Source organism: Manis javanica, chromosome 10 (assembly GCF_040802235.1).
Source record: "Manis javanica isolate MJ-LG chromosome 10, MJ_LKY, whole genome shotgun sequence".
NCBI lineage: Eukaryota > Metazoa > Chordata > Mammalia > Pholidota > Manidae > Manis > Manis javanica.
Window position 1 is genome coordinate 110,843,247 of NC_133165.1, and position 121,896 is coordinate 110,965,142.

The window sequence follows — 121,896 nt, forward strand, 5'->3', positions numbered from 1 at the left end:
CTGTTTCTGCTGTTCATTAGTTGTGTGACCCTGGGCAATTTACTTAATTTCTCTGGATTCTGGTTCTTCCATCTATAAAATGAGCTTCATGACACTTCTCACCTAGGACTCTTGCCAGAGTTAAGTGGGCTATGGAGTAAATGGGCACCTGTCAGCAGGGAGGGGGGCTCCCTGCTCCTTAGCTAGTTAAGATGCTGCACACCCACCCTTCCTGCCTGGGTGGGATTCTTGTAGCTGCAGCCGCCCTGGGGGGATGCCAGTGTCCTCATGGGCCCCTCTGGGCCCCTCTGACCTTTACCTCTGTCGGTTTTGTCCAGTTGGGGTATGGCCTGGCTGACCCGCCCGGAGCTGGTCTAGTCCATGTCAGCTCTGTGGGGGAATTCACCCCTTTCTTGACATCCACACACTGAAAACCCCACTCATATATACGGCTCCCTTGGGAGTCCTCCACACCATGGGGGCTTTTCTCCCTTCTCGTACCCCTGCCTTCTCCATACTGCAGTCTCTTCTATCTTCTCCCTCCTCTCTCAGCTCTGTTGCCCCCGAAACTTTTGGTTTTCCCTGTACCAATCCAACCACACCCCCAGACTGGGCTCTGGGTACCCCTCGGCCTCCAGGAACCCAGCATGTGCCTGCCCATCACATACAGGAGGCCCAGCAGCTGGCCCAGCACCTCTCCCTGTGGGTCTCACTCTAAATCCCCTCCCTGTTTCACCCACAGTCAGCATTTCCAGACCTTTCTATCTGCTAATGTCCTCCAGGCCTGGTACCCAGTATGCTTAATAAAAGCTTGTGGAATGTGAAAGCTCCTTGCCTGCCACTGTTTGCCTCCTATCCCTAGCTCTGATCATGGCGCGCTGTTCAAGGGCCTGGCTCTTAGGGGGTCAGGGTGCTGCTCAGGGCTGAGGGCAATCCTTCTCTGTGCCCCAAGGGAAGTGCTCTTACGGGCTACACAGTAGTTCAGGTGAGGGTGTCTCAGGCCAGGCCCCTTCCTACTCTGGTAGGTGAGGTCATTCTGCCAGTGAGGTCAGGCATCCTGGAAACCTTGAATCTTAGAATCCATAATTCAGACCTGCTGAATTCAAATACCAGTGCTGTCATTTAGCTGTGTAACCTTGAACAAGTTACCTAACTTCTCTGTGCCAGGGGCTCCTCATCTATAAAACAGCAGCGGTGATTAAGAAGATTGTGGACAGCATTAAATGTGTTAAATCTGTTGAGGGCTTAGACCAGGGCCTGGTGCAAATAAATGCTTTGTAAGTGTTTGAGAAATAAATCAGTGTGGGTTTTAAGGATATGGAATCTTTGTCTCCATGGCCTTAGGACCTTTAAGTCTTGAAGGGGTTTCATCTCATGTCCTGTAGCAGGAATCCTGCCCCAGCTTCCTTCAGTCCCAGTTTGCCTCTCCCATTAACAGAAGTTCCTTACCCTTCCAACTACTACAATTGCTAGAAGTTCTCCAAGTGGGGAAGGAGGTGAGCCTGGGTTGCTCTGCCCAGCGGCTGCTATAGTAGTGAGCTAGGGCCTGGTTCACTCTGTCCCTGGGGAAGGGGATAGGGAGCCTGGCCCAGCTGTCAGGTAAGTGCACTGAGGGACTGCCGGCTGGGGTCCATCTCACTCACCTCCTGGCAGGCCCCTGCTCCCAGGGCATGGCAGGGCCCAATGAGTATGTGTGGCTGCCGCAGCCTTCTGCAAACACCAAGCACAATATAAATAGCGATGATGAATAAAATGAAGCTCCTGCAGCCAACAGGGCCTCTGGGAGGGACTGCCGCAGCCTTATTTCTTGCAGTCTCATCCCCCAGCAGGTTTGAGGGTCATCCCTCATCCCGACTTCTTCCATGGGCTTTAGTCTCTCTGCTCCCTCCACATCCATAGGGCTCACGCTTATGCTGAGGAGTTGGGTGGGTGGGCAGAAGAATAAAGGATTGGACAATGAGGGCATAAAACATTTAGGTTGGACATACAGCAGGACTTCCTGCCAGGGTAGATGCATGAGGGAGGCTGGAGAGGGGGACACAGATGGGACACAGAATAGGAGAGCTTTAATGATCAGAGATGCCCAGAGTGCAAGGGAGCTGCCTGGAGCAGTGGTGAGATCTCTGCCACCCCAGGTATGCAGGCTGGGGCCGGGTGGCCAAGGCTGTAGCTGAAAAGACCCAGTCCTGAGGGTTCACCGTCTGGTAGCTTCTCAAGGTCTAGTCCAGCCTTCTGAACTCTCGTGAAAATGTTGCCGGAGGAAAATGGAGACAAAGTGAGCAATGGTTGGTATCTTCTCCCTGCTCTGCTGCCTGGTTGCATTCACTTTCCCAGGCCTGGGCTTTCCAGCTGGGCACACCGTCCATCAGGGCATGGAGTGCCTGCCTGAGCCACCTGATTTTTACCTCCATGCCCTTGCACAGGTCCTTTCTGCCTCCTCGATGCCATTTCTCCACCCACCACCTCACCTCTCCTTACAGGCCTGATGCAAGCCTCTGACCTTTGATGAAGTGGTCCCTGTAGACTCCTGATCTGAAGCCCACTCTGTTTTGAAATAAATCCATCCCACCTGTGGATACCTTCTGGCCTGCTCAATCCCTACCTATGAGACACCTCCTAGTCTAGTGTGTACTTATATGACCTTCCATTGTGGTCTGGTGACAGAAGTTCCTCCGGTCTCCCTGGACAAATTAAATGGTAAGAAGGAATGAATATTTGTGGAACACTTAACTGTGTGCCAGGCACAGTGCTAAGTAAGCCCTTTATAGACTATTCTCATTCTGCAAAGTGTGAACTTTTATCTCCATTTCACAGATGGGGAACCTGAGCTCAGAAATTTTAAGGAGCTTGCCCCAGGCCTTCAGTCAGCAAGTGGCAGAGCTGCAATCAAACCTGAGTGCACCGTCTTCCAGAGCTCTGCCCATCTGCCAGACCAAGTGGCCCCGGGGCAGGCCTCAGTATTACCACCCCCCACCCGCCAACCCCAGTGCAGTTTCCCCCAAGCACATTCTCCAAGGAGATGAGGTGGGGGTGGGGAGGGCTGAGTTGAGCACCCCTAATCTCTCAGGCTTCTGTGGCCCAGGCTGCCCAAGGGGAAGTAGGGAGGCCTGGGCATTTGCAGCTGGAGAATGAGGCATCTGTTTCACCCTTTTGGAAGCCTTCCTAGGGGAGGTGGCCTTTCAGCCAAGCCTTGAACATGGGAGGAAATGGGCATGTGGATAAGAAGTGGGAGGTTGCCCGGACCATGGAGTGACTTCTGGAGACCAGTTCTAGCTGGGCTCCACCATTTCAGATCTGGTGGCCTTGGATGGGCAGCCCCTCGCTGGGGCAGTGGGCTCCTCCCCAGCCCCCATCCATCTCGGATCTCACAGCATTTTGGTGAGAATCCAGAGTGTAATGTGGCCAGCCAGGCACCTGGGACCTGAGGGTGGTCAGAAATGGGGTCCCTCCCTTTTTACGCCTGACGCAGCCCCCATGTTGACGGGATAGGACCCTTCCCTCGGCGCGACCCTGAATTTTAAGGAGGTGGACGCCAGGCTGGGCCCTTTGTGCCCTCCGGGAAGGGGTGGGGGCTCCCCCGCCGCCGCCGTCAGGCTGTCTGTCGCCTCCACGCCTACCCCCTCCGGCGTCCCGCGCCTGCAGCTTTCCCCGAAGACATTTGGTGTCAGTATAAGGACGGCTTTGCCTCGCACGCGGCGCGGCTCGGTCTCGCCGCCGCCGCACGTCCCCGCACCGCCCGGCGCTCAGGCTCCTCCGCAGCCCCTGCCGCGCGCGGACCCCGCGCCTCGAGCCCCGGGCCGGAGGCGCGAGCAGAGCCGAGACCGGCGAGGGACGCGGCTCCGCCGCCGCGCGTCCGCCCCCCGGGCACTTGCCCGCCGCCCGGTCCCCGCAGCGCCCCCGCCCCGGCCCCGAGCGCCGCGCCTCCGCCCGCCCGCCGCGCGCCCCAACTCCGGCTCGGTCCGCGCTCGTCCGCGCCGCCGGCTTCCCGCCGCCCGCCTGAGCCTCGCCGAACCTCCCGCCATGGCCCGGGCCCCCGCGCCCGCCGCCCACCGCCCGCCGCCCCGCGCGCCCCAGGGGCTCAGCTGATCCTGAATTAGCGGGGGGCGGCTGGCGGGGTTGGGGTCCCCTCGATTTCCGGCTTTGGGGGGACGCGTCGTCCCCTCGTCTCCAACCTGGACAACCCCCCGCTGCCCGGCCAAGTCCATGCCAAGGTAAGGGGGGGTGGGGGGTGGGGAGGAGGAAGGGAGGGAGGGCTCAGCTCCCAGGCCAGTTTCTTGGCGCGTCGGGTTCTTTATTTATTTATTTATTGAGGCGTTTATTTATTTATTTCCGGGCACTGATGCCCCAACCCGCGCGTGTCCATCTAGTCGGCCCCGCACCCCGTGCCTTCAGGGCAGGTGCCTTGGGAGGAAGGACGGGAAACTTTGACCGGTCCCTTCTCCAAGGCCACGAAAGTTCTCTCGGTGCCAATGCTGAAGCCGGCTGAGCCAGCTCTGCAGAAATTTATTCAACAAGTCAGGCTGCCGGCTGGGGCCCAGGCTTCTGTCTCTCCTGCTGCCACTGTGCTGCTGCGGCTCTGCGGCCAGCTGGACCAGAGCTGGTGCCAGGGTCCAGAGGGCTGCGATGGGGGCTTGGCGGAGGGAGAGCGGCAGCAGGGGATTGAATGGGGGAATCCCAGGCAGCGTGAACTTTCCTGGAGGCCAGGGTGGCAGCACTCCCACCCTGGTCAGCACCCCAGGAGGTGCCCAGGGCCTCACTGCGTGAAGCCAGGCCAGGGTGGGGACCTGGGACTCTGGGGGTAAAAGGAATCCTCAGCAGGTTGGGGCTGGTTATATAATGAGTGTTTATGATGATTGGGTTTTAATTGTCTGCTGGTGGTGTGTGTGGGATGAGGGGTAAGAGGCCTCGGCAGGGGGTGGGAAGGCCTCTGGGAGGTTAGGTCATGATGCTTGGGGGAGGGGGCTCCCCGACGAGCTCAGGCTGAGGCATCTGACAGCTGCTCTGCTGTATCTTTCTCGCCTTCAGGGTCCTGGGGTCTCCTGAGCTGTGGATGACATTGGTGGGTGGGGAGACCCCTGAGCTATTCTAGCTCTGTGAGCCGTGTTCCGGGGCCAGGTGTGTGTGTGTGTGTGTGTGTGTGTGTGTGTGTGTGTGTGTGTGTGTGTGTGTGTGTGTGTGTGTGTGTGTGAGAGAGAGAGAGAGAGAGAGAGAAGGGGTGAGAGGGAGAGAGAGAGAAGAGGATGTCTGCTCGCGCCTGCGCCTGTGTGGTGTGATGGGGTCTGATGCGCCCTGTGAGAAGTGTCCTGGGGCTCAGGTGGGCCTGGGCAGGTAACGGGTCTGTCGTCCTCTCCCTGAAGGAGCGAGGGGTGTTACCCCTCAGATGGTGGCACCACCTGGGGGCCAGGATGCCGCGCAGATGGGGATGTGGATCCACGGGCTGGGCCCGGTGGGAAAGGGTCTGGCCGAGCCTGGGCCTGCCTCCCAGTGACCGAAATCCTCAGGCCCTGCCCACACTGTTGGGCCACTTCTTGGGTCAGTGTCTCCCCTCAGCTCCAAGGACTGGCTTTGGAAACTTCCTCTGCCTTTCAGGACAAACTTTCTGTTCAGGCTTTAGGACCTGGACTGGGATGGGGACTGGGCTGGGAGTCTGGAGACATTTTCCCTTCCTGCCTCCTCCCTCCACACCAAGCCAGGGGAGGGGGTGTCAGTGGGTGACAGGGTCGACGGTGACACTGAGTGGGGACCCATTCTGGGATGGCCCTGGGGGGAGGAAGAGGAAAAGGAGGAGCACGTCCTGGGAACGCTGAGCGGGCCTGGTGCTGGACTTGCGAGCCACCCTCCTGCTTGACCCTGCGGCACGCACACACCGGAGGGCCTGGGCGCACACTGAGGCCTCGGGCTCCCTTCCTGGCTGCCCAGAGCTGCCCAGGCCGGCCCCTGGGCGGTGTGAGGAGCAGATTGGGGAGGGGCTGCAGTCTTGGCTGAAGGCCCCTCTTGGTTCCTTCCGCCAGGTTCTCTGGACCCATCCTCCCACCCTCCCTCCAGGCCCTTTGAGGGGGCATCATCTGGGCCCACCAGGGGGCGCCGAGCGGCAGTTCCAGAGTCCCTGGGCCTTGATCACCCTTGACCTTGGGTGGGGAAGGGAGGTGGGGGTGGAGGTTGCTGGGAGAAGCCCTCCTTTCCCACCTTCTCCCTCTGTCTCTGGCTCCAGACAGCCTGCCCCTCCTGAGCCCACAGCCCGGCTGCTAGCAGTTTCAGGGAAGCAGCAACCGTAGCCTCTCTGGGCCTGGACCTGCATCCCCACCCAGAGCCCGCAGGGCTCACCGCCTCCAACTGCCCTCCTCCGGTCTCCTTCAGCAGGGCCCCCCATTGCTGTCTCTGCCACCCTCACCCGGCACTCTGGACTCTTCTGGGACGCAGCCCTCCTGGGAGAGCCTTTCTGGACACCACTCTGTCCCTCCAACACCCTGGAGGGCTCCTGCACCAGCACTTTCCGAGTGCAGCACAGGCTTCCATGGGGGCTCCTTGGTTCGCGTCTGTCTCCCCCTCAGCTGCTGCTTTGTTCTCTTGAGTGCCCAGTTCCTGGTTCAGGGTGCTCAAAAACTACATCTGAAACATGGGATGCCGGGCAGGGTGCGAGTGTCCAGGGGGACCCCACAGGGATGCAGGGGCCTCCTTCCCTCTCCTCCATCCCCCCACCTCTCTGGCTTCAGCCCCTGCCCCCCACCGTCTCGCCTTCTCTCCCCCACTGCCGTTCTGACCCCTTCCCTCCTGCTGTTCTTCCCTGCAGAACATTTTCTTCCCACTCGGCCCTGGGGGCTGCTTTGGCCTCGTGCCCCTGGAGTCCTGAGGATGTGCTGAGTGGGCGCGCGTGGTCTATGTGTGCAGGCTCCCAGGAGCTGTGGTCTGTGGGTCTGTAGGCCCTTGGGTGCGTGGGTGTGTAGATGTGGGGGTATGTGTGTCTATGAGTCTGTGGATGTGTGGATTTGTGGTTTCAAGGGTCCGTCAGATCCTGATGTCTAGGAAGATGTAGGTTGAGTGTCTCCCTCTCAAGGCTGTCAGTCTGAGGAAGGAAGAAAACAAAACCCGATTTTCTTTTTCATATTTACTAAGTGCCTACTATGTGCCAAGCACTGTTCCAGTCACTGGAGGACACAAAACACACAAAATCTGCTGTCTTGGGGCTTTTCTGCCCCTGGGAGGGGCCTGGGGCTTCCCGTGTGCCAGGTGCTCGTGGCCACATGGCCACAGGGCTTGGCTTCCACCTGTGCTCTTGGAAGGGAGAACCCGGGCTGAGTTGGATATGTGGTGGGGTGCAGATGGGGGAGGGCTTTGAAAGTACAGGGTTTCATGCCCTTGAGCAAGTGCTGGGAGCTTCTGGGGTTCCCTGGGCAGGAGAGGGTGAGAGGGAAGTGGTTTCTCCAGTGGGGAGGCCATGGTCCTTCAGGGCTGGAGGTCAGCATAGACCTGGCCCTGTCTCATGGGCCTTTCCCCTTCATCTCTGGGGCCCAAACTCTGCCAATGCCCCCTTTTCCTGGACTCTGGCCAGGGAGGTCTCACTGATGCATTTTGAGAAGAGTATCAGGGTGTTCACTGTCCTTACCACTGACCAGTGGCCCTGTGAGCTGCAAGGGCCATGTTCTGTTCTCTGTCAGCAGCCGAAGGACTTAGGCCTCCTCACTGGATCACCCGTCTTTAATCCTGGCTTGGAGAGACAATGAGCAAGTAGCCTCCTCAGCATGGCCAATAGAGGCAAGGCAGCTGGCCTTACGGGGGAGTCAGCTCCTTATACAGTTGGGGCCATCCCCTCTAGCTCCTTATACAGTTGGGGCCATCCCCTCCAGCTCCTTATACAGTTGGGGCCATCCCCTCCACCTTCAGGGAGTTTTGTGAAGCTTACAAGTGTCTCCCCAGTGCCTAGCACAGGGCCTGGTACAGTGAAGCTGTTTTTCTTTTATTAAGGTGCTTTCTGAACTTCATTCTCTGTGTGCTGTCCCTTTTGCAAGGTGGAGAAGGTCTCATATTCTGCATTTTGTACGAACCTTGGTAGGACTATGATGCAGGGAGGGTGAGCTGGGACCCCGCCCTGGGCCCTGGGCCTCCTGGCCCAGTGCTCCTTCTAGAACACCCTCCCTCCCACCAGGGGCAGTGTTCACCCTGCTCTGTTAGCTGTAGTAAGTCCCAAGGCCTTAATTACTGCAGAGCGAGTAAAATATGATCAGCAGAGTCACCTGCTGGGAAATGTTCACACACACTGATGGAGATTCAAACCCAGCCTCACTTGCTGGCCCTTGTCATAAGGCCAGGAGCCAACACACAAGTGACAATGTCTAGTGAGGGACATATGGACAGGTAGTGGGGGGCAGGGTGGGTGGGCTGCAACCTCCTGGCCACAGCCTGGCCTCGATGACCCTTTGACTGGTGACCTGGATTTGGGCTTTCCAGATCCAAATCTTAGCACTTTCACTAGTAGCACTTGACCTTGGGGAAATCCCTTAACCTCTCTGTGCCTCTGTTTACTCACCAATAAAGTGGAGAGAGCTAGAGCACTTACGTCACTTGGCACGTAGTAAGTGCTCAGCAAATGATGGTGGCTGTGACTCTCATTAACCACCATGGGAGGGGTTTCTGACCCAATTCGTCAAACTCTGCAAAGCTGGGAAGGCTAGCTGTTGATTTTGCTGACAGGACCAGGATGACTGTGATGTGGAAGCAGGCTCAGCTGGCCAGACCAGAGCAAGTTTTGTGTCAGGTCATGCACTTGGGGGCCAAATTTCAGCCTTTCATCTTTTGGCTGGAGGAGTCTTGCCTTGGCTAAAGCTCCTCTGAAGAAGATCCGAGGGCGCCAGTGTACCACATGCCCTATAAGTCCTGCAGTCTGACTGGGTTGCCAGCCAGGCTCTGTAGCTCCCAGGCTGCATCCAGAGAGACCCCCAGTGCAGAATCAGGCAGGTGACCTGTCTGCCGTACTGTGGGTGAGTTGGTGCAAACCTGGTCCTGCGCTTTCGGGGGAAAGTAGGCAAACTTGAACGTGACTGGGGAGGGGTCCCAAGGAACAGATGGTCTGAAATTGTTGCCCAAGGAATGGTTGAGGGAGCTGGTGACAAGAGACCTGAGGCAGATGAGGCACTTAGGGGTGGGTGGGCTGTCATCACGCATCTGCAGGGCTGTCATGCGGAAGAGGGAGCAGACAGAGGGTTCTGGGAGCTCTGGGATGCTGGCTGGAAGATTCTGGGAGTCAGGTTTCCCGCAGCCGCACAAGGACTTTCCTACAGGCACCAGATGCAACGCAGATGCTTCGGTGTGTGCGCGAGTGGGTGTTGTGTGTGTGTCCATGTACAAGTGTGTGTGGTTGTATGTGGCTGTGTGAGTGTGAGGTGCATGAGGTGTGTGTGCATGTATGTGTGTCTGTGGTGTGATAGTGTGTGAGCTGTGTGTGTGGCTGTGGGTGTATGAGAGTGCAATGTGAGGGTGACTGTGTGATCTTTGTGCTGGTGAGCGTGGAGTGATGGTTAGGGCACTTCAGGGGTCTCATCCTTTCAAGAGATTCTCTGTGTTGAGATCTGGAGCCCAGGAGTCTAAAGCAGATAGTGTGCTTCTGAACTCCTAAGTTTCAGAATTTTGAAATTCTGCAGCCTATGGTGTAGTGAGCATGGGAGACCCTTGGGGGCTTGCTGTGTGCTGGCCTGGTCTCTGGTGGTGGGGTCAGGTGCTCACATGTGTTACCCCCGTATCCTCCCAGTAGCCCTGCCACAGAAATCGTCATCCCCGCTTCATAGATGGGACAACATGGGCCCCTGCCAGGCAGAGTTGTGTGCCAAGATGGACTGGTGCCTAAGCTGGGGCTTCAATACGGGTCTTGGCTTTGGAGTCTGTGCTCGACATGCCACACTTTAAAGTCTAAAGTTATTATAGTTTACTTCTTGGGCTTCTAAGGTTCTGGGTCATTCTAAGATATTCTGGTTGTCAGATTCCTGGATTCTAGTATTCCCATCTGAATCTGTGGCTTTTTCTTCCCGCCGTGACATCAGCTGACGTGTGGTTGTTGGCAAAGGGATGAACTAGTTGCCTGCCTGCGTGTGCCTGTGAGCACACACACACACCCAGGGCTTGGCCTTGGGCCTTTCCCCACCAGGACTCTGAGCTTTGCTGCCACAAGGCCTCCCCACACCACACTCCAGGGGCTCTGGAGTGCCAGCTGGAACATTCTGGGAGGCAGGTTTCCCCAGACGTGGGAACTGGGAGGGTCTTTGCCCACACCGGGCATCTTAGCTGTCCCACACCTAGACCATCATTGCCTGGTGACTTGGTTGGGATGCAAGGCCTGGCTCCAGGGCGGTTTTCCCTGCCTCAGGGTGGTGCCTGTAGCGGTTCATTGCTTGGCCTCAGGAGTGAGAGACCTCAACTGGGACCCTGATTCTGCCCTGTGCCAGCTGGGTGCCCTTGGGCACTGCTGGACCTCCCTAGGCCTCAGTCTCCTTCCCTGTAAAGTAGAAACAAGCATGCTCTGTACATCACGGGGCTGTGGTGGGAACTGGCATAGATGATGCAGAGAAAGCCCTTTGCCTGTTGCCCCAGCACAGAGTCACTCGGCTGGGGCTTCTGTGAATCTGTGTTGATGGTAGTGATGGAGATGGTGTGGTGGCCGTGGCGGCAGAGAGAGGTCCGGGGTGGCTGCCCCCGGGGACCGCACAGGGGGCCCCACGCACACTTGGACACCTCCCCTTGGGCCCCAGAGAGCCTGCCCGGCCACATCATGTTGCCTCTTCACAAGGGCCTGCTGACGTCGGCAGGGGGAGGCGTGACCTTTACAGAGAAGGAAACTGAGGCTTCAAGAGGCCAGTGGAGTCAGGAGTTGGGGGTGTGTGTGTTTCAGAAACAGAGGGCCCTGCTCCAGGCCTGCCCCCTGCTCATGGAGGCCAGTCCAGTTACCACAGCACTGCTGGTCGGGGGGCCCACCTGGAAGCACTTACAGGGAGGGGGCTCGGGCAGATCACACTTTGGGGCCAGATGGGCCCGAGTTGGAACCCACCAGTGCTGCCCCCTGAAGTAAGTCCTCCCTGTGGGGCTCCACCTGTAGACACGTTGGAGGCCATGGGGCTCAGTTGCCCAACCCCCAGAGCTCCCATCCAGGAGCACATGGGCAGCTGGGGACGGGGCACAGGGAGGTGGGGATGGGGAGCAGGCCAGAGTGTGGCAGCCTGGGCAGCTGCTGGGGGGCAGGTCGGAGGGAGATGGGCCTGGTGGTCACGGGAGGCGGGTGAGAGGGTGGAGGCTGGGTGGGCACTAGGGGGTGTGTTGGGGGTGTGTCTGAGTGGGCCCCACCATGAGAGGGGAGAGGTGTGAGCACAAAGGAAAACAGTGTGACAGCCTTCAGCAGGGGTAAGTGAGGCAAAAGCCAGTACATACACGTGGATGGAGCTGAGAGAGGAGGGGTGGCTGTGTGTGGTCCCAGAGGCCAGGACGGCTCTGCCTGCCTGTGCAGTTGCAGGGCAGGTGTGGGTGGTGCTGGCCCCAGTGGCACTGGCCTGCAGTGCCAGGCTCTTCTGCCCCCAAAACAGGTCTCAAACCCATCTCAGTCGCCCCACCTCCATCAGTGCCCCAGGCCAGGCCAGCCCCCTGCCAGCCTCCTTCTGGCCCTTCCTGTTCCACCCCGTCCCTCCACACATTCTCCCTTCAGACCCCAGAGGCGTGGCTTAAAACCACAGACAGAGCCCACCACTCTCCGTTTAAAAACCCAGCTGTGGCTTCCTGTTGCACTTGGAATAAAATGCAAGCTCCTTCCGTGAGCGCACAACAGGCCCTGCCAAACTCTAATTTTGTCCTCATTCCTGGCCACAGGCTCAGTCACACTGGCCTCATTTCTGTACCTTAAGTGCCCCAAGCTCGTTCCAGCTTCCCGGCCTTTGCACATGCTGGTCATCCTACCTGGTTGCTCTTCCACGGATCACCCATGGCTGGTGCCTTCTGATTCTTGCTTTTTATCTTAAATGTTTCTTTCCTTAGAGAGGTCAAGGTGGTTTTAACCCCTTTCCACCTTTCTCCCTGGCTTATTTACTTCCCAGCACTTTTTATTCATTTATTCAACCAATATTTATTGAGTACCTAGTATGTTCCAGGTACTGTTTTGGGAGCTGGGGAGATAGCAGTGAACAAAACAGACCCCACAGTCCCTGCTCTCTTATAGCCTTCTTTCAGGCTGGGGAGACAGGCACTAAATCATGAAGATATAATACATAAACTACACTGTATGTTTGATGGTGATAAGAACTATGGAAACCCAGAGAGAGAGAAATTAATTGACTTATGTGTCTTTCTACCTTTCTGGAGTGTTGGCTGACTGAAGGCTGGTGTCAAGTCTGCCTTATTCACCAGCATAGCCAAGAGCCTTGACAGTGCCTGCACATAGTAGGTACTCAGGAATTATCTGTTGGACAGATGGATGAGTCATCAGGGCCTGGGACATGGAAGAGAGGGGGTTCCTAGGAGAGGGAATAGTGTGAGCAGAGGCCCGGAGGAGGCAGCTCTAAGCCTGGAGGAGGTGCAGTCTGACAGGAGCAAGGGGTCAGTGCAAGGTGGTGGGCTCAGAGGCTGGCACCGTGGTGGGCAGATCTGAAGCCACCCCAGGAAGGGTGTTTTTAAGCCCAGTGGTCCACGTGAAGGCTGAGGTACCTGGGAGCTTATGTAATGCCCATGGCTGTTTTTCTGGAACCAAGAGCAAAGCCCCGGGCTCGACAGAAAACTCTGCCTCCCTGACCAGCCGGGTGAAGTGGCAGGAGGTGCCAGCTCCCGCCTGTTGCCCCTGGGAGCCAGGGAAATGTCCAAACGCATCAGCTCTGGGCAGCTCAGCCGACAGCTTAGCAGCCATGGGTGGCAGCTGGATTGGCGCCACGGACTTGGGCTTCACCTCCACTCCCACTGCCCAACCTGATGCTGTCAGGCCTCTAGGGCCCAGGAGACCCCAGCGGGTGAAGATTCAGGGATTGGTAACCTCTTGGGTGAGGTGGTGAGTGGGCCGATACTGACCAGAGGCTGTAGTTCCTGTCCTGCCATTGGCCACTTGTGTAAAGGTGGCCAGGCCAGGCCAAGGTCAGTCATCACTGCCTCTGGAGGGCCAGTGCTGGAATGTTTGCCTCTTACCATACCCTAGATCTCCTTCCTTAAGGGTCTTGGTTTATCCATCTGCCAACTTGGCATAACAACCCTCCTGGCATTGTCGTGAGCATGAGATGAGATCAGAATGTGGAAGTACCCCTGAGCTGCAGTCAGGAGCAGCTACATAATTTGCAGGGCTCAATGCAAAAAGAAAAGGCAGGGCCCCTTGATCACAAATTACTAAGAATTTCAAGTTGGTGACAGCAGAGCATTAAACCAAGGGCAGGGCCCCTCTGTGAGTGGGTCCTGGGTGGCTGTGCAGGTCACACGCCCAGGAAGCGATCCCTGGTGGAGTTCTAGCTCTGCTCTTACCTGATTGTGTGCCTGCCCTGTCCCTTCTCTGGGCCTCAGTCTCTTCATCTGTAAAGCAGAGACGTTGGTGTGTAACCCCACTTCTGTGGGGCGGTGGATGGGGGGCCCTAGGCTCAACTGCCAGTCTCAGCTCAGATGTCAGTTCTCAGGGAAGCCTGCCCTGATGCCCTCCCTACTTGCCCAGGTCCCACAGCAGGCCCAACATCTCCTTCCTTATTTGTATCATCTTGGCATTATTATCTGTCTTTACAATAACTTTTCCTTTTTTCTTGCCTTTGATGATGAAATAAATGCACAACTCTAGTCTCATTAAAAAACAATATCACAGTTACATTCTAAGAAGGTTTTATTTCCTCCACTTATCTCTCCAAAGTTGACCAGACTTGCCCCAGGAACACCCATTTGGAAGCTCTTTCCTAATCTTCATGGCCAGAGTGAGGGCCTGAGGCTGGGCTCTCTGAGCCGTGTCCCCTTGTGAGACTGGGGGCGGTGCCAGGCTTGTCCCCCACCCTGTGCCACCTCTCTTTCTCCCCCAGGGCTCCTTGCTCAGTTCCGACATGGCTGAGAGCTCCTCGCCACCCTCCTCGTCTTCTGCAGCCCCGGCCGCTGAGCTGGGAGTCACGGAGCAGCCAGGGCCCCAGAGTCCCCCCCACTCTCCGCCAGGCCTGGAGGAGCCCCTGGATGGAGCTGACCCGGACATCCCTCACCCAGACCTGGCACCCGTTGCTTTCTTCTGCCTGCGACAGACCACCAGCCCCCGGAACTGGTGCATCAGGATGGTGTGCAACCCATATCCTTTGTGGGGGGGCCGGGGTGCTCCCTGCTGGAGCCTGCCTGCCGTGCCTTCCTCTGGCTAGGAGGCCTGAGGCCGCAGAGCTGTGGTGGTGGTGAGTGAGCTCAGGTGGTGGGTCTGGGGTGACACTGGGGCATGGAGGCTGGGCTGATGAGGACCTGCAGTGAACGTTCTGGAAGGTGCTGATGACTGCAGGGGTCAGTCCAGTGGCCAGCCGGCTCAGAAAGCCCCCAGGTGTGTGTCTCAGGTGTGCTGGGACTGGGGATGCAGAAGTAAGTCAGACACTGGCTCAGGGCCCAGCTCCCAGTGACTGAGCCATTTGACGGATGGTGACCCCAGGGCTGATGAGAGCCCAATGGGGGCCTGTGGGCGTGGACGGGAGCTGGCTGATCCCAACACGCAGGTGAGGCCCTGCCTGCCCCTTGTTCTTTCTTTTGTGCCTCCATCTAGGGCTGGAAGGCAGCAGCAAGCAGCCTCCTCAAAGTCCTCCTGCCATGTGGCTCATGTCCCCTCCTGCTTAACACCCTTCCTGCTTCTATGGCCCCGAAGAGCAGAGGAGAGTCTTCACCAGCCCTCCAGCCCTGCCTGACTTCCTACCGCTCTTCTAGGCCTCAGGGCCTTCTCACATGTTCTTACCTTTGAAATGCTTTACTTCCCTCTTCACTTGGCCAAATCCTTCATGGCATCCTTCAAATCACCTTTTAAATGCCACCTCCTCAGGGCAGCCCTCTGTGATTCCCTCTCAGCCTCTCCATTTATTGTCATTATCTAGCTGTGAGATTCTGAATCTAACTTTGCCTCCTCCAGGGTACTTCAGGGGACCAGGACATGGACTGAGATTGTGCTAGGAGGCACTCAGGAGCAGATCAGAGCCACCAGCTCACCTCATGAACAGTGGGGTGAGCTGGTGGCTGGGGACCAGTGAAGAGGAAGCTTTGGGACCCAGGCATGGTGGCCTTTGGTTTTGGGGGCCTACCAAGCAGAACACAGTCCCTGTCAGTGCTTGAGGCCACTAGGGAGGGACCTGAGACTGGCTCTGCGTACCTGGGATATTCTGTGTGCAGGCTGGGTAGGGAGGGCTGGTCCCCAGAAAGTCTGGGAGAGGCAGCCATGTGGAGCCAGGCTACTGGCCTCCCCACTGTGTAGGAGGCAGAGGTGGTGACGGGCTCTGGGTCCCCCCATGTTGGAAACTGGGGGCACTGTGCCGGAGAAGGTGGAGTGTGGAGCTGGTGCCCCCAGCTGGGAAGGGGACAGAGAGCCTTGGTATTCCTTCTGCGAGATGGCTCATGGGTCTCAGGCATGGTGAGAGGGTCTGCTCAGTGACCCAGTTCATCCAGCACTCATGATATCTGTCCTGGAATCATGGAGGACAGGGGAGCAGAGCTCGTCTGTCCTGGGGAGCTCCTGGGATGGGGCAGCCATGCACCACGTAGAGGAGCAGTTTCAGTGTAAAATGCTGGGGAAACATTAGGGGCCTGTAGTGTGTGAGCTGGGGAGTGCCAGGCCAGAGAAGGGGAATTGTGGGAGATCCGGGCCTTTGAGGGGAAGGAAGGCTGGCTGGGGGACCAGGGAGACAGTGAACCACATCATAGGGACCTTGCCTGGGTGGGACAAGGGTTGAGTCTGGCTCTGCCATTTGGGTGCTGTGTGACCTTGGGAAAGTCACTTTACCTCTCTGAGCCTCACGTGGTCTGGATGGTCAAGACTGCTCCGGGCGGAGGCATAGCTCAGGTGACCTTGGCCTGGAATGATGGCCCAGCTCACCCTCTGACAGGCTCTGGCAGATCTGGCTGGGCTGAAGCAGCACAAAGCCAGTGCAAGTGTCACAGAGCAGCCCCTGGATGGGAAGCAGATCTGAGTCTCGTGTGCCATAAACTAGGTGTGTGACTTTAGGCAGCTCCCTCTCTCTGAGCCTCTGTACCTCTACCTAAAAAGGAGGGGCTGGATGAGATGCCCCCTCCAGCCCTGGGAGCTGAGGTGCAGCTGTACTTGCTCACACCCTTGACCTCAGGCACCCTGGGCCCTGACTACTGAGCAGCCCACAGAGACCCTTCGAGGTCGCTCCATTTCTGGGCTGTTGGGCAGACAGAGTCCCTGGGGTCCTTTGCACTTTGTTCTCCCCACCCCTCTGGTCTTCACCCTCAGGGCCTGCAGGAACTGGGGGTGGGGAGCAGCAGTCTAGCCAGCCGAGGAAGGAAGGGGAGGCGTCCCAATCCCGTGCAGAGCTGGGCTCGGTCCTCTTCTGTCTGGGGATAGCCCTGGGCCCGAGCGTGTAGAAGCTGCATGGGGCGGAGGTGAGGCCAAGGTAGCCCCTTCCTTCAGGAGGGGTTCTGCAATGCTGGGAGTTGCTCAAGCATGTTGGGCTCCCTGGCCCCACAGCAGAGACTGCTGAGCTGGGGTGAAGGATTCAGGTGTCAGCCTGAACTGGCAGCCTGACTCCTGGGTTCCTTCTAGACCAAAGAGCTGATGATTCCTGAGTGGAGCAGCTTCAAAAGTGCCAGCTTCTGGGACTCTCTGACTCAATACTTCTGTGATCGAGTCTAAAGGTTCAGGGTTTATATTTAAGGCCCTGGGCTCTAAAATTCTAAGCTTCTGTGATTCAGACTGTAAAGTTCTGTGTTTCAAAAAGGGTGTAAGTCTAAGATTTGGTGGCTGCCGTGGTGTGTGTTTAAGAGACGGCCGACCTGTGATCTAGGCCCTGTGGACACAAGCTGTAGTGCTAAGGTTTCATAGCCTGTGTTGGTTTGGTCGGGGAGAGGCCAAGGCCAGTTTCTGCCAACACAGGCTCAGGTGACCTTGGTGTCCACAGGGGGCCCCTGGAGCAGGGACTCAACTGTGGGGCACTCAGGCTAGGCTTTACAGTCTTGGGGTGTGTGTGTGTGTCTTTGATCAGGTGCTGAGGGTCCCAGGATTCTTCCCTGGCCAGAAATTTCCCTCCCTCCCTTCTTCCTCGGAAGGGACCTCAGGGATGACGCCTAACCAAGTGCTCCTCCCCGGGGACACTGTTAGCGTGTTGGGCATGGCAGTGTTTTGTGGTCCAGGCTGTTTTGCACATTACAGGACATGGGTGTTCTTGGTCCCTAAACCTTGGTAGGTAGTGGTCCTCAGTCATCATTGTGACAACCAAAATGACCTTTCACACTTCAAGTCTGTAAGATTCTGCTCCCCAGCAAGAACCCAAAGGAATGGTGCACATGGAGGCATCAGGGACAGGCAGCAGAAGCAGCCCTCAGGAGCGGCAGGCCTGGGAGGAGGCAGAGCCGTGTGGCAGGGACATGCCCAGATGACTAACCTGTGTACCAGTGTCCCCAATGCTTGAGGGGCCCTGGCTCAGAGCTTGGCCGTTTGAAGCTCTGTGACTTTGAAGCCCTGATTCAGCTTCTCACCCACCCAGAACTGGGCCCTGAGTCAACTGCTGACTCACTGGGGAGCCAGAGGCTGCTGGGGCCTTCCCTGAGCTGGTTGGCCGGGGTGGGAAAGGTCAGCTCACCCAAACGTCAGCGCCACTCCCTGCCTGGCCTGGGCCGTGCGCATGCGCCGTCAGCCAGGGCTCAGCCGGGAGTCCTCTGGGTCTGGAATGGCAGGGGCTCAGCTGCACTGTTTGACTCATGGGTAGGTGGGTGGCACATGGAACGTGCTGGTTATCTGAGACAGACCCAGGGGCTGGTTCTGCCTCTTCCTTGCTGTGCACCTGTGGGCCAGTTTCTTGACCATCTGAGCCTCGGTTTCCCCACCCCCATTCATAGGATTGCAGTGAAGATCAAAGCAGTACATAAGGCATACGTGGAAATGGAAACTTCTAGACTAGAAAAATCACCACATGTGTGGTTATCACTCTTAACTACCTCTACCCAGAAGGGGCACAGGGCTCTCACATAGAGCTGAGTAAACACTCTGCTTGTGGTAGATTCGATAAGACGCTGGGCATCAAGTCTTTAATAGAACATAATGCCTTCAGAGGACATTGTTTCCAGGGAAAATCAGATTCAATCTGTTATTTAGGTAAATTTGTGACAGTTATGCTGCAAGTATCCGTGCCCTCACCCATGCAGACATTGCTAATCCATCACAGCATCCCCTAGCAGGGCACCCTGGCAGCATCACTGATCAGCTGGAAACCTATTTTGTACCTTAGATTAGACATCGAGAGCCTTTTGTAGGAGAGTAACCGGCTGCATATGGGAGAAGGACATGGGTGGTGGGTGGTAATCATCCTAGTTTCCCCACTCTGAGCCTTAGTCTTTTCATCTATGCAATGGGAGGATTAAAGATGATTAGAGATGATTCCTGTAAAGCACCCGGTGGGTGTTGGTGACAGGAACTGGCACTTACTGTGCTGAATGCTCTGCCTGCATTACCACCTTTAGCCACCCCTGGAGGTAGGCACTGTCACAGCTGCGTTGTCCACAGGAGGAAGGTGAGGTTCAGAGGGGGCACGTCACTTTTATCCAGGATATGGTACAGCTGGGATATGGTAGAGCTGGGATGAAAACCTCAATTTCTCTGAATCTGCGGCCTCAGCTCTTATTCAGGACACTGCTGCCACCTGTGGGGCTGGGGCAGGTGCCTGGTTCTCCACACTTGCCCTGGGCGGGAGGTTTGCTTCGCGGCTCCAAGTGTCTCCTTGGGTTTCAGCATCTACATTCAGCAGCCACCTCTCCTTGGCCTGCCTGGGGCCTTCCCCTGGAAGAGCTGGCCGCCCCCTCCCCTTTCAGCACGCTCTGGCCTCCCTGCTCCCGCCAGCGCCAAGCCAGCGCTTCTGCTGGGAACTGGCCATGCATGGTGGGGAGCTAGTGGGCTGTGAAGGCTGCCTCTCTGCCTGGCAGGAGGGAGGGCACCGGCCTGGGCTGGGAGACAGGAGATGCTTGCCTCTCACCCTCGTCTTCCTGACTGCAGGATGGGGAGGCTGGGCAGGAGGCTGGGAACTGTTTCCCACCCTTCTGGGGTGGCATCTCTGTGGAGTCTGCAGGGACTGGGCTCTGAGCTCCTTGCAGGTGGGCTCCCCTGCCCCTTGCCCTGGCTGCAGGGGTCCTGGCTCTCATCAGCCCCTCTGCCCCCTGGTGTCAGTTCTGGTCCCCTGCCTGGCTCCAGCCCTCTGCTTGCTACAGCTGGGGTCTGTGGGTACTGTCATCCGAAGCCCACCTGGGTGAGACCCCGCCTTGCAAATCCTCTGACCCCACCCATCCATGGGCAGGACGAGGCAGGCCCACGGTCCTATCACAGCCCCATGGTGCCAAGCCTTGCTCTGTTCATTGTGATGGGTCAGAGTGCTTGACGAGGAGGTGAATGGCTTCTCTTGCCTGAGATCATTCAACAAGCCTTCATTTGTGTGCCTGGTGCCAGACACATGCAGAGGACAGCTGGGGCCATTTTGTGCAGGGCAAGGTCCCTCTGGCTCCTGGGAGACCATCGTGAGAGGGCCCTGCGGGATGGCGTGAGGAAGGACGGCGGCCCAGGGTGCTGGCAGGTCCTGGAGAGGAGGGTCTGAGTGCAAGTCAGGAGAGGGTCCCTGGGGTCACCTGAGTGGAGATGAAGCCCTGCTCCCAGCTTCTTGACCAAGGGGCGTTTGCTTTGGCTGAGCCTTTGTTTGCTCATCTGTGAAATGGGGGCCATAGTGACCCCCAGTTGGGAATGTCAGGGGGTCCCGTGAGAATTCCAGGCCAAGCACTGACTGGGCAAACTGCTTAGTGTCGAGCAGTGGCTTTGTACACCCCGAGGCTGATGGGGACCTGGGGGTGGCTTGGGCTGCCGTGCCAAAATTGCCCAGGCACAGGACAAGGGTCCTGCCGGTGGCAGGGAGCTGGGTGCCAGCGTTTTTGATGATGGCCTGAGAGGCCTTTGGGCTGGGCTGCCGGGAGGGAGCCTGTAGGAGGCTGGTGGGGTGGGAATGCGCTGGCTCCTGGGGGCGGGAAGGCACGAGGCTGGGGAGCGAGAAGAGGAGAAAACCCGGAAGGCCCTAAACGAGGTGGAGGAGGGTTATGGTGTTCACTGCGGGGAACCTCTCTCCCTCCCGTCACCCTGCTGCTCCTTCTCTGGTCATTTTGTCCATCCCCCTGCCTCTGGGCAGGCTACCTCAGTCCTGCCGCACCAGACGGGGCCTTGAGTCACAGGATAAAGGCCTCAAGCCCCTTGTGAGGGCTCCTGACCATCAGCAAGTCTCCCTTAATCTACCTCCATCCCTCCCCTCCTCAGCCCTTTCCCTGTGGCTGGGCTGTTTCTGGGCTTGAGTTCTCCCTGCCCCTCTGAGAGCTAGCCCACCGCCCTCCTCTGCTGTACAGTGCAGGAGCCCCCAGCCAGAAGCCCGGAGCTGTGGGGCCTCAGGGATCGCCTCTCCCCTGGGCCCACCCTCTCCTCCCCACTCACCTTCCTCCTCATGGGGTCCGGTGGCCGCCATGTGGAAGGGGCTCGTCATCTGCCCCAGGCTCATGCTCAGGAGGGGCTGCTGTCTCCCAGCCCCCTGGCCCGTCTGTCTTCTCTCACCTGCTTGCTTCCACCTTCCCCACTCACGTGCCTTTGGTGGCTCTGTGTCACCCAGCATTCCCTCCCTTAGCCTGGATTCGGGGCCTTCTGCGGTCCACCCTGGGGGTCCTACAGCTGCCTGCCTGCCTGCCTGCACACTCTGTTCCGAAGTCCAGACAAGCTGTCGATGTTCCCTTGACACCCCTGCTTTCCCGCCTTTGCTTGTGCTGGGTCGGCCCCCCAGGCCCAGCTTCCTGGCCACCGCCTACAGAAAGTGCTACTGGATTCCAGCCTTTTCTTCTAGACCCCTCAGCCCCTTTATCAGCCCTTCCCTATCCTACAAGTTTCCTCCTGCTTCAGGGGAATTGCTTGTTGCTTGTCTCTCTCCTCCACCAGGCCTGAGGCCTGTGAGGGTGGCCGTGACTCTCGAGCGCCCAGCACCGGCCTGGTGCTGCCGGGCTCATTCATCACCTTCTAGTCCATGCAGTTCTTTCCCACCCACCACAGCCTCTCAGATTCTCTCACTGTCTCCTGTGGGGTGGCAGGGTGGGCGTTCGTGCGCTCTTCATTCTGTAGCTGGTAGACTAGGTCCAGGAAGGGAGCATGGCCGGCCACACGTTGAGTTGCCCAGGATGCCTGACTCCCAGGCCAGGGCTGCACACACCCAGCCTGCTCATGGCCGGGAAGGGGGTCTTCAGAGGAGGGTGTCCCCACCTCCCTCAGCCCTGGCCTAATGGGAATGCCCAGACGGATGGCAAGTGTTGCTGGAAGAGGCAACACATGTCCAGGAAATTGTCTCCTTCCCTCCATCTGGTGTAGAGAAGTTTGTTTTTCTCAGAAGTAAAACTCAGCATCAAGCTGTGCCCTGAGGGTGCTCATGGTGGCCAGAGTAATGCTGAACTCTCATTGGTCAGGTGGGTGGGCTGGACAGCTAGTCAGGGGAACCTGGCTGGGCCAGGGGCAGCCTGACCCTCAGGGCAGCCTCAGGTACCATCCCATGGGGATTTCTGGGTAAAGACAGCTGCTCCTAACCAGCCTGGGGATATCAGTGAAGCCTTCCTGAAGGAGGGGGCATTTGGCTGGGTTTTGCTGCATGAGTAGGGGTTTTCCAGGAGAACAGCTGAGGGATGGTGTTCCAGGCAGAGGGGACTATGTAGGGAACAGTGAGGAGTTTAGGGTGACTGGAACAGTGTGAGGCAGGGGCTAGATAGCAGGGTATAGAGTGCCAGGTTAAAGCTTGCCCTTGATCTTGTGGGTAATGGGATCCAGCAGGGATGCGATGTGGGTAAACTCATTTGTTAGAATGGTTGCTTCTGGGGCCGCGTGGAGGATGCTTGAGGGAGAGAGACTAAGGCCTGGATAGCAGGCAAGAGGCTCCTGCAACAGACATTGATTGATAGATTAATTGATTCATTCATTCAACAAGTGTTTATTGAAGCCAAGCTATGTGTCGGCCACTGTTCTAGACTGGAGCAGGGGTGGTCCCAGGACCATTCAGCCATGTTGCTGGGAGCCACAGTGTACCAGGCCAGGTGGGGAAGGTGTCTCCAGCCTGTGGGGGAGGCAGGGCCCCTCCTGCCAAGTGGAATGGGTAAGGGCTGGGCAGAGGGACCCACAGGGAGCTGCGGGCATACCAGGAGGATGGAGTGGCCAGCCTGTCCTGACCGGGGATGCTGCAGGAGCTGTCCAGGGGAGGTGGCCTCGGAGCCAGGGCAGGAGAGACTGACGGGGGAGACACAGAGCGGGGGGCGATGGCACCCCAGCCAAGGAACAGCCTGCTCAGGGCTCTGAGCCGAGCGAGGGTCACGGGGCCAGCCTGGAGTGCAGGCTGGGAGAGGAGAGGAGTTGGGGCTCAGCACGCAAGGACATTTGGGGTCCAAGGCCTGGAGGACAGGAAGACTGGGCTGGAGAGGGCACTGGCATTTCCCTAGGCCCCATTGTGTGCTGGGTGCCTTTTTCCTGCCCAGTGGCTCAGGCGGCACTGGAGGTTGCCCACCAGTCAGTTGAGACCCAGAGTGATGAGGGGCTTGTCCAGGCCGCCTGGCCTGGTGGTGGCCGCGTGCAGCTTGGGCCAGAGCCCGGTGCGGCTCTGTGAAACCTGACAGGAAACCTAGTTGTCATTGACATAGAGCCGAGAATTAGAAAGAGGGCTGCTGGCTAATGAGTGTCAGCCCTCGCCTGGGGCATTTACAACGTGATTGGGTTTTTACTCGTCCACCCTGCCTGGGCCTCAGCTTCTGTGTCAGAGCCCGCTTTGACCTGCGGCCTCCCTCAGACTGCCTCGGGGTCCCGTTGGGAGGCAAACGGCCCCATTTGTTTCCCTGCCAGAGAAATCAATACATCTTTTTAATTAGCCAGAATGTCTTCCTGCTAATCTCCCTCCAGCTCACCTGTGGGGCTGCCTTTCGCATTTACGGCCCCATCCACCTGTGGATCTGTGCCCTCTTCCTCTGGTTGCCTTCTTCTCTCCCTGAGTTCAAATCCTGATGCTGGCACTTAACTGCTGTGTGATTCCGAGCAAACAACATGACCTCTCTGGGTGACAGTTTCTATCTGTCTGAGAAAGCTGGACGAATGTGAGGGCTTGTGGTGCTGGGCAGCAGGGAGAGGGCTGGGGTGCAGGTGGAGAGAGCAGGGTGGCCACAGGCTCTGCCTGACTTCCCCCAGAGAGTGGTGGGGGTGCTCCCAGCTCTACCCCTGCGTCCAGCAAGGAGACGATTGTGGACTGACTGTTCCCCAAGGTCCAGTCTGGGCTCTGCCAAGTGCAAGCTCGGTGATCTCAGGCGGGTCACTTCTCCTCTCGGGGTCTCGGTTTTCTCATCCATAGAACTGTGTGTGGGGGTGGGAGGGAGGGTTGGACTGTGTCCATGATTTTCAGTTGGGGGTGATTTTGTCCCCAGGGGACATTTGGCAAAGTCTGGAGACATTTTTGGTTGTCACAGCCTAGGGTGGGTGTGCTACTGGTTTCCGGTAGATAAAGGCCAAATGTCCTCCTGGGCAACGGCAGCTTCCTATAGCAGGAGTACCCAGGCCTGAGCGCCAGCGGTGCTGGCGCCGAGAGCTCTTGAAGCTCTGAGAAGGCGGGGGCGTCATGGAGCTGAGGCCTGTGGGGAGGAGGGCAGAGGCTGAGAGTGGCAATCTCTGAAGGAGGAGGAGAAGCCAGTGCTGCCTTCCAACCTGAATGGTTTCCAGTGGTCACATAGACCTGGGCTTGAATCACAGAGCTGCCATTTTGAGTGTCACACTCCTAGCCACCGTCCCGTACACCCAGCCATCCATCTGTGCCCATCCATCCATATACCCACCCATCCCCCCACCTACCCTTCTTTACTTCACCCATCTTTCCATCTGCCTGTCCGCCCACCCACCTATCCATGCATTCATCCATTTATTTATCTTTCCATCTCTTCATCCATTCATCTGCCCATCTACCCACCTACCTATCCATCCATCCATCCATCCATCCAACTGTCTGTCTATCCATCTGTCTATCCGTCCATCCATCGTCTATCCCATCCATCCATCCATCCATCCATCCATCCATCCATCCATCCATCCATCCATCCATCCATCCATCCATCCATTTATCTTTCCATCTCTTCATCCATTCATCTGCCCACCCACCCATCTACCAAACCATCACATTCATGCATTCTTCCACCTACCTTTCCAGCCACCTACCCATCTGTCATCCACTGACCACGGGCTTCACCCCCACCTCTTGTCTACCCATGTATCGACCCATTCACTCATCCATCCCTTTACTTGTTTGGCAAATGCTTGTTGATCACCACCCCTTCCCCATCTCTCATCCATCTTGCCATTTGCCCAGTGCCCAGCCAAGCCCCTTGTTGGGGCCACCACTCTCTTGTACTACTTACATGATCTTTTGTGTCTATCTATTACCTTCACCTTCTGCTCGAATGTGAGCCCCTTGAGGACAGGCTTCATGTCCCATTAGTGCCTGTCTCATCTTTAGGACTTGGCCCTCGGCCCTGCACATAGAAGGTGTGCAGCTAAACTTTCAATGAAGTGCATCCTAGCTGGCAACTTTGGAGTTGGAGGCTGTGTGGACAGAGATGAGGCTGGCCAAAGGCACTTACTCAAAAGGCCTTGAATGCTAAGCCGAGGAACTGGGAATCACTGTGGAAGACAGTGTGGATCCACGGAAGGCTTTTGGTTTTGAAAGGGCTCCTTGACTGCCCTGTAAAGGACCTACCAGAGGAGGCAAGGGTGGAGGAAGAGGCCGTTCAGAGATTCAAGAGTGACAGGGTGAGACCTGCTTGGCGTGAGGGTGGGTGGGAGGTGCTGAGGCGTGGCTGGAGAGGAGGGAATTAAGTGCTGGAATGGACAGCTCTCTGAGATGGCTGTGGGGATGAGCAGGGGGGCAGGGAGGCTCCGGAGGGTTCTTGGCTGGAAAACTTCCAGGATCGGTGGTGTTTGGGAGCATCGTTCACATGGGTGGGGGGCACAGAGATTTGGTGGTCTGGGGAGAATATGCCCTACCCCATTCTGGACATGATGAATTTGAGGTTTCAGAGACATCCTAGGGCGGTGTCCGGGAGGCCTGCTGCTCAGCACGCATGAGCCAGGAGCTGGGGCTGACTGGGGACTGGGCCAGCCTGCAGAATGCGAGAGGTGAGGCTGTGGGATGGGTGTGGGGTCCGGGAGAGGAGAGGGCAGGCCAGTGCACTGGCAGGGCCAACATTTAAGGGACAGAGCCCATGGAGAGGAGGAGGACCTCCTGGGGTCTTGTGGTGTCCCCAGGGCCCAAGAGGAACAGTTGCCAGAAAAGGGTCTTTACCTGGGGTTTGTGAGCTTGGATGGGGACGAGTTGCACATTTGTTTTCCCTGATGTCTGATGAAATTTAGCATTTCTTTCTGAGTGGAGGTGCAAATCATGGTGGGATTGCTGGCAGTCCTGACTGTCACCAGTAGCAACCACTGATGCTCCCATGTTGCATCTCTGTGGGTGTAGGGCTCTCAAGATATCACTGACATTCGTCACCACTTCAGACACACAGGATCAGACCCGCCACTGGCTCAGGATATTCATTGTGTTGGTAACAAAGCACAGATAGTTCTCCATCACAAATTTGTTTTTTAAAAAATATTTTGACAACTATTTTAACATAACTGGCTTCCTTCCTTTCAACTCCTAGGCATCAAAAAATATATGCATTTAAAATATTATTCTGAGAAGCGGCTCATGGGCTGCCCCAGGGGCAGAAAAGCACAAGATCCTTTGTTGGAGCAGGAGAGGGAGGTGGCCCTGCCCAGTACTGCTGGCCTGGTGGGCCGGGGGCGGGGCCTGAAGCCTGCAGGGCTCCGTGGAGCACAGGTGAATGTGCACACGTGTGCCGGGGGCGGGCCCCCAGGAGGCCGAGGGAGGCTGTCACCACCTTTCATCCAGCCCTCATCCTCCTCTCTGTCTGGGTCTCTTGTTACTCAGGGTTTCTGGGGGTAGGGAGCACATCTTCACCCAGGGTTCCCAGAGCCTCTGTGGGCTGGGCAGAGGGGAGCTGAATAAATGAGGAGCCAGGGATGGAAGTTGCAAAGGAGAGGAGGGGGGTGTTCAGGGTGGGAAGAGAGGCCACAGATTCCTCCAGGGAAGAAATACCTCCTTAGCCTTCTTGATGCCTCCAAGTGAAAGGGCCCTCACTGCCTCCTGAGGCTGCAGACCCCCCTGAGCAGCTGCTCAGCAGGCCTCTGGGCACAGAGAGAGGGGTGGACACACTCTGCCTTTGGAGAACGCAGCCTGGTTGGGAGTGAGAGGCCAGGACATGCCAGCTTGATAGCTGCTGTAAGGGGGGACATGCAAGGTGGTGCCCACCCAGGGGAGGTGCCCAGCCCCTGCCCAGGACTCCAGGAGGCCTCCCTATAGGCACACTTCCTTTGAGGGTGGGCTTCTGAGGCTGGGTTAGGCCACAGACGGCAGGACCCCGGCTCCCAGGGGCCTGCCCTGCCCTTCTCGTCAGCAGTGGCTGAAGCGGCGGAATCTGGAGTCTCCTTGGCAGGAGCTTCCTTCCCATGCACCATCCGCCCTGGGTTTTCTTCCAAGCTGGCAGCCCCTGTTCCCTCACCATTGCCTCCCCCACTCCGGCTGTCTGTACTGGGCACTGGGGCCTACTGGGCATCTGGGAATCAGAGACTGGCCAAATTCAGTGAGTTCTTAAATTATGGGGACTCTGAGAAGTGGGGTTGGGGGCAGGGATAGGAAAGAAGGGAGGGTTCACTCTCTCCCCTCAGGGATCTCAGCCCAGAGACTCCATGGCTTAAAGCAGAACCGATCAGCCCAGGCAGGGCTGTGCCACGCGAGGAGCTCCCCACACTGGGGGCTTGTAAACAGAGGGCTGTCTAGGTCCATCTGTCCAGCCGGTCTCTTCACTTGATGGAGCAGCTTTCGGTCCCAGCTGAACACGTGTCACCTGGGGAGGTCCTGCCGTGTCTGAAATGAAATGACCTTCATTTTCATATCTGTGAGGTCGATGTGATAGCATCTGCCATGCCTGTCTCCCACGGCTGCCCTGGGCAGGGGCGGAAGGAAGGAACTCTTCAGCAAACAGAAGACCTGATGGCATGCGGGTCAGATCCTGGCTGTGGCCTCAGGCAAGTCTATGCAGTCGGGTTGCCACACCTCCCTTGCAGGGCTGCCGTGAGGTTCCCGTGGGGGTCTGTGACAGTGGGAAGCCCCCCAGCAAGTGCTTGTGTTTTTTTAATTGTTCCATTTTTATTTTTCCTTATAGCAGTTGCCCTTCAGCATTTTTTGTTATACTTTTTATTGACATGAAACATACATGTGGTAGATCTTACAAACCTTAGTGTCCAGCTCAAGGCATTTTTCCGTATAAAGAAACTCCTGTGACCCTACTCAGGCCAAGAAGAACATCTCCAGAAGATGAAGAGACCACCCTCCCTGCCCCCAGAGCGCCTTTGTCCCCCACCCCTGGTGGATGGTCCCCCCAAAGTCACTGCTGTTCTGGCCTCCTTCACTGTAGTTTAGCTGCCTGGTTTTTCACTTCACACAATTGCGTTCATACACTTTTCGCTCTTTGGTGTCTGGCTTCTGTCACCCAGCGTCGGGCCTGCGAGCTGCCTCCGTGCTGTTGCGTGTATCTGTTTTTTTCCATTGCTGGGAAGTGTGCCAGTGAATGGCTACACCACTGGTTCCTCCGCCTCGGCACCACTGACGTTTCGGGCTGGATTATTCTTCGTGGTGGGGCCGTCCTGTGCATTGTAGGAAGGTTAGCGGCATCCTCGGTCTCTACCCCTTAGATGCCAGTGCCCCACTTTCCCAAACCGTGACAACCAAAAATGTCTTCAGATGTGGCCCCATGGCCCCTGGGGCTCAAAATCATGCCACCAAACTCATTCTCCTGTTGATGCACACTTAGGCTGTTCCCAGCATGGGGTGTGAGGAGTAACACAGCTACGAACATTCTGGTATGTGCCTTTTTTGTGGACTGATGTAGGACCTCCTCTGGGTTTGTACCCAGGAGTGGCACTGCTGGGTTCCACATGGGCCTATGTTTTGCTTTAATAGATGCTGCCCAGCCAGAGTGGTTGTTTATAAAGACAAGTCGAATGAATTAATGAGGGAATTAACGAATGGATTTCCTCTTTAAAGCCCAGGGTGTGGAGCACAGTTGACATTCAGAATGGTAGCCACACATCTTGGCCATGTCCCAGGACGAGGAGGTACCCCAGGCATCTGGTTCATCTCCAGGGCAGGAGCAAGCCTCGTTCCTCTGAGCACACAGGTGCACGGGCCAGGTGTGCAACAGGTGCTCCATGGACACTTGTGGATCCGCCCTCAGAGGAGCACACAGCTGGACCAAGGACCAGGGTCTGGAGCCTCAGGCCCCGGCCTGTGAAGACGAGGCCTGAGCTCCCTTGGGCCCAGTGGGGAGGGACCCACTGGAGAGGGACCCTTGTATGGGGGGGCCCACCTTGCCTGCTTTGCTGGTTCAGGAGGATGCGGCGCCCAGCCCCCTTCCTCCACTTGATTTATTTAGACAGTTGAGGTGCAGCCTGGGAAATGGATCAGACTTTAGATTTCACAGAGGTGAAAACAAACTTGGCTGCCTCAGCCAAACCCAGGACTCCTGCCCCCTCCCTCCCCTAGCGCCTGCGAATTACAGAAAACAGGACCGTCCCTGGGCCTGCAGGACAGAGGGTGGTGGTCACCATGGTAACTGCGCAGGCCTCTGGCTCTGGCTCCGGGAGGGCATTAGCCGGTCGCTCTGCCCTGTGGGAAGGGTTGGGTGTGAGGGGACCCCTGGCATGGCAGCCTCTCTGGTAACCTTTTACCCCAGTTCATACCCCAGTCCCCTCAAGACAGCAGCTGGGGTGTGGGATGGTTATGGCTCTGGTTCCGATCCAGCTTGACTTCTTCCTGAGTGGGGGCCTTGAAGCCAGCATGAGCCCTTTGGGGGCTCCCCCCACTAGCTCCTGCACAGAGGTCCTTCCTGCCCAGCCACAGCAGGATGGTGGGGGGACATCCCCGCTTCCTGACCCGGGCCCAGTTGGGAGGAGACGATGTGGATGAGAAGGAAAAAGCAAATATTCCAGTGAACTCCTGGCAGTGGGCGGTCCCTCGTATGCCAAGCCCTGTGCCTGGGGTCGGCAGAGTGCATGGCAGAGGACCTGGCATTTGGAGTCAGCAGGAGGTGGGTTCAAATCCTGCCCCTGCCGCATACCAGCTGCATGCCCCTGGCAGCTGTGGATGGAGCCCTAGGGCCAGCTCTCGGAGCCTCAGTTTCCTTATCTGTAAAATGGGGGTCACAATAGTAACCTGCCAGTTTGGGGGAACTTTGCTGAAGTTTTGGGACGACTCTGCATTGCCAGGCCTGAACTGATTGATTCTTTTTAAAAGGCTGTGAGTAAAGATTCAGCAGTCAGAAGGCAGTCGAAGGGGCATGTGGTAGCATCGCACTCTCTACTCAAGGGATTATTAAGCAGACAACACCAGTATAGGATTCTCCGTCCTCTGCTGGTGAGGCAGCTTTTTTTTCCCCTTAAAAGCCAAAGAACGGGAGCCCCCAGACCCTGCTAGGTGGGAGGATGACGAAGTGAGGGGCTGTCCCTGCGGCACACCACATGACAAACCCTGGTCCCTGTACAGTCACGCAGGCTCGGAGCCTCTGGGCTCCTGCCTCCCCTGCTTGCTGTAGGTTGAATGAGATGATACCAGCTGTTTGATGAGGAAGCTCCATGACAGATGCTCAAGAATGCTTGAGAAATGTTCGCCATTCTGACCATTATTGCTGTTGTTCATCCAGTGCCTGGCACACAGCAAGTGCTCAATATATGTTCATTAATTCACCCTGGGCCCTGAGGCCACAGGGGACTGTAGGAGGTACTGAGCAGAACAGTGGGGTGCGGTGGGGGCTGTTGGGTGGGCCAGCTCCTGGCCGGGTAGTGTGGTGGGGGTGGCTCTGCAGCCCCTGGGACCCTTGGATTGGTTTTCTCCCCTAGCTGGCCTGCTGAGAAAATGATGGACTGTATCATCACTGACCTAGTTCCCTGTCTCTGTTCCTCTAAGGTGCCCAAGGCTGCCCATCGGGGAGCTAATCGGCTTCAAGTGCCTGCACTTGGCAGTGCAGAAGGGGCGCTGCCCATGTGCAGCCCGGGCATTCAGGGAACCGGGGTTTTGGTGTGGGTCTGAAACCCAGCTGTGGCTCCGGGCCCTTGTGGGTGCGGGTCTTGTGTCAGGCTCTCCATGTTGCTCGGATGACTCTGCCCCTGTTTCTGTGGGTGCCATCGGTGGTTGGGTCGGTTGCTCTCTGAGGACTCAGTGCGGTTGTCTGTGACCCTGACAAGAGTGAGGGTCTGCGTGACAAGTCAGGCAAGGTGGCGAGTCCCAGTCGCAGGGACTTGGGTGCCAGGTGGGGGACTGAGTTTCTCTGAAAGACAATGCAGAGCCAAGGGTGCCCACCCTCGCAGAGCCAGCACTCAAGCACTTGCCTGCCCTGTGACCCAGAAAGCCCCGTACTACCGTACTACCGTCTTGGGCCTCTGCCCTCCCTCAGATTGTCCCAGCTCCCTGGAGCTCCGCCTGGCCCTCATCACAGAGTTCTTCAGTGCCTGCGACTAATGGTGGGGGCGTCAGGCCTTGGGCCAGGCTACGGAGTGGCTCGGCCGAGACCTTGACTCCCTCTGACAGTCTCCGTTCCCCTGCTACGGGGCCTGGGTCAGCTTCAGGGAGGGCTGGTGCCTTTGATCCCCAGGCCAGTGGGGAGTGTGTCAGGAACTGCAGGCAGCGACGCCAGCTCTGGCCTGACTTCTGAGCCTCACAGGCTCCTGGAAAGGACCCAGACTCTGCCATCTGGGATTTCCCCGAGTGCCTTGGGGCAGGGCTGAGTCCGTCTCTGGGTGTCTGTAGCTGAGCAATCTAGAGGTGAAAGCCGCTCCATCTGCGCCCTTGAGGGATTCAGTGCCGCAGGAGAGCTGGGTGAGCAACTCGCAGCGCCACCCACCGGCTGCAGGAACCACAGAACCGTTTGGGCAGCTCACTGACTGTGACCTTTGGCAGGTCACTCCAGCTCTCCAGGCCTGTTTTCCCCATCTGTCCCCAGTGGGCTGTGTTAGAGCCAGGGCTGTGTCCCCGGGGACCTGGCTTGCTGTAGTCACGGTTACTGCCCAGTTCATCACTGTGATAGGAGGGAGCTAGACTAGGTGCAGAGGGAGTACTTCCAGAGAGGAAGCTGGTAAATGGGGGAAGGAGCTTCAGAGGAAGCTTCAGAAGAAGTGACAAATGAACTGGGTTGTGAAGGATGAGTAAGAGTTTGGTAGAGATGGTAGAAGGAACTGCATGGAAGGGTATGCTTGGGGACAGCAAGAAGTTCAGTGTGTGCCAAGGCCAGTGGGAGATGAGGCCAGAAGAGGTCACTGAAGTCAGTGTGCTGGAGACCTTGGATGTCAGGTTTGGGAAGGTGATGGGGAGCCATGGAAGGTTTTTGAGCAGAGGCGAGGCATAATCAGAGTTGTGCTTCAGGCAGATTAATCTGTCAGTGGCAAGTGGCTTGGGGGCAAGAAAAGCAGGCTCTGTTTTTGTATCTCAGCTCTGCCTTTTTCCAGTTGGTAACCTTGGACGAATCATGTTCCCCTCGGGGTCTCACTTTCTTCATTTGTACATGGAACTTATACAGCACTGTGAGGATTAAACGAGGTAACATCCGCAGAGTGTTAAGACAGTGTTGGGCACACAGCAAGTGTGTGGGGCAGACTGAAGGGGTAAAGACCAGAGCTTGGGGGCCAGGGGAGGGGGCTGTGCAGGGTCCAGGTGAAAGGTGCTGAGGGTGAGGGTAGGCTGGGGCTTCAGGGGAAGGAGGGGGAAGTCACAGGCAGGGACAGGCCGTGAGCCACAGAGAGCGCTGACCCTGGAGCCCAGCAGGCCTGGTGTGAATATCGGCTCTGGTACTTCCCAGCTGCGTGACCGAGGAGGTTCCCCTAGTTTCTCTGAGCCTCAGTTTTCTTCATCTGTAACATGGGCCTGCTGACCTCCACTGCTCAGAGCCCTGGTGAGGAAGAAATGGGGTGCCAAGCTCCTGGGAAACACGTGCTAAGTGCACTTTGAACCGAAACTGGCAGGAAGGGCAGAGGAGTAGAGGAGACAGCTGGCAGGAGAAAGAGCCTGACAGGCAGGGGGAAAAGGCAAGGGGGGTGGGGGACATTCGCTGGTAATTAGAACGTGTGAACTTCAAAAAGTTAATTAATGATGAAGCTGCTGTTGCAGCGATGCTCAGGCTAGAAGGGGGCCCTGGCAGCAACTGGAATTAATTACAGGCTGTGGCGGGAGAGTGGCAGCGGGGTTGCGGGGCAGGAAGGAGCAGGGCTGGGTGAGGAGGGTCTGGGGAGGCTGGAAGGAAGGCAGCATCCAAGGTGAGCCAGGGCCTGGGCATGAGAGGGAGGCTGTTGCCAGGGAAACCAGGTCAGTTTCCTAGGAGGCAAGAGGTGCTCACCCGCCGCTGGGTGGGGTCTGGTGAGGGTCTGGCTGGTGCGGCTACGTCTGAGCGTAGAGCAAGGGCTTTGTACTGAAGGGCCGGGGTCTCATTTGGAGACACTCAAGAATCGCTGCGTGTCAGAGTGGGCAGGGCCCACAGAGATTTACTTATTCGTGTAATGTTTATTGGGTTCCTACTAGATGCCTCTCGGTGTTAGAGCTGTGAACGCAAAGCCCCTGTCCCCTTGGCAGTAGCTTCTAGCTGTGGATGAAGACAAGAGGCATGTCAACCAAACAGCTTGAGGGCCCAAGTGCCCAGAAGACCGTAAAGCTGGGAGAGGTGGGGGTCGGGGTGGAGAAGTTGGGTGGGGACTTCTCAGGGACGGTCACAGTGAAGCTGCAGAGTCAGAAAGAGCAGCCCTTGAGGTTCTTGAGAAGTCTCCTAGGTAGGGAACAGCATGTGCAAAAGCCCTGGGGGTGCATGTGCCCGGTGTGTCTGAGGAGCAGCCAGAGGCCTGTGAGGCCGGAGGGGAAGGAGCGAGGGCGAGGGCAGGACATGCGATGTTGGGGCTGGGAGGTGGGGCCTTGCGGACCGCAGAGACAGCTTTGAGGTTTATGCAGAGAGAGACAGGGGACCAGGGCAGGGTTTGAGCAGGGGTGGGTGGTGATCTCACTCATCTTGTCAACAGCTCAGTGCTGCTGCCGGGAGGGTGGACCTGAGGGGCCAGAGCAGACCCGGTGGGGCCAGCGAGGAGGCTCCTGGTCCTCCACTTGGGAGCTTGCAGAGATTCAGAGATGGAAGCAGCTTGCCTGAGACCCCAGAGCCAGTCAGGGCTGCGGCTGGAGTTCAAACGCAGGCCCCTGGTTTCCTGCCCGTACAGCACCAGCATTGCTCTCCTGTTCCCTACTGCGATCTCGGGCGCAGGAAGGGGAGACGCGTACGCAGTGTATGGTGAGTCTTTCAGCACCCCGCTCTTACAGAACCTGCCTCAGTCCATTTGGGTCACCCTCTCTCCAACTCAGATTTTCTGAGGACCCGGGACTCTGTCAAGGTGGGCAGCATTTTGGGGGATTTGACCACGCCTCAGCTTTCTCATCTGTGTAAAAGCGGTGGGGGCTGTGAGTGACCTGGGCCCTGAAGCCCCTGTGGCCTCTTCTATGGCTCTAGGTGGATTGAGAATGGTGGGACCAGACAGCAGTGGGCTGTGTTCTAAGCCTGGGCAGAAGTCGGTCAGGAAGGAGCAGGGTGTTCATGAGGAGAGCAGCCTGTGGGGGCAGGGATGGGGAGCAGGGGGAGCCCTCTCTTCCTGGACCCAAGCACCTGCCCCAGAGGCTCTGCCCAAAGCTGGTGGCTGCAGGAGACTTTCTGCCTGGCCAGACCTGTGGAGGCTGAGCCCCACCCGGCTCTGTGCAGGGGCCGGGCAGGACCTAGGCACAGGCATTCTGGAGTCTGGCAATGAGTTCTAACCCCGGCTATGGGACAGCTTAGGGGCGTCCAGCCAGTTACACACACTGGACGGGCCCTCTGAAGGTGCCAACTCCAAACCTTGGCAGAGTCAGAGGGGGCATGTGTCAGGGGAGGGGAGACATGGGCAGAGAAGGGAGGCAGTGACAGAGGGAGGTGGTAGGAGGTGGAGGGGCAAAGATAGATAGTCCAGAAATGAATGGACTGCCAGCTGGGCCTCTGCAGACCTCTCCCTTCCTGGGCCAGAGAGGAACTCTCAGGCTGGGGCAAGGAGGTGCAAGGGGGTTCTGGCAGGCTTTGTGGGTTGTGGGGTCTCTGGTGGGCCTGGCATGGGCAGCCATGTCTGTTGTGAGGCGAGTAGGCTGGCTTCATGTTCTCTAGTGGCTTTGAAAACTTGGGCATAGACCCATTCGGGGAAGGCACCTGGAGGGGAATGCGTGTTTGTCTGTGTTTCTGGTGGGTGGGCATATATCATTCCAGGGCGCACTCAAATGCTCAAGGCCACAGCCCCGCCTACCGTTTGTCCTTAACTTGGTGTGCACGTGGTTTGAGTGTGTCAGCATGCTGGTGATCCTGCTGAACTGCGTGACACTTGGCATGTACCAGCCGTGCGATGACATGGACTGCCTGTCGGACCGCTGCAAGATTCTGCAGGTGAGGCCTCCCTCCCCACCCCTGTGCCAGTAGAGCACAAGTGACCCTGGCACTCCTCTGCCTAAAGCCTGCCCCTCGCTCCCCAGGGCTCTGGGAGTAAAGGCCCTGCTCCTGACTTGCTCTCCCTGCCCTTTAGGAGCAGACCTGCAGAGCCTCTCCTGTTTCCATCTCCACGGTCCCAGGTGGGGGACCTAACCTTTGGTATCTGCGTGACCCAGTGCAGTGCACGTCTACTGGAAGTGCAGGGTGTTAGGGTTATACCCATTTTACAGATGTGGAAACAGTGCCATCTCCCTGGGAGAGCCAGGTTCCCTCCAGGAGGAATTGCCCTCTGCCTCCTGTGTTTCCACAGGCCTCAGCAGTTCCCACGCAGCTCAGGGCCTCAGAATCCCCCGGGGCATTGGTTAAAGATCCCGCCACCTGGTCTGTCCCAAACCTGCTGAGTCAGAATCTCTGGGATGGGTCTGGGGTCTGAGTGGGTAACAAGCCGCTCTGCCAGCCTCAGCTCCTGGGTGGAGTTGGAACCGATTAGCTTCAGCTGGTACCTGGCTGGCTTCCTGAATAGGTGGTGAGTTCACGAAGGACTCACTGCGTGTCCCTGACCAGCCTCTGTCTCAGCACCTATTTGTTGAATTGAATTGACTGGTGCCCTCATGATCCTTGAACAGAGAAGTGCCCCCAGGCCCTGTCCTCACCCGAGGACGTATATACATGCACGTTCCCCTGAGCCCATGGTTAGGCCACACTGGGGCCCCCTTTGTGAGCAGAAGAACCACTGAGCTCTGTGGTTGGGGGCACGGGGGGCTAGTGGTGTCAGGCCTGTTTTGAGAAAATGCCTTCCATAGGGCACTGGAGTCAGATAGACCTGGACTTCAGTTCTGGTTCTGCCACTTAACTTCTGTGCGACCTGAGGCAAGCCCCTTAACCTCTCTGAGTCTGTTTCCTTGCCTGTGAAATGGGGCTATCTGTAGGGTTATTGCGAGAATTAGAAAAGAGAATGCAGGTCAAGTGTCTTGCTCGGTGCTCGGCAATTGCTGGGGAGAGCACTTAGCCCCGCCCCCATGTGGCTCCCTTGTCAGTACGCCTGTTTTAGGGAACAAACACAATGGGCTGTATGACCTTGGTCAAGTCCATTCTCCTCTCTGGGCCCCAGTGTCCTCAGCTGTGAGATGACTGCATTGGATCAGGATCTCTGAGGTTCTCCTCCTGCCGAAGGAAGTCTCCGGGTCTCTCCCAGGCCCTCGCGCCCACGCCCGCGCCCCTGCCTCACGCTGTGGCTCCGGCCCCAGGTCCTGCCCTGGAACTTCACTCCGCCCCTGTTTCTTGCCCTCCTCTTGCCCTTGCAGGTCTTTGATGACTTCATCTTCGTCTTCTTTGCCATGGAGATGGTGCTCAAGATGGTGGCCCTGGGCATTTTTGGCAAGAAATGCTACCTTGGGGACACATGGAACCGACTGGATTTCTTCATTGTCATGGCAGGGTATGTAGTGTACACCAGATGGGTCTTAGCCTCTGGTGTACACCAAACATGATTTAAATGATTGTAGGCCTTCTTGGTGATAATCACGAAGCTGTGTGGTAGTGCACACGGCGCTCGTGGACCCTTGGGGCGGGAGGAACGATGCCTCTGCCGAGCAGCCCAGACAGACATTCCCTCCTCCGCACTCCGGTGGGTGGTGTGTCCTCCTGCACTGTCTGCTGACACTGGGTCTGTTTTACACTAACTGACCTTGAGAAAGCCACTTAACCTCTCTAAGCCTCAGTTTCCTCATCTTTAAAATGGGGTTAATTATTATAGGTGCATCAAAATGAGCACCCAATAAAAATGCTAGCTATTTTTGTTATTATCCTAGATCACTCATCAGGTCCGAGGTACAGCACAGACTCAAGTGCTGTCTGACCCCAAACTGTGCTTACTTCTGCTAAGACACAGCTATGATCAGAGAGAGGCCAGGTCGCAACTTAGCTCATCAGGAGGCCTTGGGGCCTGCTCTGTGCCTTGTTCCTGCTTGCCTGGGTGGGACCAGGCTAGTGGTCCATCCATGCATTCATCCAGCAGCCAGGGGTGGGATGAGCTCCTGCTGAGTGTCAGCACTGTCCTACATGAGGGACATGGGCTCAGAAAACCCAGACACAGGACATGTCACACACACTGAGACGAGGGCTCTGGGCAAAGGGTTGTGGCTCAGACATCTCTGGGCCAGGCTGGAAGCTCGGGTACTTGAGGACTTTCCTGAGGAGGTAACACACAAACAGGCACTGGGCACTGAAGGATGAGCACGTTTAATTTGGCAGAGGTGAGAAGGGGGAGAGAAAAAGGCGGGAGGCCTGTGTGTGCGAATGTATCAGTGTGCATGTGTGTCTATGTGAGTGTGCATGTGTTCACACGTGTGTGTGTCAGATGCCATTGAGAAGGGGCAGAAAGGGTTGGATAGATGCATGGCTGAGATGGGGAATCAGGACCACCATGTCTCAATTCCACAGACATGTTCTGAAGTGAAATGATTTGTCCACTAGTGTTTAAAAAATGTTACACCTCTTCCAAGCATCCTTTCCTAAGAACTGTAGTCAGTCACACTGTCAGCCATTCTTTAGACCTGCTTAGAAGGTATAGATTCATATGGTTTCTTGTGAACACTGTCACGCCTTTGTCAGTTCTTGATTCTCATTCTTATTATGCGTTTGGCTGGAGGACATCTTTAAGTAGGTTTTGTTTTGTTTTGTTTTTTTGTTTTAAGAAAAAGTGTATGAGTAGTGTCGTTTTTCAGTCTTGCCTGTGCTGACATAAATGCCTTTGATCTTTGGGTGTGAAGGACAGCTTTTGTCTACACAGTTCTAGAGTCATCATTTTCCTCCCTCAAAGCCCTGCCTATAGCACCACCCAAATCCACAGTGTAGTATTGCAGGGGGCCCGGCACAGATCAGATTCTTCCTTCTTGGGAGACAACCTGCTTTTTCCTCGTTAGAAGCTGGTGGGGTTTTCTCCTCACCTTAGAAATTCAGGCAGTTGACTAGGGGAGGTCTGGGTGTAAGATTGCTCCCTATGGGGCCTTTTAGAACTCAAGACTAGGGTATTCTTCAGATCGGGAGGATATTCTTTTATTCTTTGGTTATTGTCCATTTTTCTCTGCTCATTCCTAGAATTCCTATTAGATGGATATTTCCCTCCTCTGTCTGTTCTCTACATCGTTCCTTTTTCTGTCACAGATTTCATCTGCACTAGGAGAGAATTTCTTGATTAGGTCCTTTGAATCACTAACAATGTCCTTTGCTCTGTTTGCTGCCGCTGTTGGAATTGGTCATCTCCTCTGCATCCTGTGAATTCCCCGGATCCCTTCTTGTTCTTGGATTTCTTACTTTTCAGAGCAGCTTGGGCCTGTTCTTATTTTATGGATGCAATATTCACTCAACTTCCTTATGGAGACTAATTAGGCTTCTTAAAAATCCTTTCCTAATCCTGAAGTCAAAGTATAATTTCCAAAAAGGTGAAAAAAAGAAAAGGACCCTTACACAAATCTTAGAAGGAACGGGTACCCCAGATATATTCAGCTCATTAGTGAGGAACCAGCAGGATGGTAATCAGCAAATTAGGAGAACAGGTGTTGGAGAAAGAACGGAGGGAATGAGAGAGGTTAGGTTGGTCTCAAAGCTGGTTAATGACCTGCAGGGTCATAAAATCATAACCTTTGGGGTTTCCTTTCTATTGGGCAGAAATCACTCACAAAAATCTAAATGTTAACATGCAGTTTCACAGCAGTCAAACCTTTAATTAACAATAAATAGTGAATCAAATAAGAGTATATTCCCCTAGGTAATAAAGTAATCCCTAGATGGGTCTGTTAGATATTGCTCCAAAATGACAGAGGGAGAAATACTGCCGTCCCTTTGCCTTATGTCCAAGTTTTGCGGTAATTTTTCTTGACTCCTGTTTCGGGGAAGTCAGCTGCTTTCCTGGCCCCACTCATTGCCCCTAAAGTGCCCCCGCCCTGCCCTTTTGCCTTCACCAGTCTCCTCTATTGCTCAGTGGTCTTCCTGTCTGCTCTTAATTATAAAGACAATGAGGATCTACTTTGAGCAGAGTGAGGGGCCACCCTGGCTTCAGCATGTGGCGAGGTCCCAGTTTCATATCTTCCCTTGGTCCCTGGGGTGAGGGCAGAATGGGGTGGGGTCCCCGGGTTCCCCTGGAGGTGAGTGAGGCTGGCTGGTGCATGTGCAGTTGCACAGAGCTCCACGCTTGACTTAATGCTCATTTTGAAACCCAGAGCATGACCTGAACCAGGGGCCCTGCATGTTCGTTTACACTGGGCCCCACAAATTATGTGTCTGGTCCTGGCTGGGGGCAGGTTCAACAGACTTTTTTGCCAGAGTGAAGAATACACTCAGGTGACTCATACCTACCTGGTCCTCAAGGTCCCCCTGTCCTTGGTACCTAGGGATGGCGTGGGTGCCGAGGGCAGGATGGGAAGCCACAAAACAAGGCTCCAGAGCCCAGCCCCCACCCAGCCCCACCCGGGCTTGGTGCTATAAATGTTCTGTTTCCCAAGTAACGGGCCTGACACACCAAGTATGTTTTCTTCCTTCCTGCTCCTCCCCTACCCCAAATTACTGGCTCCTTGTTTAAGCTGTGGAGGAGACAGAACCTCCACACTGGAAGGTTTCTTAGAGGTCAGAGCCTTTATCTCCACATCCGGTGAGCCTCTGCTCGCATGCCGCCATTTGGGGAACTCACAAGGCAGCCGGTCCCAAATCGGGACACCCTAATGTGCTAGGAAGTTCTTTCTTTCACTGAGTGGAAATTTGTCTTCTGGTAGCTTCCACCTGATGGGAACATTCATTCACAATATCAGCATTTATTGAGCACCTGCTACATGCCAAGCCTTGCGCTGGGTGCTGGGGACTTGAGATGAACAAGTCATGTGATCTCCTGGGGCTCATGGTTTAGAAAACAGAAATAAAACAGATAATGAAATCCTAAATAAATTCTAAATCAATGCTATTGCAGAGAAGTATAGAGGACCAAGAGGTCATGGAATACGGACCTGGTTTATTGGGGGCAGGGGCAGTGTATGCCTCCCTGAGGGAAAGAGGCCTGGGGGTAAAAGCTGAGCAGGCCAGAGGGTGGGAAAGGGTGTCTCAGGTAGAGGGGGCAGCATGCAGAGGGGATGGTGGGGAATGTTGGAGCCCAGGGATCCTGGGATGGGTGGGTGCTGAGAGGTGAAGCTAGAGAGAGGCAGAGGGGCCTGATCACATGGAGGGGCCCAGGGCTTGCTGGAGGGGCTCCTTTCCTCCCTGAGTCTCCCTTTGTCCACATGAAATGTCTTCAACACCTCCCACCATTTGTCAGAGGACAGGTGAGGTGGCTTCATCTGCTGGACTTACTTCAGGCTGTCTGGATCCCTGGCTGGGGAGCAGGACCCCAACCTCCCGATGATGACTTGTGGGACCAGAAGAATGGGCCGCCCTTGTCCCCATGCCATGAAGGATTGTGGTGACCTATTGAGGGGCTGTGCTTCCTGCCACCCCCAGGTTGTGTTCACCCTCCAAGCCAAGTCTCTCCCATCCTGGAACTAAACACAGTTGATTTTGTTTTTAACCCACGAATACCAAAGGCTGATTTTATTGCTATTAATTTCATCTTACAACAATCTCTCAGAGTCCTGATTCACTGCTTACATTCACTTCCTCTGCTTGATCGCCCAGGAGAGTGAGGCTGTCTTCCAGTGTGTGACAGAGCCGGGTAACCACGGGGTAATAGTTGAAACCCACCCCACTCTCTTACTTAAGCTACACTTTTCTGCCTCTGTCCATTCGGAGGTCATGAAATACTCAGTGACATTCTTGTTGACCTTGAGATATTCTTTACGTTCTTTATCTTCCTTGGAGCATCATGCAGGTAATTCTACCCTCTCCCCTGACCAAAATCATGAAATGGCCCTTGCCAGCTTTGGGGAGGAGCCTGGGTGCCTCTGTCAAAAGCTTTCCTCAGACTTCCAAAGACAGGTCTCTGGGGTGAGGCAGGGCTTGAGTGCTGGGTTGCAAGGACCTTGCCAGGATGAGGCTGAGCCAGAGCCTTCCCAAGGACGGGGCCAGGACAGGTCACAGGAACCACCTTGAGCTGCAAAGCCCCTGGAAGCTTCCACCTGTGCTAGCATCCCAGAGAGGGTCCCGTATGGGAAACGGAGCAGCCGAGGGCCGAGTGTGAGCAGATCGGGAGTGGGCAGCCTCACACCCTTCTCAGTGCTCCTCCAAATGTGAGGAGTGACTGGAGCGCCGGAGCACACATCGAAATGCGGATTTCTGGGCCTCACCGCATGGATCCAACCCAGCAGGTACGGAGGGCCTAAGAATCTGCATTCTAACCAAAGCCTAGGTAGCCCTGACGCAGGGAGTCTAGTTCATTTGACCCTCATGATGGTCCTCATCAGGAGCGCCTCAAATGGAGACCATGATTCCCACTTCTGGAAAGTATGAGGGAAAGAAACATGGGAGAAGGTTCCATCTCTGATCTGTGTTCAGAATCTGAGTTAATTCTCATGGCATGTAGACATACTGTCATGAACAGCGGAGGCTCCTTGTAAGAACTTCTATCATCATGAATAATATTAACGCAAATAGCAGCAACGTCAGTCAGTAATTCAGCACCTCGGCCAGGGAGTGGGAAGGAGAGGCTGGGCCAAGGTTCATCATATCTTGAGACATCTCCTGAGCGCGCACGGGGGAGAGTAGCTTGACTCTTACAGGCTCTTGGGAAACGAGAATTGTTCCTTAGCTCCAGACCAGAGCTTTATAAAAAGATCAGGCAACCAGAAGATGACTGGTTAGCCAGAGACGGGTAAGATTCCTCAAGGGAGGAACAACCTAAGGCAGGCACAGTCGCAGGGGGGCCATCAGGTGAGAAATCGGGAACAGTGGTGAAGCTTAGATCCTCACCCCCCCGTTTTGAGAGAAAGCTTCTGCATCCGTGGATGTTTTATTGCCCTTGTCTAGCTCGGATTAGCACATAGTCTACAAGCACACACCTGATCATCTACAATTGCTCTCTTACAGCACTAAACTATGTTTTCTACCTTTATCTTGCATCTACCTACCACTTCAGCATTTTATTAAAAATAAAAAAAATAATAATAATAAGGGAGGAATGTGGGATCCACATATAAATCAAGTATAAAAATCAAATGAATATTCATATTTGACCTGATTGTTTATAGTTCATAATGCGTGATCAAAACCGAAAGTTTCTGTGATGACTGCCCTTGCACTGTTCACCATGTAAGAACTTATTCACTATGTAAGAATTCGTTCACCATGTAAGAACTTGTTCGTTATGCTTCAGAAGATTGGAGATTGATGAGAATTAGGCTTGAGATGGATTAATGATTGTGCATTGAGCATTGAACCCCCTATACAGAATTTTATTGTTGTTAACAACCATTTGATCAATAAATATGAGAGATGCCCTCTCAAAAAAAAAAAAAAAAGATCAGGCAAGCACATCCTCTGTGAGGTTGCTTGCTGAGGGTTCCTTTTGTCCAAAGTGCCCCATAAGGGGAACTTTAAAAAGCAAAGGGAATTGCATCCTCTTAGGCATCATCACGGGGTGTGATAAAAATAAGACCATCTACTGTGTGCTGAGTACTCAGCGTGGGCCTGATGCTGTGCATTATCTGGTTTAATCTTCGGACTAACTCTGTGAGGAAGGAACTGTGGTCAGTTCCATTTCACAGATGAGGCATGGTGACGGGGCGGGGGGAACCTGCCTGAGGTCTGGGCTGGTGAGGAGCAGAGCCAGGAGTCGAACCCAGGTTGCTTGGCTCGGTGGGGTGGGGTTGAGTCCTGGTTCTGTGTAACTTGCTGGGTATATTCATCAGGAATGCATTTGGCTACAAGTAACAGATAACTTGATGAGCAATGGCTCAAGCAAATCCTGGGGTGCTTTTCCCAAGATGAGGTTCTGAGGTCAGTGGTTACTGGTGATGGCTCTGTGATGTGGGGACTGGCATCCTTGTGATTTTCCAGGCCTTTCTTTCATGGTCACAGGGGAGCTGCTGATGCTGTGGGTGTCGTGTCTGCACTGAAGGAAGGAGGGATGAAGGCAGACAGGGCTCTGCCAGCTGGGCCTGTCTACTTAGATCAGGGAAAGAACGTTTTCTTTCCTAGGTCCTTTCCCTGTTCCTGCACACTTGGCCAGACCTGGGTCTTGTGGCCATTCTTAGCTCGAGGGAAGCTAGGAAAATAGAAAACATCATTGAATTAGTTGCAATCACCCAAGAATTGCTCCCTGGGGTTAGGCAAGATTGGAAAAAGAGAGAATGCATATTGGGTGAGCAACTCTCAGTCTGCCACATTTTTCTCTCCTAGGGCCTGAGTTTCTTCATCTCCCTTGGCTAAAGCTGTGGCCCTGCCATGTGTCCAAGCACTAATCAGAGCTTTGGGAGCTCTGTCTGGGCTGACCGGGCAGGGTGCGTGATCTGTTGAGACATCTGAAGTCCCACACTCACCTGTGCAAGCCCTGCAGAGGCCCAAGTTTGCCAGTGGACCATGGTTATGGGCATCAGAGGGTCATCACTGGGGCTGTTTGCGGAGACCTTGGGAGCTGGCCTCCCTCCTGCATGGTTCTCTGTGCATTATCTGTGGGTCAGGAAGCATGCCACGTGTCAGCAGAGCCCTGGCTGTCAGTGACTTTACAGCCTGATTTACCCTGGGCTCTAGAGATCTGGTGGCTCTGAAGACTGGGTACTCTGAAGGCCGGGCTGAGGCTGAGTCACCATCCTGGAGTCCCCAGAGCCTGGCCCTGGGCCATCAGGGAGGGGGAGGCTCCATGACAAGTTTTTTCCTATTTGTTGTGTGCAGGCACTGGAGAGAGGGTATCTGGGGCCATTTTCTTTAAGCTGAACTGGCTGTTGGGTGGGTGTAGACCTGGGAAGGTTCCAGTGGGAACCTTGGTGTGGATGGTTTTCTCATTTGCATATAGAGTAGAGGGGGAGAGTGAGGATAACTGCTCATATCCATTTCCATGGAAACGGGATGTTAGATGCTGGGAAGGGTGAAGGGTGAGTCACCAGAGATTCTCAGGCCACAGGTTGACAAACCAGACACCAGTTAGTCATGAGTCAGGCAGGACTCTCAGTTACACGGGCCAGGAACCCTCCAAATGGTGAAGGGATTTATCATTTATTTTCCTGAAAGCTGAGGGGTGGTCTCTGGCTTCAGGTCCAGCTTGATCCAGAATCCTGAAAGATGCCACCAGACAATGTGCCCCCTGTACCCACCTCCATCCCTGGCAGCCCTCTTCCAGGGTCAGGGCTGGTGCACTGCCTGCTCTCTCAGCAAAGGAGAAGACTCCTTTCCTTTAGCAGCTACTCCAGGGTGCAGCAGAGTCCCCTTGGCTTGGCTTGGCTGGTGTGGGTCATGTGCCCATCCCTGAGCCAATCACTGTAGCCGGGATAAGACAGTGTTCTGATTGGTCAGACCTAGGTCAAGACGCCCCTCCCACCGGTGTGAGATCTGCCCCCTCTGTGCCACCTGGCCTGGGAGTGGGGAGGACGGGCCTGGCAGATCCCAGGGCTGTTACTCTCCTGTAGAGAAGGGAACTCTGGGTAGCAGGCAGACACCACCGTTTACCAGAACTAATGTTTACTTACTGTGTGGTGCTCTTACATCCTCACAGTCCTGAGAACTTCAGGTGGTTCACCCCAGTTTGCAGATAAGGAAATGGAGGCCCAGAGAGACTGAGCAGCCTGCCCTAGTCACACAGCCTGTATGGACCAGAGCTGGGATGTGCTCCCCTATGATTGCCAGCAGAGCCCATGCTGACTCACAGTATGAGGGGTTTTACCTTTTCAGATGCCAGAATATTCTAGTTGATGTTCTTCTGAAGACTTGGGCAGCCACTCCAGCTCCCAGAAAGCTGCAGTGTGACTCCCCTGAGATAGACATCTCCCCCAGGCTCTGGCAGAGTCAGAGTGTCTGGTTTCCCGCAGCCATGCCCACCTGACATGGTGCCAAGACTACTTTGGCAAAAGAGCCAGATTTCATGGGAGGCATCTTTGGGACATATATCAAGCAATCGTATTGTGGTTTATGTGAAGTTCAAGCTTAACTGGGCATCCTGTGTGTATGTGGCACCTGTACCCAGAGGTGGTGCCATTGGAGGACTGGCACCCGCGTGGAGCCTTGTGAAGAGGAGGTCCCGGGTCTCACGCTGCTGAGCCCAGAGCCGCCCTGGATCCCACCTGCCTAGGGTCTGTCTGTGCAGCCCTTCCTTCAGTTTTGTGGCTCCAAATCCCCCCTTTACTCTGAACTTGGCCTGAGTTGGTTCCAGAGCATCAATTTTATCAGGCAGGTGGGCTGAATAACCCCTGTTCTGGTCTCAATTGATTTGAGTGAGAATATATGGGTGAAAATGACCCACAAATCAGAAAGCACTGGCCAAGGCCAAGGGTCAACGTTATTACCCCCTAATTCCCACTCTGTTATTTTCTTCCTCCCTTCCCCTACTGAACACCTACTGTGTGCTAGGGGTGGGGTAATGGCGTGGGCTGGTGGTCTAGTGATCAACCATCACAAGCCCGAGTCATCACAGAACTGCCTCCTGACAGATGATCTGCCATTTCCAGCATCTCAGCTTCCTTTCCATCAGCTACATCTTAAATTACACTTTAAGAAAGCCCCTCTGGGCCCCTCACAAACATTGAGGAAACACCCTATTTTTATCAGCAACACACAGAAATCATCTCCTGGGAGGGATATTTCCTAGAAAGACGTTAAATCTCAGTCATTTTATGTTGCTTCTTGTCAGCTCCAAGCTGTTTTTATGATCTTGTCCCTCAAGTTATTTGACAAGCTAGCATGGGAAGCCCACCTCCAAGCCAGGCCCTGGGCTGGGTGCCGTGGACCAGCGGGGACTCTGAGCCAGCCCTGCCCCGAGGCACAGAGACATGGCAGAGCATGCCTCAGAGCCAGATGTGCCCTCACAGAGGCGGAGCAGGGCACAGGGCAGGAGAGTACCTGGGGGGCAGGGCCTGGAAGTCCAGGAAGGGTGCTCCAGGGTGGAAGGACTGGCAAATGAAAAGGCATGCAGACAAAACAGCATGGTGCCCTCTAGGAATGTGGGGTGTTTGGGTGTCTCTGGAATGCAGGGCAAATGGCAGGCAGTGGTGGGGTCATGGTCCGAGTTTCCAGAGGACCTTACTGCCTGGGCTTTCCCTGGCAGGACGTGGGATCCAGGGAAGGGTTTACGCAGGTGTCCTGTGATTGGGGGGCAAGTGTGAACTGATGCAGCCAAGAGGCTGTGATAACAATAGCTGTGCTTATTTGGCTCTTCCTTGTGCCAGGCCCTGTTCTAAGCCCTGAATCCATGTGTGAGCACATTTCATCCTCCCCACCCCCTGGGAGGTCAGTTCAGTGACTCGCTCAAGGTCACAGGGTGCACAAGCAGCAGAGCTGGGTTTAGGACTCAAACTCCACAGTCTAACCTCTGGGCAATGCTGCCCCCGAGGGATATTGGCCCTACTCCATGCGCAGCCATGTGTGTTGTGCTTACCGGGCCCCTGGCCAGCTGAGGGGGTGCTCCAGGTGCCAGAAGGTGGCCTGGCCTGATGCCTGATGAGGTGGGGGGCGGGAGATGGGTCATGCAGAGCTCTGGGATCCCACATTACCTGGCCATGTGACCTGTGCTCTTTCTGAGCCCCAGCTTCCAGATCTGCAGTGGGTCCCAACATTCCTTCCCCCCGGGGCATAGTGAGTAAGGCCCAGAGAGAGTGTCAGGGAACCCTGCTGAATCAGCCAGGACTGAGTTGCCAGCAACAACCACCCAATGCAAATGGGACCGTGGCCCCAAAGGGAATATTGGCTCCATATAGAAAAAACAGGGCAGATCTGGGATTTGGATGGAGGGAGTACTCAGACCATCTGCTCAGGATCCTGCCTCTCCAGCTCTGGCCTCAGCCTTCCTTTGTGTTGGCAAAATTCTCAGGCCACCATGGAGGCAAGATGGCCATTAGCCCCTCGGGGTTTCCAGGCGGGGGTACAGCTAGGGAGAGCCCTCTTCTCGCAGTCCCAGTGCAGGGGCTAGCCTGCCTCTCAGGGCCACTTGGGGTCACATACCCATCCTGAGCCAGTCGTGGTGGTGGTGGGGTGCCCACTGGTTGATGGGTCTGCGGCTCTGGGCCCCTCCTGGAGCCAGGGCAGCTGGGAGTGCTGCAGGGGGGCTCCTCAGCAGGAGTGAGTGGGGGACGCCCTGAGGAACAGATGTCCACCCTCCCTGTCCACCCCTGGCACGACCCCCACCCCGGCAGTGCCACACCCTCTCTCCCTCCCACCACAGAGACAGCCTGGGAACTGGGATCAGCCTCTCCTCCTGGGGTGATGTCAGGACGAAAGTGCTCGCTTTAAAGCAAAATTACTTACCTAATTAGGCGCTCCGGAGCTGGCAGGAGGTAGTGGGGGTTTTTGTTGATTTTTTTTTTTAGACTTTTAGCACCGAAGCTGCGTGATAATGTAACTGTGTAATTAGGAATTAATTTCTCACTCCCGCAAGTGATGTCTTACTTGGGGCCTGAGAGAAGTCAGCCTGGTGGTTATTCACCGCGGAGCAGCCCCTCCCCAATTTCTCTTTCTCGGAGGGGGCGCTGCTCACACAGCTCTCACAGGGGGAGGGGGAGGAGGACGGAGGCGGAGGGTAGCGCCTCCTGTCACAGGTGTCATTCATGCTAAGTGACTTTCTGAGTGCCTGCTGTGTGTGGCGCAGGGCTGGTGTTGGGAGGGGGTGGGGTGGGGTGGGGGTGGGGGATGCATGGCCAGCATCCAACCTGCCAGTGGATGACACCACAGCCCCTCACTTCGCTGGTCCCGTTCTGGGGGACTCTCTAGGCTCTCAGCGGGTGTCTGATGGGATGGCACCCCGTGCCCACGGAGTGACAGCTCATGTGCTTCCTGGGAGCATCTCCCCAATAGGCTGCTGCTCCTAAGTCCTTGGTTCAGGGTCTGCTCTGTGGGGAGCCAGAACAGACAGGAGGTGTGAATGGAGTGTGGGAGGAGCCAGAGCAGAGGGACAGGGGTGAATTCAGTCTGCAGCACAGAGCAGGGTGAGCAGGGGCTTCCGTGGAGGAGGTGGTTTCGAAGGAAAGGTGAAAGTGCAGTGTGCAAAGGAAAGGGACAGGAGCTTGGTGGGCTTGGCATGGTGCCTGGGATGTGTGGCGTGGGAGCAGGGCATCATGGCCAGATTGGAGGGTCTTGAAGGCTGTGTTCAGGGGCTTTGTTATGAGGGAAATGGGGAGCCACTGAGAGTTTAAGTTGGGGAGTGACACAGCTAGATTAGAATTTTAGGAGGTTTTGGCCGACTGAGAAAGCAGGAGGCTAGAGACTAGTGAGGAAGCTACTATGGCCCTAGGAGAGAGGGACGGTGACCTGACTAGGGCAGGGGTTACGTGAGCTGTGAGCAGAGTGTCCCAAGTTGGACTTCTTGGTGCACAGAACCAGCATCAGGATGGCATGGTTCCCAGGTCAGACTTGAACCCACAGCTGCTCCCTCCCAGCAGAGTGCTCTGCCCATCTCTCCCCATCAGCTTGCCCAGTGTCCCCTTTCTATCCTTTTCTCCTCAGGGAAGAATGACAACTACTGGATTTTTCAATGTATACTTACTATGTGTTCTTTATCACTGAAAGCATTTATACCCTACCTTGCTCCCACAGACAGGAGATGAAGCGGCAGCAGAACATCCCAATAGGTTCATGAAATATAGAAAAGAGAGTTAGGACTTAAGAGACATGTTTAGGCAAATGGATTTCCTGGAGGGATCCACAGTGCCAAGATCTTTCATGCTGCTAAGAACTCAGTCATCATCACATTTCCCCTTTTGACTTAACTGTCAGGAAGCTCAGAGCTAAGATCTTGGCACTGAATCTCTAAGAGATTTCTCTTGGGGCCTTTTCAGTGGAGACCCTGAGGGCTGCAATTGCTGAGGTCTCAGGGGAATTTTCCAGTAGACTGTGGAAAGTGTGCACCCATGCTGACGACCTGGAGGGTCAGGTCAGGTGTGAAGGAAAGGGTCTGGGCCAGTGTGTCACTCTAGGTCACCCAGGCAGTGGCTGCCTCAATCCCCTTCAGAGATGGGCCCAGGAGTCTGATCATCCTCCTATGAGCTGCTTGGAGTCTGAGAGGCAGTCATATCCTAAAACTTACTACTTTTGGGTACTCATGGTCCTCAGTGACAACCAGTCACAACTTGTATCTCACTCAAGACCCAGGGCCCAGACCTCCACTCCTTTTAGAGAAACACAAAAGAAGGTGAAACTCATTTCTCCTTATGGGGCCTGAGTAAACAGGGCGTCTGTAGCCATTTCCCGTTCTTGTCCCCCAGCCTCTCCTGGGGCAGGGGCCAAGGTGGGCACCCTCACTGAAGAACCAGCAGCCTGGGACTGGGGGCCACTGGCTCTTCAGGGAGGCATGGAGCCCATGCAGAAGCACGGGAGCAGTAGGGTGTCCTGAGGGCTCCCACAGCAGGTGCGCTCTGGGTGGCTTGTAGCCGCAGGGCTGCCTGGCCCGGGGAGGCTGGAGAGGGGCGAGGGGGCTCTGAGTGATGTCGCTGGCTCTGATGGGTTAGCACAGGTGAGGATGAGGACAGCGCCCGGCAGGCAGCAGGCCCTCAGCGAGCACCCGTGTCCCTGCCTGCCTGCCCGCCACCCGCGGAGCAGCTATTTTCACTGAGAGACCCTGGGCTGGCGTCTGCTGGGGCTCAGCAGGTGTGCCCGGGGCTCCTGAACCAGCGCTGGGTGGGTTCAGTCTGGCATGGGCTGGGAACCCCACCTCCAGCCCACCCAGCAAGGCATAAACCCAGCCTGGGGGGCTGGATCTCCCCAAGGCCTGGTGCCAACCCACTGGCAGGGTGGGGAGAGCCAGGGCGGAAGGAAGGGGGTCTGCACTCATGGGGGTGGGGCACAGGGCAGGGGCTGGCTGGGCCTGGCTGCCTGCGGTGGGGTGTCTGTCCTAGGCTGGGTGTGTGTGTGCACACGCCTGTGTGTGCGCCTGTGTGTGCCAACCCCCCAGCACCTCCGCCACATGCATGGCTTGGGCTGCCTGGAGAGCTCTTTCTACAAAAAATGAAGATGACAGTTAGGGTAACCCATGCACGGAGTCCTCATACAGTTCCACTCCTCCGGGGCCCCCTAATCAGATCGCCCTCTGCCTTCACCCCCTGCCCTGGGCGAGCCTCCACCGTACCCCCTCTGCTGGCTGCTGCCCCTGGCACCCCCTCCTCCCGTGCCCCAGGTCTCTGCCTCTGGTTCTAGGTCTCTCTCACTTTTTTGGTCATGCCTCCACATCTGCATTTGGGCGCTGGCAGGAATGTGCGAATGAGGGTGTCGGAGGAGTGAGTGTGTGTGCGTTTTGCGTGTGCACTGAGGGCTGTGTGCAGGTGTGTGACTCTGCGTGTGAGGGAGGGGGAGAGAGTGCACGCATGGCGGCTGGAGCCTGCATCCCAGAAAGCTGGGGGATGGATGCAGGCATTTCAGGCAAAGGCACTTTCACTCAATTACTCTTCAAGCAGCAGGAGGGGGTGGCGGCTTCACAACAATTGGACAGGTTTGCATGGTGTGTAGGAAAAGCCTTCATTTCCTGCTGACGGTGGTGACAGGTGGAGCTGGCAGCAGTGCCAGAGCCCCAGGGTGGTGTGTTTGGGGGTGGGGAGGAAGGGTCAGGCTGAGGCTGCAGGCCCCAGGGGCCTGTCTTTCAGGTGAAGAAAGGGGGGTGGGTAGCAAATGAGCAGGTAGGGTCTAGTGGAAGTGCAGGGAACCACAGAGGGGATCCTAGAGATCTGCCTTCTGTGGAGATCTAGGAAGACTTCCTGGAGGAGGCAAACTGCCTTCAAGGGGCTGTATGGCTGGTTGAGTGTGGAGGGGGTGGGTAGACCTGCTTGGTGAGGCTGAGGGGGAGAACGAGGACTATGCTGAGAGCCCCAGTGTTGTCTCTGCCTTTATGTCTCTCCCCTGCCCAAGTGGGTACTCCTGAGGGTAGGGGCCGGGTCTGACCTATTCCTGAGCCCTTAGCACATAGACTGGCCTGGTTCATTGTGGACTCATGGGAAAAATTCCAGGACTCTGGGGCATCTGCAGGGGGCCTTAAAGCATGAGTATGATTTCAATGGACAGAGATGAGAGGGGCATTCCAGGCAGAAGGGACAGCGGGAGCAAAACCTTGGGGTGTGTGTGTGCGGTGAACCCACAAAGCTGGAGCCTGGCACCTTGCAGGGGGCCAGCTAGGCTGGCCATCCCAGGGAAGAGTGGATCTTTGCTGCAGGCAAGTGCAGTATGCCTGCCATCCTCCCAGAGAGGTAGCCTGTGACTCCTGGCCTGGTGTGAGACCCCGGTGGAACTTGGAGGCTGGCAGCGCAGGGAGGGAGGGGCAGCTCAGGTGTGGCTCCTGGTCGAGCTCCTGCCCACTTGCCAGGTGGTCTTACAGCCTCATCTGTGAATGTGAGCGGCTAGTCCTGGCTTGGAGGGCCCAGGGGGTTCGAGGAGATGTAAGGACTCTGGCTCGGCTCAGGCCCCACAGCACGGGCTTGACAGATGCTGCTTCTGTGACTGTGACGTCCAATCACCCCCGGGGTCACTGGGGGTCTCTCAGCTCCTTGGTTCTCCGCCTCTGGGGAGCAGGGCTAATCCTCCCTGTTTCAGAGGCTGCTCTGGGAGCGGAGGGGGTGGGGGCGGTGCTAAGCCACCAGGCGTAGTGCTGGGGCATGCAGTGAGGACCCGAGGTCTCTGCTTCTCCATTCCCCCTGCCTCCAGCCGCCTCACTGGGTATTCAGGACAGTAGGGGGTAGAGGTAACCGGCCTTGCTTACAAAGGAGACAGCGAGGCCACATGGCCAACGGGGGCGTCGCCGGGATTCTGACCCTTTCCTTACTTGCCCCTTCCAGGCGGGTGTGGGTGTGCACGGGTGGCCAGACTGCGTGGCCTGGTCCCTGGTCCCTGATGCCCCCCTATTTTGTCCCTCATTCTCCTCCCCTTTCTCTGCAGGATGGTTGAGTACTCCCTGGACCTGCAGAACATCAACCTGTCGGCCATCCGGACTGTGCGTGTCCTGAGGCCTCTCAAAGCCATCAACCGCGTGCCCAGTGAGTTGCCCCCGGGGCCCTCCCCATGTCCACTCCTTCACTCAGAAAAGACTGACCGGTATGTTTCAGTACCAGGCCTGTGCTGGGCACGGGGATCCTTCCATGAGCTGACAGGTGTGCCCTGCTCCCAAGGGGGTCACGGGCCATTCGGGCACTGGAAGGTGGTCCTGGCACCTCTGAGTCCCGAAGGAACTTGGACTGCAGCTTTCTGGGGAGTCTGGTTTGCAGGGACAAGGCTCCTGGGGAGGAGGGCATTGGCCGTCCAAGTGGCCACCTGTGTGTGAGAAGATGCTGCTGGTCCGAGGGGGCGCACTGGGCAGTATTTTACTGGGGAGGCCCCAGGTCTTTGACATGTGCTCACTCACTGAGAACTGAGCTCTGTCGCCCACCCACTCACACACCCACCTGCTCACCCATCCACCCATCTGCTGTTAAGAGTGGTCATCTCCTAACACCAAACCCTGACATCTGCCCAGATTCATATAGCTTTCCAAGCTTTCCATCTCCTTGATTTCTTTTGAGCCTGTGAGGGAGGTGGACGATCCTCATGACAAGCTGAGATGAAAGACAGGGACTTGGAGACATGAGGTTTCTGCTCAAGGGGTCCTGACTCCTCAAGCAGTGCTCTTTCCACTGCCCTGCGTAGGAGTGAGATGGGAGACAGGAAGGACAGGCAGAAAGCCCTGTCCGCAAGGGGTTTTAGCCCTGCTGGGGAAGGACAGGAAGTTTTATGAGCACCTACCCACCTCCTGTGTGCAGGGGACTTGATATACTGATGGTTGATTTCATCCTCTCAACAACCTGTGTGAGAAGCTCAGAGATGTTAAGTGGCTTGCACAATGTCACACAGCAATTCTGTGGCACAGCGGGAATCTGAGCAGGGCTGTCTGCCTGACCTGAGCCCAGCTCCTTCTCTGGCTCTGTCTGAACCCTTGCTTCTCTTCCCTGCCTGAGCCTCAGTTTCCTTATCTGCAGAAGAGGGAATGAAGTCTCCTGTTACCTCTTCCTCCATGGTCACTCCCCCAAATCTCAGCCCTGGGGCCCTGGGGCCCTGTCACCTGCCCCACCCAGCTAACCTCTCTGCAGCTGGGCTGCTGTGAGTGCCTGTGCAGCAGCCTATGCGGCTGGCCTGATTCTGGGCGGGCCTGGGGGGGCAGTGAATACTCTGCTCCAGAATACTCGTGGGGAAGGTGACGGGGAGGGTGGCGGAGCTGGCTAGGCCTGGAGGGTGGTCTGACTGCTGTTTCGTTCTGAGAGGGGCACGCTGGCTCATGTTGGGCAAGGTTTGGCAGGGGCTCCGGGTGTCTGGCGTCTCAAGGTTGCACGTACAGGGTCACCTCCCCACACATGAGCCTTGAGGAGGGGGAAACTCCAGGGGCCCCTGAGAGCTGCTGTCCTGAGGGAGGGGTGGTGCTCAGTGATGAAAACCAAAGCCTGGGGCAGGTGGGGAGGAGCGGTTCATCTGTACCACCTTCATTCCTCCCCCCTGCCCTGGGGAAACTCTCCTGGGGGCAGGAAGGGACATCCAGAGAGGCCCTGCTAAGTACCAGCTTTTCTCTCTCCTCATCTGTCCACCAATCCTACAAGGCTCCTTGTAGCTCAAAATCATCTTTACCCCATTTAACAAATGAGGAAAATGAGGCCCAGAGAGGGCCATGACCAATTCAGGGTCACACAGCAGGGACTAAAGAGGAGCCCAAGTTTCAGAGCAGCCCACCTTCCAACTTAGCACGTTCCTCTCCCTCACCCACCACCACTGGGACACTGGCCATAGGGGTACTTCATTCACTCAGCACCCAGAGCCATGCCTGGCATGTAGAGGGCGCTTGATAAATAAATGTGTTAAGTGGACATGCTGGGTGAGTGTACTGAGCAGCTGTCCTCTACCAGGGCCACAGTGCTGTAGGTGTGCAGAGAGGTGCCTGGGTGTTGTTCTGAACCTTGGTCTTGGGATCTGACAAGCATGGGAACAGTGATGTGACATTTGAGAAGAGATTTAGGAGCAGGGAGAGATAGGATAGACACACGGGGTGTGGGTCTCTTTCTGTGGGTAGGTTTCTGTACATCTATGTGTGGGTGCATGTGGGGTGCATGTGGGTGTGAGGGTCTCTGTGTCCACAGGAGACCACGTGTGTACATGTGTGCATGTGAGGGGTGTGCACATATGAGGGTGTGTGTACATGTGGAGATATATATACGTATGAGGTGTATGCGCAAAGGGTGTGCACATGTGGAGTGTGCACATACAGGGCGTGAACATGCTGGGTGTGCACATGGGATGTGCACATGTGTGTATGTGCATGGGGTGTGCACACATGGGGAGTGCACACATGGTGTGCACATCAGCATGTGCACATGAGGTGTGTGAGCACATGGGGGTGTGCAGATAGATGTGTGCATGCACATGGGGATGTCACACATGGGGAGTGCACATGGGGTGTGTATACATGGTGTTCACATGGGGATGTGCACACATGGGGTGTGTGCAGATGGTGTGTGTACACCTGGGGGTGTGTGAGCACATGGGGGTTTGTGCATGTGGCCTGTGTGCACACGCAGGGGTGTGACGCCTGGGTCTGTCCCCCCAGGCCCCCTCCCTCCCTGTCTGGCTGCAGTGTGTGAGTTGCTCATTAGGCGGCTCCTGGCAGTGGTGGTCACTTCCAGGTCCTCAGTGCCAGCCGGCACGGTTCTCTGGAGAAGGACAGGGATGCGCCCTGCGTTCCTGGAGGCTCCAATTTTGGAGGCTTTTTTGCCCAGAGAGGAGTTCAGGTCCTTTCTCAGGGGCCTCTTTCCTGCTAATAGGCATCTCTGGGAGCCCCAGGTGGCAGGAGCTGGGGAGTCTCTGCTTCCTTCTCTGAGCTGATTCCACCTCTTATCTAACAAAAGAGTCACTCTCTCAGACTTAGCAGTGGGGAATGCCGGGAGTGTGAGCCCTTCGGGATCCAAAATATAACCAATGTGCCCCCCACCCCCAGTTTAGAAACTGCCCAGTGCTTCCCCTGGAAGCAGACCTTGAGGTTCACATTCATGGGTAATTTAATTAATGGGACCCTCAGGCTGTAGAAGCAGGTCTGCCAGTCCCCACTCATTTACAGGAGGGGCAGTTTTGATCCTAGATGCCACATACTCTGCCCAGAGTCACCAGGGAATGAGGGGCATGGGAGGTGCACAGTCTCTTGGAAGTGCCTTCTAGAGAGGTCAGTTGCCTTTTTTTCTAGATGTTTCCCTGAAACATTCCAAGTCTTCCCATTGGCCTTTAAAACTGCGTCTGCCCTGGGATATGTCCTTTTCAACAATAGCCCATAGCTTTCAATTTCACCACTAGGTGGCAGGCTAGAGAGGTGGGACGAGGCAGTCAAATTACAGGTTATTAATTGCAAAGCTGTGGAGAGTGGGGTGGCTGCCCGCAGTTTAAACTGCAAACCCGCAACACGGTCAGCCAGGAAGAGGGTTTGGATTGTCAGAGAACTCAGCCTCTGATTGTGAGCTCTGCTAGGAGCCCGCTGGGTGACCTGGGAAGTACCTTTGTGTCCCTTGGCCTCAGTTTCCCTGCTTGCACAAATCAGGTTTAGATGTGTGGTTCTTGACGTTGTCCAGGATAGATGAGGCACCTGGGAGTCACAGTGCTCTCCACACAATCTTATAAAATCTGTCTCTCCACCCCTGCTGCAGGTCTCTGCCCTGGCCACTCTGCCTTTGCTGGATAAGGAAAAGAGACAGTGTGGAGGGGAAGGTTGGAGAGGGAGGGAGGCAGCACCACACTGTGAGTCGGCAGGCTGGGGTCCTTCCTTGCTGCGTGACCTTTCACAAGTCACTATCCCTACCTGGGCCTGGCTGGATGGGGCTGGATTGTCTCTGAGAGTGCACCATCCTGGCAACTGCCACCTTCAGGCCTCACCTGGCCCACACACCCCTCAAACTGCTGCACTGCCTCCCAAAGCCCATTGGCCATTCCGTTTAAATACAAAAAGTGCTTTTTTTCCTCCAGTAAGAAACTAGGGCAGTCACTGCTAAGGCCTGAGCCAGCCGAGCCTGAGCTGCTGGCCCAAATCTGCTCCTGGCCCAGGCTGTGGGTGTTGGGGGAAGAAGCCTGGGGACTCGGGGCAGATGCTGGGCATGCTCTGCTCATGCCCGGAGCCCTGGCAGCTCAGAGTCTCTGGTTCAGAGATTACCCACCTCTGTGCAGGGGCCTCTGGGCTGGGCCTGGGCTGCGGGCTCTGTGCAGAGGTGGAGAGCGTGCTGCCAGAGTGGGAGCGGGGACAGCGAGGTGAAGCTGACAGAGCTGTGGGGAAGGCCGCCGGCAGGCCCCAACCGCAGGACCAGGAGCTGGAGGTTTGCTGTGCACTGCCAGGCCCGGGTTCTGACCCCAGGGCCCCCACTTGCCCGTTATGGGACCCTGGGCATGCCATCTCCTTTCAGCGCCTCCCTTTCTCTGGTGATGAGATGGGGTTACTAGTGCCGATTCCCACATGCTTTTGTAAGGGTGAAATGCTGTATTGTGTAAAGAGCTTAGTGCCAGGCCTAGTGTGCATTAAGTGCCCAGCAGGTGCTACTATTATTACGAAGATGCTGGAGTGTTGAGGGTGGAGGGTGGGCGCATCCGGACCTCTTCCCAGAGGCTGGTTTTGGGAGATGCTCATGGAGTGCACAGAGGGTAGGAGGGCGCTCCTGACAGATGGACTGCATGTGCAGAGGTGGAGAGAGGAGCCGTCCTGGGAAGTGCTGGCTGGGCAGGCACTGCCTGTCAGGGGAGGTGGGAGGTCAGCTTGCTGCATCTCGGGACGATAAATGGCAAAAAGGTGATCAAGTGCCACGGCAAGCCCATCACATTGCTTTACGTGGGCTGTGTGACTTCGTCTTCACAGCAGCCCCAGGGTGTTGGTACCACTGTGATGCCCATTTTACAGATGGGGGAACTGAGGTGAGAGGGGATGAATGGCCTGGCTGCGGGCAGAGGTAGGATCTGAACCTGTGCTTGTGTGGTCCCAGAGCCTTTTGCCCCTTTTCATGACCTTCTTCTTTTAGTGGGTAGACACCCCAGCCAGCCACACTGTCTGCAGGGTGTCAGGAAGGACCCTGCCCACATCCCGGGTTGAAGCAGAAAGGCCCCATGGCCTGCAGCGATGCCCCCCAGGCCCCTTCTCAGCGCCTCTCACTGTCAGGGCACAGAGTTGCTGTGGTGCTGGGCCCTGAGCAATGGGAGGTGGACACGGCCGGGCAGGGGCAGGGAATGCTGTGGCTGGTGCGAGCATTGCCTCGGAGTCCCCTGCCAGCATTCAGAGCTTGGCCTGTGTTAATTAGTTGCAGGACCTGGGCAAAGGGTTCCTCTTCTGTTTCAGTCCCTTGTCTTCCCAACGGGGACAGCATACAGCACCCCCCTATGGGCTTGTCTGTGTCACCCCGAGCAGACAGGTGTGCAGCGGACTGCCGGAGCCCAGCCTTCCTCGCAGAGGGAGGGGCCAGACTGCAGTTAGACCAGGGTTTATGTCTGGGAGCTTGGCCTGAGGCTCCACCTCTTGGGTCTCAGTTTCCCCATCCATAAACTAGGGTCCCAGCCCTCCCTTGCTGGGCTGTGGGGCAGCACATGTCTGCATGGCACCTGCTCCTGGAAGGGGCCCAGTGAGGGGCTGGCACCGTGCACTGACCATACTGTACTCACTGGGTCTTGGAATTAGCCTCACTGAGAGTCACAGAGAATCTTAGAATCATCAGCCTCAGAATCCTAGACTCTTGGTTTCAGAGCTCCTCGGGGTCTTGGTTTCATAACCAGAAGTCTTAGAACAGTCGGCTCTCGGAGGGACAGGGTGTTTGATTGCCCATGAGACCGAGGGGCCCTGGACTCACAGCGAGCACCTGCTCCTTGCCCCCCAGGCTCCAATGTGGGGTCACAGAGAAGATTAGGACATGGCCCCTTCCCTGCAGGCAGACAGTCAGGCTGGAAGCCATGCGCTCTGATGGAGGCAGCAGGGGCCGAGGGGAAGGGCCACTAACGTGTGCTTCGAGGAGGCCTCCCAGAGGAGAGAGCCCAGGATGTTTGAAGGATGTGTAGGAGTCCTGTGGGTCATAGTGGGCGCAGGGACTTTCAGGGGGCCAGGGGGCCAGGAGCCAGGTCCACCCCTGAGGGTGTGAGCACTGCTGGCCTTGGGGAGGAACCCAAGGCCTCTCCTGGGATGGAGGGGGTGGGGGCGCACAGCTCTTGGCTGGGATTTGTTTCCTAATCCAGGAGTGGAGGCTTGGGCCCCCGTCAGCACAGGCTCCCCCCACAGCTGGGTGGGGACAGCAGCCGTGTGCTCGGCAGTCGGGCTGTGTGCAGCACCCACTGTGCCCCTGATTGGTTGGCTCTGGCCATGGCAGGAACAGCAGGCAGCCTCTCCTGGTTGCCCAGGGCCCTCCACTGACCTGGCCAGACTGGGGACGCGGGGCCCCCATGGCCAGCAGCAGCGTGCACCCGCCTTGCCCTCACCTGGCTCCTTCCTCCTGCCTGTGGGCTCTGCCCCCAGCAGAGGCTGGCTTGAGTCTGGCTCTTTCTACTTGAGCTGGCCTGGCAGAGTGGCTGCCCTAATCTGGGCTGACAGCTCCTGGCTGCAGACAGCACCAGGCCCTGCAGGGGGGATGCCTGTCAGGAAGGGCACCCCCCTCCGCCATCCTGCCAGGTCCCCCACTGCCACCTAGGGCTCCCCTGCCTGGTTGCTGCCCAGCTTTCCTCAGAGCAGAGGGTCTAGTCTTGGGGTCCCTGGTGAAAAGGGGTGAACAGGTTGAGCAGCTCCATCCATTGCCCACTCATCACCTGTCTCCTCCCAGCTCTGACTTTAAATGCCATCTAGAGACCATCTCTGCCTGGATGCCACCCACACAGTACTCCCACCCCACACTTGCAGTCTGACAAAATGACTTCCCGCGTGTGTACACACCAGGTGCCCCAAACCCACCTGTCCACATGAAGCCCATCTCCACTGATGGCCACTCTGTGGCTCTGGCCTCAGGCCCCAACCATGGAGGTGCCCTGATTTCTTTCTTTCTGCAACACCCTCATCCCATCCCTTGGCTCCAGAATCTAGCCATATCCTCTGCCTCCACTGCCATCTTCATATAGGTGCAGCCAGACATGGATTATCTTGATGGCAGGTGAGCAATGGCTGGGCCAGGTTGGCTGGGATAAAGAGGAACAGATGGACTGAAGGCCCAAGTCCCCACCTTGAGAGTCATGCAGGAAGCCCGGCATGAGGCCAGGCAAGCTCAGCAGGGAGCACCTGGGGCAGAGGCCACACCTCACGGGCCTCCCCATTTCTGTCCCCGGGGAGTCACGCACAGGCATTTGTACATGATCCCACATGCTGTCAGCTAAAGGGTCTCCCTCTTCTGTTCCGGACAGCCACCCTCCATTCTTCCCTACAAGCCCTCCGCTTACCTGCAGGGCAGCCCTGTTCCACCCCCTAACATGCTTCCCTCCAGCCACACTGGCCTGGCTGTTCCTCGACTGTGCCCCGCTCACTCCCACCTCAGGGCCTTTGCTCTGCTGTTCCCTCTGCTGAAAGCTCTTCCCCAGGTGTGCACACAGCTGCCTCCCTCACCTCCTTGGCGTCTGCCCTGTGTCATCTTGCCAGGGAGCCTTTTCCCGGCCACTGTTTTACACCCATTTTTCCTCAGCCCAGCCTGGCACTCTCCACCCCTTTCTCCTGTTTCAGGTTTTGTTTTCATTGCACTTATCACCCAACAGATGAGAAAATGTACTTAGTATTTTTGTTGTTTTCTGTCTGTCTCATCCTACCACTGCCTAGAATGTCACTTCCCAGGGGCAGGGGACTTGGTGTGCTTTTTTTTTTAACTGATGTATCTCTAGAGGCTACAACAGGGCCTGGCACATAGTAGGTGCTCACTAAATATTTGTTGAATAGATTCATCCACTCATCCATCACTTCTTCCTTCATTCAAGCTGCTCACCTTGGAGGGGCCGCTCTGTGCCAGGCCCTGGGCCCTGTGCTCAGGACACAGCTGGTTTCAAGGGGCAGAGCCATGAACTGGTGGAGGCCAACAGTGTGATAAGTGTGGTGATGGAGGGAGGGTGGGGCTGTGGCAGCTCACCGCAGGGGCACCAGCTCACTGGGGACCAGAAGAAGTGACCACTCAGCGGAGGTCTGAAAAGGAGAGATGGCCTTCTGCATGTGTGTGCGGGCCTGGGGGTGACCCTGACCCTGGGCTTTCCAGGCTGGAGGTGGCTGGTCTGGCTGGGTCACACTGGCACAGAGCCCCTCCTGCCTTGGGAAGTGGCCCTGGCCTTGCCCCAGGCGGCTTAGTAGTAACCGGAGCCCTGTGGTCATGGGGAGGGCGGTATAGTGGGAGGCAGAGGGGCAGGGGTGCTGGGGCATCCTCCAGTCCGGCTGGAGCAGCAGGCTCAGGGGTACGTGGTGGGCAGAGGGAGGTGAGGCTGGAGAGGTGGGCCGGGGCGGATTGTGGGGGCCTGTGAGCAGGCGTAGGTAGGGGATAGGGTAAGAATCTGTACTTTCCCCATAGGGTGGATGGGCTACTGGTGGCTTCTGACTTCAGGGGCTCACCCCTGAGGTGTCTTGGCCCCGTGGTATTCCTGAGGGGCTGGCTGGACAGGAACCACTGTCTTCTATGTAGATGTGGACATGGGGGCCCAGAGAGGGCAAGCTCTGCTTCAAGGTTACCCAGCCAGGGCTGGGACCCACATGTCCTGTCCTGGGTGGTGCTCTGGGAGCTCACAAGGGTAGAGACTTCACTGACATCCTGGGGACCCTGGGGGCCTTGTTCCCTTCTCAGCTGGGAGGTGAGCATGCTCATGGGCTTTCCTGTGGCCTCTTCCCACAGAGGCCTGCCTGGCCTCTCCTCTAGGCTGGAGGCCTGAAAAGGCGCAGGAAGGAAGCAGAACCAGGTAAGCTCATCCTGAGATGGTGTGAGTGAGAGTCATGAGGGATCTAGGGGCAGGGGGGCTTCCTGACTCACTGGGGTGAGAATCAGAGGAGCCTGCCTGGAGGAGGAGGTCTGACTATAAAGGACGGTCTGAGGCAGATGGGGTCAGGTCTTCACAGCAGCCTCTCTCCATCTCTCTCTTCCCGTTTCTGTTCTGTTTCCATCTCTCTGCCTGTTTGCTTTCTTTCTCTCTTTCTGTTTCCCTCTCACCTCTCTCTGCCTATACCTCCCGTGCCCAGTGCCTAGGGAGCTGAGGGCAGAGGGGAGCCGTCCCACTTGTGTTGGATAATTACCTGACTGTGGGCATAAAAGGAGGATCAGCCAGGGTCCTATGGGGGCCTGCCCTGACTCTCTAGTCCCATGTCCCCTTTTCCCCTGCATGGAAGTGATGAGCTCATTTTCGGTCCCTAATTAGCTCATTATGCCTTGGCTCGGGGGCCCTGGGACTCCTTGGGCCCGAGGGAGGGCTGGAAGTGAGCTGGGGCCCAGCTCAGCAGAGGGAGGAGTAGGGAGGAAATGGGCTGCCAGTTGGGGAAGCCAGCGGGGCAGGTTTCAGGAGCCTTTCAGAATCTCAATATCCTGGAGAACAAGGGAAGTGTAATTAATTGAGCGACAAAGGCTGGGCCCGCGGGAGCAGCCACAGAGCAGCCAGGCTGGGACTCAGCAGAGCCTCCCGGAGGCCTTTCTGATCCAGCCCCTTTCCTCAGCGGCTGCTGGCCCTCTGTGCCCGCCTCCCGCGTCTCTCTCATCCTCCAGGACTGCCCCTTCCTGCTGAAAGCGCAAAGGCACCCAGGGGCTCCGTCTGCTTAGAATCTGCTCCATTGACCTCCCCAACCAGTCACCTAGCATAGAGTCCTGCGGGCCTTAGGCCCCACTCTGCAGCCACCCTCCAGACGTGGCCTCAGAGGCCCTCTGAACTGTCACGCTTCTGTGCCTCAAGCTCCCGTCATCCTGCCGGGCCTTGTTCAAGCCAGCCCCTCCAGGAGCGTGCCTGGAGCCACCCCCTCTCCAGGTGAGGGCCTTTTCCCAGCTGTGGTCTCCTGTCCCCCTGCTACTAGGCACAACTCTGAGGGGGTGGAAGAATGGGACTTGTTCGTTTTGGGTTCTCCACGTACCCGGCATTGCAGCTGGCATGCAACAGTTGTAAGTGTTTGATGAATGAATGAATGAAGGGGCACCAGAAAGCCCTGAAACTGACGAACTTAACATCTGGAAGGATGACAGGGGCTCCTGTTCTATCTTCTTGCCTCCCTCATCCACACCCACCTGGCTACCCTGGTGAGGGTGTCTCTGGCGAGGTTGGGTGGCGAGCCCCAATTCACCCTGGCCTGCTCTCAGCTGGAGGCAGCAGCCTGGGAGGAAGCCCCACTGCCTTCCCCCAGAGGGGGCTGACCTGGATTTGTGGGGTGGGAGGATGGGGGCGGGCATTCATTATTGATTGGAAATCACCCTGCACAGAGCTTGTGATGCAAACCTCAAATAATCACCCTTGTTAACAACCACCTCAGCGTCACCCCTCTGGAATAAATAAAAAGCTGTGCAGGGCCACTGTTCTTCTTGTTACCATCCTTCCATCCTCCCCTCTCCAATTTTCTACTTTCTCCCCTTGACTTACCACGTCATTCAGCAAATGCTGACTGAACCTTTATTCTGGACCAGGACCTGCTGGGTTCTAGGAACACTGACTCTGACATAGGCCTTGCCCCCAGGAGCTTCCAGCCCTGTGAAAGAGGCAGGAGCATAAACAGAGGAGTATACACTAGGGCTAGAAGACTAGATGTTGATGTGAATGGGGCCGCCAAGTTGTGCAGTATGCAACATGCACAGCTGCACATGGCAGCTTAGGTTATGTCAGAGGTGCTGGGACTGCCCAGAGCAGAAGAGAAAGGGATGAACTCTACTTGGGATGGAGTTGAGAAAGCGCATGGGAAGGCTTCACAGAGAGAAAGTAGAGCTTTAGCTGGGCTGTGTTGACTGCATAGGGGCTTGCCAGCCATAAGAGAGATGGGAGGGGTTCCAGAAGAGAGAATAGCATGAATAAAAGCACAAGGTGTGAAGTCCTGGGGTATGTTTAGGGTACTTCAAATAATTTGGTGTTGCTAAGCATAGGGTGCAAATTGGATTGAGAGAGAGGGGGGGAGAGGAGGGGAGGGGAGGGGGAGGGCAGGGGAGAGGGAGGGGGAGAAGGACAGGGAGGAGGAGGGGGAGGGAGATGGATGAAGCTGGACAGCAGGCAGGGTTGGATCTCATAGGATCTTGGTGGGTGTACAAACAAGGGTGACCCTCTTTGGGGCCACAGACACTTGAATGGGTCTTGTCCTCAGAAAAATTCACGGTGTTGTACCTGCACATTTTACAGAAATTTCGTAAGATTCATGGATGGCATGCAGTCCTGCCAGGGACCTCTCTGCCTACCAGAGGTCCTCAAACCCCAGCTTGTGTAGGTGGTGGAAGCCCCAGAGATTTTCATGCATGGCAGCGATGTGCCCAGATTTGTGTTCTAGAGAGGAGCTGTTGTCAGCAGGTGCCCCCTTTCTGTCCTGGGCTGTTTCCCTGCACTGGCTTCAATCTCAGTCAGGTGCTGTCCTACCCACATAAGATGGCCCAGCAGCTCCAAGCTTAGCTCTTCTAGCTTGCAACCTCTGCAGAAAGAAAACATTTTTTTCCCCTGTAGTTTCAGAAGAAGTCTCAAGGCTGACTCTCATTGGTCATGACTGGGATCACATGCCAATGCTGGACCAACCACTGGGGATGGAGGAACAGAACATGCTGATTGGCTGGGCCTAGGTCATGTGATCTCTATGCCAGCCCGCCCAAGCCATAGGGACTAGGGTAGAGGAGTGGTGCTGTTTCCATAGGACCAGAAAGGTTGTTGGGGCCTAACACCTTGACTTGGGCAGCTGGATCTCCATGAGGGAGTCAGTGGGGAGCGAGTGACATACAGTTACTGAAGCTGAGGTAGTAGATGACATCACCCAGACTAGGGACAGCAGGTCAGTTTCATAGCTAGGGTAGGGGAGGCTGAGCCTATGGGGAGACAGAAGGCATGGAAGGTGTGGATGGGTCAGCCCAGTGCAAGAGGGACAGAATGGAAGGGTGGGGAGACAGATGTGAAGGGTGGTAGGTAAGGGTGGGGCAGGGATGGAAGTATAGTATGCTCTCCATTTTCTCTTTCGGTTGGGGACCCTAGGGTTTGCTGAAGGTTGGGTGGGCCCTGGAGTCTGTGAACTTTGCAGAGTGGCTGCTGCTGTTTTTGGGGGCTCCTTTGTCAAGGGTTCTCATCCTTCAAGAGAGGACAGGACTAGCTGGAGTTCCCACAGGCCAGCAGAGTAGGATTTGAACCCGGATCTTTCTAAGTCAGAGGTTGTGTGCTTTCCACAGGCTTTCTTTCCCCGCCTGCCATATTTCAGGACATGAAGCCCCTCCAGGATGTGACTAACTCATTCTGCTCCCCTTCCCATGCCTACCTGAAGCTGCCCTCAGGTCACTCTGTCACCCTTGCTGGACTCCTATTTCCATCTTTATTTCTCCATTTTCTCCTCTTTTGGCTTCTGGCTTGGCTGGTTCATTGCAGCTATTTCTCAGGAGGTGAAGAGGCCTCTTCTCCTAACATCAGGCCAGACCTGAGTCCCTTGCTGGCCGTGGCTCTTCTGCAGGTGGTTCTGAGAGCTCTGCCTGGTTCCATCATGCAGTGGGTGGGTCATGGGGTTGTTCTGGCTGGTACTGGTGTATCCTGGCATACTTGGAACCAGTGGCTGGCCTGGAGATGAAGGGCATCCAGGACACATTCATTAGGCACCTACTGTAGCCATGCTGGTGCTGGGCATAGCGAGATGAGCCAGCCTTGGTCCCAGGCCTTTGGGTACTTGAGGGTTGTGGAAAGAACGCTAGTAGCTTCTTGGGCCAGTAACTTCAGTTCTATGAACCTACAGTTGCTTTTTGTATAAAATAGAGATAATATTACTGGCCTCCCAGAGTTGTCATGAAGACTGAAGGAGCTCATAATTGTGCATTAACCTGAATAGTCTTGCACATAACAGAAGCTCCATAAATTTCTGCTTATTCATCCACAATCTAGTGGAAGTGTGGCAGGGCCCAGAGCCATTTCCATGGCCTCTGGGTTGAGGGGCAGGTACCAAGAAGGTCTATCTGGTGGCCACTGAGTGGGCTGGGAGCGGTAAGGAGCTCCTGATCACACATCTCCACCCATTCCTCCCACTGCCCCTCCCTTCTTCTCTAACCCTGCTCTCCCTCTCTGGGGCCTCTGCTCCCTGTCTCACAATCTGTCTACCTTCCCCCACCCTAGGTATGCGGATCCTGGTGAACCTGCTTCTGGACACGCTGCCCATGCTGGGGAATGTCCTCCTGCTCTGTTTCTTTGTCTTTTTCATCTTTGGCATTATCGGCGTGCAGCTCTGGGCGGGCTTGCTGCGCAATCGCTGCTTCCTCGAGGAGAACTTCACCGTGTGAGTGCAGCCCCTGCCAGCTGGGTGGCTCCCAGCCCACTCTACCTGGGGCAGCATATGAGGGCTAGGAAGCGCTCCCCACTGAGCACCTGGTTCCAATCCTTATTCCAGTGGTGCAGAAAGAGAAGGGATATGCCCGGGTGCATTGGTGATGGGTCTCCCATGAACGACTGGACCGTAATATGAGCGCAAAAGGCCTGAGCTCTCAGAATTGGTATTACAAAGTCCATGAAGCTCCTTGATGCTAATTTAGCTCCTAGTGACTCTTACTTAGTACATAGTTTTAACTTCTTTGGTAATTAGGAATTGGGGCCGACAGAGTGGAAAAAGCAAACTAGAAGGAGGTCAGATAGGAAGGTAAAGGGCAGAAGTGATGCCCACAGGGAAAAAGAAGACAGAAAACCTCAAAAGTAGACATAGGACCTGGCACTCTAATTACAGCACAGCCATTCCTGTTAGTGACTGAGTCATCCAGGAAAGGTCCCCTTGCACTTGTGTCTAAAAACCCCCGGGGACAAGGCAGAGGGGGGCTGCTCCTCAGGGAGATGACTGTCCAGCTGTTTAAACAGAAGTCAGGCTTTGGCTCAGAGGGGTTGGGTTGAGTTGTCTGAGAAACTTGGTATCTATAGAATCAGTGTGAGGATAAGCAGCACCTCTGAGCGATGTACACACGCACATGCGTGTGGTGTGGATGTGCGCTCACTTTAACAGGCATAAGTGTGCCCCTGTCCCAGGGCCTGGTGAGGCAGCAGTAGGAGAGCATTTTCATTATCCTCTCGCTGGGCAAACGCCCCCAAGGGGCTGCTCTTGGCAAGCGCACGCTCAGCACACAGCAGAAGTTGGAGGTCCTGCCTCTGGGCTGTGCCTGGGCTGAGGGCTGGTCGCAGGCGCCTCCCGTGGGGGACTCATGGACAGAGGCTTGGGGGCGCTGCACAGGGTGGGTTGAGCTCCCTCCCTCCCACCTGATTGTTTGCTGTGGGGATGAAGCTGAATGAGAGCTGGGGTGAAGGCTGGGAAACAGACTGGCTCACCTGCCCATTGCTGTGGGGGGACAGTGGGCACCTGAGTAGACCAGGGAAGGGGCACCCTCATGTGTAAGGGCCCTGCGGGTGGGAGGGGAGCCTACACTTGCATCAGTCATTTGGAGAGGTGGGCCCTGGGGCAGCAGGATGGGGCACCTGCTTCTCCTGGTCTGGCCCTCAAACGATGGAGGTGTGAGCTCTCAGCTTTGGGGGCTCAGAACACATCCAGGTCCCTCTGTCCCTCATGGGTCTTCCTTAGGCCATGCCATGACCACCCTGTTCTCATTATGCCAGCTCAGCCCCAATGTCACCTCCTCCTGGAGGCCTTCCCTGACCACATCCTCCCCCAGGCACTTGATTGCATTATCCTGTTTGATTTTCTTCTTCACCATCTCTGTCTGAAATTACCTCAGTTGTGAGTTTATTCACTTGGTTGTTGGGTATCTAGATCAGTTCATTTATTTGGTTAGCAGTTCCTAACCAGGATGAAATGTAGATGCTTAGCTTTTGATTCCTTGTGGAGACCAGGAAACTGGGGCCCAGAGAAGAGCGTCTTGGTCCAGGACAAGCTTGGCAAGGTCAGAACTAGAATTAGAACCCCGGATCTCCTGACTCTGGAGCGTGCTGTGACCGCTCCTAGTGCGTGTGCTCAAAGCATCTCTCCAGGTGCCTCCGCCCCTGAGGAGACTCCAGATGGTTTGTTTGAGGATTCGATGAGCGCAGAATCAGGACAACGTCACTTAGCTATTTGGTGATGGGTCCGGGAATCTGAGCCCAGCTTTGGTGTTCTTTGCAAAGCGTCTGGTGCCGTCTCTCAGGTTCTGCCTGGGCATTAACATGCACACACATGACTGTTTACCCCCAGGCAGGTTTTAAAAACACGAATTGCTTTGTCAATGTGTCTTGAGCATGTTTGCACACCATAATTTTCATTCCACAAATGTACCACGGTTCATCTAGCCAGTCCCTTGTGTGTTTTCCAAGTTTTTTGCTCTTACGTACAAGGCTGCAAGGCATACCGTGTGTGCATGTGATCTTGTATGTACTCACGGTCAGTGTATATGTCATACAGATCATAATTGCTAGTCAAAGTTGCATACATTTTTTAAATAGTTTTTTTTGGTTAGGGTATAAGTTACATTCAGTGAAAAGCACAACTATTAAGTGTACAATCTGATGAGGTTTTACCTGGGTATAACCAGTGGAAGTCGACCCAGAGAAACTTAAAGTGCCCAGGCTTCCTCCCGCCCCTTCCCAGTTACTGTGTCCCTCACCCTCTGTCTTCCGACCTCTATCACCATAGACTTCTTTGGCCTGTTCTTGAGGTTTCTTTAAATGGAATCATGTAGGATGTTGCCTTTTGTGTCTGCTGCTTTGGCTCTGCACAAAGTGTCTGTGACATCCACCCATGTTTTTGTGTGTTAGTAGTTCCTTCTTGTTCATTGTGGTGAGGATTCCACTGAGTGAATATACCACCACTTATGTTTCCATCCTGCTGTATATTTGGGAGGTTTCTGGTTTTTTGGCTTTTAGGACTCATGGATGTTCTTGTACTTGTCTTTGGATGGATAAAGCCATCCTTTCTTTTGGGTAAATATCCAGGAGTGGACTTGCTGGGTGTGCATATGTTTACTTTCAGTAGATTTTGCCAAATGGTTTTCCAAAATGGTTGCATTAAATGTCCACGAGCGAAATCTGAGAGTTCCAGTTGCCCCTTAGCAACATTCGGTATTGTCAGTCCTTTTCATTATAACTGTCCTAGCGAGAGGGCAATGGTATCTTCTTGTGGTTTTTTCGTGTGTATTTCCTGATGACTAGTGATGATAAACACTTTTCCATGTGTTTACCATGCCATTTATGTTTCCTCTTGTGAAGCATCTCTTCTGGTCTTTTGCCATTTTCAAACTGTATTTTTTTTCTCATAAATTGGTAGTAGTTCTTTATATTCTGGACTTAAGTCCTTTGGTGGATATATATATATATATATACTGGAGATATTCTGTTCCAGCTGGAGTTTTCTGAGTTTTCTGTTTTCACTCTCTAAATGGTGTCACTTGATGGACAAAAGATCTTAATTATAATGAAGTCCAGATTACCAGTCATGTTTTAGTATTGCTTTCTGGGTTCAGTGTAAGAAATCTTATCCTAACTCAAAGTCATGAAAATATTCTCCAGTGTTTTTTTTTTTCTAAGAAGCTTTCTTGTTTTATCTTTTACATTTAGATCTACATTCCATCTCAAATAATTTTTAGCATAGTATTTGGGATCAAGGTTCACTTGTTATATGGACATTCGGTTGATGTGGTTATATGGATATACCATTGATCAGGAAGTCCACATTTTCTCCACTGAACTGCAATGGTGCTTTTCTTATACTCAGGTGACCGTATGTATTTGGGTTGAATCTATACATGTAATTGTTGATGGATGTTGCCAAATCGCCCTCTAAAAATGTTTATTTGCATTCCCACCAACAGCGTATGCATGGGCTGTTTGCTCTCACCCTTTCTTACACTCGGTACCTCTACCCTGAAATAGTCGCCATTCGGATGGATGTAAAATGATCATATTGTTATTTTTGTTTACACTTTCTTGTTATTAGTGAGGTGAGCTTCTCTTCCTATGTATTGGCCTTTTTTATTTCTTCTGTAATTTTTTTCCTTGATTTTTTTGTTCTTTTTCCCCTAGTGGGTTATTTTTTATTATTAAATTATAGGAGATTTTAATATGCTCAAGGTTATTATATGCTCAAGGTTATTATATTAATATGCTCAAGTTATCTTTTATTTGCTTTATATGTTGCAAATACCCAGGGGACAACAAACTCTGGCCTCTTTGTGTAAATAAAATTTTATTGGAACACAGCCATACCCACTCTTTTACCTGTTCCCTGTGACTGTTTCATGTTACAATCGTGAACTGAGTAATTGGCACGGAGACCATATGGTCTGCAGAAAAATACTTCTCCTTGGCCCTTGATGCCACGGTTTGTCTGCCTGCTTTATCTCAGTCTGTTGCCTGCCTTTTTTACTTTGCTCTGTTTGGCTCATAGAAATTTTACATTTGTATATAGTCAATCTTCTTGACCTCTTCCTTTGTAGAATTTGGATTTCGTGTATCAAGTCCAAGAAGGCTTTACCTATCTTGAGTTAAAAAAAACATTTTCTTATAGTATTTTTGTGGTTATGTTGTATTTATACTTTTTAATCCACCAGAAGTATATTATTTTTAATTTGATCATCTCTTTTACTTAACCTAATGTATCCAAAGTATTATTTCGGTGTGTAATCAATATAAACAATTAATAATAAGAAATATTATCAGATATATAATGTATATCTGATATATATAATATCTTATTATCAGATATTATAGATTCATTATTATCAATATATTATCAATATAACAATATAACAATATAACAATTGATAATATGCATTCTTTATTTTTTCTTTTGATACCAAGTCTTCAAGAAGTTTATTTTTGTATATCGTGTGAGGTAGGGTACTAACTTTATTATTTTCCTAACAGATAGCAACTGTCTGGTTTTTCCATTCCGTGGATCTGAAATGTCATTTCTATAGTATAATAAATCTTTTTTATTTTTGCATATGGCCTTATCCCTGTGCTCTGCAGTATTCCACGAATCTTTCTGTTCCTGTTGCAATCCCATACTATGTTATTAATAGTTGTAGAGTATTTTGCTCCCTTGTAGGGCTGGACTCCACTCCTCTTTCTTCTTTTAAAAATTTGTCTTGCCTATTCTCTCATTCAGATAAATCCTAGAACCACCTGGTCAGGTTCCTTAGACAAACACTTTTGGGATTTTGTTTGGCTTGCAGGGAACCATACTTTCCCCTGCAGGATGAGCAATGCACAGATTATCATCTCTGTTTTACAGATGAGGAAATCAAGTCCAGAGAGAGCAAGAGACCAGCCCAAGGTCAAATAGATGGGAAGGGGTGGAGCAGGCAGCGGGTCAGCCCTTCATCCGTTGGATGAGTAAAATTCGGCATCTGTTTGTTGAGTACCTACTGTCTGGAGCTGACAGTGTGTGGGGCCTGGGGATGTTGAGATCCAGTCCTTGTCCCATGAGAGCTCTAGCATGTCAGGGGTGTTGGCTGCATATGCCCCAGGAGAAATAGCGCAGGTGTGTGTGGGGCGCATTCTGGCCATGGGGGCCTGGGACCAGCCCTGCTTGATCCTGGGGAGGCTCCTTTAGGACAGGCTCCCCAGATTGGGAGAATCTGGAACTGACCGTAGTGGGTCAGTGGGAAATTTTGTGACCATGGCAGAGGTGGGGAAGGGTGTCCTAGGTAGGGGAACAGCGTGTGCAAAGGCCTGGAGATAATGACAGGGCCCCATGGGCCAATACTGCCACACTGCATGGCCTCTCCCCTTCCTGCTCCTTCTAGTGGTGACCCCTCCCCTTCTCCTCTTTTACCCACTGTCACCTGTGGACAGACAAGGGGATGTGGCCCTGCCCCCTTACTACCAGCCGGAAGAGGATGACGAGATGCCCTTCATCTGCTCCCTCTCGGGGGACAATGGCATCATGGGCTGCCATGAGATTCCCCCGCTCAAGGAGCAGGGCCGTGAATGCTGTCTGTCCAAGGACGATGTCTATGACTTCGGGGCAGGGCGCCAGGACCTCAATACCAGCGGGCTCTGTGTCAACTGGAACCGTTACTACAACGTGTGCCGCACAGGCAGTGCCAACCCTCACAAGGGCGCCATCAACTTTGACAACATCGGCTATGCCTGGATCGTCATCTTCCAGGTGAGGGCACACGGGCCTGGCACCGGCCCCATGCTGGGACCCGGGGCGCTGGCCGTCGGGGGTGAGGGGTGGAGTGAGCAGCTTTGCCCGGTAGGCAGGGCTCTGAGCTAGGCCTTCCCCACTTTGTCTCACTGAAATCTGCCCAAGTTGCTGGCACCACAGGCATCACATGCCCACGTCACAGACAGAGCAGCTGAGGTTCACAGGAAAGAAACCATTTGACCAAGGATGGAGTGCTATTAAATGGAAGCCCCAGGATTTTAACTCAGGTCTGACTGCTCTTTGCAGAACCCCAGGTTGTCTGGGGGCAAGTGGGTCCCAGCAGGAAGGTTTGTTTGTAGAGAGGAGAGGCAGGGCTCAGGTCCTCCTGTTGGAGGCGCTAACCAGGCAAGGCCCACATGGGGGACACACGGGGAAGGATATTCCTGGTGGAGGTGACCACCTGAGCAACAACCTGGGTGGGTGCAGGGAAGCCTGGGGGAGTGCAGGGAGGGCTGAGTAGCTGTTTGTCTGACGTGCAGGGCAGGGTCTCTCAGACCTTTATGTTGAGAGCAAAAGTCAGTGAGAAATACATTTTACCTTGTGACCCGAGCATACATACATGCACACATTCACAAAGCAACACTGACTGACTATGTGAAAAGTGCTTTATCCCGTTGCATAGCTCCATGATACTCTGGAGGATGGGGGCAGGGAACGTTTAGGGAACTAGGGCTGTAGGACCTTCTGTGTACTATTGATGTCTCTGTGCCTCAGTTTTCTTATCTCTAAAATGGGGCAAGAACAGTCCCTCTCACCTTGAGTGGCTGAGAAGAATCAACCAGATGATGTAAGCCAAGCGGTCAGCCTGGTGTGCAGTGAGCGCTTGGTGCAGGTTACCTTCTGCTGTCCCCAGAAGGAAGAGCAGGGCAGGAGCAGAGGGTGGGGGCTGAGCAGCTGCCGAGGAGGCTGGGGAGCCTTGCTGTGGTGGCTGCTCTGCTCTGCGGAGCATCAGGATTACAGAAGTCAGAGCTGCAGAGTGGCATGTGACGTGGCCCCAGCCCGGCAGCTGCACTTTAGGACTCTGGCCCTGCGGGTGGGCGGGTCCCCAGTGGCTCCTGCTCTGAGCACCTGCCAGAAGCAGACAAGATGGTCGCGCTGGAGAGGGGCCAGGGTTCGTCTTTCCCGAGGGAGTGTGTGGGGGACAGAGCCGCAGCAGCCTCGTCACAGCCGCTCCCCCAGGCCCAGCTGAGCGGTACCCTAGCCCTGCCATGTGGGCTCTGCTGTCCTCAGGCACTGAAGAAGAAGCTGAGGGTCAGAGAGTAGCCCAGCTGGTGAGCTGGAGCCTGAGCCCAGGGCCCCTGGGGTGGGCTCTGGAGCCAGAGGGACCAGGTGTTAAGTCTTAGCTCCACCCCTTCCTGGCTCTGTGACACTGGGCGAATGCCCTAACCTCTCTGAACCTCAGTGCCCTCCCCTGTGTAACTGATGGGGACGGCTGCCCTGCCGAGCCCTTGTGAGAAGTATGAGAGACTGTGTGTGTGCGAGGTCCGGCATGCACGGTCGGGCCTCTGTTTGGGTGCAGCCTGTGTTGCCCACTGCCTGAGGGTCGACCGTGTCGGCTCTCCTGCTCTGTCCTGGCTGCAGGTGATCACGCTAGAAGGCTGGGTGGAGATCATGTACTACGTGATGGATGCGCACTCCTTCTACAACTTCATCTATTTTATCCTGCTTATCATAGTAAGTGTCAGGGACACTGGGGCTCACCCCAGGCGAACTCAGGACCCATGGATCAGAGGGTGGGGGAGTCTTTGGAGGCCCCCCAGGAGCCCCCAGAGCCAGGAGAGCTGGGTGGGAGAGAGCAGGAGGGGCGGGCTTTAAGTCAGCTGAGCAGCAGGTGGCTGAAGGGACCCATCGGAGGCTGCTGGGGGCGTCCATCACTTCCGACTGACTTCATCTCTCATTTCTGGGCATTCAAGTCCACCTCATTGCTCCTGCTCATGTGTCCCTGTAGTCCCCGGGAATACATTCTTTGCATGACCTTAGCTGGGTGCATCCCAGTTCAGAAGCTTCTCCAGGGCTCCTGCTTGCCCCTCCTCCTGGGGTGGGAAGACAGATGCTCTGGAGCTTCAGAGCTACTGCTTCTGCGGGGCCTGGAGAAGAGACCGACCCTGGCTGGGACCTGGTGGGGCTGCCTGAAATTCTGAGGGAGTTCCACCTCTCAGGTAGCCCTGCCTTATAGGGGTGACTGGAGATGGAGGTGGGGCCCTATCTGCTCCAGTGCAGGGCCCCCTTCCTGGCTGCACCCCCTGCCTTCCCCAGACAGTCTCCCCAGTGCGAGCTCATCCACTTTGTCATGTCTGACTGCAGCTTTAGCCATAGCACGTTCCCCAAATGTCAAGGTGATTCAGTCCTGGGAGAATCACTGCTAGCTTCCTGCTGCGTGAGCCTGGGTACCCTGGCTTCCTGGTGGGGAGAGAGGGTGTGCTTGGACCACTGGGGCAGCACCCCATCCTGGGCTGGTGGGACCTTGACCTAGGGGTGACCTGAGACAGACCTGCTGCTGGCCTCCCTTGGACGCCTTCCTTGGGAGGCTGAGTGATGGACCCATAAGGAGGGACCCCAGATAGGAGGAGGGCCTAGGCTCTGTTAAGTATTGTCAATCATCCACTAGTTTGTTCGTTCCCGGCACTGCCAGGAAAGCCTGCGCTGCTCCAGGCCCTGAGTTGAGTGCCGGAACCCAGCAGGGAGGCAGGCCCAGCCCTGCCCTCGAGGAGCTCAAGTCTTGTGGGGGAGGGTGGGCTACAGCTGACCCAGCGCACACAGCACCTTAGGGGCCATGACAGAAGGAAGCCCAGGGGAGGCTAAACGGGGTCTCTGATCCAGCCTGGAGGAGGATGGGGGAGTGGGAGGCTCGGGGCAGTCAGGAAGGGCCTTCTGGGCAGGGGCCGCTCACAGAGACCCTGAAGGAGACAGCATTCGGCCATGGGGGCACCACAAAGCACTAGGCTTGTTAGAGCAGCCTTGAATTCCAAAAAGGGGCTGGAGAATGCCGTCTGCTGCTCCTGCCAGAGCTAGGGGTGGGCCTGGAGTCCGTAACTCCCTGCATGACCCCAGGCAGGCTGTAGTCCCCCAAGCTCATAGTTAAGCGGGAAACAGTGATGCACCTGGCTTGCTCCAGCTCTGGGCAGGATTGGGTGATACACAGCCTGAAGCCTGCTAGCCCTAGCACACAGTAGGTGCTCAATAAATGTGCCCTGCTGTGATTACTGCTGCAGTTGTTGGGTCCTGGCCCTGTCACAGGAGAAAGGGTCTAGAGAGCAGAGCTTGAACAACTATGCTGCTGTGTACCCTTGAAAGGTCACCTGCCCATTATGTTTCTCAGGTGAGGACCCCCAGCCCCAGAGGCAAAGCACCCTCAGCCCTCATATCCAGGTCCCCAGTGTGCCCTCTGATTGGAAAGCCCTGCACTCATCTTGCCTGAGGCTTGCATTTTACAGATAGGGACATGGAGGTCCAGAGGGGATGGAGGAGCAGCCTGGGTCACCCAGGGGCAGCAGGGCAGAGGCAGGCTGGGTAGAAGCCCAACAGGGGTGAGCTCCCAGGACAGGGTCCATGCCCTCTCCTCATGAGCCCTCACACAGGCCTGGTACAGAGCTGTTCCCCAGGAAATGCTTGTGGGGGACATGACCAAGAGAGTAATGAGGCAGGGCATGTTTTATCTGGGAATTTTCCCAGGGTTTTTTGGGTCAGGAAGTCCTCTGGCATCCCCAGAAGTCCAGGTCCCCAGTTGTGCTGTGGGAAAAAGAGGGAAGGCAGAATCTGTGTCTGGGGCTGTGGCCTGCGGGAGCCTCTGGTGGGCAGCCTGGAGGAGGCACCACATCTCTTTTCACTGGCAGGTCACTGAGTCCATTCATAGGCTTAGCAAATGCCAGGAGAGGGGCCTGCCCTGCACACCACGGTCATAAGCAGGCAGGGTACCTGGTACTAACTGGATAGCCTTTCCCCACACGTCCAAGCACATATGAAGCCACACAAGTAAACCCTTTCTGAGGGAAGCTTCTTGTATGGATGCCCGGCTGAGGCCAGAGGGAGGCAAGGATGGGGTGGGACTCGGGGCGTGAGTGGGGCTGGGCCTGCCCTCCTGGCCACAGCTGCCTCCTGCTGGGATGTCAGCGCTAAAGCCAGCGCCTAGGGGCGAGCTTGGAGCCGGTCCACTGGGGCCTGGGGAGCAGCCTGGGCACCACGTCCTGGGGCCCTGCCTCCCCGCGGAGCAAGACCTCAGCGATCTTTTCCTGTCCCTATCTGTGCCCGTGCCTCTCCTCTCTGGGCCTCCACCCTCCCTGCTTCCTCCCTGTGTGCATGTACTCCGGTCACTGCGTGTGTCTCCATTCTATGAGCCTGTCTCATTCTCTCCTGGTGTCTCTCTGTGTCCCTCTGCCCTGGCTGTCCACGGCCCTGCTGTCCTGTGTTACCTGCTCCTGCTCCTGTGCTCCTTTCCGCCTCTGTTTCCGTGTCTCTCTCTCCTTCTCCATCTCTCTGTCTCTCCCACCCTCTGTCTGCTCCATCCCGGTCCCTGTCCTCTCCTCCCGTTGGTCACAGGTGGGCTCCTTCTTCATGATCAACCTGTGCCTCGTTGTCATAGCGACCCAGTTTTCGGAGACCAAGCAGCGGGAGCACCGGCTGATGCTGGAGCAGAGGCAGCGCTACCTGTCCTCCAGCACGGTGGCCAGCTACGCGGAGCCCGGCGACTGCTACGAGGAGATCTTCCAGTACGTCTGCCACATCCTGCGCAAGGCCAAACGCCGCGCCCTGGGCCTCTACCAGGCCCTGCAGAGCCGGCGCCAGGCCCTAGGCCCCGGAGCACCTACCCCTGCCAGGCCTGGGCCCCTCGCCAAGGAGCCTAGGCACTACAGTAAGTGGCCCTGCCTCCCGTGGCCTCCAGGGTGCCCCACTCAGGCCTCCTGCCCCTCCAGCTAGGGACTCAGAAGTAGCCCTGTTTGCACGTATGTCTCCCCCTGTTCCCAGTACCAGGGTGAGCATATATGAAGCCCTGTGGCCTCTTCCGCCTGGTGGCTCAGGCCCCTCCCCTCCCTTCAGTGCCACCTGCCAGTGCCTGGCTGGGGTTCAGCCCCGTCCTGGAGGAATTCCCTTCTGAGCTCGGCATGTGCATGTGGACTTGGGCTCAGCCTCTGGGATCCACACCTGAAAGAAGTGAGCAACCATCTACCCTCTGTCTTACAGAACTCTAAGACTCCCACCCACGTGGGGCCCAGCTGCCCCAGCATGCTTACTGGCACACCTGGGCAGTGATGCTCACCACCTGGAATGAAGGGGCCAGCCCACCCTGCAAAGGTGTGGCGTGCTGGGGACAGATGTGCCACTCTGTGACCTCTTGCCTTGGGCCCTTCCTCTCGCCCCTCGTCTCCATCTCCCCGAACTGAGAGTTAGTGCTTTAGGCTCTGAATCTGTTCTGGAAAACAGTTCTGAGAAACGGGCAGAGTGAGATTTCTCCCCATTTTCTAATGGGAAAACTAAGGTCCAGAGAGATGGCTAGGGTCACTTAAGGTCACACATCCTGTCAGTAACAAAAGCCTCAGGGATGTCAAGGTTTGGGCTTTGCGGAGCCCGCCTCCAGGGGGAACTGGAAAGCTCTGCAGGAGGAGGCAGATGGGCCACAGGAGGTGGGCTTGCCCCCAGGCCCAGTCCTGCCGCAGGGTGGTGACAGGAGGGAAGTAGGCATCAGGACTGTATGTACCCCAGAGCAGGTGCACGGCCCCTGGCCTTGGATAGCCCCCAGCCCTCTGCGGGCCTGTCTCCTCCTCGGTGGAGCTGGGGATGAGGCTTCTGCACAGCGGGAGTCAGCCACCCCCAGGCCCTGTTCTTGGAGCTCTCACATTCTGGAATCTGAAATTCTTGGGAGGCAAGCTGGGAAATTGGTGCTCAGAGCTGCCGCCCACCTGTCCTCGGGCACCAGCCATCCAGGCGTGGTCTAGAAGGAGGCTCCAGGTGGCCTGTGGGCTGGCCCGGCATGCGGACCAGGGAGCTGAGGTCTGGGCAGGGCTGGCATCAGAGTTCCTGGATGACACAGGGAGGGGTGTTCACTGCCAGGGGCTTCCAGCTGCTGCACACCACCCTTTCCAGGGAACCTGCAGGGGAGTCCAGGGAGCCTCTGGGGGGAGGTCTTGCCCCCGCGCCTGGGCCTCGGTGCCTTCCCCCTTCCCCAGGTATCCAGTACACACAGGGCTGGGAAGGGCTTTGACTTGGCCTGTGCTGAGGCAGGCGACCCCTGAACTTGTGGCCGCCTCACCCTGGCTCTGGGGGATGAATGAGCCCTTGTCCAGGGTGTTGGGAGACAGCAGAGGCTAGTACAGACATGAAGGGCAGGCACTGCATGCTTTTCTTTCCCTTTAATGTTACATAAGCAAAACGTGTTTATTCTGGGAAAATACAGCAAACACCAAGAAACCAAGCCACAGGGAGAGAACACCTGGCCCCTCTTTGAAATGGTTCACAGATTCCAGACTCTGGTCCAGCCCGTGCCCAGGCTTCTCACCCTCTCCCTGGGGCAACCGAGGGTGGAAGCATCTGCCAGCCGGCTCCTGCCCCCGCGGGCCTCTCCAGGCCCCCTGGAGCCTGCCCTGACTCCCCGCTGTGAGGGAGGAAGTCCAGGGAGGTCTGGAGCGAGGGCTTGCCCCCTGACCAGGCTCCTGCCTTCTTCCTTTCCGGAATGCGAGCGGAGCGGCACATGCAGGCAGGAGAGTCCAGCTTCCTGAGGCGCCCTGGCTTCCTGTGAGGGGGTCAGCCCTCCATGGGTGTCTGGCTCTTTTAGCAGTTCCACCTGAGCCGTTTTGCAAACTCCAGGGATGGTGGGAGGGCCTGGGGTCCTGGGAGGTTTTGTTCAGCAGCTAACCCAGGGCCATTGCCAGGAAGTGATGGAGAAAGGACCGTTCACAGGTGTGCGGGCCTGAGGCCCTGTGTGAGCCGCGAGAGTCCTCCCCACACCCCTGCCACTGGCCTCTAGGCCTCAAGTTTACACAGGGCCAAACAGCCCCAAGTGGCGGAGCCATTTCCTCAGGAACCACAGGCCCTGTGGCTTCTGCGTGGGGAGTCTGTGGGTCCCAGGAGCCCGAAACACACACGGGGTTGGGACAGAGTTGGACAGGGTTAGGCCAGGGGCTGGTGCGGGCAGGTGCTGCCCCCTCTGAGACCCTCGAGCTTGCCCTGAGGCATGGATCCACCTTCTGTTTGCTTTTCAGAGCTGTGCCCACAACACAGCCCCCTGGACCCTACGCCCCATGCTCTGGTGCAGCCCATCTCTGCCATGCTGGCCTCTGACCCCTCTGCCTGTCCCCACTGCCAGCATGAGGCGGGCCAGCAGCCCTCAGGCCTGGGCAGCGCCGACTTGGGCCGGGAGGGCTCAGGGCCCGGAGGCTCAGGCAGAGGCTCGGAGGAGGCTGACGGGGACAGGGCCCAGAGCAGCGAGACCGGGGCCTCCTCGGGGCCGCAGAAGGAGGGAGAGGAGGTGCGGGCGGATGGGGCCGCCGGGCTGCGCAGGGGCGTGTGGCGGGAGACGCGAGCCAGGCTGCGCGGTGTCGTGGACAGCAAGTACTTCAGCCGCGGGATCATGGTGGCCATCCTGGTCAACACCGTCAGCATGGGCATCGAGCACCACGAGCAGGCCAGTGGCAGCGGCGCGTGCACGGGGTGGGGCTCCTGAGCATGGGGTGGGGGGCTGCCTCGGCCCGAGCTGGAGCCCCTCCAGCCGGGGTGTGCTGCACACTCCCCGTGTCACCGGCTCCTGCCTGGGGGGGCTGTGTCCCGTTCATCCATGTGGCCTTTGCACCCACCCTGAGGGAGAGCTCAGGGTGTCTGCCAAACGGGCAAGCAGGTGCGCTGGTGGGTGGCTGGGGCCGAGGATGGGGGATCCGCTTCCTTGTTTCCTGAGCAGTTCAGCCCAGACACCAATGCACCCACCCCCCTCCCTGCCAGTCCCTGCCAGGTCTAACCTCCATTTGTCACCTCTGCATGAGCCCCCCTGTCCATTCTCCCCAAACGGCTGGAGTGCTCTTTCCTGAGGTTGGGCTCTCCCCCGCCCGCAGCTCCCACAGCTCCCATCGCCCTTGGCACAAAACACAAACCTTCCCACTGACATTCCAGGCTCCTCGTGCTCTGCCCACTGTGTGCTGTAGGCAGGTGGGCATCCTCCTGTCCTTGATCCCCGCTTACTCCACCCTCCTCACAGCCCCACGGCACTGAAGGTGGCTCCGAGGTTGCCCTGCACAGGCGGTTCCATGTCCCTTCTCAGCCAACCCTGAGGTTTCTTCTGTCCTCAGCTCTGGGTGTGTGGGGTGCAGGGGGTGTTGGCTGAGTTAGATGGTGTGTCCCAGGCCCCTCGGGCCATCGAGGGTACTGCTGGGGGTTCAGAGGAGAGAGGAGGTCAGAGAAAGAGTCCCCAAGGAGGGGGATGCGTGGAGGAGGGGACAGCTTCCGGGAGGGGGCAGGGAGGGGGTACGGGCCATGGCGAGCACGCACACAGGAGGAGAGGGGGCTATTTGTGGGGACACAGGATGGAGGGCCAGGTGGGTTAGGGAAGATGTCTCAGTCCATAGGTCATGCCAGGTGACGGCCTGGACGGCAAGTCCAGCCCTGACTCCATTTGGAAAAATCACTCTTTTCTGGCTCCCGCTGTCCTCCAGGCTTTAGGCAGGTTCTGCCCTTTACTTCCACCCCTGCCCTGTGAGGGCACCCCATTTGACAGCTGGCAACCCTGAGGCCCAGGGGGATGTCACTGGCCCAAGGTCCCACAGACAGGGGCCAGATTGGAACCCACACCTTTCTGTGCCAAAACTGACCCTCCTGCAGAAATCAGATCGCCACGCCCCCTGTGCTTTCCTGCCTCCTCCTTCTGCAGAGGTCCTGTCCCAGCGCTGTGCCCTGCCGTGGGCCCTACTCATTTCCCTCTTCATTAGTTTGCCAAGCGCAGGCTTCATTCAATTTACTTAAATATGGCCCCTGGGGCTGCCATGGCACTCTGGAGCTGCAGGTTTGCCAGCCGTTCCAGCTTAATTAAAAATGTCCCTGGGGAGGACAGGGGGGAAGGCTTTTTGCAGGGTAAAGCTGATGAGACAGGCAGCCCGGAGCCCCCGCACCTAGAGTCCAGCCTCCTAGTCTCCGCCTGGCCCAGGCCTACCAGGAACAGAGGGGTGACTGGGCCAGCTCTCCTGGGGAAGGCCTCCTGGGGAGCAGGTGTTGCTGGGATGCTGGCTCTGGTTTCTGAGTGGGGGCCTGTAGCACCAAGGAGTCCTGTCACAGTCCTGCTATATCAGAGCCTGGGCACAGCTTGCAAGAGTCAATTTTCTAGCACTCAGGAATTTTGCAAGCCTGTTTTTAAACAGTTGGTAGCTTGAAATTGGCCACGGTGGGAGTATTTACACCATGGGAATTGGCATACACTATAAATCAGGGCTGTTTTTCAGAGGCTATTTTAATCCAGGGGTCTACTGGTTTCTGCCTTAGCTGTCCCCCTCAGGGCAACTGCAGCCAGGGAAGCCTCTCCTTTTACCCCAGCCTCAGGCCAGTCCACATAGTGGAGCCTCTTTTCTTGGGGCTGCAGGCACTCCTCAAGCCCCCATGGGGCTGGGAGAAGCAGGTGCCCAGCTTGTTTCCCTCAGAGGGATTGATCCCCTTTTGCTGAGGGCCTACTAGTTGCCAGGCCCCCAGCCTACATGTGCATCGACCTCACAGCCACCCTTACCCCTCCCCACACATTGAAGGGTGCTGTCCAGAGAGGGGAAATCCACCGTTCAAGATCTGGGTTCCACCCCTGGTTCTACTGTTGACTGGCAGCATGGCCTTGGGCAAGTCACCCGGCCTCCCAACGGTGAAGAGTAGCTGGGGGTGGTCAACCCATGGAGGAGCCTGGTGCTCACTAATTTGGAATTATTTATGAATCTTTTGTTTGATTCACCCTTGGGGTGAGTTTACCAACTGCTGTCTGGAGCCTCAAAAAATGAATTAATTACAGAAAAAGTGAGGGGGAGGGAGAATCTTTAAAATGTTATTTTTAAAGCAGCTCCGTGTGGCAGCCATTGTTCGACCCAGCTCTGTGCAGGGCCTGCTGGGGAACCACTGGTGTTTTTGTCCCACTCCCCTCCTCTCCTAGACATTGCTTGGTGGGAAACGATCCGCCCTCCTGTTTATTTTGAGCAGCCCTGTATGAGGTGGTGCCTGCAGAGAGAGGCAGCCCAGGGTGACCAGGAGGCAGGGAGAGAAGGCGAGGAGCAGGAGAGGAGGAGGTGAGCCATCAGGCACAGCCCCTCTCCTGCAGGGATGGTGACTGCAGAGCGGAGGCATCGTGGGGGTCCCGCCTTGCCGTGCCCCGGCTGCCCACCCTGCTGACAGGGAGCTTGGTGTGGCCATGTGGGTGGCAGGTGAGATCCGGGCAGAGTCTGGACATCGCTTTCCTATGCCATCTGGCCATCCCTCCCTCCCTCCCTGGTCACCAGTCCTCAAATGAGAAGTTAGATTGCAAGTGCTAGTGGCCTTTAGGTGGTCACTACTGCCAGAATCATGAGGGAGTGCCACCAGATTCCTTGTGGCAGAAGATGCTGTTCCTTGCAGGGACTGGCCTGGGAGGAGGTGACAGGTGAAGGGGGATGGCCAGCCAGAGGGAGTGCTTGTGACCCTTGATGCTGTCAGAGGGTGCTCAAGTCTGTGCCCCTGGATATCCCAGGGAGGAGGGTGGGCCCAGAATAGTCTGTGACTGAGGCTGAGTGACAAACCGGTGGTTGGGGGCAGCTTGGGTGGCCAGATTCCTCCAACATCATCTGCTGTCACATGTGTGACATCACATCTCTTTCCTGTGTGAGATTCACAGCAGCCCTATGGGGCAGGCAGGGTGTCTTACCCCCACTGGGCAGATGGAGGAACTGAGGCTCAGAGAGGTGTAATGACTTGCCCCATGTGACATGGTGCACAAGAGTTGGGCTCTGGGATGCTGAGGTTGAATCGGAGGGTCCATGAAGCTGACAGGACAGTGCGGGGAGGCCTGGGTGGGGGGACGTGGCTCCTTGGGAGCAGTCTCTGTCTCCTCTCTCCTCTGCTCCGTATCCTGGCACTCATGCCCCCAGGTGCAGGACTTCCCAAGCCGGGCAAGGCTGCCTTCAGCCTCATCTTGCCCTGGAATTAAAAGATGCTCACCAAGGTGGACAATAAAAAGCATAGTGTTGGGCTGAATGGGCAGGGGTGCAGGGGCCTCCTGGGGCAGCCTCGCTCAGGTTGGGGCATGTCCATGGGCCCTAGCTCCCAAGGGGCTGCATTCAAGGCCTCCTGGCCAGGGGAGGGGTCAAAGCAGTCCTTGTTCTCCCTTTAGCCATCCCTAAGTCATTGCTGACCCGGGTCTGAGGTGACTCTGGGAAGAAGAGGATGGATGGCTCAGTGTCCAACATTCCAGCCCTGTGGGGGCTCAGGGTAGAGAGATACCAACAGGGGCTGCAGTCAGAGAAGGCTTCCTAGAGGCAGTGCCGCTGGAGATGGATCCTGGTGGATGACTAGGAGTTCATCAGTGAGGCAAAGGAAGGGACGGTGCTTAACACTGCCTGGCACTTGGGAGGTGCTTTTAACTCCAGCTGCCTCTGTTGTCATGGGGGTGGTGCTGGGTTCCAGGGCTTTCTGGGGGCTGCCAGGAGCCTCTGAGCCTGGCATCAGGCAGGAATAAGCTGCCCTCTGCCCCTGTCCTTCTGCTTCTGGCCTTACCTCTAGGTTGCAGCGTCTGTTCATCTGCCCTCTACCCTCCAGCCTCTGGCTCATCCTGATTGCCCTGCCCTTTGGCTCTGCCTCTTCCAGTGCGTGGGTCTGTCTGTGCTGCCTCTCTGCGGCCTCTGTCTGTCTGCTGGCTCCCTCCCACTTTTCTGGCTCTGTGTCTGACTCCCGCAGTGTCACCATCTTTGTCCTTCATTGTTGTTTCCATCTGTGTTTTTCTCTGTCTCGGCTCTCCACACCCTGCCCTTGCCTCTCACTTCCCGTGTCTGTGTCTGTCTGTCTGTCTGTCTGTCTCTCTGCTGTCCCTGTCCTTCTCCACATACACTCCCACTTCGGCGTCTCACTCGCTGTGTCTATATTCGTCTCTCTCGCTTCTGCTTGCTGTCTCTCTCCCAGAAAAATGCTGCAGAAGTGATGGATGGTCCGTTAGGAAAAGATGAACAGGTGTGCACTTGAGGAGAGAAACAGCTGCTGCGAGGGCGAAGGGAAGCATGCGAGTGACCTTTCGGGGAGAGCGCCGGCTTGGCACCACTTGTGGGTGGGAGTGTGTGTGCAGCGTGTGGGGCCTGGTGCGGGCTGATCACCATTGCGGACTGTCAGTGTGCACATTTTTCATCTCTGTGGACGTCGTTTTGGCATCTGGGAGCTTAGTGGCTCCGAGCGGCATCTGGGCCCTGGCTCTCCCCACCTAGGGGCCCCTTTCAGAGTCCCACTCCCCTTTTGAGACCATTTTGTAAGTCAAATGTAATTACAGATGGAAATGGGGTTTTCTGCTTTTATCTGGGCTTGAGAGAAGCTGACAGTTTTATTAGGCTTCCCAGGCGCCAGGTGGGAAGCTGGCGATTGCTTGTTCTGTTTTTCTCTTATCCTTTTAACACAAATGGAATCAAAGTCAGGCCCCTGACACTCCCTGTCAGCCCTGGAGGGGCTGGGCTGGGGTGGGTGGTGCTGGTGAATGGCTGCCGTCTCACCTCCCTGCCCCTGTCCTGGCGGGTCCCTGTACCGGGACACCTTCTCTCCTCCCTGTCATCTGGCTCCCCCTCTCAGCTCCAGGTCTCTGCTGAGATGCCACTTCCTCCAGGAACTGCTCCCAACTCCACTGCCACCGTTTCCCCAACTTTCCTGTTTTTAGCACCTACGGACTGGTTTGTTAGCTGGCATATTGGGCTTTGGCACCAAAGCTGGTGTTTCTTGGGGGCAGGGAGGGCATCTGATTCATTTGCTGCTGGCCATGCTGGGGAACCCAAGCCCAGCACCCAGTGGACGCTCAGTGGATGCTCAGCAGACCTGTGGGGTGCAGGCAGTGGTGGAGGAGTAAGGGGGTGCACCACGAGTTCAGATGTATGTCATGGGAGAGCACGTTGGAGTCCGATTTGGTGGCTCTGAGCAAGCCCATCTCTGAGCCTCCGTTTCTTCATCTGTAAACTGGAGACCCCAGGAGTGGCCTCTTGGGTTGTCTGAGGCATCAGTGACTGTGTTGGTATCAAGCTCAGCATGGGCACACAGTCAGGCCTAACACATGGCCCTTCTCTGTGCTTCAGACAGGAGCGACCTGGCTTGGGGTGAGCAGAAACCAGACACCTGACCTGTCTCAGAGGGGTCAGTGAGGGCAGAGCAGGGCCGGAGCCTCTGGCCCTCAGCAGGGAGGTTAGGAATGGGCATCATCTCGTTCCACCCCCTCGTTTTATGGATGAGGAAACTGAGGCAGGGGTTGCGAAGGACCTGGAGCCCTGCCCCCTGTCATGACCCATGGTGTGGCCTGTTTCATACACAGGTTGCTCAGATGGCCCCATTTGAGGGGTGTCAGGTGCTGCTAAAAATAGGAGGTAAATAGCTCCTGAGGCAGAGGGTGGCTCTGAGGTCAGGGGGCTAGTGTGCTCCTGACCAGCTGGTGACTAACTCTTAACTTCCCCAGTGTCCTCCCCTGAGAAGCAGGTGAAGTGGGCCCCACAGACCACGTGCTCAGAAGATTAAAGAGCCACTGTGGCACCCAGTAGGTGCCTGGTCTCTGTCCCCCCTCCACAGGGCATGGTGGTCTCCAGCCACCTGCAGCCCTGAGACCACCGCTGCTGGGCAAGGAGAGAGGGGAGGGCTAGCGGGGGAGGTCTGCACAGGCAGGAGATAAGTGTGGGAGTCTGGAAGCCAGGCTGCCTGGGTTTGAATCCTGGCTCTGCCCCTTACTAGCATCACAGCCTCAGGCAGGGGACTGGCCTTCTTGAAACCTACTTCCTCATCTGCAAATGGGCTTTTGTGAGGGAGGGAGGACATGATGCCTGTAAGGCACAAGGAGCAGGCCTGCACCAGGTAAATGCTCACTAGATGGGATAGGGTCACAGGCAAACAGCGAGTTTCTGGCAACCTCTGGCCTGTCTTCCTGTCTTGCTCTGCATCTAGTCATGTGTCCTCAGGCTGCTTCTGAGCCTCAGTTTCCTCATCTTGTACCAGCATCATTTCCAACATGTGGAAGGTCGGCCCTATGGGGTCCTGCTGCCTCAGTGGACTGCTCAGCAGGGCAGAGATGCAGCATGCTTGCAGGGTTCTCCAGCCCACCATGCTGGGGGAGGTCTAGGCTCCAGTGCGGGCATTGACCTGCCAGGTTGCGCAGCTATGGTGGCAGAGCCAGCCTTCCCTGCCTCCTTGGGGAGTCCTGGAGCTGGTGGGCATCTGAGGGGATCTGTGGCTGCCCTGTGACCTGACTGGGTCCCTGGGCCCTGCTGCAACACCCTGCAGCCCGAGGAGCTGACCAACATCCTGGAGATCTGCAACGTGGTCTTCACCAGCATGTTCGCCCTGGAGATGCTGCTGAAGCTGGCTGCCTTTGGGCTCTTCGACTACCTGCGCAACCCCTACAACATCTTTGACAGCATCATCGTCATCATCAGGTGCCACCCCAGTGGGCCCAGCAGAGTGCGGGGAAAAGGGGACAACACACTGACCCCTGCCAGTAAATAAAGCAGTAAGATCACAAAGGAGACCAATTACACTGAAACACTGTTACCAAACTATTTTAAAATTTGAGACGTAGCAATATACGTGCTTCTGTATTAATGCATTAAAGTGCCAGATGTAGCAGTGGGTCTGTGGCTGCCATCATTCTAAAGAAGGGACGAGCACAAATAATACACAGAAATATTTGTATCAACTGTCACATGGTATAAAAATATCAGTGACTTCGATTGGCTGCAGTCATAGGAACTGCTAAATCTCTGTGGTTTATTGTTTATATTCATAATCAAAAGAATGTTCAATTCAAAAAGAGGTTGGTGACCTTCATGGACCTCCTGAATGCTAGCCATAGGCTTTTGGAGGGGGGATGTTCCTGGGCTCCGGGTCAAGAGCCCCTAGTCTCAAGCACTTCATGGAGCAGCAGAGACCAGTGAGACATTATTGGCTGGATGAACGAATGAATGAATGAATGGAAGCTCTCTGTCTCTGTGTCCTGCCCGACCTCTCCTTCCTCTGCCTTCCTCTCGACTTCGCGTCCCGCCGACCCTTCCCGCTTCTCTCCTCTCCCCGCCTGGCCTGCACCCCCTGGCCTCAGCATCTGGGAGATTGTGGGGCAGGCGGACGGAGGCCTGTCCGTGCTGCGGACCTTCCGGCTGCTGCGAGTGCTGAAGCTCGTGCGCTTCATGCCCGCGCTGCGGCGCCAGCTCGTGGTGCTCATGAAGACCATGGACAACGTGGCCACCTTCTGCATGCTGCTCATGCTCTTCATCTTCATCTTCAGGTGAGCCCTGACCACTCTGGGTTCCACACCGGCGGGACCTGCTAGGGCAGGAGCCTGGGGGCGCGCGGCCGGTTGAGCTTCCCCAGGCAGCACCCTGGGCCTGGGGGTGAATCCTGCACCATCACTCAGGCCCCTCCTGCCCTGGCGAGCCGGTATTCATGTCTACAACATGGGACCCTTGCTGCCTCCTCCCATCTTTGTTCTGAGAATGAAACAAGGTGGGGAGCTTGGTGTGTGAGTCCCTTGCGCCAACTCCATCCTTTCCAGCATCCTTGGGATGCACATCTTTGGCTGCAAATTCAGCCTCCGCACGGACACGGGAGACACGGTCCCTGACAGGAAGAACTTTGACTCCCTGCTGTGGGCCATCGTCACAGTGTTCCAGGTGAGCGGCAGCATGTGTCTGAGGCCTGCCACTTGCATGGCTTTTCAGCGGGCCCCCCTGGAGTATCCAGAGAAGAGGGGCAGGAGGACCCCCAACTTTGGCCTTCAGTGGGCAGATGGGGATATGGGGCAGCACTGGCTCTGGGAGCTGGACTGACTGCCCAGGACCCATCCCTGCCCTTCCACTCCTGCCCCGAGACTCGAGCATGCTAGGATCCCTCTTTGAGACCGTTTCCTCACATGGAACCCAGGCAGGGCAGTAGGAGGAAGGGGGGCTCATGCAGGGGTGGGAGTGTGTGCAGGATAGTGTGCTAAGGGGGTGGGGTTGTGGAAGCAGCCAGGGGGGAGCACAGGTCAGTGAGGAGTGGGTGTCAGGGTGTGAGTATGTGACCGGCCTGAGGGTTGGGCAAGCTGGGGGCATGGGCAGAGTGGTGTGTGTGTGTGAATGAGGGACAGAGCTGTGCCAGGTGGGCACACCCCTAGCTAGGGCCATGATAGGTGAGTCCCCGGGCATGCCCAAGCATGTGAGGATGCTGTAAGGTGCGTGGGCTGCAGTGTGCCTGCAGCTGTGCCACCCTGTGGACTCTCTCTGCCCTTGGGCTGGTCTGGGGCCTGGGGGAACCACAGGGTTGAGTTGTGGCACCCCTCCCCTCACAGATCCTCACACAGGAGGACTGGAACGTCGTCCTCTATAATGGCATGGCCTCCACCTCCCCCTGGGCCTCCCTCTACTTTGTCGCTCTCATGACCTTTGGCAACTACGTGCTCTTCAACCTGCTGGTGGCCATCCTGGTGGAGGGCTTCCAGGCAGAGGTGACTGCAGCCCTGTGCGAGGAAGAACCTCCATGGGGCCTGCATGAGACTGGGCCAGGGAGGGTCTGGATAGGGTAGGCCTGCAATTTCAACATCTAGCAGGCAACAGGTCCCAAAGGAGGGGTTTGTCAAAGAGGTGGTGAGCTTCCCATCATAGGAAGCGTGCAAATGGAGGCTGCATCTCTCCCCTAGAAGTGTAGTCTAGAATCTGAGGTGCTAAAGCCCCCAAGATCTTGGATTCTGGATTCTGCCTGATCCATTCTGTGAGGCTTAGGAGATATCTGAAGTCAGGCAGATGTGGGTTTGTGGTCTAGTCCTCATTAGCTTCTCATTTTCCTTTTCTGAGCCTCAGTTTCCCTATTTGTAAAATGGGGGGTGAAACATCCCTTGCAAAATTCAGGAGGGACGTGCTGAGATGACCTGCATTCCAATGTGAGGGTTGGTCTCTCAGGGCGACGCCAATCGCTCCTACTCGGACGAGGACCAGAGCTCATCTAACATGGAGGAGTTTGACAAACCCCAGGAGGGCCTGGACAGCGGTGGAGGTAAACAGGCCTCCACTGTCACCCTTCCCCTGAGATCAAGGAGGGCAGAGCGCACAACAACTGGCTTCTTCTCAAGCCCAGGCTCCAGGACTGCTAATTCTCTGTAGTTTATTGTTTCCATTTATAACTGAGGAAAATGTTAAATCCCCAAAAGAGGTCAGTGACATTCATGGCCCTCCTGGATTCTAGCTGCAGCTCCTCTCACCCCTCCGCAGTCCTGTTGGGAAGAGCCTCAGGCCTCCAGTCGCCCAGGTTCTGGTCCCACTTGGCATCCTGGGCAGCTCGCAACAAGCCTTCCCAGCCCACACCCAGTGCCCCTCTCGGTGACTGAACTGGACTGTCTCTGCCTTGCTTCCTGCAGTGGGCATGGAAGTGAGGGTGCCATGCTGGGGTGTGCTCAAGGCTGGCCCTAAACACAGAAGGCAGGAGATCCACTCATCCAAAAATAAAGGCAGAGGGGAGGCATGCACGATGGGCTCCAGCTGGGGGGGCTCCCAGGGGCAGAGGTCTCCCCGGAACTCTCCACTTCCGGTGACCACCACGCCTGTCTTTCTTTGTCTCATGGCTGCTTTTGTTCCTGTCTCCTTTTGTCTGCCTGTCTGTCCCTCCAGATCCCAAGCTCTGCCCGATCCTCATGACCCCCAATGGGCACCTGGACCCCAATCTCCCACTGGATGGGCGTCTGGGTCCCACTGGGGCTGCAGCGCCCGCCCCGCGCCTCTCGCTGCAGCCGGACCCTGTGCTCGTGGCCCTCGGCTCCCGCAAGAGCAGTGTCATGTCGCTGGGGAGGGTGAGCTATGACCAGCGCTCCCTGGTGAGCTCCTCTGGGTGCTCTGGGTGCGTGCTCCCTGCTGGGTGTGTGCTGAGAGGCCCTGGGAGAAGCATCTGGCAGTCCAGCTTCAGACTGGTGCCAAGGCTTCGGGCCGCAGACGCTCTAGCCACGTCAGGCTAAGGCCATGTCTTAGTTGTGTTCCTGGGTGCCCAGTGCCAGAGGAACATGGCAGGGAGGGGTAAATGATGGTGCCAATGGCTCTGGTGTGGAGAATTGGGTTATCACCTTAGCAGCACCGTGTAGGGGAAAGCTGGGCTTTGGGGTCCGGTAGATCTGAGCTCAAATGTGGCCTCTGCCACTTCCAAGCTACATGATCACAAGCAAGTTCCAGCCTTCTCTGGGCCTGTTTCTTTACTTGTAAAATGGGAAGACCACCCTACATTGATTACATTCCTCAAGGGAAGTGGGGTGGCAGGAAGGGATGTAACTACACCCTGGACGTGCCCACATGTCCATGGATCGGATGGCGTGAGAAGCCGGGAAGGGAGAGGACTGTGGCCCGCTTTGGGCCTCAGGGGACGTGCAGGCTGCCTCCAGTCACAACCACCGTGTGTGTGGCGGGCGCTGACCAGAGCCCCGGGCTCTCTCCCAGTCCAGCTCCAGGAGCTCCTACTACGGGCCATGGGGCCGCAGCGGGGCCTGGGCCGGCCGCCGCTCCAGCTGGAACAGCCTCAAGCACAAGCCGCTGTCCGCCGAGCACGAGTCCCTGCTCTCGGCGGAGCGCGGCGGCGGCGGCGGCGGCGCCCCGGCCTGCGAGGGCGCCCAGGACGAGGGTCCCCCACGGTCCGTGCCCCTGCACGCCCCGCACGCTCACCACGTGCATCGTGGTCCCCACCCGCCGCACCGCCACCGCCACCACCGCCGGACACTGTCCCTCGACACCAGAGACTCGGTGGACCTGGCCGAGCTGATGCCCACCGTGGGCGCCCACCCCCGTGTGGCCTGGAGGGCGGCGGGTCCAGCGCCCGGGCACGAGGACTGCAATGGCAGGATGCCCAGCATCGCCAAGGACGTCTTCACCAAGATGGACGACCGCCGGTCTCATGGAGAGGATGAAGATGAGATGGACTATGTGAGCGGGGCCGGGGTAGACGCAGGGCCAGAGGGGCGGAGGGGACGGGGCTCCAGGTGGGTGAGCAGGGGGCGGGCCCAGAACTGCCACCTGAGGTGGTCTGCCCCAGGGAGAAGCCCTCCTTCCCTCCCTGGGTCTGGTGGGAGTCCTGGTCTTGCTGGGAGAGTTCGGAGGTCCTCCAGTGGCCCCAGTTTGCTGGCTGGCTGAAGTGGGCGAGATGGGCAGCTCTGCACAGTGCTGACTGGCCGCACGCTGTCCCCCTTCCCAGACTCTGTGCTTCCGCGTCCGCAAGATGATCGACGTCTACAAGCCTGACTGGTGCGAGGTCCGCCAGGACTGGTCTGTCTATCTCTTCTCTCCCGAGAACAGGTGGGCACAGCCAGGCTTGGGGTGGGGTTAAAGTTAACGTGTCCAGGAGGGAGAGATTTCTACTAAGCCAGGCAAGGCTGTTGGTGGGGTGTCTCCCACAGCCCGAGGACGCTCCAGACCCAGGGGAGGAGGCGGGTCGAGGTCCGTGTAGGACGGTGTCCCTGGGGATCCTCTAGTCTAGACCATCCCTGTGCTGGGCACCAGGTTGGACACATCCTTAAGCAGCCTGGGGGGCTCATATCTGGAGGGGGACATCAGAAGGCTACCGGGAGGAGGTGGCCTTTGTTCTGGGCTCTGTAGGCAGGTGGCATTCTGTAGGTGAAGCCAGGGGTTGCGGAGACATGGAGGCTGGTCCAGGTGGAGGGAGCAACCTGAGGGAGAGAAGCTGAGGGTAACAGGCAATGTGTGTCCAAGTGCCTGGAGGACAGGGCACAGGGATTTGGGCGAATGTTTGGAAAGCTTTGAGTGCCAGGGCAAGGAGGATGCCTTTCATCCTGTGGTGCCAGGAGCTGCTGTGTGGTCAGGGGAGGCAGCTCCAGGTGGGCACGCTGAGCACATATAAAGCTGCTACCTGTTTTGTCGCCAAAGAAGAGAAGAGTCAGCTTCCTCTAAGCCATCCTGGTACCCAGAGTGCCTGGCCCTCTACCTTTCTCCTGGCTGGCGTAAGGGGCAAACTGGCACTCACGTGGTCCCCCTTCCCATCCCTCCCCAGGTTCCGAGTCCTGTGTCAGACCATTATCGCCCACAAGCTCTTCGACTATGTCGTCCTGGCCTTCATCTTCCTCAATTGCATCACCATTGCCTTGGAGAGGCCCCAGATCGAGGCTGGCAGCACCGTGAGTGGCTGCAGCCTTGGGGCAGGCCACTGGGCCCTGCGATGGGACATGGTGCAGGGCTGCGGGGGCTGGGAGAGCTCAGCAGGGCCCAACACTGAGTCGGAGCACTGTGGGGGGAGGAGAGGGCGGGAGCTTGCCTGTGGGGCTGCCACCTCCTCATCAAGTGGCAGCAGGGTGCCCCTTGGCCAGGGCACGAGGCTGCCTGGGTGTCTGCAGCTCCGGGAGCCCCTGGGCCCACTGTCTCCCGGCTCTTTCAGGAACGCATCTTCCTCACCGTGTCCAACTACATCTTTACAGCCATCTTTGTGGGCGAGATGACACTGAAGGTAGCTCTGGGCTCCACCCGGGGCTCCTCTTACCCTGCAGCTTGGGGCCCCTCACCCTGGCCCGGCCCCTCCCTCAGCTGGTCACTCACCTGCCTATCAGCAACATTCTGCAGGGGCCCTGGGGGCCACCCCTGCTCAGTGCCAGCCCCTGGGTTGGGTCCCTGGGACCCAGAGGGAGTCAGCCACGTTCCTGCTGTCCAGGAGCTCATGGCCTACCAGAGAGGAGAATGTATGGGGGTACCTGCTGGAGGTGTGGGGTCGGGGGGAAGGACTCCATCTGGGATGCTCTGCAGAGTGCATGGTTTTGAATTGGTTTGCCAGATTTTGGGGGAGAACAGAATGGGTTGGCCTGCTGGGACTGCATTTCAGGGAGTGGCCAGGCACGTGTCCCCTGCTGGACCTTCTGTCCCGCCATCTGCCTGACTCCCTACCACTCGCCATCAGGTAGTCTCGCTGGGCCTGTACTGTGGTGAGCAGGCATACCTGCGCAGCAGCTGGAATGTGCTGGATGGCTTCCTCGTCTTCGTGTCAATCATTGACATTGTGGTATCTGTGGCATCGGCTGGTGGGGCCAAGATCCTGGGGGTCCTCCGGGTCCTGCGGCTCCTGCGCACCCTACGGCCCCTGCGGTGAGGGCTCTTCCCTGCAGATGGGGGTCCCTGCACTGTCCAGGGATGCCCCAGTGGTCTAAGTGGACTCCTCAGTCTGGCCCTCCCTACCCACTGAGTCTTCCTATAGCATATGCCAGATAGAGCATATGCCAGAGAATAAGGCCAGGGGCTGGGCTGTGGGCACAGCCCCTGGGGGAGGAGCCTGGAGACCCTGGTGTGTGTATGTGTGCACGCGCGCACGTGCATGCATGCACATACGCACTGGAACAGTGGGCCTGAAGATGACCCCCAAGGTTGCTACCCACCCTGTGTGTCTCCTGTGTATCTCTGGGTGACTCACAGCTGTCTCTGGTCCTCAGTCTGCAGACAAGGGTGTCGTGTAGACTCCAAGGGTATGGGGTAGACACAGTGCCTTGCTGTGCATATAGATCTGGGGCCTGGGGCCTCTGCCCCCATGGTTTCGGGCACTGTGGGGCTGGCCCCAGACCTAGTTGTAGTCTCACAACACCCTTGGCCCCTCCCTGCCTGCAGTGTTATCAGCCGGGCACCTGGTCTGAAACTGGTGGTGGAGACACTCATCTCCTCCCTTAAGCCCATTGGCAACATCGTCCTTATCTGCTGTGCCTTCTTCATTATCTTCGGCATCCTGGGGGTGCAGGTGAGGGGCACCCAAGCTGGTCTGGCACTGGGGTGGGCTCGGTGGTTGGGAAGAGGCTCCACACTCCTGCCCAACATTCCCGACCTTGTGCTGACTGTCCTGGGGCTCAGGTGGCCCTGGTGGAGCACCCAGCTCCCTGCCAGTGCGGAGCTTCTAGTCCAAACAAGGAGGAGAGAGACACAGGCCTACGTGTCAGCTCAAGGCAGGCTGGGTAAATGGGATCGCAGGGGTCCCAGCTGCACAGGAACACAAGCAAGCCTGGGAACAAGGAAAAAGCGCCCTAATGGAGGTGGCCTTTGCCCTGGGCCTTGAAGGAGAGGTGATTTCCACAAACAGGTCAGAGAAGGTGTTTCAGGGAGGATGAGTGCTTATGTGCAGGTGAGCCTAGGAGCTGTGGCTGGCATAGAGAGGTGAGCCAGACGTGGGCTGGGCCAAGCTGGGAAAGCCCTGGAATGGCAGCTAGGAGTTGGGGCTCGGTTTCTCTGGGGTCGGGGCCATGGAAGGTCTCTGACACAGGCAGGGTCTTGAGCTAACCTGGATTTTGGTTTGGAGCCCAGGAATATGATGGGGCCTTAGGGTAGGGCAGGAAGGAGTGGGGCAGATCATAAAGTGTGGGACAGGAGCGTGGCCACAATGACCCTGGCTTTCTGGGGTCTGAGCTGCTGCTGAGCCCCTTCTTCCTGTGTCTAGAGTGCCTGAGCCCGGTGCTGAGGCTCCTGGGCTCCCCACTGGTCCTGTGCTGGGTCTGTAGCTATAGAAGAGCTCTGGACACTGGTGACCTCTGGGGCTCTAAGAGGGCCACCACGGAGCTGCCTGGACAGGAGAGGCTTGATGCAGACCCTGTGTAGACAGTGGCCCTGCTCCTACTAGGCAGTTGATATGGAGAGGGCTTGGGTCTCTAGAGAGGGTCCTTTTACTTCCCTCTCTCTCGGAGTCCCGGTGACAGGACAGGGTCTGAGGAAGAGCCCAGGAATCAGATAGACTGTGGGGGGGAGCTGAGCCTTGGCCCTGACACTTCCTAAACCTCAAACAACTTTGAGAAAATTACCTGCCGCCACTGGGCCCCAGTGTCTGTCTCTGTGAGGTGGGATGAGTAGGCCCACGTTGTGTCAGGGGCTTGGTGAGATGGGATGGTTGTGTGCGTGCCCCACGCTGGCACAGAGGATGTGTCCCTTGAGGGGCGGATCCCTCTTCTGATTCACGCCACCCCTGCCCCTCCGGGAGTCCTGGCAGGACAGTCACTAGCCCTGTGGCCCTGCCCCCAGCTCTTCAAGGGCAAGTTCTACCACTGTCTGGGCATAGACACCCGCAACATCACCAACCGCTCCGACTGCGTGGCTGCCAACTACCGCTGGGTCCATCACAAGTACAACTTTGACAATCTGGGCCAGGTGAGTGCCATCCTCCTGCCCCTCACCTGACCTGCCCCAGTGGGTAGGGTTGACAGCTCTTTGGTGCCAATGTCCTGGGATTACAGGCCAACCTCCTATCCTGCCCTGCAAAGACTGACCTGTGACATCTCCTTTCCAAGCCTCTGTTTCCTCTTCTGCAAAACGAGCAGGGGCAGAGCTCAGCTCCCACGTCTAGGGAGGCTTCGAGTTCCTGAGTGCAGTGTCCAGCCAGTGCCTAGCACCTCATAGGTGCCTCTGTGGACATTGGTTCCTGGCTCCCAACCCCCACCTGGGGACTCTGACAAGAATTTTAGAGTCAGCCAGGCCTGGATGTGGATCCCCGTTCTGCCGCTTACTGTGGGTGTGACCTCTCTGAGCTTCAGTTTCCTCATCTGTCAAATGGAAATGTTAGAGCCCACCCCACGGGCTGTGGTAGGGTGGGTCTCCTTTCTTGTAGCCCATTGACTCTGCTTTTCACTTCAGCTGGCAGGAAGGTCCACCCACTTCCTGCCTTACCCTGTGTCCCCTCTCCTGGCAGCCTGCCAGGCTTGGCCTTTTGGGTAGGGCCACACATGAGAGCCTCAGTTGGCTGCCTCCAAAGAGTCTTGGACCCCCTCCCAGCCCTCAGAACTACCCCTAAGTCCTGAGGGCTCACCCAGATGACTAGGTGTGACTAAGTGGGATGCCTCCCCAGGTCACACAGGGAAGGAGCGGGCCCACACCATGGTCCGTGTGGCCCAGGAGCCAGGCCCTGCCTCTGCTGGGGCCCCTCCTCCAGCTGGACCCGCAGAGGCTCTCACCTGACATGACCGAGGACCCCGCTCTCCATGTCCCCTGGGGGAGGACCCATGGGGCAGTGAGTAGCCAGGGACAGGGGATCAAGGACAGGGACACAGTGGCTCCCCACCCCCTCCAGATTCTCCAGAGGTAGCGTCTTTTCAAGTGGTTAACAACTCAATGGTTGGTAGTTTAAAAAAGGTGTCCCAGAAAGCTAAGGGAATGCTAGTGGGAGCCGTTTATGAGCTTGCTCCTGACCCTCTGGCCTCCCTGCCAGGCCCTGGCTCCCATGCATATCCAGCCTTTTCCCATTCTGGGCATGCTCAGTGCCAGGCTGATGCCTCTGGACCCCTGAGTAGGGTGTTCCCAGCGCAGAGGCATACGGGCATCCAGCATGGCCCAGAGCCTTTGATTCCTTGCTGCGCCCCTTACTAGCTGTGTGCCTTTCCGGCCAGTTCCAGCTTTTCTCTGTGCCTCAGTGTCCCCATCTGTAAATGGGAACAGTGGTAGCAGGTCTGTTAATCCCAGTCCCAGGCTCTCTGTACTTCAGGCCTCTGTGAACCAAGGGCTCTTGGGGACATTTGCCCTGTGGCACGTGGAAGCTTCATGTGCCTCCCTGGAAGGGAGGGCTCCCTCTGTGTCCCCTGCCCTGTGCCGGGCCTGCATTCTTTCTGGTGTACCATTCCCACTTGGACGGGAAGAGGAAGGGTCTGTGCCTGGGATAGGTGGGAAGCAGGGGCCAGTGCAGGGCAGGAGACCCATCCCAGAACCCCACTTCCCAGCCTAGGACCCTGAGCTACAATAAATGAGCCAGCGTGGTGAAAGCTTGGAGGAGGGGAGGGGCCTTCTGGGTAGGTGTGTGACCTTTGGTCTACCTCTGGTGGTGGTGGACCTTTTGTGAACTACCAGCATGCTGAGGCTCTGCAAGGATGGCACTGGTTCAATCCAGCTCAGAAAACTTTATTGAGCACCTACTATGTGCGAGGCTCTGTTGAGTTCTCTAGGACCAGCCCATAGGCCTGTTGAGAGGGCATGAGGATGCTTTAGCCTGCCATCTATGTAGCCATGGCTGTCTGTCTCCTAGGGATCACTGCCATTCCAAAGTCTCACATTAGTGAGGGTAATTACAATCAAGGAAGCTGGGGCCCAGAGACGTGGAGGAACTTGCCCCTAGTCACACAACCAGTGAGTGGCAGAGCTTGGCCTGTGACCCAGGGCTCCTGACTTCGCTCGTGAGCTTCTGTTTTCAGGTGCTACAGGCAAGTTTGGAATGAGGTGACAGGGCCCCTTATGTTTGTCAGGAACCTTCCAGTTTAAACTCTCAGCAAACCTGTAGGCAGGCACTTAAGTATTAGCTCCATTCTGTGGGGGTGGAGACCCAAGCTCATGGATTTTCTTGCCCAGTTAATTTCAGACCTGAGACTGGAACCCAGGACTTCTGCAGCAGTGCCTGCAGAGATATGGCAGGCACATAGTAGGTCTTCAAGGTTTGTCTGTTGAGGACACAGTTCTGTTCTCAGTATGCGGAAGGCTTCTTTATCCTTCTGCCTCTCAGAGGCAGAAAAATGGAGAGCCCAAGAGGGGACAGACGCAGCCTAAGCTGTCAGTGCCCATCACCCCTGTACCCTCCCCTCCCTGCCTCTTCCAGGCCCTGATGTCCCTCTTTGTCCTGGCCTCCAAGGATGGCTGGGTGAACATCATGTACAATGGACTGGATGCTGTCGCTGTGGATCAGCAGGTGGGTGTGGCTGGGGCCAGGTCAGGCCTGGGCAGCAGGGGAGGGACACAGTGTCTTTGTGGCCAGTGGCCCGCAATGGGGGTCAGCAAGACCCGCAGACCCACTGTCAGCCGCAGTGCAGCCCTCGCCATCCTGGCCTGAATCTTCCACCGTGAGGGCTGCCCCTCGGGTAGTGTAGGTCATGGCTCCATTTGCTTCAACCTATCCTGCTGCTCTTCAGGGAGAGCCCTCTGAGCTGGCTCCTGCCTGGAGGGGCGCGGAGCCTTGTGGGGAACCAGGTGTGGGAGGAAGAGAAGGACTGAGCCAGCTGGCCTGAGGCAAGAGGGTGACGTGTCCAGGGGGTCGGGAGTGTGAGGACCAGGAGTAGGAGAGGGGCAGGAGGTGGGTGGAAGAGGTGAGCGGGGACGGAAGGTCAGGCAGACCCACGTGAGCCACGGCAGGGGCTGGAGTCTGTCTGAGGGCGGTGGGAGTCAGCGAAGGTGTTATAGCAAGGGAGTGACACCATCAGGTTTGCTTGTGGGAGCTTCTTGTGGGCTGCTGGGGGAAGATGGATTTAGGATGGAGGTGGGTGCAAGGGGTCACGAGGACTTTGGGCCTGAGAGGAGGCCTGGGCCCTCATTCCCAAGATCCTCCTGCGAGTAGGGGGTCCCCTCTGGGTCCAGGCAGGGACTTTAGGCAACACATAGCTGACCACGGTTGGCTGTGTCCAGGCGGAGAGGTCACTGGGAGAAGGAACAGGGAGATGCTCCAGGTCAGGACAGGGCCCACTCAGTGAAGGAGTCAGGACAGCGGGTAACCCCCAGGCCTGTAAGTGACCTCTGGCCCTTAACCCTGTGTGACTCTAGAGCTAGAGGTGGGGATGGAGAAGTGGGCAGAGTGAGAACACTTGGAGGTATCTTTCTCCACTTCTTAGCCTGTTCACCACCCACACCAACACCAACACCCACACCAGCACACACACACACACACACACACACACACACACACACACACACACACACACACACACACACGTGGACTCAGGGCTGTGCTGTCCCCTCTGTTGGCTGCCTTCTTTCTGCCTTGTTTCTGGATAAGTGATGAACAAGTGAATGGAGGGCCGATGGATAGATGGCGGATGGATAGAGGGATGGATGGATAGTGGGTGGTTGGATGAATAATGGATAAATGGATGGATGGGTAGGCAGGTGGGTGAGAAGAACAAGATACGGATGTGTCCAGGAGGCAGCAACTGCAGCCGGGAAGAGGAGGGGCCCTGTTTGCTGAGCACCTTGCTTGTGCCAGGCCAGGTGGGCACTCCCTACCTGCTGTCTCCTCCAAACCTCCCGGCCCCCCGGGAGGCAGGCCTGGTCGGTCCCTTCTGCGCTGAGGCCGAGTGAGGCAGGCGCCGGCCCACAGTGGGTCCTCCGTGCCCGACCTGCTGCCTCAGCCTGCCTGGCTCCCTGCAGCCCGTGCCCAACCACAACCCGTGGATGCTGCTCTACTTCATCTCCTTCCTGCTCATCGTCAGCTTCTTCGTGCTCAACATGTTTGTGGGTGTCGTGGTGGAGAACTTCCACAAGTGCCGGCAGCACCAGGAGGCCGAGGAGGCGCGGCGACGCGAGGAGAAGCGGCTGCGGCGCCTGGAGAAGAGGCGCCGGAGTGAGTGGTGACCGCGGAGATAGGGCTGCCCCGGGCCCCAGGCACCTCCGTCCCCTGCTGCTGGTCTCCTGGGCGCAGCTGAGGGCTGGGCCTGACCCCAGCCTCTGGGCCTTGGGACCTGGAAGGGGACACAGGATATGACCCTGTGCCCCCGGGCCCTCTCCTTCCCCCAGGGTCTGCTTGTCCAGGTGGCCTGCCCTCCGGCTGGTATCCACCTGGAGTCAGGTGACCCTACTGCCAACCTGAATGAGGCCCCAGGTGCTCAGTCCAGACAGAGGGCAAGGGCAGAGCTGTAGGGCCCCTGTCCTCCCCCACAGCAGACCTGGAGCCCCTGCCCTGGGCATGATGGGGTAGATGAGGGGAACTAGCATCCTGCTCTCTGCCACCCTCCTAAGGATCCTACTCCTTGGCCTTGTGGCCCCTGGCTGGGCGGACGAGACCCAACTCTGGCTCCCAGGCCTAGGGAAGAGCAACATCTCTCCCCCTTGCTTCCTCCCTCCCTCTGCCTCCCCCTCTGTGTGCTCTGTCCCCCACCTCGGCCCCACCCTGTGTGGGCTGTGCCCTGCACCCATCTCCAGAGGCCCAGCGGCTGCCCTACTATGCCACCTACTGTCCCACCCGGCTGCTCATCCACTCCATGTGTACCAGCCACTACCTGGACATCTTTATCACCTTCATCATCTGCCTCAATGTGGTCACCATGTCCCTGGAGCACTACAATCAGCCCCCGGTGAGCCCTGTACCCAGCCCCAGCCTTGGCCCGAAGTCACATGGCAGGGTTGGGTCTTCAGCAGGACCCCACTGCAGGGACAGAGTGAGACAGCGTCCGAGTGCTATGGAGCCCTGTGCCCAGGTAGTTCACAGCTTGGTAGGACAGATGAGTCACAGGGGATGGTCAGAGGCAAAGGTCACTTGTTCTTGGTGAGGTGGAGGTGATATTTGGGCCCAGCCTTAAGCATGGTAACAGTGTAGTGTGTTCAGTATGACTCTTTGCAAGGCACCCTATAGGTATTAACTCTCTAACCTCACTGCCACCCTAAGATCGGGTTGGGACCTTCCTCCAGATTTTATAGATGGAGAAACAGGCTCAGAGAGAGAGCATGCTGCCCAAATTGCTCAGTCAGCAAGTAGCAGATCTGGGGCTGGAACTCAGAGTTGCCTTCAAGGCCTGCCACATGGTCTCCATTACTACCTGGGCATATAGAGCTTGGGAGATGGGCATCCCAGGGTGAGGATCATGGGGGCAAACAGAGGGAGACAGGTTCCCAGCTATTGTTGCCTGCAGTGTGTGTCAGGGACGTGTACAGGCAAGTATATTCTAAGAGCTTCCATTTAGTGGAGTTGGGGAGCAGAAAAAGGGAGTGGAGCCTCCAGATGAAGAATAATGAAAGCAGGGAAAAAGAAGCCAACCATTGGCAGAATAGAGCAGTAATTGTAGAACTTCCAAATTAACATGAAGAAAGACAATAATAATAGCTCCTATTTACCAAGCATTTATTTTGTGCTTAGCATTGAACTATTAGTTCATTTAATTTTCATGGCAACTTTCTGAGCTGGGTACTATTATCATCCCTAATTTATATATTGAGAAATGAAGTCCCAGACAGGTCAAGTGACTTTCCCAAGGTCACACAGTGAATAGGGAATAATTTCTGGGCCAGGATTCAAATCTAGGCAGTCCAGTTCTTGACCATGACCCTTAACCATTAACCCATACTGCCTCCAAAGAAGGGCAACTGGACCAAACCAGAAAAATAAGAAAGAGGAAACAGCAATGTAGAATAAATAGTAGAATTAAATAAAATATAGAATTAAAATGTAGAAATAATTAAATGTAGAATTAAATAAAATGGAAGGAATAAAAACAGATACATAAATAATTGCACTAAATGTAAATGGACTAAATCCTACCCTTAAAATGCAGAGACTTCCTGGCTGGAAGAAGGGGGTGGGGTCGGGTGGGGCAGGTCACGGGGCCCAGATGATGCTTCTCTTTGCCCCCCATAGTCCCTGGAGACAGCCCTCAAGTACTGCAACTACATGTTCACCACTGTCTTTGTGCTGGAGGCTGTGCTGAAGCTGGTGGCGTTTGGTCTGAGGCGCTTTTTCAAGGACCGGTGAGCCACTTGACTGGGGTAGGGCAGCCTAGAGTAGGCTGCGGAATGGGGAAGCTTGGAGCAGCCAAAGGAGGGGAGCCAGTTAGTGTCTGGGCACTGAAGGCTAGGGGTCCCTGGGTGCTGCTTACGGCCCTGAACAGGAAGTGATTTTGGTCCCACCTGACAGGTACAGGGCATTCTACCAAGCCTTCTCAGCTTATCTCTCATACCCCATAGGCCAAGCAGAGCATACCTCATGCTAGTCATTTTCAGATGGAACAAATGAGGCTCAAAGAAGTTGAGGGACTAACCCAAGACCACACACAGGGCGTAGCTGGCTCAAGATTCAGACCTAGAAGTCAGAGCCCATTCCTCCTTCCTTGCAAGAAGCAGATATGTTTATTTAGCCTGGTCAGCTTCTTGCTTGAGGGATCAGAGGCTGTGGGGGACTGAGAGGGAGCTGGACCTGGTCAGGGCTGCAGGGGTAAGTAGGGAGGTGGCCACAACAGGAGGATGGAGACCTGGAAAGCACCTCCCAACTGAGAGATTTCTAAACTGGAGTGCCCCTCCCCTTGCTTCCCACTCCTGCCCTCCCCTGCCCGCCTGAGCAGGTGGAATCAGCTGGACCTGGCCATCGTGCTGCTGTCAGTCATGGGCATCACGCTGGAGGAGATCGAGATCAATGCGGCGCTGCCCATCAACCCCACCATCATCCGCATCATGCGGGTTCTGCGCATCGCCCGGGGTGAGGGCCTCGGGGGACAGGTGGGGACAGGCAGGGGTAGGATGGGACCCTTCATCACCCAGGGAGAGCCCCAGCAGTGGGATGGGGGCAACAGGGAGAGGGGCATGTAGGCACGATGGGCTTCCTGTTGATCTGGGAGAATAGGAGCCGGGAGAGCACACACCTGAGGCACACCCACACCCTGTGTGTACACACTCACGTGCCCCCCTCCACAGCTCTGTACAGCGCACTGCAGCCCTGCCTCCTTGTAACACCATGCCCCATGTGGTCCAGTCTCAGGCTGGGATGAAAGGACCCAGGGAAGCTGGGAAGAACCTGGGAAGTAATTCTAGTTCCTCACTGGCATGTCTCCAGCACTGTGGCTGGGACGCACGTTGTCCAACGCTTCTTAAAATCCCTGCCTCTCCTCGAAGCTCATTCTCTCCCTAGGGCTGCCCCTGCACTTCCTATAAAAGCCCCCTGCTCAGTTCTCAACCAGGTACCTCTTGCTGTTCTACCTACATCTGCCTATTGCCTCCAGATTCTGAGGTGGGAGGGCTGAGGAGAAGCAGGGAAAACTGGTGCCCAGAGGAAAGTGAGAGACGTGGGCATTTGCTGCTCAGCCATTTTTCCCTCCTGGCTGTGAATTGTGTGCTCACTCACATGCTTTATGTCCCTCCGTTCCCACTGTGAGTGTCCTCATTGTCTTGGAATTTTTTACACCAATGTCCACAGGTGCACACGTATTTTTGGGCACACCCCATTCAGCTGCACCCACATTCTTGAAGTGTGGCATCACAGAGCCGTCCCCTTTGCTTACACGCTCCTCCATTTCTCACTTTTCTTCCGCATTTACCCATGTGCACACACGTGTACGCACACATCCCCACTGGCCTGGGCTGAGGGGAACGGGCTGGGTCTTGTCCATAGTGCTGAAGCTGTTGAAGATGGCCACGGGGATGCGGGCCCTGCTGGACACGGTGGTGCAAGCTCTGCCCCAGGTAAGATCCAGTCCCTCTGGCAGCCACCCTGGCTGTTATTGATGTCGTGCTGGGCCCTGGGCAAAGGTGCAGGCCAAGACTTCCCTTCTCTCCAAACCTGCCCAGAGCCAGGGCAGAATCCCGTAGCCAGAGAAGCATGTTGAGCCAGGGGCTGTGAGAGAAGGAAAGGTCCCCTCTGCCTCTTTCCTCCGGAGTTCACCAAGTGCTTGCCAGCACGTGCTCTGTACCTAGCCCTGTGCTGGGCACCGAGGACCCACATTCTGCCCTCAGAGTCAACAGGCTTGTGGGGAAGACAGATCAATGTAGGGAGGAGCCTAAGACATGCTGGAGAGAGGGGAGGGCCCTGCCACTCCCCCGGGGAAGTCAGGGAAGGCATCAGGGTACTCTGAGCTTGATTTTGTAGGGTGGCTTGGCAGAAAGAGGTGGTGATGTGGATATATGTGTTCAGATATGACATTAGAGGAGGGAACAGCATGAGACCTGACCTGGGTGGGAACCCTGGGAAGTAAGCTTCTCCCCACCCCCACCGCATGCCATTGGTCAGTGGAAGTAGATAGGGTCAGGGTCACAGGGGGCACATCTCTCATCCTCCTGGGAGTGCTGTAATCCCAGTCCTTTCCTTCCCCCTCTCCTGACTACTTAAGGCTCCTGTCTCCCTGCCCTCAGGTTGGTCTCTTCTCTGAGGTGAGCCTCATGCACATTCATTTATTCATGACTCATCTAGTCTTAAAGAGCTTTAAAAGGCATCTTTAAATAAAAGACACAGATACAACATGATACAAATGAAGATAAAAGATTAACAGCCCAGGAAAGGTGGAAGCAAAGCTGAATTTCTCAGGGCCTGTGCTAAGCATACTAGTGAGTTTTGTTCTTGAGTGTGGTGTGGGCTTCCCAGCAACCCAGTAGCAAAGGGAAAGTGACATGGTTCTCATCAGGTCTGGATGGAAGGCAAGGATGTTTATTCCAAGAGATGTGGGGTTTTTTAGTGTTAAATCCCCTCAAGGAATTTTTTAAGTGGAAGATGGGGGTAAGCACTGGGTGTGGGGATATGCAGACAGGAAGTAGGTCGGAGCCTGGCCTCAAGCCACTCTGCGACGTTGGTCATGTGACTACTACTTGTGCCTCAACTTCCTTGCCTGTGAAATGGGATGATAATAGTGCTTATCTCAAAGGGTTTTGTAATGTTTAAAATAAATAAAGCTTATAAAGTGATAAATAGGACCCAGGTCACAGGAGTGCCATATGAAGGTCTGTTGAGGATGGGCTGCCTCCTTGACCTCCCTACCCTCTCCCCTTCCTCATGTTCTGACCCTGGGACCCATATAACCCTGAGATGCTGTCATATGGATGCTGGACATTTCCTTCATTCTGTGTAAAATGCTATGAAAATGATACTTTGACCCCTTCCCATCAGGCTGTGCCTCATGCCAAGGGTGGAAGCATCAGGGAAGGCAACTCAGAGGAGGTGACCCATGACCTGGGCTTTGAGGAGTGGGGAGAAGGTATTTGTCAGGCAGACAGAGAGGGGGTCTTCCCTACAGAGGGAACAGAATATGCAAAAAGGGTCTGTTTTCCCTGTGGCTGGAAGTTGGAAGATCAGGCTGAGAGGGGGTCCTCAGGGCTAGGCCACAAAGGCCTTCAATACCAGGACAGCAAACTTGGGCTTTATCCTGTGGGCAGGGGCGCCACGGGAGTTCTGGACAAGGAACGCCTCAAGCAGAGCTGCCTTTTAGAGGTTGCTCTGGTGACCAGAGGAGAACGGATGAGAGAGGGAGGCTGGAAGTGGGGGTGTCAGTGAGGAGGCTTCTGCAGCCAGGCAGGCTCCAGGGGGTGCTGAGGGCGCAGGGGATACTGAAGGAGAGGTGAGGTCGACCTGGTTAGGAAACACTGCTGACCTGGGCCTACCCAGGGTCTGTGAGGGCCAAGGCCATGCCCCCTCCATCTCAGCTGCCAGCCTCACACCTCACCTCACCTGGTAGGGGCTCAGCAAATTCTCCCATTAATAAACAGCATTGTGTAGTCAGACACTATCTGTGTGATTGTAAAACAGCTTGGAAGGAAACCCTCCTCTGGGGCAGAGAAACATTTGGGTCTGTGATTAACATGGTTCCTTTACAGCGACTATTGTGGACACCCTCTGATTCCATTCATGCAGGCCTTCTGAGCATTCTAGGAGATATTTCATGTCTAGGGCAAGAATGTGTTTAGCTTTTTCTTATCCATAGCATGAGTTAAAGGCAGTCTCCAGCATGGAGACCATCTATCCAGTGTGGATAGTTTTAAAATAGCTTTATAATCTGGGACGTTTTTCTCCCACAGGAGCTGTGGGACGGGGGTGGCTGGGTTTGCAGGAAGCTTCTGGGGACAATCCTGCAGGATTTCTGTGTTCAGTCTCCATGGCCAGGCCTTGGACTGGCCTGAGGAGGCAGATTCGACCGAATCCAGCCATGTCCCTGCTCTCAAGGACTTCCCAGACCAGCAGAGGACACTGATAGGGACCCACTGGTGAACTCACACTGTCAGACTGCATCCCGGTCTGCCTGGAGGGATCCAGGCAGGCTTCATGGAGGCTGAGGCATTATTGCTGACGCGTTCTTCCTTCCCTTGCTCCATTCAGCCACAGGACTTTGCTAACCCCGCATAGGGATATGGAGTAGCAATTGTGTGCAGAGGCCATGGGGCTAGCCTGCTGAGTTTGAATCCCACTATGAGCTGTGTGGTCCAGGGGAAGTTACTTCACCACTCAGCATGTTTCTTTCTTCATCTGAAGAATGGGAGTGAAAGACAATTGATAGATCGTTGTGTGCAGTGAGGCAGCCAATCTACCTAAACCTAAAATGAACACTTGAAACTGGGCAGCTCATAGGAAAGCCTTGGGCATTTAGTTACCGTTCGGTGCTTTGTGCTGGACCCAGCCTCCTCCAGGTCCTTGGGGGTGGCAGCTGAGGACACAGAGCCTGGTAGAATGTTACTGCTGTCCTCACACTCAGGCTGGCCCTTTGCTGGGACCAGCAGTGCCCCCACCCCGCGCCCCATGTCCCCTGCCTGCAACCTCCCCAGGCCCGGCCGAGCCCCACATGCTCTCACTACAGGTGGGCAACCTGGGCCTCCTGTTTATGCTGCTCTTCTTCATCTACGCGGCCCTGGGCGTGGAGCTGTTCGGGAAGCTGGGTGAGTGCCTCCTGAAGCTGCCTGGGGTGGCCTGTGGGGGGGAACAGGAATGAAGGAGGGCCTTGGCAGCGTGGGAGGCCTGAGTTCCCTCCCCCAAACTGTCACATCAGGGTGTGTACTGGGGAGGTGCCCCCACAGCAGGCCCATAGGGGGATGGGTGGGTGACCCTCAGCCATTCACATCCCCCTACTGGGGTGGGTGGTAGCTTTTGAGGCGTGCTAGCCTGGACAGGTACCCCTGACTTGGGTCACCCCAGCTGTCTGAGCTCCTGGAGATGCCCCCTTAGGCCACACATGCCAGTGCCCATTCTGAGCCAGCACCACCCCAGCAAGCAGAGCAGCCAGGGCACAGGCTGAAGGCAGCCCGGCCCATGCCCAGCTCAGCCCTGCACAGAGTCCAACCCAGAAAGTGGAGCTCCCCTGGGGGCCGGCCCTCACTCAAGCCATCCTCTGCAGGCCCCTGAGCCTGAGGCCCAGTTTGTGTGCTATCTCCCTGAACCTCAGTTTCTCCATCTGTGGGCTGGGCACAGTCCACACGCGCCTCCAAGGGTTGTAGTGGGGATTCTGAGATGAGGCTGGGATGCCCCAGTGCAGGCGGGCAGTGCAGGGAGCTCTCCTGTCTCCTTGCAGTCTGCAACGACGAGAACCCCTGTGAGGGCATGAGCCGGCATGCCACCTTTGAGAACTTCGGCATGGCCTTCCTCACGCTCTTCCAGGTCTCCACTGGTGACAACTGGAACGGGATCATGAAGGTACTTATGGGCGGGTTGAGGGGAAGAAATCAGGTTGGCTTCTGAGACCACAGGTGCTGGTGCTGATCCCGGTGGGCCTTGGTCTTCCCAGCGCCCCACTGCACTCAGGAGGGGGTACACGAGAAATGGAGGGCACTGCCCTGCACCCTGAGGCCCAGTGAGGTGGAGATGAAGCCAGATGAGTCCCCTTTCTACCCCTAAATGATGCACTGGGGTCAGAGCTCAGATTCTAGAGGACACAACTCTGTCCAGTGCCAGAGGGGACCTGGGGCCCACACAAAGCCCAGGACCAGGGACTCCAGTCCCTTCTCCTGCAGTGCCAGGCCGTGGTGCCTGCTGCGGTGCCTGCTGAAGGCTCCTTGGCCCACAGTCTGCACAGGCAGGCGCTCATGGGGGACAGAGCTGGGGCCTGGGCCTCACCACTGTCCCCTGCCCCGGCTGGCGCAGGACACGCTGCGGGACTGCACACACGACGAGCGCAGCTGCCTGAGCAGCCTGCAGTTTGTGTCGCCGCTGTACTTCGTCAGCTTCGTGCTCACGGCCCAGTTCGTGCTCATCAACGTGGTGGTGGCCGTGCTCATGAAGCACCTGGATGACAGCAACAAGGAGGCCCAGGAGGAAGCCGAGATGGACGCCGAGCTCGAGCTGGAGATGGCCCACGGCCTGGGCCCTGGTCCGCGGCCCCCTGCCGGCTCCCCGGGGGCACCCGGCCGAGAGCCAGGAGGGGCGGGCAGCGGGGGTGACGCCGAGGGCCCCCTGTGTCGGCGCTGCTACTCTCCAGCCCAGGTGGGGTCCCGAGAGGGCATGAGGGAGGCAGGGCACCATGGGGCTGGAGGGGCAGCTGGGCCAGGAGGCCTCGTCTGTGTTGTTTTGGACCCCACCCTGCTCAGCTCTGGTGAAGGGGTGACCCTGTGACAGGGGGTTCGGGCCCAGGCCACAGGCACAGAGAACGGGGAGGGCAGCTGTGCCTCGCCCACCCTGTAATCCCTGGACCCAGCCGATAATCCCGCCTGTCCCCACCCCGTCCCCGTCCGCCTAGGAGAATCTGTGGCTGGACAGCGTCTCTTTAATCATCAAGGACTCCTTGGAGGGGGAGCTGACCATCATTGACAACCTGTCTGGTTCCATCTTCCACCATTACTCCTCGCCCGCTGGCTGCAAGAGGTGTCACGACAAGCAGGAGGTAAGCAACACCTCACCTGGCACCTTGCGGTGGGGGCTGCATGCAGCCTGGTGGGGGCCTGCCAGAGGGAGAAGCCTGGTGGGGGCAGAGACGCAGCTGCGCCAACTTGGCTAATGCTGGCCAGCCTCAATGGCTACTTGGTCTGAGGGCAAGTAGACCAGCTTTGGGGTTCACTGACCACAGCCACTCATCTGCCCTCTGGCCCAGCCCAGGCCTGGCACTCTCCTGGTGCTGACACCATCGTGTTGCTTTCCCTGCCCCCTGCGGAGGCTGGGCCCCCTTGCAGGGAGGGCACACCATCCTGGCTCAACAGACCTCTGGACCTCTCGCCCCACCAGCCAGCATCTTACTGGAGGACACAGGGGGGACTTGAGGCTGCCACCTCTTCCCATAGGTGCAGCTGGCCGAGACGGAGGCCTTCTCCCTGAACTCAGACAGGTCCTCGTCCATCTTGCTGGGTGATGACCTCAGTCTCGAGGACCCCACAGCCTGCCCGCTTGGCCCCAAAGACAGCAAGGTGAGCAGCCCTGGGGGGCTCCCGGTAAGCAGGTCTGTCCCTGCAGGCTGGCATCGCCCACCCAGCCAGGACACCGTGTCTTCTGGGTGCACCTGCTGTGTGCTGGGCTTTCATCTCTTGTCTGGTGGATGCAGCAGTGGGGTTTGCCATTGGCAGGCCAACTCACAGCGAGGCTGGGAGGCTGAAGAGAATGGGGGAGAGTCACATCAGGAGCAAGTGCCTACTGTGTGCCAGACACTTTACTTGCACTCAGTCTGTGCCCCAGCTTGTGGAATTAGGGATGACTTGGTCCCATTTCACACTAAGTAAATGGGGGCTCCAAGGAGTGAGGTGGCTTGTTTACCTCACACATTTGGGATGGCAGAGCAGGAAAGCCAGCCCTCTGCTCCCTGCGGGTCAGTCCGAGGAGGCCTGGCAGGCCCCAGGGCCCCTGTGTGATCCTGCAGCCTCAGGCCGGAGAGGTCGGCTGCTGGGCTTGTGACTTCAAGGCCAGGGTGTGAGAGGAGCTGTGGAGGGGGCGGGGCAGTCCCTGGCCTCTCCCCTAAACGTCAGAGCGGCCTGGGTTTGGCAGCACTGTCCCCTGGGGCCGTCCTCCATCGGTTCGGGAAGACTGAGCTGGGGCAGTGGATCTTCCCACTGCTCCCTGCCCACCCCATCCCCTCTCTGACAGCCGACAGCTCCTACAGCCCTCAGCCACTTCCTGCATCTCCCTGCACCCTGGCACTGCTCTACCACACAGGATGGCAGGGTGCAGCTTCGGGGCCTAGCTGGCTTTAGACGGTTGTAGTCTGGTTTTATTCTGGACTCAGAGAGCAGGTCATAGGAGATCCACTGAGGCAGCTCTTGACGACTTGCTGGGAAGGGTCCTCTGGGACTGCAGGGCTGGGGAAGGGCAGGGCCCAGGGAATGCTGGGTGGCTGCTGGGTGCCAGACCAGGAGGGAGGGGTCAGTCTCTCATTTATGGATGTGGAAACTGAGGCTCAGCAAAGGGAAGGGACCTGCCCAACGCCATGCTCACAGGGAGTTCCTGACAGCCACACGGGTCGTCTTTTGACACCTTCACCAACTTGGACTTGGCTCTGCCTTGGGCCAGAGTCTGAACCAGGCGCTTCTTGGAAGTGGGGACCTTTCTCCTGGGTTTTGGAAAATTACAGTTGTTGGCAGGTGGATAAGGCCACTCCAGGCAGTGAGAGGGGCCTGAGCGAAGAGCCGTGGAGCGGGAGCAGTGGGCTCAGCCTTGCCCCCTCTCCACCGTCCTAACCCCTTTTCCTCCCTGTCTATGCAGGGTGAGCCAGACCCACCTGAGCCCATGCATGTGGGAGACCTAGGTGAATGCCTCTTCCCCTTGTCCAACACGGCTATCTCATCCGGTCCGGAGGACTTCCTATGTGAGGTGGAGGCAATCCCGTTCAACCCCGTTCGGTCCTGGCTGAAACATGAGGGCAGCCAAGGTGAGGGGTGGGAGCCCTGCCAGCACCCCACAGCCCTGATCCTGGGCATGCACCTCAGAGGGAGCTGGGTTTTTCCTTGGTATTATTCCAGACTATTATATCAAGTCTAGAAAGAACCAGATGGATAACTGACAATAAAGATAGGAATCTTAGGCCTGATATAACAATGATGAAATATCAAGAGCCAAATAATTCAGAGAGACATAATAATAATTATACCAGAAGCCTGGTCTAACAGAAGATTGATGCTGAGCTTCCTAGGAGCTGTGGAGAAAAGGGGAACAGGTTGGCACACAGCTCTCATCAAGCAGAAGAAAAGATACCAAAGTACTGAAGTCTTTTTCTAGAGCTGAATTTGAGAGGAATTTATCTCACAGATCTTCGCATGAGGTGATGTTGAATCACAGAAAGCCTGATGTCCTCAATGGCCCTTCTGTAAAATGTCCTGACACCCTTCTTCCCTATCCTTAGCATCCTGTCTGTGCCTTGTGCTTGTCGCTGGGCTCTAGGCACAAGGACAGAGGACTAAGCTGACCTGGCCTTGACTTGGGTCGCCTGCACCAGCAGTCCTCCAGGAGGGTGGTGGGAATCTGGTTTCACAGCAGTGGCTGGGGAAGGGGGGCAGAGAGGAGCTCAGCAGAAGAGGGACCCCAAGACCCTGAACCCACCCCAAGCACTCTTCTGGGAGGCCTGGCATGGAGTGCCTTCCAAGAGCTGGGGGTGGAGTGGCCTTTCCACTAAAGCTGACAGCTTCTGACTGACATGATGGCTGAGGTGCCAAGACCCCCACCTTCCTGAATCAAAACTCAGGGCAAAGGACCCAAGGGTCATTCTGATGGAATGAAATCATAAAATCCTTTCCCCTTTAGTTAACCATTCATTTGCATTTCCTTAAATAATAAGATGACATAGACTAGGAATCCTCCTACTTGGGGCCATTCAAGCTGCCCAGACACCTTGGGTACCTGTTTACATACTCCCCAAGCCCTTCACCCTGTCCTCCTCCCAGGAGGCACTGAGGGGCTGGGGGCAGACATTGCTGGCCCCCTAAGACCTGCCTAGGCCTTCCTTTTCCCTCCCCATCTCCTTGGCCCTCTCTGTCCCCAGAGGAGCGGGCCAGGCGGATCCAGCAGCCCTGTCTGCTCTGCCCACCCAGTGCAGTGCCCATCCTCCCTGTTGTCCTACTGGGCCCCCAGGTCTGGCGGGACCCTGTGGGGTGTCAGCACCTGGGGGTGACCACAATGAGCATTTGCTGTGCACCTGGATCTGGCTGGGAGCTCCACAGATGCCTCTGGTTCTTACAGCCTTTCCACCCCTTGAGGTGGACAGCTGGTCCCTGTTTCACAGAGGACGGAGCCCTAGGTCCTTGATCCTGGGTCTTCGTGGCTCCAAAAGCTGGGCCTGTGCCAGTGCCCATCCTCCTAGGAGTCACATGCCTGGCCCTGTGTTTCTTGCTTTCACAATGAGGACACCAAGGCTCAGAGAGGGAGACTTGTTCACAGCCTCAGCCAATTTGTTGTGTAGCCCCTGCCTGCCCTGCCAGCCCAGTGGGGGCATGTGTTTGGAGCCCCCTGCCAGGGGCACCAGCCTGAGCCTGCTCCCTAGCTCCCTCTCCTCCCTCCCCAGTGGTACCTCCAAGCCCCTTCTCTCCAGATGGCTCCAGCCCGCTCCTGCCCATGCCAGCTGAGTTCTTCCACCCTGCTGTGTCCGCCAGCCAGAAAGGACAGGAGAAGGGGGCTGGCACTGGGACTCTCCCCAAGATCGCCCTGCAGGGCTCCTGGGCATCCCTGCGGTCACCGAGTGTCAACTGCACCCTCCTGCGGCAGGTATGGGCACCTTCCTGGCTCTGAGAGCTTCCCTGCTGGGGGATATCAAAGTGGGGCCCTGAAGTCCCAGGTGGAGTTAGAGGGGCAGGCCTGGGGATGGAGGGTCTTACCTGTCCCATTTTGTGGGTGGGAGACCAGGGTCCAGAGAGAGGTGGGGGCTGTTCCTGCCTCCAATGCGGTGGAAGCAGGGCTGGGCCCAGGGTGTTTGCTCATTCATAACTGTTGACCCCAGATATGTGCCAGGCTGTATGTTGGCTCAGAGGCTCCAGCAGGCAAAGAATACAAAAGCCCTGTCTCGGGGGGTTTACGGTTTAGTGTTTAGAGTGTGTGTTGTGGGTGTCTTGGAGGAGAGATGATAAACTGAAATACATGCATAAAAAGGAGTCCACTTGGTAGTGACACATGCTAGGGAGCACATTGCACAGGAAGGCTATGGAGGAAGCAGGGGTGCTGGCAGCTCAAGCGGGGGCTGGGGAAGCAGTGAGGGTTGAAGCATGTGGTTATCTGGGGAAGAGCTTCCCAAGCAGAGGCCGGAGCCGAAGTTGGGGTAGAGGCTGCGGAGGGTCCTGGGGCCGGGGGCAGGAGGATCCGAGGGGAGGCTGGTGGGAGGTGAGGTCCCAGGTGGGTGCGGCCCTCAGGCCAGGGGCTGACTGCTGGAGCAGCATGACCCTGGCTGCTTCCTGAGGACCTGGGAGTCGGGTTGGGTGGAGAGCCCAGCTGTGGGGACCACCGTCAGAGCCAGCAGACGCCGGGTGGGTGCTGGCGTGGCAGAGGTGCTGGGGAGCAGTGGGACCCTGGGTGCTTTCGGAAGGGAGTGTCTGAGGGATTGGAGGGGCTGCACGTGCCTCCGTGTCACTGGATGGGACGGCTGCTGGAGGGGCAAGGCCGGGGGACCCCGGGCGGCCCCCATCCCCTGTCGCCTCCCCGCAGGCCACAGGGAGCGACACGTCCCTGGAAGCCAGCCGCAGCAGCTCGGCGGGCAGCCTGCAGACCACGCTGGAGGACAGCCTGACCCTGAGCGACAGTCCGCGGCGCGCCCTGGGGCCGCCTGCGCCCCTGGGGCCCCGGGCCGGCCTGTCGCCCGCGGCGCGCCGGCGGCTCAGCCTGCGGGGCCGGGGCCTGTTCAGCCGGCGCGGGCTGCGGGCGCACCAGCGCAGCCACAGCAGCGGGGGCTCCACCAGCCCGGGCTGCACGCACCACGACTCCATGGACCCCTCGGACGAGGAGGGCGCGGGCGGCCGGGGCGGCGCGGGCGGCGAGCACCCGGAGACGCTCAGCAGCCTCTCGCTCACCTCCCTCTTCTGCGCGCCGCCCCCGCCGCCCGGCCTCCCGCCCGCCCGGAGGTTCGGCAGCACCAGCAGCCTGGCGGCCGCGCACGGCCGCCGCCGCGCCGCCCCCGAGCCCCGCGGCCCGGCCCGGAGCCCCCCCTGGGCCGCAGACCGCCGCAAGGACCCGCGGGGCCCGGCCGAGCCGACCGCGGGCCGGGGCCCCCTGGCGCCCGAGCCGCAGCCGCCCCCCGGGGACCTGCGAACGGGAGACGCTGCCAGCAAGAGGAAGAGATGAGGGCCCGGGGGCAGCGCCGCCCGCCCGCCCCGTCTCACCGTCTTTTACCTCAGGAGCCAGGGGGCAGACAGCAATACTTCGTCCACAACCCGGGCATGGCACGGGGGCCAGCCGGCGCCGGGACGCCCGGACGCCGGGGCCGAGCACGGTCTGGGTCGGCCAAGGCCCAGACGCGGCCCGCCGTGGCCCAGCGGCGGTCCTTCCCATGCATATACATGTACATATATATGCATATAGAGAGAGACAGACATATATATTTATTTATTTTTTTTACTGAGAGCTTATGACTTCCAGAAAGTGCTAAAGTTGGGGAGTGTGGGCCAGGGCCCCGACAGAGCTTATGCCTGAGGCTTAGGGCTCAGGCCAGACCCACCGGGGGCAGCTGGGGTGTTGGCAGCCATGCTTGTAGGCGTCTCCCTGGGCGGCGAGTAGCTTGGAGAAGGCTCTCAGGCCTCCGAAGGTCCTGCAGCACACAGGGCCCAGGGTGTGCTTTTTCCCTTTAAAGAAGAAACGCTGCTAAGACCCCACCTCCCGTATTAGGGTGTCTGTCTTGTTCCTGTCTGTCTAGTTGTTGTAAACAGTCTTTTGTAGACGTCCCAGAGCACATAAACTCTCTTAGCCAACCAGTTAGATGTCTTTCTTTAGAAAAATTGGGGTGGGGAAGTTGTATTTTCTTAGGGTAGAGATGGGGGTAGAGGGCATCTCCAAGCTGGGCAGGGGCTCTGCCCCAGCTGAGGTCTGGGTCCCAGTGGGCACTTCCAGGGGCAGGTGTCTGCCATGGCTTTGCCCCCAGAAGGCTGAGGGCAGGAATGAGGCAGCAGGAAAAGAGGAAGGATGATGGGCAGTGACAGGCTGTGAGGCGCTTGGAGGTCAAGCCTGTTCTGTGCTGGCCAGGCTGCCCCGAGGTGCCCTGGGCTCTGGTGGTCACTTGCATGGCCACTCACTACCTTTACTCTCAAGGTAGGCCCTGAGCCTGGCCATTCTGGGAAATTGTACCCCCCACTCAACTCCCTGGCCCCCTGAGCAACTTGGCCCCTCCGAAGGGGTTCAGGATAAAGCAGATCTGACAGGGTTCTAAGCAGAGGTGGGGGCACCTGCCTGGGTCTTGGGACCAGTCCCTCTTACCCACATTCCCAACTGTGTTCAAAGATGGGTATTTTTTATTTGAGTAGTTAGGCATTTGTTACAGTATATATTAGGAAAAAACACCCAGTGCATCAAACCCATGATGTCACAGGCACATTACTTTGGTCAAGGCTGTTTTTGAAAGTCAGTGGACTGAAGGTCAGTTTAGGAAAGACTGAGAGCCTGTGGCGCGGGCAGTCTGGACAGGCTGGGTGGGGGGTTGCGAGATGCCACACGTCTGGGACACACTGCCTCGGTGATAACCAGGCCCTTTGCCTTCTCAAGATCTCAGATTGTTTTGGCTGGGCCCCATCAAGGTGGGCCTTGTCCATACTCCCAGGCCCTGACCTTAAGAACTTGGCTTTGGGGTGTGCTGATGGGTGGTATGGGTATGGGCTGCTTGGATGGGCTCTGGGTACCTTCCGGGCGGGCCTGGACGCTGTAGCAAAGGGAGGAGGTAATGAGTGACTTAGGCTTCATGACCTGGAAAACCCTTCCCTTAAGAGCCGGTATAGAGGGCTGGGGAGGGAGTCATGCTCACTTTACACACGAGAAAACTGAGATCTGGAGAGGTGACATGGCCAGCCTGGAGTCCCTCAGGACACTGGCAGCAAAGAGGCTGGGATGCTTCACGGGGCTAGCACCTGCGTGTCTGGAATGAGAAAAAGCCCGCCCTGTGCACATAGGTGTGGATTCAGAAGGCAGAGCGCGGCCTGGGGCCTCTGCTGGCACTGTGGAGTTGTCATGGCCGTCAGACCTGTGCCCCTGGGGCTCCCCTCTCCTCACCCAGAAGTGCAGATGGGGCTGCTGGGAGGGTACTGAGGTGATACCCAGGCACTGGGCTCCCCGGGTGGCAGCCTCCAGGGTTTGGGACCTGCTGGGCCCTCCCCCTTGGGAAGTGGGTAGACCTTGGGTCTCGTCGCCTCCTGTCCCAGGTGGGCTCTCAGTCAGCCCCTTGTACAGGCCTGCCTTCCCTGCTGAGCTGTTCTGTTATGCGGGTGCCCTCCCAGGGCTGCGTTGGCCCGAGCAGCACACACATGAGCTGTACATGTCAACATGTCCCTGGAGGGATGTGTGCTGGAGCCCAGAAGAGGGGCTGTGGGGCCTGGGAAGACCGCGTGGAGGGAGGGTCAGGACATCCGATACTAGCCAGCAGCTTCTGTTTTCAGGGCCCAGGGATCCTGTTTAATCCACATGGCAGCCCTGAGTGGTGTGCACAGCTACTCCACACACAGACCAGTGGTTGTAAGTGGCTGGGCAGGGAACACGTTCCAGTGTGTCTGACATGAAACCATCCCTTTGCCCTGAACTTGGTGGCCCCGGAACAAGCAGACATATGGGGAGGGCCGTCTAGGCAAAGGAGTGGCCCAAGACAAAGGGGCCAGGTGGGACAGAGTAGGGCATGTCTAGCTGAGCATAGAGGAGAGAAGCTTTGTCCCAGGAACCGTGGAGAAATGGCACTCATTCTCAGAGGACGCCAAGTATTTGGCCTCTCAGGTACTTGGCCTGTTCCTGTGGGCTGTGGGGGCGGGGTGCTGGGGAGCTGTGATTGGCCAGGACAAGCCAAATGGATAAGGGCCGGGTGAATGGCCCCTCTGCCCTCCCTGGTCCTGTGGTCTGTCCATCACAAAAGCACAAACTTACCCTAACCCACATGGGCCTGGCCCTGGGAAGAGTGGGGACCCTGGTGCCAGACATCCCAGGCCATGTTGGCAGGGGTTTGCAGAGTGATGGCTGGCTGACACCTTGGCAGCCACGCAGATGGGCCTAAGACCAGACAGGGCCGTGGCCTACCCCAGCCAAACCCTCTTGCTTTCCTCATCGGGCCTCCTGCACCAGGCGACCCCAGTGCACGGTATCAGCCTGTCTGCCTGTCTTGCCCCCAAATCCTTCCCCTGGAGCCATTTCCAGGGCCACCTCCGGCCCCCTTTGCTGCGCTTTGTAAGGGCTTGAGGCTTTGCAGCCACTGTTTAGCCCAGATACACACTCTTTTTGTCTTTGTGCAATAATCAGTGTTCCTGGTGGACCTGGGCTGAGCTGGGGCCTGGAGGGGAGGCGGAGACCTCCTCCTCCAGGCAGCCCTTGGCCTGGCTCTGCTGCTATGACTCTCACACTCCCAGTCCCTGTACAGTTTCTATGGTGTGAATGGACTTCCCTCCTAGTTGCTGATGGCACTGGTCCCTGCTGGCCCAGATGGCCCAGGCATAGAGAAACCAAGTGGCAGCTGCCACCAGTGTTGTTTTGAATAAAAACCCAAAGCCTATTTCAGAATTCTCTGTGTTTGTGCTGTTCTTTCCCCAGCAGGGTGGGTGTTGAGCTGGGGGATTCCCTAGGGGTGGGATAGGTATGTGTTCTCCGTTATGCTCAGGCTGTGGGGCTTGGGGTGTCTGGGACCTAGAAAAGCGCCCCACAGGAAGGCCCTCTCATGGCTGCGGCATGGGTCAGGGTCTGCCAGGCTGGCAGGGGCTGGCTCTCACCCTCTGGTTCTGTAGCTAAGATGCTGGGCCTGGGTGAGAGGTAACACGGGAACGATAATCTACTCACCTTTGGCAATGTTGCTGAATTCATATTATGGGTATTATTGGGACTCTTGGCTGCAAAGGACAAAACCCGAACTTAAATGAGCTTTAGAGTAAAGGCAACATTCTGCGAGTGAACTCGGGAAGGGAGGGGGGAAAGAAAGAAACAAGAAGAAATAACTTCCTGTGGCTCAAGTAGCTAAAAAGCCCAGAGGTGGGGTTAGCTTCCTGCGCAGTTGATCAGGGCTCCAACTCTGTCACCAGGTCATAGCCTCTTTCCACCTCTTGGCTCTGCTCTCTTCTACATCTGCTCATCCCCAGATGAATGAAAGCTGGCAAAGTCCATGGGATCTCATTGGTTGACTTGGGTGCATGCCATGGAGGTGCCACGCTCTGACTGGCCAGGCCTGAACTCTGGGCTACAGGACTAGGGGCGAGCCGTCTGGAGGGCGGCCTGACAACAGAAAGGGAGAAAGCACCCCAGGAAGCTGCTGTGCACGTGCGGGGAGCAGGGGGTGACTGCTGCGCATGCAGCACAGCCTGGGGTTCTTGCCCCTGGCTAAGCCCCTCCAGCTTTGTCCCGAGAAGGGTGGCTCGCATCACTTTCCTTCAGGATGAGGCACGAGGCTCAGAGGGGTCCAGAGACTGACACCTGGACATCGACAGGCTGTGAGAGTAGAATGGCCACACTTGTGGCGTGAGGCCCGCCTGGTTCCCACCAGCCTCATCTGGGCCTCTGTCCTCCTTGCATGTCCTTTCTATCCTCAGGGGCATGGCCAGGGCAGGAGCATGGGGATGTCAGGTGCCCTGTCTGAGGTCCTGGCCACTGCGTACAATGGGGTGAACTGAGGCCCCCTGCGTCCTGTCACCCTTTGTCCTGGCACCCTGTGTTCCCTGTTTCTGCCATATGGTCCCCGTCTGGTGGCCACTGCAGCTCTTGGAGATAACAGGAAAATCACTGCAGCCATCGAGGCCCCTGGCCAGGTGCAGCCACTCTGGATGTGACCCGATCTGGGTGCAGGACTGCTCAGAGCACCAGGCTTGCCCTGCTCAGGTGCCTCACGGGGGACCCCTTTGTAGGCAGAGCAGTGGGGGCAGGGAGGGAGCTCAAACCTGGGGTGTCGCAGCACCTGGTACAGGGCCTCAGTCTACACGAGCCCAGAGGAGGATTTGCCCCCATTTCCTGACGAGGGAGCAGAGGAGGACGGGCTCCACAGAGCAGGCTGGAGCCCGAACCCGGGTGCGGCCCAGGACCTGCTGGCTCCACATCCGGAGCCTCGGTCCTTCCCAAGAGGCCTGGTGCATCCACCCAGCTGCGGATCGTATAGCTGAGAAGTCCCCATCAAACCCTGGCTCCCCGTGGAGACCCGCAGCTCCAGCCCCTCCAGACAGACCTGCTGGACTCCTCCCCCAGGACCTCGGACTCCATGGGTCCAAAACTCTGACACTGCCTCCCCATTCCCATCCCCCCCTGGAAACCGGGGCCCTGCCTGGAATTCCTCCCCCATCTCCTCCCCATCAGCCCCCCGCCAAGCCTGTGCTTCTGCCTCCTGTGAGCCCCCCTCCCATCCCCCTCCACTCTCCCCCCTACCTCCCCACCCCAGGCTGCTGCTGGCTAAGGGCTCATTACCTCGATGGCCCTGCATTGTCACAGACCTCCCCCCCAGGGCCAACCCTCCCATCCACAGCCCCCAGCAACCAGTGGCCTGTGCCCACCAGGCACACCTAACCCACTCACCTCCCTGGGGCCTGGGTTGCCCTCGAGATAGTCCTGACCCCTCAACTAGAACCCCCCCAGCCCCGCCCACTGCTGCCCTGTTTCCTGAGGCCCCTCTGCCAGCCGTTGCTCCTGCTGGCACTGCCTCCCTGTTCTCACAGGATCCTTGGGGTCAGGCCCCTCCTCGGCTGTCCTTGCCCAGAACTGTGTGCATGGACCCTACCCACTGTGCCCATGCCCAGCTTCAGGCATGCCCAGTGCTGGGGGGACACAGGTCAGGTGGCAGCAGCCCCTTGGACGAGTATCTGGGCCCCTGTTCCACACTCTGTCCCAGCTCTGCCTAAACACCTCCTTGGCCCCAAACACCTGTGACTGCTCCCAGTGTCCTGGAGGGCCAGGCCCACCGGCTAACCTCACCTGTTCTCTTTCTCCCTTTCCCCTGGCTCTTACTAATCCCTCAGATCTCAGGTCAAATGTCACTTCCTCCAGGAAGCCTTCCTGACTGCCCCATGGCTTTGTTCCTTGACTGAGTCCCAGCCTGAGCGCAGGGACCATAGTCCCTCTTCCCAGCCCAGAGCCTGGTGCCACACTGAGCCTCAGCAAATGTCAGCTACATGCCTGTGTTTTGGAAGCAGAAGGGATTTTAAAGACCATCTAAGCCCTTCCCTCATTTTTTTACCTGAGGAAACTGACGCCCAGAGAGGTGGCATGGTGTGCTCTGGGTCACCCAGGGCGGTCGTGCCAGGGGTGAGTGGGACCCGCACTGCCTCTGCCCAGCCAGGGAGCCAGTGTCCACATCTCCCTTTGAGGCTGCTGGCCCCTGGGGAGCAGAGTCCTGCTTTGTTTTCCTCCCCATCGCCTGTAATAATGAGATTAAAAGCAAGTTGTGGCCAAGGAGAGAGACAGACTGAAAAAAAAGCCCAAGAACATTTTAAGAGAATGAAGAACTTCAGCCATCAGCACTTTTTATTTAGACCTGAATTCATGAATTTTAACCAAATAAATACTGGCATGTTAGGTATTAATATATGTACAATTATGCAAAACAACTATTATGGCTGTAATGAAAATTAGATTCTGACTCAATGGTGGTGTTCCAGGAGGGAGGCGTCCTCTGGTTTCCAGCGCTGTGACCTCCTATTGCTGTTGCCATGGTAACCGGCTGCCATGGGAATCTGTGGACAGGAGTCTGGGCCTGTAGGGAGGGGTGGCTTTGTAGAACTGCAGGTCCCATGTCTGGACGGGCTGAGGGCAGCTCTGTCCCCTGACAGAAGCCTGCCCTGGGACTTAGAGGAGACTGGACAAGTCACCACTGGGAGAGGAGGTGGTAGGCAAAACCAGGACATGCCCAGTGCCCCCAACTCACGCATACCCTCTGGCTCCCCTTCTTGATTGCCCCTCCAGGAGGTTTCCTTTTCATCTTTCAGTAAGTATTTGTTGAGCACCTACTATGCATTAGGCCTGTGCTAGGTGCCGGGGAGACTAGAGTGACAGGACCCTGCACCCACGAGCCTGCATCTCAGAGCAGGAGACAAGTAATAAACAGCAAACACACATGAGCAGGCTCAGTTTCAGAGCCTGAGTGCCAGGAAGGCAGTGGAGCAGGTGAGGAGACAGGGGTGACTGGGCGGGGGTGGGTCCTTCCACCGGGGTGGTCAGGGAAGGCCTCACAGGGGAGGAGTCATGTGAGCAAAGCCCTGGAGGAGAGGAGACAGCCATGCAAAGGCGTCATCACCCCTCAGGGAGTAGCATTGCTAGATAAAATAGGATGCACAGTTAAATTTGAATTTCAGATAACCTGCAAATAATATTTTAGTGTAAGGTGTCCCATGCAATATTTACACTAAAAGGTTATCTGTTGTTTATGTGAAATTCAAATTCTTATTTGCTACATCTGCCAGCCTATCAGAGAGGGGAGGCGACTTGCCCAGCGGCAGAGGGGGGCCCACCCCCAGCCCATGCGCCCTGGCATGCCTGCCCTGGCCCTCCTGGAAGGGCGGCTCATGGCCTCCCTGCAAGTGCTGCCCCTGCAATTCATTCTCACTCTGTGTCGGGTCTGGGAGGGACCAACAGGAAACACCACCCATCCCCCTCTGCCCGCCCACCCTGTTCTGGGCGCCCTGGGGCTTCCAGGCCCTGAGCGCTCAGGGCCCCACCCACTGACCGGCAGGACCTCCCGGCTGGCAGCCCCCCTCCTCCTCCCTTCCCTGGGCTCCTTGTTCTTCACCCTTCGAGGCCCAGCTTGGGTGTCACCATATTGAGAAACCTCACAACTCCAGGTTGTCTCCACACTCTGCGGACTCTCGGCTCCCTGCTTTAAAAAAAAAAACAACTAGTCACATAACACATACTACAAAATTTACCATTTTTAAGTGAACATGTCAGTGGCATTGACATCCACAATGCTGTGCAACCATCACCACCATCCATCTCCAGAACTTTTCATCTTTCCAAACTGAAACTCTGTCCCCATTAGGCACTAATGCCCCCTCTTGCCTCCCCCAACCCTTGGCATCTCCCACTCTACTTTATGTCTCTGTGAACTTGACTACCCTGGGCACTACATGTAAGTAGATCATATGGCCATTTGTCCTTCTGTGACTGGTTTATTTCACTTACATGATGTCCTCAAGGGTCATCCATGTTGTAGCACATGTCAGAACTTCCTCCCTTTTTAAGGCTGAATGATGTCCCGCTGCATGGATAGGCCACACTTTATTGACCTGTTGGTGGACACCTGGGTCATTTCTGCCTTTGGCTATTATGAGTAATGCTGCTATGAACATGGTGTGCAAGTATCTGTTCAAGCCCCTGCTCACAGTTTTTCAGGTATATACCTAGGAGTAGAATTGCTGGATTGCATGATAATTCCACGTTACATTTCTTGAGGAACATCTGCACTGTTTTGCACAGCGGCTGCACCATTGTAAATTCCCACGCAGCTCCCCACATGTGTGTGAAGCTCGGTTAAGACCTGGATCCATTATCTCTATGTGTTCGGGCCTCCTGTTCTTGACCTCCTCTCTTCTTAGCACAACTTGCCTCCTTGCCGCGGGGCTGGTGTATGGTTTTCCCTGAGTGGTGCTGCAGACATCCTGACTTCTATTTCCAAAAGCCCAAAGGGGAACTTGGAGAGTTTGCCGGGAGGGAAGAGAGAGCTCACAGCAAGGAGAGAGGGGCAGGTGAGGCAAGCCTGGCCCTTCACCAGAGCAGGCACCCAGTAGGTGCAGTGGCCCTGGGGCAGGGAGGCTGTGCACTCTTGGCCTGTCCTCCCTTAGAGGCTGGCCTCTTCTCTTCTGGGTCTGTGGATCATATGCCCAACCTATGGTTTCTGGATGTCTCAGTCCCACGTGGTGGGGCCCCACACGGGAAGTGACTTGGTGTAGAGGTGGCCAAGCCCCATGGCCCCCAGTTCTGCAGGGCCGCACCTCTGTCTTCTTCACAAGGAAGGAGGCTGCTCAGTTGTCTACATCCCTGGCCTGAGAGGAAAGCCTCCCAGCCCCTGCTTCTGAAGGAATCAGGGGGGCACAGGAACACTTCCCGGAGTGCCCCACGTCCCGTAAACATGCACTCAAAGTCCGTTAGGAGCAGGACGAGGGGACCGCAGAGGGCGCAGTCCATGAGGCCAGTGCCTCCGGGCCTTTGCCTGTGCTGTCGCCCCACCCGAAGTCCCCACCACTTGGGTCACCTCTGACTACTCCCCTCACAGCCCCGGGGGGAAC

At 56.7% G+C, this 121,896-nt stretch overlaps 1 protein-coding gene across 3 annotated transcripts; it reads left to right on the plus strand.

The window, feature by feature from the left end:
* The first annotated feature begins 3,961 nt into the window (after nucleotides 1–3,961).
* On the plus strand, nucleotides 3,962–116,202 carry CACNA1I (calcium voltage-gated channel subunit alpha1 I). 3 transcript variants are annotated; one of them, XM_037006920.2, is made up of 37 exons: nucleotides 3,962–4,190; nucleotides 13,983–14,236; nucleotides 34,650–34,761; nucleotides 36,108–36,241; nucleotides 51,775–51,872; nucleotides 65,110–65,269; nucleotides 70,756–71,071; nucleotides 72,695–72,787; nucleotides 75,650–75,962; nucleotides 78,307–78,728; nucleotides 85,541–85,692; nucleotides 86,352–86,537; nucleotides 86,805–86,922; nucleotides 87,579–87,734; nucleotides 88,186–88,279; nucleotides 88,891–89,093; nucleotides 89,704–90,183; nucleotides 90,452–90,552; nucleotides 91,265–91,388; nucleotides 91,646–91,714; nucleotides 92,159–92,343; nucleotides 92,857–92,983; nucleotides 94,249–94,374; nucleotides 96,800–96,889; nucleotides 98,338–98,530; nucleotides 99,109–99,260; nucleotides 100,538–100,647; nucleotides 101,238–101,371; nucleotides 102,281–102,351; nucleotides 105,444–105,522; nucleotides 106,152–106,273; nucleotides 106,721–107,059; nucleotides 107,313–107,456; nucleotides 107,851–107,973; nucleotides 109,259–109,424; nucleotides 111,051–111,250; nucleotides 112,181–116,202. In XM_037006920.2, the coding sequence occupies exons 2-37, from the start codon at nucleotides 14,004–14,006 to the stop codon at nucleotides 112,811–112,813; spliced, it is 6,558 nt and encodes a 2,185-aa protein (XP_036862815.2). In that variant the 5' UTR covers nucleotides 3,962–4,190; nucleotides 13,983–14,003; the 3' UTR covers nucleotides 112,814–116,202. The 3 variants fall into 3 exon arrangements, with proteins under 3 accessions (XP_036862815.2, XP_073070002.1, XP_073070001.1); XM_073213901.1 differs by lacking the exons at nucleotides 3,962–4,190; nucleotides 13,983–14,236 and having other exon boundaries at nucleotides 34,566–34,761; nucleotides 107,352–107,456; XM_073213900.1 differs by lacking the exons at nucleotides 3,962–4,190; nucleotides 13,983–14,236 and having other exon boundaries at nucleotides 34,567–34,761; nucleotides 111,078–111,250.
* The last annotated feature ends 5,694 nt before the right edge of the window (nucleotides 116,203–121,896 follow it).

Bases quoted from the DNA above. Each gene is read 5' to 3' on its own strand.
- CACNA1I (XM_037006920.2), top strand. From the start codon at position 14,004: ATGGCTGAGAGCTCCTCGCCACCCTCCTCGTCTTCTGCAGCCCCGGCC. The intron at 88,280-88,890 runs GTAAACAGGCCT...CTGTCCCTCCAG, and splicing joins GGGCCTGGACAGCGGTGGAG to ATCCCAAGCTCTGCCCGATC. The intron at 102,352-105,443 runs GTAAGATCCAGT...CTCTCACTACAG, and splicing joins TGGTGCAAGCTCTGCCCCAG to GTGGGCAACCTGGGCCTCCT.